Here is a 121896-nt window from a genome sequence, read left to right on the forward strand (position 1 = left end):
AGGTCAAATTAGGGTCAAGATGCATGAAGTCAGCAGGAAGAGAGAAGTGGAAGAAGGTATGGGAGGTGAGGTCGGGGTCCGAAGAAGGCCATGAGAAGGTAAGATTTGGAGGGTTGGGGTATCCAGGGAGTGAGATCAGGATGTATGAAATCCCAGCAGGAACTGGGCAAGGTCAGAATCGTGCTGAGTGTGGCCATGTGGGATTGGGGTCGTGGGACCCACAGAGGCAGGTGGGAATAGTCATTCTGGGTGGGGGGTTGCCCTGCCCTTGCTACCCTTCCAGGTGTGCATCTGCACACATTGGGGTGGTGTGTGACATACCCTTTTGTGAGCCCATGTGAGTCTCACTTGTGGGTGAGGCGCATTTGTGCATATTTTGTATAGTATATTTATATATTTTGTATAGTATATTGTATACTATATTTATAGTGTAGTATATTTATACATTTATACATATTATTTTTTTCCCTAAAACCAAAGAATGTGTTGAGTATTATCCTCCAAAACTAGATCCACACCCATCAGAGGTATGACCCAACATGCGATTCCCCCTCCTCTTTATTTCTCAAGGCCAAAGAACTTGGAAACAAGGTGGAGAGAGCTGACCTATGGCCCTTGTGGGCTTCGGGTCACATTCCCAGTGGGTGGGAGGAGGGATGGGCTAGTTAGTAAAAAACGACCCCCTGGAATGTCCCCACACTGCTGCTAGCCACGCTCCTGTCTGAGCACCCAGCTGAATGCCACTATGCCCAGCTCTACTACACATCACCCAGCCCAGCCCATGACTGCGCTCCCTGCCTCCTCACTAAAATGAAATCTAGTCATTCGACGGTCTGAAGCCTTCCATGGGTCCCCATTACCTATGAAGTAAAATTCTTACCAGATCATTCCAGGCCCTCACAATCTGGCCCCTGCCCACCTTTTCCACTCCGGCCTTCTCCATGCGAACCCATGCCCAGGCCACCACGTCATGCTTCCAAGGCTTTGTAACCTGATGTGGGTTAAAAGCACCCACTTCAAATACCAGTAGATAATGAGGCTGGGGAACTGGCTCAGGTGGACCAATCTCCCTTTCTCCCTCCCTCCTTTCCTTTCTTTCTTAGTCTAGCAAATATTTATTTGTTGCTTCTAGGCCCTGAAGATAGAGAGATGAATTGAACTCAGGCAGTGACCTCTGGGGGCTGGTAAACCCTCGAGGGAGAGAGATTAATATAGAGTGCCAGGCAGGCTGTAACTGAATATAACAGGTGCTCAATAAATATATGTTGAACAATTAAGTGAACAAATGCAGCATTATAACAGGGGATAGCAGAATAAGTTACAGTGAGAGGAAAGAAATTTTCTTTACCTCTTTCTTGAGATCAGCAAAGACTTCACTAGGCTGACGAACAGATTCATAGGAATTGAACAGGAGTTTGCTGATTACACCAGAGAAAGGCAAAGAAGCAAAAGGAGCAGCAGAGTGTAAGGGGACTGGCCCAGCTAGGGCACAGGGAATGGGGGCAGGATGTGGCAGAGGAGTCTGGGGAAGAAGCTGCTTTCATCACAGAGGGCCAGTGAGCTGTAAGGGGGACTCTCCTAACCGGTGTGTATGTATAGGGGTGACCATGCAGGGTCCCCAGCAGAGAGGAGGCACTTGCATCCAGAACTGTGGGACCTGGTAGCTGAACAGAAGATTGTGGCCTGGATGTGTGGTTCCAGCTCAGAAGGGCCTCATGGTTAGGCCAGTCCCCTGGCCCTGCTCCATATCTGCAGTGACAGGGCACTCGCTGCCTCCTGAGGTCCCTGCGGTACTATCATGGCACACAATCCACTTGCCTGGAGCTCCTCGCCTCGGGGGCTGATTGGGCTCCTTAAAACCTCTTGGGGCTCCCTTAATCCTCATGGCCCTCATTTGGGACTCAAAGACCCTCCTCCCCAGGATTTCACCTGCTCCAGGCAGTGACCCTTCCTTGCTCCATCTGCTCACACCACTTCAGCCATGTCTCTCCTCCAGCACCAGGCTCAGGAAGAAAGCTGGCCCTGAAGACAGTGGCTTGTTGGAGCCCACTGTTAAATATTCAGGAAGTTTGCAAGTGAGGTGTTAGCATTTGGTAGTTGAAAATCTGCCACAGGGTCTCCCCTGGTGGCGCAGCAGTTGAGTGCTGTGCTGCGAAGCTGCCCTCAGCCTCTGCAGCGCCGGTTCGATCCCCAGCCACTGGCGAGGGTCCCACATGGTGCACAGACCTCTCTCCTGCTGCGCCCACTGCTCCCCTCAGCAGTGTATTTCAGTCCACCTGCCTGTTCTGTTCCCCACTCTGGTGAATTCTCTCACCCTCCTGTGCTTCTGACTGTACCCAGTGCTTGTATAAATAAATCTTTAAAAAATAAAAAGAAAAAAGAAAAAGAAAATCTGCCACAGTGGCAGGATCTACATCTAGGAGATGCAGATGTTTTCCCTCTGGAGTGCCAGTTTACTAGCACGCGCTGAGAGTCCCAGTTCCCAAGGACCGAGTGTTTGGAAAGGCCCAGGAGCATTCCTGGTGCGTGTCTCTGCATCGTCTGCAGATGTGTGCGTGTGCATGTGCCTGTGCTCCTGTGCGTGCTTCAGCCCAGGGTCGGGCAGAGCAGATTCTCCGGTAACTGAAACTACCCAGATAGCAAGAGTTTCCCATTACAGGAGAAATGTCCCCCAGAGGCCTAGCAGGGGGCCCAGCCCTGTGACATGCAGGTCCAATCCCAGGTGAGGCCCCCATATTAACTGCACAGAAAAAGGCTGGGTTTGTTTTTTGTTTTTGTTTTTATTTTTGTTTTTTTTGCAGATAAACCCGTCAGAGCTCCTGAATCCCAGCAACTGGTCCAGTGGCCACTTGCTAGTTCTGTTAGAAAACTGTGTTCTGATTCACTGGGTTGCTATTTTTCTTTTAATACTCAGAGAGAACAAGGTTTGATCCCTTTGGAAAGCCTTAAGTCTGGAGCAGTTAAAAACAAAAGCTTTAGGCAGTCGTCCATCGAGGGACATTTAGGTTGTTTCCACGACTTGGCCCTTGTGAATAGTGCTGCGCATGAATGCAGGGGTGTAGATATCTTTCTGAAAGAAGCCAGGGTATGTCTACCAATGGAATGTGGCTCAGCTATTAAAAAACATGAAATCTTGTCATTTGTAGTAACATGGAGGGAACCTGAGGTAATTAGGCTAGGCAAAATAAGTCAGAAAGATAAAGACAAATACTGATGGTTTCACTCACATGTTGAATATAAATAAACAAAGCAAATGAGATAATGAAAACAACTCTAAGGTTTTGTGCTCAAATGGTAGTTACCAGAGGGGACAGGGAGGGAGGGTGGTGGACACAGGTAGAAGGGGTCCCCACAGTTTGCTAGTGGTGACGACAGGTGCTGCGTGGTAATCACATGTGGGAATGTGAAGCTGTTCTCCTGAAACGCAGCTGTATAAACCAATGGTAAATCAATAAAACAAACATACCAACAAACTCCTGGAGATTGGTCAAGGGATGATCTTTTGCTTTACTTGCAAAAGTACGTTCATATCAAATCCAGAGAGAAGGCAGAACTGGAGGGGCCTGGATACTGCAGTAACTCCAAGCTGAGGGGGAGAGACAGTCCTGGGGAAAGAAACTGCAGTTTGGTCCAGGGCTGGGTGAGCCCAGGACTCAGATGGGCCAGGAACTTATGGAAGAAGGCAGAGCTTTGTCTCTCAGTCAACAGAGGTCATCAGACAGACCAGAGTGCCCGAAGACAGGAGAGCTGGTCTTCAGGAGCCACTGCCCACGTGCCAGGCACAGGAGTTTTGCTGCTGTTTCATTTTAGGGTCTTTCTTCCTTGCCTTTCTCTCCTTCGTCCCTGCCCCCTTTTCTGCCTTCCTCTCTCCCTCCCCTCCTTCCGAGATAAGAGCTGAAATGGTCACACATCTTGGACTCCCTGCTGGTTGGAGCAGAATATAATTATTCAGGCTGCTCCTCTTACCTCCCTGAAGGTCAGAGAGGAAAGGGCTTTTTTTTAAATTTTTTTTTTATAGAGTCATGTTATTTATTTGTTTGTTTGTTTTGTTTATGCATGCACTGGGTACAGTCAGAAGCGCGGGAGGGTGAGAGAATTCACCAGAGCCAGAGCGGGGAGCAGAGCAGGCAGAAGGACCGAAGTACACTGCTGAGGGGAGCAGCGGGCGGCAGGAGAGGTCTGCGCGCCACGTGGGACCCTCCTCTGGTGGCCGGGGAGCAGCCGGGGATCGAACCGGCACCGCGGAGGCCGCAGGCAGCTTCGCAACCCAGCGCTCAACTGCTGCGCCACCAGGGAGGCCCAGGGCTTTTTTTTTTTTTTTTTGGCGTGGGGGTCTAGCCATGCACCTGAAGGGAAGAATTCAGAGAAGGCCTCTTCCTGCATGGGTGACTAAGAGGGTAGGGACCTCTTAGGTCACACACTCCAGGACACACTCTCCAGTCCTACCTGGCCCCTCCTGCATGGGAACTGTAGGGAAATTGGCTGTGAAGTTTGAGAAAGTAAGTAGGTGGAAGCCAACCACCGGCTGGACCAGCCCTCCTGCCCCAGCAGCTGTCCTCAGCAGCACTGGGAGGAACCAGCCTGGCATAGCCGCCACTCAGCGGCCAGGAGGAGCACCCTGAACCACAAACTGAGCTCAGTTTTCTGGTGCGGGGTGCTGCCCTCTGGTGGAGCTCTAGGGGTTCCCCCAGATGCTCAGGATATAGCCAGTAGGGGAGTGGCAAGTTAAGACTTTTAACCTAAGCTCTGTTGTTATCTGCTCTGCACAACTGGTTTGTTTGTACAAAAGATTTTGTTTGAAGAAAGGGTTCAACTGCTTTTAAAAATTGGAAATCACTGGTGTAGGAGCAGCAGTTTCATAGGGTTGATTGGTTAATACACCTTAGGGTATTCCACGTGACACTGGGTAGGGGATGCATACAGTTTGTAAAAGATTCTTGGGGCTTCTGACTTTACTGATTCTAAGAACCAGTAGTCTAGTGTGTCAGGGAAATTTGAGCCAAGCAGGCCCCATTGTTGGGGTTACTCATATCCTTTCCTTGTCCCTACATCTTCTTCCTTCCAGAGAACGTGGGTCCAGAGCCTGGCCTGCTTATGTGTTTGCAGAGGGTCCTGTCCTGGTGATTTGTGTCAGACCTTCCTATGATTATAGCCCCAATGTTTCATGTTGGAAGGAGATGGCTAGACCCCCACCTCCAGCCTCCCTGCCCTCAGATGTACCCCTCAGAGCTTGAAGGAAAAGGTGACTCCTGTCAATCCAAGAGGCCAGGGAGCAAATCCAGCATCTCATGGGTTGCAGAAATGTCTCTAACAGACCGTGCACAAGGGCCTCTGGAGGGAGGGATGCAGCCCCTTGATTCTCCATCAGCCACCAATCACCTTCTTAATGCGTTGGGAGTTGGAACTTAATGGAAGAGGATGCCTGAGAGAAAGGCGGAATGCCCTAAAGCAGGTCACACCTGTGGTTGGCCCCAGGCCTGGAACTGAGCTTCTAATGGGTAGGGAGGGAAAGAGAGAGGCCCTGGCACCAAGACTGTTCTCACCTCCCAGGGCCTATAGACTTTATCTGTCATCTCTCCACCCACACACCTGTCTCCTGGCACCTCCTTCCAGCTCTCTTTGTCTGTTTGTCTCAGGATGGGGACACGGTCTTCTCTCCCCATCCTATTCTCTCTGCAGACCCAGCCAGCTCACTTCTGGCCTAGCACAGAGGTTCCTGCCCTGTTCTCCACATCTGCGTGAGTCTCTTAGCCCAGGTAAGCCAGTGCTTTAAGTCCAGATCCTCTAGGGGGCAGTAGTGAGAACACAGGCTGAGCAATCAAAGGGCCTGCTCCAGATCGATTTTCATCCCCAAGGTGCTGGCTCTCTTGAGGCAATTCATTGCCCTCTCTGGGCCTTCTTGTCTACACTTGTTTTTTTGGAGAGATGATTCACAGCCCTGTCTCTGTCATACACACACCTGTGGTTGAGCTGCTGCAGAGAATCTAACAAGGAGCCAGAGAAATAAGTGTTCAGGAAGGCTTGTAGGAGGCTAAGTTGTGAGGAGGCCCAGCCAGGTGTGTCTGCTGCGGGCTAGCTGACTCCGTGGCTCAGCACCCTCCACCCCTCAAGACATAGACTACTGGTTGTAGAAAGGACAGGAAAGCATGGTGGTGGAGCACAGGGCCCAGGGGCCTAAGAACCAGAGAGAACCGTGTATCTGAAGGAGCCCAGCACCCCAAGCCTCAAGTACCCACAAATCATCTCTCCCTCTACCACACCTGCCTGGGTTTTCTCAGCCCTGACTGACTTTAGGACTAACAGATTCTTTCTTTGCAAAGAAACACAACCCCAAAGCACCAGGGCTGGGAGGCCCCTAGGATGCCCAGATGCCCAGAATCCTACACCTCCCTTCTCTGGGGAGGGCTGCTGTTCCAAATTGGGAGACATGGTGGCCCGGCCCAGGAGAGCCTGGGAAGTCAAGGAGACTGGAGGGGCTTGTGTGCAGCTCTGGCCTCGGCCAAGCTGCACTGGGAGCCCCAGAGGGGTTTATTTGGATTTTTTAATTATCATTTTTACTTTTTTTCTTCTCATGAAAAAGTTTTAATATACACAGTAAATTAAGCCCAGAAAAAGGGAGGGGGGCACATTTCATCTTTAATCTATTTACTTCTGAATATTTAACATACAATTCTGGCACCAATCACCAAATTTAACTGGAAAATTACTCACTAATCTGTTTGCTTATTTGGAATAATTGGGTCGGCTGCCAGCGCGAGGATTTCCCCCCCTGTTTAATATCTCAGTTAGTAGTCCAATTTCAGCTTGGCGGCATAATTACTCTGACAGAGCTGTAGCCACGGGGCCTGTGAGTGGGGCTGCTTTTAAACCGTAAATTATGAAGGATTAGCATTTATGAATTTTAAATCAGGGCTGGGGTAGGAGACACTAAAGCTGCTTAACGCTGGGGAACAGCAGCCTCCGCTCAGCAGCAGAAGCCGTAACCCTTCCGTTCCCAGGGACACAAGGGCCTGGGCACGGACAGGGAGCCGGGAGGTATATGGGCACAAAAGTCACAGGGGTGGGGAGGCTGAGACCCTGGGGGTTAGAAAACGGGGGATGATTTGGGGCAAGGGTCTCTGACCTTCCCTGTGCTCCATGGGGTCCTGTCTTGTTCTGGTTAATAACAATTCAAGTCCTCATTGCCCCAGAGGAGCTTGGAGGAATGACCTAGGAATTGAGGAGGTCAGTTCCTGCTGGCCCCCGCCTGCACACAGGTCAGCATTCTCGCATCAAAAGGATCTCAACCTCTCAAGAGTCCTCAGCTGGCCTAGAGCCACTCTGACCTCGGTCTCTGGCCCTGAGTGTGCTCAGCTCTGGTGAGTAACTGAACAGCCCCCAGCACTTTCCCAGGTACGTCATTCTGATTTCTCGCCTTCCTTCCTGCTCTTCCTCCACCCCTACCTCCCTCTCTCAGGTACATGGTAACCATGGACCCTGCTTTGAAACCACATGGACCTGGGTTTGATATGCAGCTATGCTCCTTATTAGGTGTGTGATTGTGGACAAGTTACTTAACCTTTCTGAGTTGCCATCTTATTGATCAATCAAACGAAGACTAATTCCTACCTTGCAGAGCTGCCAGGAAACTGCTCAAATACCTCGGGTGAAGTGCTGAGCACAATACCTGGCACACAGCGGGTGTTTATTGGATTAGTCCCATGCTCTTTGGTGTCTCCCCAAAAGCCAATGCCTGTTGGGCCTCCCCGGTGGCGCAGCGGTTGAGCGCTGGGTTGCGAAGCTGCCGTCGGCCTCTGCAGCGCGGGTTAGATCCCCGGTTGCTCCCCGGCCACCGGAGGAGGGTCCCACGTGGCGCGCAGACCTCTCCTGCCGCCCGCTGCTCCCCTCAGCATTGTACTTCGGTCCTTCTGCCTGCTCTGCTCCCTGCTCTGGCTCTGGTGAATTCTCTCACCCTCCCGTGCTTCTGACTGTACCCAGTGCATGTATAAACAAAACAAACAAACAAACAAATAAATAAAAAACATGCCTCTATAAAAAAAAAAAAAAAGCCAGTGCCTGTTGCCACTACCCTCACCCTATGCTTCGTCCCTCATCCCTCCCTGTGCTCCACAGTACAGGGGAACCTCAGCCTCTTCAGGTTGACTGGGTTTGAACTCACACTTTGTCATCCACTAGCTGGGTGACCTGAACAAGTTACTTGGCTTCTCTGTGCCTCAGTTTCCCAATCTGAAGAATGGGAATGTTTGTATCTCGTGATAGTGCTGCTAAGATTTGGTGAGCTCATTAATGTAGAGCATTTGCAATCACAGCAGACACACAGGAAGCACTTGTGGTCATTACTTGTGATCGTTATAAAGAAGACGTTGCTCTCTCTGTAGAACCTGCCTGTTCTGGGACCACAGGTCGACTTCTCCTGGACTTGAGGATCTCTCTATGTTGCCTACAAAAATGGGAGACAAGAAGCAGACCTGAGAGGGCAGGACAAGGTTACCTGCACCATGCTGAAGCCCAGTCTGGACTGCATCACTCTGTCCTCTTTGCCTGAAACAGGACTTCCTGGGACCTGCAGCTCTGGTAAGGGCCTCCAGATGCACCTAAGGGGGTAGGTCGCCAGGGTGCAGGTCAGTTATGGAGGCAGCAGATGCTGGCAGGGCAGAAGAGAAAGCACAGAGGCCCTCAGCCCAGAGAGACCCTCTGAGGGTGGCCAGCTCTTCTTCCTAAGCTTGCCAACATCTCTGTCCTCCGGAGTTCTCAATCCTCAGCAAGACCAGGGCAGTGAGTGGCCAGGGAGACAAGAGTGGTGGCCACCTCAGTCTTCTCAGGGTGAAGGATAAGCAGGTCAGTTCTCCAGGATTAATTGTATAGGCCCAGCCCTTCTCACTGTCCCCACCCAGCCTGCTCTGGACTCTCACGTACACAGTGTTACAAGCTGCCAGGGCCTTAACGTAAGTCCTTGGCAGTTCACTTCCTCTTTATGGATCTCATTTTGCCCATCTGGAAGAACAGGAGGGTTCTTGCGGCCTTGGAGTCTATGGTTCAAGCTCATGATCTGTTACTTCAGGAGAGTGGACACAGCAGAACCCTCACCTGTTCTTAGCAGAGCAGGTGCCATAGCCTACCCACAAGTGCAGGTTAGGAGAAGTTTGGCTTCATGTGACACATGGGCTGGATCTGGCAGCCCAGAACCATCCATGACACCAGGCCAATGGCAGATAAGCTGCAGCCTCTGCTCCCCAGCTGGACTTGGTGGAATCCTGGGGAAATGTGGCTGCTCCCCAGGACTCTTGTGATATGAATTTCTTTTAAAAAATGGTCTGTGTGGTAACTGCACTTCATCAGAGAAATCCTTAAACATCCCCCTTTTACCTCCTTGCTCCACAACCCCTAGTCATCTGGCCCTGAACCACCAGGACGAGGAAGCCCAGCGAAGGGAGAGGGAAGCTGCTGCAGGCCACGGCTCCTGCACATCCAGGCAGAGGAAAGGCTGCAGTCCCAGGGGCCCCACAAGATTTCTAGCATGGCTGGTCTGCGACCATGCAGGGATGCTTGATGGATGGCAAGTGCCCGTTTGTCGAGTCCTTGCTGAGCTTTGTGATAACTCATTATATTTCTTTCTTTACAAATTGCTCCATTAGCACTCCTGAATTGAACAGACTCATAAAGCCAGGAGCATCCCAGCCTGGGCTGAGCCTGGACCATGAATTACCTGTGGCGTCCTGGCCTGCATTTGGGAGAGGAAACTGAGGGCAGCTGGCTGTAGCAGACCCTACATTCTGCGAGGGAAGTGGGTTTGTTTTCTTTAACTTGAGAGAATAAAGAAGGTCTAACCCAGTCCTGCTGGATTTAAATAGCAAGATCTGCCTCACTGCTCGTTGGCTTTCAGCCGGGGGCTCTGATCCCTGTTTGAGGGGTTAAACTCCAACCCCATTAAGCCATTTATGGAAAGCTGACCACCGGGGAGGGAGGCGGCCCCTCTTCCTGCAGCCTCCCTAAACCCCACAGATTCTGAAATTGGTTGTCACTCTCAGTCAGAGGATTCTAAACAAGTAGGCGCTAATCCCCTCTGTTAAGGAGATACTTATTTTGTCTGAAAAACTTCAAAGAGCCCATGACAGACACTCAAAATCAAAATTAGCATTCCAATGAGGATTTAAAAAATAATAATTCTTACAGTTCTGCTGAGGAGAGGAGGAGAGGGGACGTGACTGGCTGGGGGTGCTGGGGGAGAGACTGGAGGCCAATGCCTTTCATCTGCCCACCCTGAGGGGCTCTTGGGAGTTGCCCCTTTGGGCTGAGATGTTGAGCCCCCTCTGCAGAGGCAAAGGCTGTCTGTAGCCTGAGCACTCCAGGGTGGGCAGAAGGTGCAGCTGTCCCCAAAGAATTGTGCAGATGACAGTCCCGGATTTAGAGAGAAAGCAGGTATCCCCAGTCATTAGACACCAGGCTGTGACTGAAGCCAGGCCTGCTTCTGCACCCAGGGCGGGCTCTGTCCACCTCCCTGTGGACCACAGTTGTGTCCTCTGTTCACAGGACTCATAAGAGTGCAGAGAGGTTGACAGGTATCCTGGGGGAGCTGTGGGAGTGTGCAGCCAGACAGCCTTGCCCATATGCCTGCCCATATCATGGCTGGATTTGGGGTCTCTCAAGGGGCCTAGCCTACTCCTCCCCCCTCCCCCCACACAAACACACAAAGTCCCAGTATAACAGGGTGGTCCCCAAGAAAGGGGGATGTTCCAGGTTCCCTGCCCCACCCAAATGGAGGGTGTAGCTGAGCAGGTAGAGAAGAAGCTGCAGAGGAGACTGAGGAAGGAAGCAGGATGGTGATACAGAAGGAGACCTGGAGGAGGCACATGGGGCCAAGAGACATGTGAAGAAACTGTGCTTATCTTTTGGTCGTGGACGGGGTGACACAGATGTGGGTGAGACCTGTGGGGAGGTGACAATGGCAGCTTTTATCTTGATTTTGATTTTGCTCTTTTCCTTCCGGGCTTGTCTGGTTGTTTCTGACCCTTTGCTGTGGGTCCCCACTGGAAGATGCTTTAGACTTGTGGCAGGCTTTGGGGCCTTGCTCTGGGCCAATCCCATTTGGATGGACTTTTACTCACAAGGGGACAGGTAACTTTGGGTGCTTCATTTAGAAACTAGACTCTTTGCCTTTCCTGTCTTGTTTCCTAGTTGTATTAAAGTTCCTTCCCATTAAAGTCTCATGTGTTTTGTGTTGATGCGGCAGATGGCAGAACCCATTTAGAATAGGCAGGTTTGCGGGGTTTGGGCTGCCCCTCTCCCTGCCCTGTAACACCAGCAGCCTTTTTTTGGAACCCGGTGAGTCCCCTCCCACCTCTGGGCCTGACCTCTCTCCTTACTGGAACTATACACACACACACACACTCTCCCTGGCCTGTGCCCCCTAAAACCCACTCTACCCCAGGAGTTCCCTCCAGCCCTCATACCAGAGGCATTCTGGCATTTTTATCTCTTAAGGGACCCTCCTGTTTCAGATTCCATACTCCCAGGCTGACAGGAGTCCCCATTTCCAGACAGGGCACTTCTCTCCCCCAGTCTCTGAAACCCCTTCCTTTCGGAAGTCCCTCTATATCTACAGGCCTCCTGCCCCACCCTGGCTCCTGAGCCAAATCTCCCAAGTGCATTATGGACTAACTAGGTTGCCAAGGAAGCCAGAGGCAGGACCTCTCCCCCCTGCCCCCCAAAGCTAGGCTATTCCAAGCCTGTTTGGTGTTGCCCTCCTGTAGGAAGGACCTCACATTCTTGAAGACAGCTAGCACACAGGTCATGGAGGTTCCTAAGACGCTTAGTCACCCACGCCTCCCCTAGCACACACTACTTTTCAGCATCACACTCTTGTTCTATCCATGCTTCTCTGCCCAGTCCCATTAGCCCTCTGCTGCGCTTCAAGGCTGATCTGGAGCCAGATTCTGTCCATTTGCTCACACTCTCCTTCGACATGGAAGCCTGCTCTGTGCTTGGCCCCATGATGGACAACTGGGCCAGGCCTTGCTCTTGAGATGCTTCCAGACTAATGGAGTGCTGGGCCATCCCAGTATACAGGCTGTGAGTATCTGACAGAGAACAGAGAACTCCATCTGGGCCTCCCTGAGGAGGTGCCAATGAGCTGGGTTGGGGAACTTCAGTAGGAAGTCACTAGGTGGGCAAGAGAATAAAGAGCCTTCCAGTTAGAGAGAGCAGCAGGCACGGAAGCCAGAGAAGTCTGGGAGTGAGGGAGAACCCAACTGTCATCTCAGGCAACCCCAGTAGCCTGTTACCCTCACCTCCTGATCCCTCGCCCAGGTCCCAGGCTCTTTATGAAGACCAAGTGGTCCTCTGATGACAGGATTGGCCAACACATGACCTTCAGAGAGGGAAAGAAGGATGTGCTGGAAGGAACCCACCTCTGCTCTCCTGTGACACCCCACCATCCCTGCCACCAATGAGAGAGAGAGAGAGACTCCTTGAAAGCATTACCTCATCCAGGGCAATGGTCATTAGCTTTTGGCACTGGGGAAGCCTGGAGATTTTCAAAAGGCCTGGTTTGGAGCATTGATCTTTCCTGAGGTAGGTCTGGTCCCTCCTGACTGCCAGTATTAACTAGCAGTTAAACTGTGAAAACTGTTTAAAACCTGTGAAAACTGGCTCAGTTCAAAGCACTTTCACACCAAGCCAGGCTATAGATGCCTAGAAAATTCATGCTCCAACCCCCTTAAACCTGTGCTGTCCAATAGACATATGTGAGTCAAATACATATGTGCCCTCATCAAGCCCTATGGCCTGTGACACTGTCATTGGGCCTCAGGGTGAGCTCGCCTGCAGCGCCACATGATGCCTGGTGTGGAACAGGGGCTGGGATGACTTTTCACTATGGTGCCTCTGACCTCCTCCTACAGCTAACTTGACGGGCAGAGCCAGACCCCCCCAACCAGTTTGGTGAGTCACATATGTATTTTGAAGTTTCCAGTAATCATATTAGAAGATTAAATTAATTTTGATAATATATTTTCTTTAATCCAATATTATTGGGTTGACATAGCCCAAAACATTATCATTTAAATAGCCAATCAACATTAAATAATGAAAGGGTGGGCCTCCTTGGTGGTGCAGTGGTTGAGCACTGGGCTGCAAAGCTGCCCGCAGCCTCTGCAGTGCCAGTTTGATCTCCGGCCGCCAGCGAGGGTCCCACATGGCCCGCAGACCTCTCCTGCCACGGCCGCTGCTCCCCTCAGCAGTGTACTTTGTCAGTCTGCCTGTTCTGCTCCCTGCTCTGGCAGATTCTCTCACCCTCCTGTGCTTCTGATTGTACCCAGTGCTTGTATAAATAAATAAATAAATAAATCTTTAAAAAAAATAATGAAAGTTTTACTGTTTTTGGTAATTAGTCCTAGAAATGCAGTGTGTATTATATTCTATAGTACATCTCAGTTCCCAATTAGGCACATTTCTGGTGCTCCCTGGTCCATGAGGCCAGTGGCTACCATAGTGGACAGCACAGCAACCAATGCTCTGGGGCAACAGACAAGGAAACTGGCAGAGAGGGGAATGCAATTTGTTAGGGTCTGTCCCCAGCCCGGTTCATCTGCTGAAACCCTACTCCTCCACCATGTGATGGTTATGAGGAGGTGGGTCTTAGGAAAGTAATTAGGATTAAATGAGGTCATGAGGGTGGAGCCCTCACGAATGGGAGTAGTGCCCTTATAAAAGTCACGAGAGCTTGCTGCCTCTCTACTCTGTGCCTTTGAGGACACAGTAAGAATCAGCAATCTGTAGCCCAGAAGAGGACACTTATCAGAAGCAACCAAGTAGCCACCCTGATCTCAGACTTTCGGCCTCCAGAACTAGAACTGTAAGAAGTGAATGTCTGCTGTTTATGGGCCACCCTAGCTGTGATGTTCTAGTATAACAGCCCAAACTCACTGAGACAGACATGCTTAGGGTCAAATGCAAACCAAGCTATAGGATGAAGTCTCTTGACTCTGGCTTCTGACCTTTCCACAGTCCTGGACCCTGAGGGGGCCCAGGGCACTGTGGTGGGAGAGCCCTGGGCTGGGCATAGGAGGTGGCATCACGTACTGAGTCTGTTCTTGACCTCTCTGTGCATGGCCTTGGGCAGACCAGGAACCACACCAAATGGGTTGGGGGGTCTGGCTCTGCCCCCTGTCAAGTTAGCTGTGGGAGGAGGTCAGAGGCACCATTGTGATAAGTCATCCCAGCCCCTGTTCCACCCCAGGCATCATGTGTGTGCTGCAAGCGAGCTCACCCTGAGGTACAATGACAGTGTTACAAGCCATAGGGTTTGATGGGGGCACTAAAGACAGTATATGTCTTTCATGGACGATGAAAAAGGTGATAGCTAAGTTGGGAAGTGGGGCAGAAAATCTGCTCAGATGCCTCTTTCTGCAGCTGGGACCCTCCCAGCTTCCTAAAGGCCCAAGACCGCAGCTACCCCAGAAAGGTGAGTCGGCCATGTGAGGAGAGCTCACTCAGGCGGCACAAAGTAACCCAGCCCTGCCCCTATCCTGGCAGACAGATCAGCTTTAGAAGTGGCTAGTGTGTTGTCCTCCACAGAGACCCCAAGAGTCCGGCTGCAGTGACTTTTCCTTGTCATTCTAGACTTCTTTGGGATGAGTATGTCTGTGGCCAAACTTTGGTAAGATAGGTAGCCTGAGTCCTGCCTCACCAAAAGCTGGTGAAGCCCCCACCTGAGGCAGGAGCCCACTTGCCTGCTGGACCAACACTGGGCGCAGCCTGTGGGGCCTGAGGACTGTGGGGCCAGCGCTTTACAGGCAGGACCTAACTGCCTCTTGCCCGCCTCTGGTCACTAAATCCAGATGCCGGTAATGAGCATCTCCTACACCTCAGAGGAGGCCTCCTGGCAGCCTGGCCTTGTTCTCATTGTCCAGCGCCAGCCCAAATGCACCAGGCCCAGGCCTCAATCACGATCAATGGGCCAAGGATGTGCTGACGAGGCACTTTCATCTTTTCTCAAGGCCTGTGTTTGAACTGCAAGCAAGCGGCCTTCCCAAACGGGCTTGTCTTCTAAGAAGGCGGCCAATCTCCTTTTCCTTGCTTCCTAAGCAGGCTGATCCTGAGAGTTATTGAGGCACAAAAAAGGAGACGTTCAAAGGCAAATCTAAATTACCATCCTCTTCAAACTGGGGAAAAGTCTTATTAAGTCGCCTGCGTGTGAATCCCGGCCTATTTCTGTCTGCAGACCTTTCTTCCTTTTGTGCCACATAAATGGACACAGCGTATTGATTTTCTTTCAACCTGGATCACCTCCATAGCTGTGAATATGGGCAGACAATCCCACCCCTTCCTTCCCAATGGGACTGAGGTAGAACGGGATGGTGGCCAGAGGGGCCCAGCAGCATAATGGGGGGGGGCTGCTGCACCCTTCTCACCATCCCACGTGTGTCTTCCCACAGGAGTCAGTGTAACTGCCAAGAGCCAGCATTTTCCTCAGAAGAGCTGGGGTAGGACCCACAGCTGCAGAGAGGCTTTGAGTCCATGGAGCTCAGCAGATGAGGCCTAGCCATCTGTAGGGTGAAGAAAATGTCAGGCTTTTCTGCCCTTCCGCCATCAGGATAGATGATGGATCCTTGTCCTGAATGCATGCCTGATGGCGGGCACCTGGAATAGGGTGTGGGCAGAGGTAGATGGGATTCAGCTGGGTTGAGACTGTGATTTTTTTTTAAGGGCAGCGTCACGGGGACGCCAGGAGCAATAGAAGCAGAAGCAGAAGCCGAAAGAGAAGCCGCGAAGCAGCAGAACGAACTCCAGAGAGCTCAGATAGAGTGAAGACTTGCTGGGGGCTGGGAGGCCTGCCAGCTCCCCAGCCCCCCAGCCAGCACCCCTGCCTGCCATATGCCTGGTGAACCCCAATAAAAAACCTCCAAAACTACTGAGGACTCTGACTCCTCCTTTACCCGGTCTGCATGGGATCAGAAAACCTGCACTGTGGCCTGTCCTGCCTCTACACCATGCTTCCTGGGAAGGTAGGCAACTCACCCACCTCTGTTCTCAGCCTGTTCTCTCCATTTCTGTACCTCCGACCACCTGGTCTTCTGTGACTCCCCCGCCCCCAGCCCTTGATTTTGCTCATTCCATTCCAGCCTGACCAACTTGCTGAATAGCCTGCACACACTCCTACCTCAGGGCCTCAGCACGGCTGCTCCCATGCAGGGAAATCTCTTCCCCCACACATCCTCAAAGCTCATTCCCTCACCCCCTTCCAGTTTCCACCCAATTTCAACGCCTCATTGAAAATCTCTCAAATCCTGTAAAACTGCACCAATTCTCCCTACTCCCTAGCGCCCCTCCAACTTTATTTTCTGGGTAGCACTTATTACAATGGATATAGTCTGCATTCTACTTGCTAAAATCTAAACTCTCCGTAATGTGGGATGTTTGCCTCTTGGGCTCACCACAGTGTCACCAGTACCTAGACGAGTGTTTTTCAGGACACAGAGATACTCAATAATTCCTGTCCATTGCTTTCTGTGATCCAGTCAACGACCTCTAGAGGGCGTCACACAGGATGCACACATTGAGCTTCACCGAGGCATCAACTCTACTCAAAGTTATCCCAGACTAAGGAAAAGATCCTTCCCTGTCTATGCCTGTGGCTTGACCTGGACACTGCCTGGCCAGCTTCAGCTCGGGACGATGGCTTCTGTGCCCACAATCATGTCTCTGCCCTTCATGGTCTCCTCCTACTGGGTCAGACAAGCCCCATGTCAGTGTTTTGCCCCATCCGATCCAGCTGGTCAGGACAGGCCTGTAGAAATGCTCTGGGCTTTCAACTGCCCTCCCCAAGACACTCTCGGAGGATGGGGCCTCCTGCGGGGAAGCCTGCGCTGCACTCACCTCCCTCCCTCTGCCCCTGGGCTGAGCAAGCAAGTATAGTTGTTGTACACTATGGTCTGAATGTGTGTGCGCCCCAGGTTCAAGGTGATTAGGAGCCTTTGAGAGGTGATTATGAAAGAGCCCCCTGCCCCAGCTCCTTTGCGCCTTCCACCCTTGTAGAACAAAGCCACAGTTCAGCAGTGTGCTTGAGGGGGCCTCCCCAGAGCTCTATCATGCCAGCGCCCTGCTCCTGGGCTCCCAGCTGCCAGAACTGTGAGACAGAAATTTCTGTCGTTTATTAATCACCTGGCTTGTGGCTATTTTGTCATAGCTGGCCCACTCAGGTGGGCCAGCAGGAGCCCTGGGGTTGGCCTTGCCTCTCCTGCTCACTCTCTACATGTCTGCAAATGACTCCATCTCCTGACCTTGCTTTCCCCACCCGTGATACAGAGGGGTGACCTGGAGAAACTGAGTGCTCCTTTGCAGCCCCTCCCACCCACCATCAGAACACCAGCTGGAGGTCCTGGAGTTGCAGGCAGGGCAACCTCACCAGCAAGACTGATATTCTCGTGCCAGGCCTCATCTTTTGGTGGTCCAAAAGCAGGGGATGGGTTGAGAACCTGGGGCAGGGTAGAGTCTTAGGGGCAGGCCTAGCAGTGCCCTTCCCAGGTAAGAAGGAGGTAGTCAGAGAGTAACTTCAAGTCTTCATTCCTTGTCATCAAGTGGGCCACAAGCCTGGCTGTTGAGGCTGTAAGGATCTAAAGGTATTTAACTCAACCTTAACCCTCAAGGAGACTTTACACTGATCAGTTCTTTATGGAAGGGGTGGGGGTCAGGGCATGGTGGCCAAGGGTCTCTGACTCAGGATCCACAATTTTGTGATCTCTCCTTCTTCCAGCTAGAATATGCTTCCTGATCACCAGCGAAGCCCCAGACCTGAGCTGTTACTGACCCTGACACCAGGCCAACCCAGAACGCCTACCCCAGTGGGCGTGCTATCCTCCAGGCTGCCAGCCTCTTTGCTGAACTTAGCTGCAGGAAGTGAGACTGTCTTAGGATGTTCTTCTCCACCATATTTTATCATGAGGCCATACAGAAGTCAGCTTCACCCGCTGTGACACCCCTTCCTGATTTGGGGGATCCTATTTCTCTCCTCTTATCTGTGGAATTCCCCAGCTAGGTAACGGTGATTCATGACGCTCTGGTCTACCTACACCACACCTCCTCAACACATCCCCCCTCTCACCTCCCCCTACTTGCCATCACTTCCTAACTGGCCTTCCTAACCCTAAGTCTTGGGCTGCAACGGGCTGGGAGGATGGTCTCAGCACACAGCTGCCAAAGGTCTTTCAAAACCCAGCTGGTACTTCCTCCCAGGGAAAACTTGCATTGCCCCAGGGCCCGGGCTAAGAGGCAGATTTTAAGAAGGTCCTTGCTCTCAGGGTTGTACAAAGCGAGCTGTAAAAAGCAATGACTCTTGGAATCTTATGCCCTTGGGGCCCTGCTGGATTTAGTGGGCCCTAGTCTTGCCGCACCTTAAATCTAGATAAATGGATTTCTTGACTTGACTTGAGGCCCTACCCTGGCCCTTTCCTGCCTTGTCTCCTATCTAAACCCCACAGGCTGCACCCACCACACCAAACCACCTGTGGTTCTTCCCCTTGTCTCTCCTCCTGCTGGCTGCTGGTCATCCCTGCTGCCCCTCTCTCCTCCCATGCCTGCTTCCTTCTGGTCTATCCAAGCTTCCCTAGGGCTGTCCCTTCTCCAAGTAAGCCTCCTTTGAGCAGGGTGGCTAGGGAGTCTTCTCTGCCCCCAGAGCCCCATGGGATCCCTTTCAGCACTAAGCACATGACACTACCAGGGCCATCTCTCTCAATGGGCTGAGTCATCTCTGAGGGCCAGGATGACGCATTTTTCTCCTTTTCCAGGCTCGGGCCTGGCTCAAATTTCTCCTTTTCTAGCCTCGGGCCTGGCTGAAAGTTCTGCGTGTGTGTTAGTTGAATGAATGGCTGGATGAATGAAGGAAGAACACACAAGTATGCAGGCCCATAAAGAAATAGGCTGTTAGCCCCTGCACCAGCGTGCTGGCCCCCGGGAGAAGCCCCACGCGTCTGCTTGCTGGAGAGCAACAGACAGACAGATGGAAGCCAGCGAGGCCTGGGAACCCTTTGGGGGAAAGCAGCTCATTTCCAAATGGGAGGCACACAGGCCGTGGGAAGACAAAAAAATTTCTCAAAATTAAACCAAAGGAGGGTTGGGGGAGCGATGGGGCTCTGAGGGATTTATTAATGCACGCCTCCGAGTGATTCTTCCTCCTGCAATCCAGGCACTGGGTTAGCACTGACTTCCAAATTATATTTAATTGGACAATTATTCAAACTGAAAAACCTGCACAGGAAACGAAGGCGGTCCTTAATAAACACCTTGTCTCCTCAGCCCCAAACAGGCAAGTCGTTTACTGACCCAAGAGGCACAATTTTGTCTTTGGTAAATTTATTTTGAAGTAATTGCCGACTCCGGGAGTAACCATTTTTCAAAAGGAAACTTGGCTCTAGCCAGCAGAATAATAAATTGTTCCCTGACCCGTGTGAAGCCTAATCCCATTAGAAAGATGTGCCTTAGAGGGTGGAGGGCAGCCCGCTTGGGAGGGAAGGGGTTCCCTGCGGGCAACCCCATCACCCACACCAGTGGTTGGTGGGAGCCCCGGAGCTGACCAGGGCACAAGCAGGCCAGCAGCCCAGACTGTCTCCCCAGGAGGGGCTATAAGGGCTGCGTTGTTAGCAAGCCTAGGCCGGGAAGATTCAGGAGAGAAACGAGCCCTTCACCAGCTACCCCGGGTGCCCTGCCTGGGGCTGAATTTGGCCTCCAGCCCCAGTCTCTCTTCCAGTCTCCTGCTGACCTTGCCAGCCTGCCTGTCCCACCCCACACTGCCGGGACTGTCTTCATTTCCTCATGCCCTGACCCTGATCAGAGCCTGCCACTTTCTGGGGGCCTGGTGGGCAAGGGTGTGCAGAGCAGGGGCACCGGAGAGCGAGCCTTCCCTGCAGGAGGCACACACTTGAGCTGCTGGCACCTTGTTGAGCAACTGAGGGCCCTGGGGAACCTGCTTTAATGAATAGAACTGCATTTATAAATAGCATATCCATATGCAAATAAGAACTTCCAACAGCGTGGAAACTGGCTGGTTTCTGATCACTTCCTTTTAAACAAACAGTTTATAGAAACTGGGGTGTTTTTGTTTTGTTTTTGTTTTTTTCAGAAGTGAAATGAAGGGACTTCCCTTGACTTACAAAGGGATTCCAACTTGGTTTTCTTGAAAAGCCAGGTCTCTTCCTTCTATGTGTAATACAACTCATTGCCCCCAAATCCACACTTGGTCTAAGACAGTCTCTACCAGGTCAGGGGTCAATTTTGTTTACTGATGTGCCCAAATGCCTACAACAGTGCCTGCCAGACATGGTGTTGAAAAAATACTGTCACGCAGTGGGACTGCCCCATCCATCCCAGACAGCTCCCGGAGCACCTAAGAAGGCCATTCCCGTACCACTTTCATGGTCCCCCTGAAACCTTCCTCTTTATTCCCACCCCCTTGGGCCCAGATCAAGGTTCCCACATGCCCAGAGTCACATCTCCACCCACTGACTCCTTCCGGACTCCAGTGACTGTGGCCTCACCTTCTATTTAATGGGACAAGCAGCAGTGTTTCACCCAATCACAACCTGAGAGCAACCGCTGGAAGAATTAGAGGCATTTAGCTGGGAACAGATTCAAGGGGGAAGTGTCCAGAGAGGACTGTGAAGGGGAAGCAGTTTAACATTTGGGGCATAGGAGAGCAGGTCCTGAGGTCAGACCTGACCATGACCCCTGCCCCCCTTCTGACCACTACCTCTCATGATTGTGTCCTTGCCTGGAAAATGGAATGATAAATAGAGCCTGCATCATTAAGTCATCTGATAATGAGAGCTAAGTTTTTGAGCACTTGCTCTGTACCAAAAGCATTAGTTGGGTCACTTATTAAACTGTATAGAACCCTGCAAGGTAGGTAGGTATTAGGTCCCCATTTTAGAGGTCAGGAAAAACAGAAAGAGGTAAAGTTAGTTGCCCAAGGGCACACAGCTGGTAGGCATTCTTCCACAGGCTGTAACAGAGTTGGCATACTAAAAGCACATGATAAATATTTTTATGGACAGTTTTAATACTTGGCTTTCCCTGTATCGGTTCAAAAAGCAGAATGAAGGCCACTGGGGGTTAAGGAAGCAATCTGTGTGTCAGGGTAAGTAGAACAGAGCAGTGGTGTGGCGCAAGAGCTGCCTCTCCTGCTTCTGATGGGAACTGAGGCCCAACCCCATGCAAGCACTCTCTGAGTCGGGAAGTATAATGGGAAAAGGACTTCAATTTAGGCCACATCTTTAACGGGCTTCAGGGCCCTGACAGATCAGAGAAAAGGCCCCAGTGAGAGCTCACCCAAAGGGTAATGGTGGCTGGTCCAAGAGTGAACACAGCAGATCAGAGCTCAGAGGGAGCAGGGGCTGTGGCGCTGAAGCCATACACCATCCACTGAGCACCTGGGAGGGAGGGAGGGAGGGAGGGAGGGAGGGAGGGAGGGAGGGAGGGAGGGAGGGAGGGAGGGAGTACATGCGCGTGCACTGCCCCCTCCACTTTACAATCTCCCCACCCAACAGCCCATTCCTTTCCATTGCCCCAGACTAATTCCAGAACACGGTTCTGCCCATGACCCTGGAAATAACCTTCTGATGGCTTCTTCGTCTCCAGGGTAGAGCCCAGCCCCTCAGCCTGGTCTCATCTCCCACCCAGCCCCTGTCTCTCCCTGGCCCCACATACCTCCTACCCTTACCATCCCTCAAAGGATAATCCAATTACAAACTCAGGCTCTGCCCACAGCTTTGAATGTCCTGCCTTGCTCTTCTCCTACATAGGAAAAATTATATTAACTCTTTAAAACCCCAATCTATTGCAACTTTCATGCAGTCCATTCCAAGCCCCATGCCACCCCCTCTATTTAATGCACCCTTCCCTGCTCATCTCATTAAACAACAGCAAACCCTTCTTTAGCACTTACTATGTGCCTGCAGTATTCTGAGAAATTTACAGCATTAGTGCCTTTCACCCTCATTATTTTATGAAGTAAATAACACCAGCCCCACTTCAAAGACTAGAAGACTAAGCACAGAAAGGTTAAGTAATGTGCCTCAGATCATAGACCTAGTAAGGAGTTGATATTCAAACCTAGACAGTCTGGCTTCATATTTTATAGCCATTTATAAATGGTTATTTTCCTAACCATTATTTTATACTCGCAGAGATGAATGTCATTTTCAGGCTTTGTTTTGTGCAGTGGAGTGTTTGGGTCCATGTCAACTTTATTGCATATCCCAGTGTCTGAGAGTGGACTCAGATGCCACAGCTGGCTGGTATTCCTGGTTCTGAACCCACCCCAAGGCCAAACTACATCATTAAAGGCATCCTGTAAAGTGCAGGCCCCCCTGGTCCCCATCTTTGGCTTCATCCCTTTCTCCCAACACCTAACTTTTCACCTTTCCCATGTGTCTCTGGAGCTACCTGCAAACAGCCCACAGGTTGTACCTGAAAGTTCCCAACTCAGCTCAGGTTTCCCAAGAGAAGGGTCAATCTAGAGACTGCCCCCACAAATCCCTCTGCTCCCCCACCTCTACCCTTCACCATGTTGGCCCCAAAAAAGGATGAGGATAGAGCCCCAGCCTCCAAGCATCTCTAGAGCTTCCCTAAAAGGCCTTGCAGAGGCCAAATTAAAATCTATTGTCTTACTACCATTAAAATTGCAGCTGTTGACAGGCCAATCTTATAATCTTAACATCACTTAGAAAGTTCTGGCTAATGTGTTCATAAAACCACCATGTCTGTATTAGCACTATTAAAAGCGAGCAGCTCTCCAGCAAACAGAAGCTAACATGCCCAGGCAGGGCTTGGTACAGAGAAGGTGTCATTAAGCTTTCTTTTCCTTTTCCTCCATCCACTGTTATGTGCTGAGCACTTCCTATGGGCCAAGGCCCTGGCTGGATGCTGGGGGAAACGATAAAAGACAGATTCCTGAACTTTATGGAGTTAACAATCTAGCAAAAGAGACTGCCAAGAAAATCCACGCACAGCACACAGAACTAGAGCACAGGCAGAGGGAAGCCCAGGGAGTTGGGGACAGAGTCCCCACCAGGAGGTCATGTGTGTGATGGACAGGATGGGCAGGAAGGACCTGTGGGCCAGGCTGGGGAGCTGAGACTCCACCAAGGTGCTGAGAGGTTCACGCAGGGAGCATTGCGATGAGATGTGAGCCCAGCAGGGCAGAAGAAAGGGGGAGAGGGAGGGAGACAGGGAGACCAAGAAGGACAATTAAAATGATCAGGAGAAAAATAATGCGACCTCTTTGAGGAAAGTGGCACTGGGGTTGGGGATAAATGTTACTACATGGCATTTAGTAGGTTACAGTTAATTACAACTTCCAGCTGCTAAGTGACAGCTGTGCACTAGTTGTTTGCTCTTTGTACTTTATCCATTATCTCCATCCTTTCGAAGTCCTTCCAGGGAGGTTCTCTCTGTTATGTCCTGGCAGAAAGCATATGGCACCCCCAGACTGGGCATAGTGAAAAGAACTGACTCAAAGGACAGCTTTTACAGATGAGAGTAAGGTCCGGAAAATCTAGAAAGAATGTATTGCACCCTAGAGCTAGGAATGGTGGGGAGCCATTCCCCTCAACCCAGGCCACAAAGGTGATTAGGAGGGGGCAGTTCCTTGAACCCAGGGAGAGGGGAGCTGTGCGGTGCCACAGAAGAGGTGCTATGCTTCATTTGAGGGGTGCTGTGAGCCCTTGATGACCCTGAGAGCTGGGAGAGGAGCGACACTGCCCCAAAGCAGTCACGTCATCAGCCTCCTGGGCACAGGGCACAGGAGAAAGGTGAGCCCAAGGGTCAGATCAGAGGACTTGAGGACCGAATGCAGTGGGGGAGAAGACAAGGGCAACCCACGTTCCTGGCATGAGAGTTGGTGGCAAATAGGGGGTGATGCTCTGGGAAAAGATCAAAGAGAAGGAGCAAGGCATTTGTGAGGGAAGGCCTCTGATGCGCCCACCTGGCCCTCACTAGCTTCCTGGCCCTGAGGACATCCTCATCTTGCCCCTGGTTTCTCTAGTTCTTAAACAGAGACTGGGTATATGAGACAGCTTCCTCATGTCCCCCAAGCCCCAGCCTTCATCTTTCTTGCTTCCCCAGGTAAGTCCTCCGCAGGGACAGCATTTTAGGGAACAGGTGTGGTCTGAGAACAGTGCAGGATGGACTGTGGAATCAGATACAACTAAGTTGGGCAGCCACAAAATTGCAAAATGTTCTATATTCAGATGTGCAAAACCATCGACCTTTATTTTCTATAACTCATCTTACTCTTCAGCTTAAATTCCCACAGGTGACTGGGACAGGAGTCGGGAGATCCATGAACTTACCAATTAACAATAGCTTCACCTTTTCCAGTTTGAAACAGTTTGTTTCAGGGTTAACACAACATCTTTTGCAAAAACACCCAGTCTTCTCAAGCTATTGGGACTGTTTCTCTCTGCTTTCACTTCATTCTCCATCCTTCTACCTACGATGGCAGCCAAGTGCTGGGGCAGCCTGTGCCTCTCACAGTGGAAAGGGACCAGGTCCATGTGCTCACTGGTCTCGGCGCGGCTCAACCAGCCCCAGGGAAATGCTGAGTCCTTGATGCCTGTCCTTGCCGGTGTAAGCTAGGTTACGCCGTGACAACAAACTGCCCCCAAATCTCAGGGATGCGCAGCACAGTTTACTTCAGCTCCTGTGAAGTGTTTGTCACAAGTCAGCCTGCTCTGCCCCACACCGTGGTGCTCCCTCCTACGCAGGCGGACAGGGCAGCCCCCATTGCAACATGACTAGTGGCAACAGCAGGGGAAAGAGCTGGGTGGGGTTCACTTCAGAAGTGATGTGCTCCATCCTGGAAATGGAACCTGTCACTTCTGTGCTTGCCTCTCTGGCCAGAACCAGACATGTGACCCCATCATGGAGTTAAAGCTCAGTCCAGCCCCGCTCCAAAAGGGCCAAGAAACCAAGATGCTTGACCAGCAACACTCACCAGACCCCCACTCTGCAGCCTGCAGTAGGCCACGAACTGCAGATGCGTCTGAAACTGTCATGGATCTCCCCAGCACTCCTGCCCTTTCAGGACAGTGTGTCTGTGTGTGGCAGGGGGGGGAGGGGGCACTGTGAGGCTGCCCTCAGGCTCAGTCACCTAAATGCCTTCCTCCGCCATTTTTCGCTGCCTGGGGTGACCACTCTGCCTTGGCCCCTGGGGAACAAGGACCCTCACACCTGGCCTTGTTCTCAGTCTAGGCCCTGAGAGGAGAGGAAATTATCCCCTTCATGGGGAGGCCTCTAAAGCGCTCTAGGTGACTGGCTCCACTTGCCCTGTGCTTCCATACTGGGGAGCACCTGGGGCTGCAACAGCTGACCTGCTGCTTTGCTTCCTGTTTGCTCCTATCACTATTGGTATTTTTCCCTTCTTGGAGAAGCCTTTGCACCTGGAGCCTTTCATCCCCAGAATCTGACCAGTGTGGGGTTAACTCCTACATCAGCCCAAACTGGCTGCCTCTAAGCCATCCCAAGCCTCAGGAGTTGGGCCCCATATCCAGAGTCAGCATAGTGACACAGGATGCTCTGCCCAAGCCCCCTCGTGTCTTCTTTACCATTTCTGTGAACTTCTCGTTAGCTTTGGTGAGCATGAGCCTCTGTTCACCTCATGTACAACTCCCCAGGTGGCTTCCCCAGAAGTGTTAAGCCAGCTGTGTGGAGCTGACGTCTCTGAGCTGGGCTGTTAATCAGGATTCTCCAGAGAAACAGAACCAATAGGAAATAGACATATCTACACATCATGCACACATATATGTAAGAGGAGATTCATTCTAGGAATTGATTCAGCTGGTCATGGAGGCTGAAATGTCCCTTACCTGTCATCTGCAAACCGGAGAACCAGGAAAGATGGTGGTATGACTCGGTCTGAATCCACAGGCCTGCGAGGCAGGGACGCTGATGGTGTACTAACTCCCAGTCTGAGTCCAAAGCCAGAGAACCAGGAGCAGCAATGTCTGAGGACAGGAGAAGATGGATGTCTCAGCTCAAGAAAGCAAATTTGTCCTTGCTCCATCTTTTTATTCTACTTAGACCCTCAACAGATTGGACCTTCACCCAGTTCAAATATCAATACTAATCATTTTCTGAAAACACCCCCACGAACACACCAGAAATACGTTTGACAAGTATCTGGGCATCCTTTAGCCCAACCAAGTGGACACATGAAATTAACCACCATGTGGTCCTTTTTCATACAACAGGGACTGGAGTATGACAACCCAGCTCCCTTGGCCCTACTTAGGCAACTAGGAATCAGCACTTTGCTCCAGAGTGCCCCCTGCAGGATTGGAATGGCACTGCTCTCCAGGGAACTGAAAGAGTCTGCAATCCGCACCCCATCCACCCCTCATCAGCTTGGCCGCACCCCTCCCCTCCACTACTTACAGGCTTCTCCTGGGAGCACCTTCTTAACGAGCCCTGGCACTATCAATCTCATCTAGCCCCAGGGAGTTGTGAGCATGCTCAGGAGAGATGCTGCAAGTTTCAGCTATTTATTGAGCACCTATAGTGTGCACTACACTTCACATGCCTTGTCTCACTTAAAACTCAAAGCAGAACAGCCAGGCAGGGCATATTGTTATTCCCATTTTAAAACTGAGGAAACAGAAGCTTGGAGCAGTCATGTGACTTGCCAAAGGCTATCCCGCTGGCAAGTGGTAAGCAGGATTTGGATCCCTGACTGGGGGAGTCTGCAGTCGGAGCGCCCGCCACACCCACTCTCCCCAGGATACACAGTGGGTGAACAGGGCCCAGATTCCCATAGCAGGAGGCAAGGTAGTGTGAGGAAGAGCAAGGCCCATTTTGGAGAAATCATGGAAAAACAAAAAGAACTCAAAGTGGGGGTATGGGTGGAGAGGCAGACCCCAACCAGCTCATGGCACTGGGAATGGACCCAGAGGCCTGTGGCACTGGAGAGGGGGAGGTCAGACCACCCACTGCTACATCTTCCATCCCACACTCACACAGCCAGAGCAGGAAGGGTCTGCTCAGAGAGGGTCCTGTGTGCAGCCTGGAGACAAAATCTCCAAAGGTCAAGTTTGGGATTGAAATGAGGGAGGACTCACCCTGATCTAGCCCCAGGAAGGGACCTTGACAGGGGGGTCAGCAAGGGAGAGTGAAGAAAGGAGTGGCCCATTACAGGGGCCAGTCACAGAGCGGCTCTGCCTAAGTCTGAAGGAGGACGTAGGGCAGCTGAAGGAGAGGCTGCGAGTCAAGTGCTGCCAACAGAGAAGTTAAAGTTTCCTCCCTAAGACCTAGAGTCAAACTTCCACCTGGCCAGAAACAGGGTTTGCAGCTCAATGGCAGGTGTGGGCTGGAGGCCGTGAGCAGGGAGGGGAGAGGGAAGAGAGAGAACCAAGAATCCCTGTGCTTTGGAGACGGCACTGCACTGTCCACACTGGCAGCAACACCAACGACTGGAGACCTGAAGTTTCAGAGCTTCCCAATGTCTCAGAAAATGTTTGGGACATGGGGAAAATGGAGATGGCCCTGGGACCAGGACAAGAAAAAACTCAGCACACTGGGCTGAAAACTAGAGGATACCCCTGAAGGGGCCCAAGGCGGGCTGGAGTGAACCCCCGGGATGTCTGGTCATATCCTCTCTCTGGGTCCCCAGACAGCGTGATAATTAAACAAGGAACCCCCCAACACACACACACATCCCCTACTGCAACCCCAACCATACCCTTATCCATGACAGAATATCCATCCCCCCAAATCAAACTCCGATTCTATTCCCTAATCCTGAACCCTGTCCTAAACTGACAGGGACACCTCATTTGACCTGAATCCACTCTTACCTCAAACTGACCCTGATTGGCCACAGACCAAGCCATAAATAGGCCTTACTCCTGCCCTACCTTTTGACTCCCTCTGAGACCCTGAGACCTCAGTCCTGACTCAGCCCCACTCTAGCCTTGGCCTCCTCAGGCCCAGCCATGCTGGGCAACTGCCCGGAGAGCCACAGGGGACCCCTAAGAGCACCCCTGGTGCTGCTGGTGATGGATGAATTCTGGTGCCATCAGCAGCCAGGGAGGCATGCACCAATTTCCCTGCTTGTCACATCACCATAATTTCTAAAGCACAGTAAGCTGATTCCTTTTCTCAGCACCATTTAACTCCATCGCTGCCCTGGAGGGCTTCTTTGGGGCAGGACCCAGAAGGGATGGCCAGGGGATGGGATCATTTTCCAGACACTGACAGGCACATTGTTTGCAATCACACCTTCTACTGGCTGCTTAGACCGATCTGCCTAGACCGATGCCTCGCCGGGCCCACGGGGCCCTGGCCTCAGTCCTCCAGCTGGCCTGAAGCCTCCATGCCACCATGGACACCCCCCCCATCACCTTGGAGCCTGAAGGGGGCATCAGTGAGGCAAATATCACCAAGCATCTGGTGCCAAGCTGTGCCCTCCATCCAATCCTAATATGCTGAGTCACTCAGGGACGGAGGACAGGGACCTGCCAGCCAGGCAGGAAGGATGGCAGTGGCTGCTGTGGCTGCTCTCCCATCCCCTTCGCCATCCGCAACTGTCTCACCAGACTGTGAAGTGCCGTCCTGCTGTCACCGGATGAAGCAGGCCTGGGCAAAGCCAGTGGGTAGTGGCTGCAGGACCCCAAGGCAGAGCTGGGTGCTGGTTTAGGGGCTAGTGGCTCAGGAGTAAGCCTGCAGGTCACAGGGAGGAGGGGTGCTATGGCAGGATCCCCCCAGAGAACTGAAGGGTGGAAGGCGTAGCCCACCCAGAAGACTGTTGTCCACCATGGACAGGGCACTCGGGCCTCAGTCCTGGGCTCCAAGGAAGACAGTGCCAAGGGCAAAAGGACTTCCAGACCTGGGACCTCAGCTTCGGGGTTGTTGGACAGGGGCGGGGGCTGGTAGATGTTAGAGTGTCCCTCTGTCCCTTCCATCTGCAGCCTCAAGACAGGTTCTCCTCAGGTGGGCCCAGGAAGACCAGGTGCTGCTGCCTTGCAAAATGGGGAGAAAGCAGGGGACTAATGAAAAGGTTTCATCTCCACGTAAGAAACAACTTTTTAGCCATTACAGCATTCAATTTAACAGAAAATCTAAAAGGAAGACATTACATCAACTCTCTGATTGTTTGTGGGCTTTGAAATCTGCCTGTAAAACCTCCTTGGTAATTAAGTAGAACGACTCCATTTTGCCATATAAGTATGGTTATCGCTCCTGGGTGGCTGCAATTAATATAAAAGCAGCTTAAAGAAGCCATCATCAAGGCATAATGAGTTTTTAAATATTAATTAATATGTTAATAACCATTCTAGGTTAAGGGTGAGGCTGTGGTGCCATTAGAGATGATTTTTGCTGGGGACCCAGGAATGCCTGTATCCTATGCTGTGTAACAGCCCCCCCTTTCCTGGTGGGGCTTCTGGGGGAGCCAAACAGAACAGAAACCAGAGCTCTGCTCTATGAACAGCTGTGCGAGACCTAATGCCCCAGGCAGTGCTCTGAGTGACTGGACTGAGCTCGTGCTATCCGGTCTCCAGGGCACCTGTCACTTTCTCAAATTTGAATATGTGCTCTCAGCAGCTCAGGAGGGTCTGAGGAAAGAGCGAGAACCCCCAGGAGAAGCTCTGGGTCATTTCCCCTCCCAGGACATGAAGCCATAGGGGTGAGCAGAAGACAGGTGGGCACAGGACTCAGGGCTCATGTCGGGATCAGCAAGACACCATGAACCTGAGTTGGGATCCACTAAAGCCGTGATCATGAGTCAGTGAGTGCCTTGGTTCTGACCCAGTAGGTAGACAATGCCATCCTTTGTCAGAAGTAGGGAGGACAGTGGTCAGGAGAAGGTCTGGCATGGAGGGGGAGGTTGGGGAAAGCATTTCTTTTCCCTATGGTCACCCAGTTTTTGTTCTCTTGATTTTCTGGTCTGCAAAACAGGGGCATGGCTACTTCCCAGGGGGGATGATCAGCAGCCCATCAACTCAGTTCTGGTCCTCCAGGTAAGGCCCCTCCACCAACACCTCCTAGAGAACCAAGGCCCCCAGAAACCTCGGAACAGGTTAGAAGAGGACATTAATTGGTGGAGGCAAGGCCACCCTACAATCCAGGTTCAAGATTTGTCCTCCCTCTATTTCCCCATCTCAAGTTATAACCAGCCCCGCTGTCCCAAGTAGTTCGGCCCAGGGCACAAGAGGAAGGCTTCAGGCCACACGCACCTCAGAAGCCTAAGCAGCAATGCAGCCCCACCCCCAATCTGTACTTCTAATCCTTCTCTCATCGTTGCGTTCTTACAGAGAATGAATGTCCCAAATGAAATCCCTTTCTGTATGTTAACCCATGTGCAAAAGTTCTCCCTTTTCTCAGTTGCCTCAGACAGAGGGGGGCTTCCTTGGGGCCTCGGGGGCTGGGGGCATCTCTTTACCAGAGCTGCTTGGATGGAGTCCTCTGGCATACTTTCTAAAGCCGTGTAGCCCTAATGTGGCCTCTCTCGTTGGTGCCATTTCCCCTAAAACTCCAAATAAAACATCAGTGACAGCCAAATGGACTGCAAAGTCCAGTCCATTTGCAACCAAATGTGAGCACTTTAAGCAACAAATACTATTCCCCAGGCCAAGTGAGGGCTGATATTTCTGGTGGCGGCCATGACCACAGCCAGGTCCCGAGAGCCCTGGGGTAGGGACCCAGAGGATAAAAGACAGGTGTCCAGTCTACCCCGCGACACACACTGCGGCCTGAGCCAAACAGTCCCCTGCTGTGGGCCTCAGTTTCCCCTGCTGCAGACTGGGAAGGACAGCCCTGCCCACTTGTTTCCCAAAGCTGTGGGCACAATGTCTGGAAAGCACTGGGTAAACTGTTGAGATGACGAAATGCTAGTTAACTGTGTCCCCTCCACCCACCTCCCTTCCTCGCCTTCTTCCATGTGGGTCAGTTCCAACAACAAGGCTGCGTCGATGAGGAAAGACCCCTGGCAGGCTCAGCCTGAGCCCCGACTATTCTCCACCCACCTCCTCCTCACCCTCAGGCCTTATCTCCCTTCCTAAACTTCCTCCCCCACCCCAGTGCCAGTGGATAAAATTGCCCAAGGTACCAGCCTAAGGTACCTACCAGTCCAGGTCTGAGTTCACAGGAGCAGGGCTATGGCCTGGCAGGCCCTCTGTGATGCTCAGCACCCAGCTCAGCGTGGGCCCCGCAACTGCCCAGGGACATGGAGAAACCCCAGAGTGCTGTGAGCCCCGGGCTGTCACCTTCTGTCCAGATGGTTTCAAACTTGCTGGGACGACGGGCTGAGCCCCTTCCCAAGGAGCAGCAGCTGGGGCTGCGGAAGCCAGCGGAGCCCTGCCTGCCTAGCAAGGCCCACATCAATTAGGCCCTGATTATCGGGGAGGGGGGCCAGGTGGGCTGCTGGCTGGACGCCGGCCCCTCCATGGCCGCAGCCTCGCTTTCCTAATTGGAAGCAGAGCCTGGCAGGGCTGGGCACAGACTTCATGCAGGGAGAGGAGAGAGACAGGCACAGCCCGAATGCTTCTGTTTCTGATCTCTTCTTGCGGGAAAAGAGCAAAGCTTCTGAGAGCTGCCCCCGGGAGGAAGGGAAAGGCAGGTTGAAGCAGTGGCTGCTGCCTGTTAGTTGCAACTTCTGAGGCTTTACTAGGGGCTGCAGGGGCAGGTACGGGTGGGGCTCCTAACTTCCCTACACAGTCCCTTCTATCCCTGCCCCTGCCGGGCATTCAATGCTCTGAGCCCCTGATGGGCACTGGGGAGATCCCTGCAGTTTCAGACTCCACCCTGTGCTGGCAAGGCCACTGGCATTCAATTAGGGGTGATGATAACAGTGGAGGTTATTTAAAAGCCACGTGTAACTGAATGTGGAAATGTGGCCAGCACGACTGAACAGCCTGATTTGTAGTTTTACTTAATCTAAGTTCATTTAAAAAGCTGCCTGGGGTAAGTGGCTACAGTCCTGGACTGTAGGGATCTGGGCAGAAGTGAGAGTTGCTCCCAGGTCCCTGAGGAATTCCCCTGACCCCATCCTCTCCTCCCACCAACACGGGACTTTCCTTGCTCTTCCTCTCTGCTGTGTGGGTCTCTCTCTCTCTCTTTTAAGATTTATCCATGCATACAAGAACCAGGGTACAGACCAGATGCGCGGGAGGGTGAGAGGATTCACCAGAGACAGAGCAGGGAACAGAACAGGCAGATTGACTGAAATACACTGCTGAGGGGAGCAGCGGGCGAGACAGGAGAGGACTGCTGCGCCATGTGAGTAGCTCCCTGGCCGGCCGGATGGAACCCGTGCTACAGAAGCTGCTGACAGCTTCACATTGCTGCGCTCAACCGCCTGCGCCACCAGGGGAGGCCCTGCTGGGTCTCGGTCCCAGGTCCTTGGGCAATGCTGCCCTGGCTTTCCAGCATTCAAGGATTGAGACCAGGAGCATGGCCTTTAGGGTCAGACAGACAGGAATTGAAACCCACACCTGCTCAGTCACTTACCAACAAGCTTTTCTGAACCTCTATTTCCTCATCTGTAAAATGGGTGATAATAGTAATACCCACTTAGGGTTATTAAATCAGTTAATGCCTGTGAAGCACTGAGACCCGTGTCTGGCTCGCAGGCAGTGCCCAATAAATAGCAGCCTTAGTTGTCATCACCGTCATCACCAGCACCATCATCGTCATGTCAGTTAGTGAGCAATACTCAGCAATGAGGCAGAGAAGGATTTGACAATACTTTTCTGCCCAGAGACTCCAGAACTTACAAATGCCATGTGGGTCATGTGATTCTCCCTGAGCAACAGACAGGAATGTCCATGAGAAAAGAAACCAATCGCAGCTCCCCCCAACATCAGGGAGAGATGCCCTTGCTAATGGAGGAAGTGAGTCCTTTCCGAGTGGATACAGACCTAACAATTGCTGCAGATTGGGGGGGGGGGGGAGAGAGCACATGTTCCATGGAACCTGCCCACAGTTCCGGGAACAGCCAGGCATGAAGCTCCCTGCAGTGGGGACAGAGACAGAACCACCACCCGAAGGCCCCACACCCACGGCTGGCCTTGGGCCTGGAGCTCTTGCCCACAGCTGTCCTGTGGTATCTGGTGGTGATGGACTTTCAGGCGGAAGGTGAGTGGGTCGGGGGTGGAGTAGGGGCTCCTGAACTGCTTCAAGGTGATGTTCAAAGTACAAAAGGTAAAAGGCTTCTGCCTCAGTTGGCCAACCACACCTTTAGAATACTCACTTAGATCATGAACATATTAACTCCCGGAAAAGGCCGTCAGCGAGCTCCGGCCTGCTGCCAGAGCTTTGTGTTGACAGACGTATCCTGCAGATACCACGACCAGACCAGCCTTCTCACCCAAATGGAGGCAGGGAGATAACAGTGGGAACCTCCCAAACTTAGCTTTTTCTTATAAAAACCCAACTCCAGCCTCTAAAAGGGAGATGGTTTCTCTAGGGTGTGAGCACGCCGTCTCCCAGAAATACCAGTTTTCTGAATAAACCTTGTGCCCCTAAGCCCAGCTCCAATTTCTTCTGTTTGGCTTCCAGACGACAGGCTGCTGAGCGAGGATACTCAGCCCCAATGCAGGACCCTGGCTGGGGCAGCAGGGAGAAGCAAGGAAGGCTTCCTTTTCCAGCTGCTTGTACCGAGGCCTTCCTGAGAGGAGGGATTACAGACAGGGAGGTGGAAGAAAACCAGTGGTGGAGGGGTGAGACTCGGAGGGGAGGAGGCAGATGAGAGCAGAGAGCACCGAAAAATGCACACTCCCTATAAGTGTGACCTGCTGGGGGATGCTGGAGAAAGTCCCCTAGGCAAGAGCCCTCAAGATCCCCCCCTCCCAGTGCAGTATAATTCCTGTCAGTCCCCAGTCCCGGTCTCTAGGGAGCCTGAAACCCCCCATCTCGGCTGGCTCCGGGAAAAAACATCAGCTGTCAGGTGGCTGGGCTGTGACTTACTGTTCTGGGCAGTGGTGGCTGTCAGTGGAGGTCCAAGCCCCTTGGTGGTGCTGGGATCACTCAGCAATGCCAGGGGAACACTCTGGAGAGACAGGAGGCTGGCCTCAAGGTGACCCCAGGGTGGAGGAGCTGTCCCCCGAGGGAGAGGAGGAGCCCACACAGCTGGACTGCATCAGACAGAGGAAAGGCAGGGAGGATGCTGGCCATGGGGATCTGTGGAGGCCTGAGGTTGGGGTGCCCGCCCCAACCTTATGGCTCCGTCCTCTCCCCTGCCGCCCGCCCTCCTCTGAGCAGGGCTGTCATCAGACTCATTGGCTCCCAAGTTCTGAAATGAACTCTGCTCCAAGTAATTACAGCTCTTCAAGTTTCCGTCCTCTGTTTAAAGAATTCGTCCTCTCGCCCTCAATGCCCCATCAGCTCCCTAATTAGCAGCGCGCAGCGCGATTACACATTCTCCGCAGCTCGCTGGGTCCGGCCCCCTAATGAGTGTTTGTGGACAGCTGGGAGCCAGGCCTGCTGCCTCGGCCCCGCGGAGCCAGGAGTCAGGGCCCAGGAGTGCGAGCTGTCAGCTCCGTGATGGGGCTGGAGCTGGTCGCAGCCCCGCGGGCCTCCAGGAGGAAAGGCCTTGAAATATAAATGAAGATGAATATTCATATTTGGTTCAATAAGTGCCAACTATTAATATACATGTCTGTCGGGAAGAGGAGGCTGCACAGAGCCAATTCTGCCGGGCATAATTGGGCTCCTAATTCACAATTAGCCTTGAGCTCAGGCCCCTGCTCTGTCAGAACCTGAGTTGGGAACTGCCAGAGGAAGAGGTGCAGATCTGCAAGGAGGTACACCCTGGGTGCTTCAGCCCTGAGATCCCTCTCTTCTAGGAGAAGGCTAGGGAGCAAAGAGATCTGACACCCCCTCCAGGAAGCCCTCAGGCATAACAGGGAACTGCCTCCTCAGGTGGACCTCATAGTCACACTTGAACCGCACACACTATTACCTGGGCCATCAGCTCAGAGAGCCCACACCCAGTGTGTAACCAGAGCTCCAGGAGATGTCTGCAGACATGTGGAAACTCAAGTCAGAAAACTACAGGGACTTGGTCAGCTTAGCTGCTGTGCACTCCATGATGCCTGACTTTAGAGCCCTCGTGGCCAAAGCATCTCCAGGCTTCCATGTCACTTAGCCTCTCTTGCATCGCCAGACTCTGGCAAGACATTTTTGGTAGAGCACAGCTGCCGCCAGGCCTGCTCCAGCCCCTGTAAAGCCATGGAGCGCCTGCAGAACTGTGCTCAGCATCGCCCTCGCTGCTATGCCTCTCATCTCAGAGACAACAGAGAAGCAGACTTGAGGGTTTGGGTGCTGGAAGGAGAAGAGGGCAAGTCTGAGCCCTGGGAAGAGCCCACACCGGGGCAATGTGCAGAGCCCTGCCGAGCTCACAGCCCAGCACTGATGCCTCCAGCGCATGGGTGGGTGCAGGCACCAGGAAGCCACTGGCCCCAGCCCCAGATCTGCTCCGGGCAGAGGTCTACCACAGGGCCAAGTGTCTACAGCTTTGCCCTCCAGCCCAGGTCCAAATCTGTCGGGACTCAGACAGCTACAGTGGAGAGAGAAATGCCTGAGAGTATCTTAAGGTGATGCTAAGCACTCCTGGAGGTGGACTTTATGCTTGTTCAGCTTCATTTCTGCCTTAGCTCCTGGCCAGAAGCAGCTGGGAGAGAGAGAGGGAGCAGGCACCCTAGAAGACCTCATGTGACCTAGGCCTAAGGTGTTGCGTTCTCTTAACAGCACATGCTGCCGTTATCTCCACTTTACAGATCAGAAGACTGAGGCACAGAGAGGTTAAGCTGGGGGTATAGACAGGAAGCCACAGCACAAACAAGACCAGTCACCTGTCTGATAACCCAAGGCCTGCAAAGCCGCAGTGCCACCCTCGGCCTGCAGGAGGTGGTGGCTTCCACCTCAGACCAGTGAGGGGCATTTTAAATGGATTTTCCCTCTCTTCTTCCCTTTCCCTCCTATTAGCCAAAAAATCAAAATTCAATCAAGGTATTAATTAGGGGCTTTTGGATTGAGCCCTGGAGACACAGAACCAAGGGCCCCTGAAATGTGTTTCAGGTTGTCTGGGGTGGGAAGGGCTTAAATACAGAGAAAAGGTGGGCGAGTTCACACTCCGGACCACTATGCAAATTAGGCTAAAAATCAGTCACATCCCGACAGGTGTAGCGATATACCAATCAGGTGGAGAAGTAGTCAGGTGCTTTGCTGCAGTGTCTTCCCCGCAATGGGCGACTCTGGGTGTACCCGAGCATGAGGGGCTCGCCTAAACATGTTTGGGTACCTCTGGGGTGTGGCTGAGTCCTCAGGATCCCTTTTTATTATTTTCTTGTCACTCCCTTCCCTTCCTTTTATGTACAATTTTACCAAAATCCAGGAGGTGAGGTTAAGCAAGGTCTGAACTGGAGGCCCAAGGAAGCCTTGGTGGCCCAGAGCAGGGTGTCAAGCGGGTGTTCTCGCAAGACGAGCAGGACTTCCCAGGTGCCCCCCGCCTGGTGGGCCGGAGCACAGACAGGGTGAAGAGGCGATTCTTAGGCGAGGGGGGCAGTGGGAGGAGCCCTATTCCATGCAAGAGACAAATCACATATAGGTAGATCCGTACATGCATCTACTGCAAGCAGCGGGGTCCGTGCCTTGCACTGTGGGGGGTTAGGGTCACAAATAAGGAAAGGGAAAGACTAGCATGTGCCCTGGATTAGAATTGGAGGTATATCTGTGAACGCACAGTTTTCAGTGGAAGACAGGTGAGAGAGCGCAAGTGTGGGCAAAAACAGATTAAATGTGATTTATCAATCAATAGCTCCATAATCATCTAGGCCTTAGCTCGAGCCCCAGAGAAGGTGGGAAGCAGCAACACACCAAGAGCAGAGAGCACTCCTTGCATCCAGACCTCACATCTGATGCATAATCATCTACTAGAATGGCCAGGGTTCCTTGGAGAAGTGACTGATTCCAAGGCCGGAGCAGGGAAAGCGCGAGATAACCCTAGAACACATTATTGTGCCGAAAAAGCAAGTGATGCTCAAGTAATGATGGGGAAACAGCAAAAGGAAACAGAAGCCAGTTTGAGTGGCTCCCCCTGGCCAAATCTGGGGCAATTTGAACATCAAAATAAATAATGATAGCAGCAGTTTATAACCCATTGCATAAAATAGGAACCCATGAATCCATACTGACATAAATGAATAAATTGAAAATTTAATGAGAAATGGGATATTTACACAGTCTCAAAGTACCTGCCCACAGAGTTATTAATTACAAAGGGAGAAAGTACTTTTACGTGGAGGAGCCTGGCACATACCATCTTAATCAAGTGATCAAAGTGAGCATCGGTAACGGGACATAGTGTGTGCACCACCCGATAGGCTGGGGAACCCTGCAGCACTCCTGTCACCTGCCCAGGATGTGCAGCCCGATCCAAACCCCAAGAAACATGACGTGAACCCAGACTGAGGGACAATCTACCAAATCACTACCTGTTATCTAAAAAGTGACAAGGTCGAGAGAGACAAAGACCTTTTCTATATTGAAGGAGATGAGAGAAATATGACAACTAAACAGGACTGATCCCCCAACCCGGATCCTTTTGCTATGAAGATGATTATGGGGCAACTGGTGGGTCTTGAATGGGCTCTAAAAACTAAAGTGTGAGACCAATGGAACCAAATAGAGAGCTCAGAAATAAAGCCACACTTATATGAACAACTGATCTTTGACAAAGGAGCAAAGACTATGCAATGGAACATGACAGTTTGTTCAATAAATGGTGCTGGGAAAACTGGACCTCCACATGCAAGAAAATAAAACTGGACCACTACCTCTCACGGTGCACAAAAATCAACTCAAAATGGATAAAAGAACTGGACGGACATAAGACCTGAAACCATAATATAGAAGAAAATATAGGTAAAACACTACAAGACAGATATCTCGGTAGCATCTTCAAAGACTCATCACCCAAAGCAAAGAAAGCCAAGGAAAAGATAAACACCTGGGATTACATCAAACTGAAAACCTTATGCACAGCCAAAGAGACATTAACCAAAACAAAGAGACACCCCACTGACTGGGAAAAAATCTTTGCACTCCAGTCAACTGATAAGGGACTGATCACAAAGATATACAAAGAACTCACACACTCAACAAAAACAAAATAAATAATCCAGTCAAGAAATGGGCATAAGAACTTAAAAGACATTTCTCCACAGAGGAAATGCAAATGGCCAACAGGCATATGAAAAAATGTTCAACGTCCCTTATCATCAGGGAAATGAAAATCAAAACCACATAGAGATACCACCTTACACCAGTAAGAATGGCACATATTAAAAAACAAGCAACAACAAATGTTGGCGAGGATGTGGTGAAAAAGGAACTCTCCTGCATTGCTGGTGGGAGTGCAAACTGGTCCAACCACTATGGAAAGCTGTGTGGAGGTCCCTCAGTCTACTAAAAACGGACCTACCATACGACCTGGCAATTCCAGTGCTAGGGATCTACCCAAAGGACACAAAAACATTGATTCAAAAGAACACCTGTATGTCTATCTTTATTGCAGCACTATTTACAATAGGTAAAGCCTGGAAACAACCCAAATGCCCAAAAATAGATGACTGGATCAAGATGTGACATATATACACAATGGAATATTACTTAGCAATCAAAAAAATAAACTCATGCCATTCGCAGCAACGTGGATGGAGCTAGAAGGAATTATGCTCAGTGAAATAACCAGAAGGGAAGAGAAAAACATTGGATGGTTTCACTTATAACAGGAATATAGGGGAACCCAATTTTTTTTACATCAGTGTGAAAAAATAGTATAAAACACAACAAAGCAAAACCAGACAATTACAAATCAGAGACATCCTGCAGGGGAGGAGGAGGGAGAGGGATCAGAGGGCGGGAGGGAGGAGCACAGGGGACTGAGGTGATGGTGCCCGGGGGTGCCTTGGGGAAGGAAATTCTATGGGGACTTAACCTGAGGGGGTGGGGGGGAAGAAAATATTGTTTAAAAAAAATAAAAAATAAAAAAAAATAAAATAAAAACTGAAGTGTGGGTATAAGGTGCTGGTGGTTACATAAGAGATTGTCTTTTGCGAGAAATACACACTAGAGCATGAAGGAGCTGATGAATGCTGCGTCCTGTAGGCAATTTGTTTTCAACTGACTTGGGGGGGGGGAAAGGTGATATGCACTCACCTGCCACTTCTCTGTAAAGCTGAGGTTATTTCTAAATCAAAATTAAATTTCACAAGGGCAGGTTCTGCAGTGAGGCCCAAAGTTGGAAAAAACAACTTTGAGTTGCGCATGTTCTAGAGAAGTGCTGGATGCTCCCGGCAGGGCCTGCTAAGAGGAGGCCCCAGTGGGTCCAGGGTTCTTTCAGGCACTTGCCTTCAGCTGGCAAGAGAAGCCAGACACTGCAGGAAAATGTGGACGCCAGGATTTCTCTGGAGCGATCACACAGTGCTGCTATCCCCAGCACCTTCCCCAGCAGTGGACGAGCTGGCCAGTCCTTCAGAGGGTTGGGGGGCGTCACCTGTGTCCACTGAGTTTAAGAGCAGGTGCTTCACATCTTCCTGGAAAGTTTGAAGGTCAGAGACCCGTGGTCAGACGTCTAGCTTGACGCAAAGGGGTTTTCCCCTCAGGCTGACGCCAAGACCATCAGTAGGCCGCATTCTCATCCAGAATGTGGCTCCTCGGGGGCCCAGCAAGTTCGCTCTGGATTCTGGCACATGGATAAGGAGTGTCCGGAGCCCTCAGTGGGTTTTTCAGGCTTTAATGCTGTCAGGGAACCAGGTCCACAGGTACACCAGGTAGGGAGGCTGGCTCGCGAGGAGCAGACACGGGCCAGGCAGGGGGCTGCGAGGCAGGCGAGCCTCCCGGCCCCGCCACAAACCTTCCCGCTTCCTCTGGCCTCTCTCTGGCCTCTGGCGTTCTCTCTCGTGCGTGGTCTGGTGGTCTCGCCTCTCCTGCAGCCACGCCTCTCGTGCTCCTCTCGTCTGGGTGACCGCTGCCCTCTTGCCCCGCCTCCAGGCTCAGGTGCGCACCTGCACCCTCCGGCAGGCCCACGCCCTTGCTCCAGGTGTCCGCAATCAGGCAGGCGAGCCAGCGCCCACACTCCCGAGCGCCTTCGGCATCAACACCATCAAGGCCGCAGTGACAGCCACAGAGGTTAGCGCGTGAAAAGCCTGATTAATTCATTTACCCTACAATCCTCTTCCGTTTCAGCTCTCACAGGGTAGGTTCATTCTTTGCACCTGTAGTACTAAAAGCACCAGGATGCCTCACCTTGTGGCCTCCTGCATCCCCACTAGCAACGGTCCAACAAATCCTTCTTATACTTTGATTATTTCTGACCTCCTTTTCTGCTGCTAACTGGAGAAAACGCTGTGATTAGGTCAGGCCAACCTGGATAATCTCTGCATTTTTAAGACCAGCTGATTTGGGACTTTAAGTACCTGTAACATCCCCTCACACCAGTTCCTAGATTAGCGTCTCATTGGACAAGGAGGGGTCAGGAATCTTGGAGGTGGGGGACCTTTAGAATCCTGCTTACCACACATGACCAAGTCCAAGACCTCCAGATGGGAAAATACCTACCTCCCCAGAAGAAAAACCATCTTCTATCCAGCACAGCATTCCTGGAAAAACCTCAAAATCCACGCATCTGTTGACCAGATGATCTTCATTAGACCTGATAGGACCCAGAAGACGTGGCCGGTCCCGGTAGTTCTATCCGTCCTCTTCTCAGGATGCCCTGGGCCTGCACCTGGTATCTGAGCTCCACCCAGACCCCAGGGACCTTCTGGAACCCACTGGTTTGGGTCCCTGTAGGTTGCTGTCCAGCCTTTACCCCACAGCCATACACCCAGGCCAGGCCCAGCCCCATCCTGCCCTCAGATCGCCCAAGACTCTCTCCCTATCTCTGAACAGAAGCTCAGGTCCAGCCCCTTCACCTGGCCCCTCTGCACACTCGCCAGAACTTTGCTCTCTGCTCTGCCCTCCACCTCCTTAAGCATATCCTGCTTCCCACCCCCAGCCCCCATGTACCAGCCTCACCCAGCCTCCAGGCCTTTCACCACATTGACCTCTTCCTCTCCCCTGGACTTCAGGGCTCTTCCTCTCTGACCCCTTTATCCACAGCCTCCCAAATCCTTCCAAAGCCAGTTGGTCTCCTGGTTCTTTCAGCAGTCCCCAGCAGACCATGCCCTGTCTGAGCTCTGATCCAGGGCTGGGTGGAACACTCTCTGGATGGGTCAGGACAGGATGGGAGCTACTCTGGCCCCCATGTGGGGTGTTCTACAGGACAATGAGCACCCCAAAATGCCAATGTTACCCCACATGACTTGGATACCTGCCTTATATGAAGGGGTCAGCCAGGGTAGCTGCCTCCAAGCCCACATACCCCATGACACCCACAGGGTCCCATGTCACCTTCTTGCATCCCTGCTCAGGCCACCTTTCCATCTGTACCTGCCCTGGCACGCCTGTCCAGAAGGGTGTGGTTTGTGGGTAACTGCCCCTGTATCCCCAGGTGCGATATGGTTTGGGAGCATGTCTGTGGCTCCTGGGGCCCAGGGGCTGGGCTCTGCTGAACAGAGGGTCAGGGCTGGGCTGGGGCTCTGTCTGTGCGCTGGCCTGGCCGGCAGAGGCGGGGGGAGGGAGGGCAGAGTGGCTGAGGGGCTTTGAGAACAAGGTCACAGCTCGGCAACCGAAAGCCAATGGAGCTCCTTCCATCAAGTTTTTAACTAGAAAAATAGTGTGCCCATTTCTCTGTAATACACCTCTGGGCTTTTTTATTATGACTTCATTTCCCCTTGTAATATTGGAACGTCTCTATAATTGTAAAAGTGTAATAGAATCTAATAGAATTTCATTTGGCGCCCGGAATGCTCCGTGCCATGGCCGCTCATTCGGAGTGAAATAATGATGTCTAATGCCCACACACGGCTCCCCGTGACCTTATTCAATCTTGGGGCTGATCGGGAAATATATTGATTCAATTATACACTGATGACAAATGAACTCAAAGAAAGAGGAAAAAAAGGTCAGCATATATTTGAAAATGTAAATCTTAGCAATGTCTTTGGGGTTCGCCCAAAAAAAAAAGGCCATTTCAAAATGCCATTTGTGGCTAATAGTGTGGCGTTCCAGGCTCAATAAGGGAGATGCGTTGGGTGGCTGGGAAAGCGTTAATGGGGTGCCACTTCTTTAGAGCCGGGATCAGGCCCAAATCTACCCCAGCCATTCTGCCTGTGTGCACAACCTCTCCCCAGCTACCTCTTCCGGCATCCGGAATTTCCTTACTCTTCTCCTCCCCTCCCCCTAGCTCCGGCCCTCCCACCCTCCCTTCCTGCCTTCCTAAATTCCTTCCCCTGCCCTGGGGCTCCAGGGTGGAGGGGACCTGTGAAGGGAAAAGCACAGCAGGTGGTAGGCGGGTGGGGAGGAAGGTGAAGAGCCAGTGGGCCCTCTTCGGAGCCAGGTGGAGGGGACTAAGGAGTGGCCAGAGGGAAAGGAGGGGCCCAGGAGTGCTGGGCCACAGAAGCCAGGCAGAGTCTGACGGAGACAAAGAACAACTGTGTCAAATACTGTCAAATTCTAGAAGGTGGAATCACCCAAAACTCCAAGGCATGCACAGAATTTCTCTAACTTAAAACAATATTTACTTAGGACTATCGTGTACACTATCTTGTAGGATCAAGTACACAAATTCGAAATAGACAGCTGGAGGAGGCCTGTGCAGAGGCACACATGCCTACGACCACCACGCAAATCAACACAGACTGTGTCCAGCGCCCCAGCTGCCCTCCCCGAGACGCCTCTGAGTTTCCAGCCCCGCCGCGCCCTGGGCAGCCGCTCTTCTGCTTCCACCCCCACGTGTCAGGCTGGCGAGGCTGGCCTTCACGGCAGCGGGACGGCGAAGCAGGTACCGGTCTGTGTCTGCTTCCTTCGGTCGCATCGAGTGTGCAAGTGTCTCCCGTGTCTCCCGGCCTCGCTTTGCACCTTAGTGGGGGCCGTGAGACCCTTCTTCTGCGGGTGGGAATCATGACGGCTCCACGACTTACATTTTTAATCAAAACATTAAAAACTCTTACTTTAGTAACAAGTAGGTAGAGAAAAGACAAAAATTGTAGCACTAATACTCATCGAGTACAGTTTAATCAAAAATATTCAGAATCGCGGAAGTGTTTTATACGTCTTTGTAAAAACTTAACAACTTATCAAGAACATTTTGGGTATTTTTTTTTAAATTTTTTTTAATTCTGTCGGGGACACCATGAGCCATTTTAACTAGAAGACGTACTTTTTTTTTTTTTTTTAGTTAATCTGTGCTTTTATTTACTGGAAATTTATATTTTAATGTCGTGCTTTTTTCTTACAGCATCAAGAGCATTTTGAAGAGCTTTTGCCTCCTTTACAAGGAGTAACTTGCTTGTAAAAGTGTCTTTTGCCTTCATGCTTGCCTTTTTCTAAGTTTGAGTGAGCCTCCAACATCGTGAATTATCTCTGAAAGTTCCTTTAACGTGAAGTTTTTTTGCAAGCGTCACTTCCTCTGGGACATCATGGTCCTTTTTGTCACAACTACTTGTTTCTCATTTAAGTTGCAAGTTTCACCTTTTCTGAGCGCCCTCGGCTGCGGGTCTAGAGTGGTGCCAGCATTCTGCCTGCCTCCGTCTTCTGTACTCCACTGATGTTTGATTGGAATTTCAATTCCAACATCATAGATTTCCATTTCTTTTTTGCACTTTCGACTTTATTGATTACTGGTTATGTAATATGTCATGTGCTTGTGTAACTTGGAGGCAAAGAGGCAACCCCACTGCATGCTTTGCTGTTTTCCCATGAAACGTGCAGCAGGTGCCCAGTGGACAATTGCCTACAGACGCCAGATCAAACGACCCGATTGGTCACAGAACACGGGGTGCAGCTGCAGTTCACATAGTGACTTGTGGACTAAAACGATAGCAGGGACATTTGTATTTTTGCAATTACAGTTAAATGCCATAGTAACTAAAATTTGAACTGTGCAACTAGGAGACTAGTATTACTTCTCTAATTGCAGTAACAGATTGTGAAGTATTAGAACCATGTGAAATGAAGCCTGCCTATAGAAGTCTGCCCTGTTTGTTGCTATGTACTACTCCACTGTATGACTATGTCATGGTTTATTTATCCCTTCGCCTGCTGATGGACATTTGGGTTGTTTCCAGTTTCTATTATGAACGAGGCTGCTATGAACATTCTTGAGCTTATCTGTGTCAACTTGTACACTCAGTTGAAGATTACTCAGTTTCACCAATATGTTATGTGACCCCGGGCACAGAGCTTAGGGCCTCTGAACCTCTCTATAAAGAGAGGGAATTCACAGGATCATAATGGAAGTGGGATGGGATGAAAGACCTGCAGGGATCAGGTTTGCTCTTCCCTTCCAGACCCATTTCACAGAAAGGAAGATAGAGTCCAGACCCATAGGGACTTACCTGGGTCACTCACAGTAGGCCTTTCTGACAGCTTCCCTGTCAAGGACTGTCCTTATGGTTGTAGCCCTGCCAGCTGTGAGCACAGGAGTCTGCCTTATTCTGGGGTTCTCCTCACTGCTCTACAGTCACTTGGGGGCTAAGGTCAATTCAGGTGTGTGAGACTTTCCTCCTTCTGATACCCCAGAAGCTTACAGTGAAAGCTCAGCCCGGCCTGGCTGCCCCATTTAATTCTCATAATTAGCTGACAGCTCATTAGCAGTTCATTAGAAGCCCTGGAAATGCAGTGACAGTAACAAATTCAGTGCAACCAGGCAGTCTGGGGGTATCCCTAGGGACCTGACCCAGGTTGGGCTTCTAGAGAGCTACTGAGGATGAGCTCAGCCTCTATGCCCAGGCTTGAATTCTGAGTCTGAATCTTAGTCCTTGGATCCCATTAAAATGCCCCCTCCCTGCCTGCTCACCTGCCCACTGCCACTCTGCCTCCCAGCCCAGCCCCTCACTAGCTGCAGGGCCCTCTGCTGCTGGGACCAGGTAGATAGGAAGGGGCCTCCAAGGCCTCTAGGGGGCCCCAGAGAACCAAACTCTCCTCCAAAAAAGGCACCAGGCCAGCCTGTGAAGCGGCACCGTGGGCCTGCTGTCCCCCCATCCTGGAGCTGCTCTCCAACACTCTTCTGGTCGGCCCTCCAGTCCTGGCCTCAACCTTCCAGTCTGTCTCCTTTTACCCAACCCTCAATAGGCACCTACTGGTGCCTCTTCTGGGCTAGTCTAAAGGCGGTACAAAACGATTTCTTTAGATAAAGTGCTTAAGTAAAGGGTACATGACACAGCAGGGAAGGAGATGAGCAAATGGACATCATTATTCTGTGAGAGAAGGATTGGGATGGAGTGAAACTAGCAGAAGCCTCAGAGGACAGGACCTGCCGTGGAGGCTTCTGGGAAGAGGAAGCATTGCATGGGGAAGGAGGATCTGTCTGTTCTGTCTGTTCTGGGCTGTCATCCTCTTCACTGCTTTCCAGGGCCTCTCCTTCCTACATCCCAGCTCCTCTGCCTGGCGCTCTCAGCCCACCGAGGGTTCCAGGACAGAAGACTGACTGCAAGAGAGTCAGCCCCTCAGACCACCAGCTAGAGCCTGGAGGAGAGGCAGTAAACTTCTCCTACAGAGGGTTTGGAGAGGTAGAGGAGATGGAGTAGCGAGGGGAGAGTCAGATGGGAGGAGGTGGCCCAGCCTCCGGCAGGCCCAGTGACCTGGCATGAGTCGCTACAGATCCTGGATTTCCAACACCCTCTCCCAACCTGGCCTCGGGCTCTGTGGGAAATGTGCAGGTGGGCCTCATCCCAGCTTGGAAGAACAGTGATCCCTGGTGTGGCCACCAAAGGTCAGGGCTCTGCCAGGGAGGCTGGCCCCCACTTCTGAGCTCCCAGATCCACCTTGGGCTGGCCATACGTCTGCCACTGGGATCGATGGGAAGTCATTATCATCGCCACATGTTAATGACGCCAATTAATTCCCCATCTGTGGGTCCCACACAGCCTTCAGCTCTGAAGGTTAAAGGGAGGGGCATTGGCTCAGGGTGGCTTTTCCCCAGGATGATGGGCACAGGCCTGTTTTTGCAACTTAAATATGTGTAAGCATGTGTGTTCTTATCCATGTGTTGCCTTGTATACAGTGTGTTCACCCTTGACAGGTATACTCTATGTGTACACCTAAGTGCATTCCATGTATGTGTATGTTGTGTTATGTGCATACTAGGTGTGTTTGTACAAGTTATATAAATCTTCAAGTATTATAGGTGTATCTTATCTGTCTTACATGTTGACAAAGTGTGTGCAGAGAAATGACATTGTGTGTACACAGCGATGGAGGGTTTACATCTGGGTGCACTGTATGTGTACAAAGGTCGTGTGTGAGTCCTGGGTCTGTGAACACTGAGGACACAGATTATTTGCACCTCCTGTATCCACATGGACTAGATGTGGGTGTATGGTTTGTGTCTATGTGGTTATTGTTCAGGAATGTGCAAATGCACCTGTGTGGATGTATGCATATATGTACATTTGTGTGTTGACTAAGGAACCCAGCCAACAGAGCTCTCCCTCTGCTAAGTGGATGGGGGTATGAGGGAGCAGAGGCTCCTGCTGACAGCTTTGGGAACCGTGTTCTGTTCTTGAACCAGAGTCCTAAGTTTGGGTCTTCTTGTACCGTGACATGAACCTGATATGGCCTGATTTTCACCTGGGTCTTGAAGAATGAGTAGGAGTTCCCCAAGCAGATGGATTAGTAGAGGCGGAAGGGGATTCCAGGCTAACGATACTGCTGAAGTTAAATAATAATAAATAACAAGCTCTTCAATTGCTAGATGGTGTTCTAAGTGTGTTATGCACATTCATATCATTTTACTCCAAACCTACGAAGCAGACATTACTATTAGTCCCATTTTACAGATAAAGAAAGTGAGTCAAAGAAATGTCAGAAGGTTGCCCAAAGACACATAACTTGAAAGGGGTACAATCAGCTCTTGAACAGACTCTCACACATACATATTCACACACACAGTGAGAGACACAATGCATATGTAGACAATGAACACACACCACACACAGGCATGCTGCACGCACGGTTATCCACCTGCCCCATGCATGCACCTGGGCCAGGCTGTGTCCGTATGTCCCCAGCTATCCAGAGTGATGCAGGTTACAGCTTTAACTCAGTCCTGGCTTTGCATGGTATGAAGGGGGACAGGAGGAGGTGCCTGGGGTGGTTTCCACCTTGGACTGTGCCGCTGCTCCTCATGAGGCAGAATGCGGGGGCCTCCTCGGCAATATGCCCAAACAAGCAGCCCACTTTGCAGCCCGCTTTACAGCACAGCCTCATTGTCATCAGTCATGTGGGGAAAATGATCCTTCCCTGGCCATCTGTGGAGCGGACTCTCTGGGCAATGGGAGACCTCAAGTCCCTAGCCAAGCCACACATGTCTCTTTCCTCAAAGACCAGCAACTACTTAGGTTCAAAAAGAAGAAACTGAGAAGCTGCTGTCTGCCCCAAGCACCATACTGCCTCTGTCCCGAGAAGGTCCCATGAGGACCAGGCTGTACCTGGTGTGTACCCCCAAAGTCAAGCTGTGCCCTTCAGCTCCAGAAGGCACCGCTGGGCAGCCTGCCTGGCCCGCCTGTGCCAGAACACCCGGCTTGCCACACCTCCCCTGGGCTCTCTCTCTTCTTAATTAACAGAAAGCCTTTGTGAATACTGAAGAAGAAATTAGCACCTGTCAGTCATTTCTGGGTGTTTATAGATTTCTCAATCCCCCTCTAATTAACTCCTCCAGTTCTAAAGCCCTCCCTCCTCTTTGATGGAGGCCTGGACCCTGCCCTCATGGAGCCACAGTCTAGGTGGTCAGGTTTCCCCACTTAAGAGTGGCTTTCTATCCATGTGAAGGTCAGATGAAACTTACCATGGCCCCAGGGAGGGTCTGAGTCACCCCAAGACAGTCACATCAAGACATGAAATATTCAAGCCCTCTCACCTTCTAGTCCACATCCGGGAATTTATGCAAAAGCTAATCATATAGATGAGAGAGCAACGTATAGAAGATCAGTCCACAAAGTGTCACAGCAAAAAGTCGAAGCAGTCTGGTCCATCGGTCTGGGATTGCTTGCTATGGGGCAAACAGAGCTACTGGCAGCCACAAAATAACAGGGACTTACTTATTTGTGAATTCCTGGAAAGTGGAAGTAGATCGGTGAGACTTGAACAGAAATTCAGCTTGGAGAACACTGCCTATTCCCTGAACACTTGGGTCATGGAGATTTCTAGACTTTCAAAAAGACACGTGTTTCTTTCTCTCCTTCCTTCTGGAGCCAGCCACCCATAGAACGTTCCAGCAAAGCCCCAGGGGAATGAGCAGGGTTGGAGCTGTGGTTCCTGAGGCACAGGCAGCAGAACCAGGGTCCTTGAGCACCTGGGTCCTGGCAGGGACAGGAAGGTAATGAGTTTTATGGGGCTAAGCATGTCCTATGGGAAGCTCATACCTGTACCATGTGGCACTGAGGGTGAGAAGTTGCACAGGAGAGTGTTCATGTGTTTTGGGGGTTAGGGGGGCTGTTAGAAGCATCCACAGGAGAAGGCAGGAGGCTTGAGGCAGAGTGGAGCTTTTGCAGAGCTCCTTCCTCCCGTCCTGCAGGGAACTTTCTTTTTCAGCTGGGATCTCTGGAAGTAGAGAGGCTCCTGCAATATGCCATGGGCTGCAGACTTCCTTCCGCATTTCTTTTTAGTAAGTGAGATCCTATCTCCTGGCTGCCGTCAGTGGGCCTCTGTCCCTGAAGTCCAGCCCCCTTCCCCGGGTGGAAAGGGTTCCACCTGCAGAGTCTGAAGCTGTTTTCCAAGACTGAGTTCTCTTCCCCTAGGTGTCCTAGATCCCATGAGAGTAGCCACCTGCTTCCCTTTGCAACTTGTCAGATCCTTCCTTTTGCTTCAGCTTTGTCACAGAGAGCAGAACCTGGAAACTGGAGATGAGAGAGTGTCCTCACTGGCCAACAGCGACCACGATAACCCTCCAGTCTTAGGCTGTGCAGTTGTCCTCATTGCCTTGGTGAAGCCACAGCAGATCCCCGAATCTTCATGTTGGTCCCAAAGGCATCCCCTAAAAACTATGCAATCAAAGCAATTTCATTTTAAATCTTTTAACCCCCAAGGCAGTGACTTTGACCCGTTTGATAAAGAGCCTTCCAAGAAGTTCGGGTCAGTTGTGAGCCTGGCGCTCCCCTTCACTAAGCTGAGTTTAAGTGCCTGCAGCTGAAGGGAAGGGAGGAGGCACAACTAGTGGGGGAGGAGCTTTTGCGGGTGTGGGTCTGCCCTGGTCCCCTCATAGGATCCAGACGGGTCATCCCATATGGGACATTCTGGATGCAGAGTCCTGAGGCACCGGCCAGCACCCGGCTCCTGGCCTCCCACTTACGGCCAGACTCCCTGCCTGGCTTCTGGTCTAGGAGCCAGAATCCACTTTGAATGAGTCTTGTTATACAGTGAGGGGCTGTCCTCACCCTACTCTTTGACCTCCAAATGTATTGTTTCTTTTGTGGACTCTGTGTTTTGAGAGATTTCACCACCCTAAAATCTTGAGGTGTGAGGGTGGCCATAGAGCTTCATCACTGGAAAATATGTCTTTTCTGTTACATTCCTTGACATTTGAAAATAACCTGCAAATCCCATTACATGTTCGGGAGGCGACATAGGAGCAGGCCTGTAGCATGTCAGGATTTCCTGGAGAACGCCAAGACCCTGGAGCGGGCCCAGGGAAAGTCTGAGATTGAGGACCTGCCCACCACATCCCTCTATGCACAGGCTCCGAGGCACCTCCTCCCTACCCACTCCAGCCCACCCCACGCACATCCTCTCACATGCGCTTACCTCGGCACCCCTTTCCATGCACGTCCACACACTGTACCAGGCAAAGTCCACATGGGGGCTCTACCAGGGGGCGCTGCAGTGAGGGACGGGAAGGACCAAGGGGGGGCTGCTCTGTCACACCACACCCAGCAGACACCTGGGGAGTGGGCCAGGTTCTCATCACTTTGGACACATGCATGTTTCTGGACACCCATGGCCATGGTCCCTGGCTCCCCAGAAGCTGGGAAGCAGCAGCCCTGGAGGCAAAAGTGAGGGTCATGAAAAGTTACACTTTGGTTTTGAGGGGTCCACGTGAGCCTCTGCTCCCAGGTAAAGAGTCGCAGATAGTCCCAGGTGTGCATCCCTGGAAATTCTCAGCAATGTTTGAGGAGGAGGTCCCTGAAAAAGATAGAGGTTCCTGCTAGCAGTGTGGGGGAGAGCCATGTAACTGGGCCAGAGATGTTAACGTGGGCCTGTACCCGGGGAGGCTTGGAGACATTCTGTTACCCAAAGAACACCTCACAGTCTGCCTGGAGGGTCTGGGGCAGGTCAGGTCTGAGGTTGCCCCGGCTCTGCCAGCAGCATTCTCCAGCCAGCAGGCCTGGTGCCTACGCTGGGCCTGTCCCCTCTCCATGTGCCTCAGCGGATAATTAGTAAGGCAGACACTTAAGGAAGATGAGTCTGTCTTCCTGGGGAACCTCAAGGCTCCATGCCTCACGCGCCCACTGGCTCCCCACTGGGATGACACTTGGAAAGGGCACTTTTGTGGTCATTGAGAATCTGGCACAAGCACAGGGATGTTAGCGTGGGCAGAGGTTACTGGCCATGTTAGGACACTGATAGGAAATAAATGTGCCTCTGGAGCAAAGAGTCATTACAGACTGTCCAGTGAACTCAAAGCCACGGCCCGTGGTGAGTTCCTGCTGATATAACTTGATAGGCCCAGGATGGGAGCCCAGTGACGGGGACCAGGGCTGGCAGGCCACGCTTGAAGCGCTGGGTTCTTTTTGGAAAAAGATCCAGACAAACTGGATCCAAAAGAAGAAGGGAGCTTTAGAGTAGAGCAGGTACACGGGACTGTGGGGGTTACCTTGGGATCCCTAAGGGTCATTATGTGACAGATGGAGGAGACTTTAGTTTCAGAGAGAGCATGGAGGAGCAAGGGCCAATTAATAGGAAGGCCTTCCCAGCACCTGTGTCTCCAGGGTAGAATTCATCAGCTTTGACAGGTAGGAAGACCCCATCGGGTTGGAGATGAGGCTGGGAATGTCATCAGAACTTGGGGCAGTGGGTGGGGATCCCTGTGGCCCTGCACCAGGGGAGAGTTGTGCTGAAGGAACAGCTCACAGCCCATGATTCTGCATATTTGAGTTTCAAGATAGTATCTCGCCCACACTTTTCTGATTTCCTGCTGTAGAATTATGTAGTCACGGAGGGCTTGTTACCTGTCACCATTCAGATTCCATTAATCAAGCTATAAGGAGGTTTGGCCACATCTTTTAGGGACATTTTTCCAGATGCTCTCCAGGGGACCCAGGGTTCTGTGCGCCCTGCCTAGAGTCCACAAGCCCTGTCGATTAATTCTGGGTCTCTCTTCTCATACCCCCCAACCCCCACACTTAGTACACACTTTTCCTCTCTCTCCATCCACGTTGATCTACTGGAGTCTAATCCATGTCAAGCAGCAAATCTCCTCTTCAAGGTCTGACAGCATCTCAACTTCACATATGACCTGGCAGATTCCTCATTCCACTGCCAACCCCCGACCTGGTCTTCCTCAGTCTGCTTGCTAAAGGCAGTCATTGGGGGTCCCCAATCCCACTATTCTTCACCCTCACATCCAATCCATCATTGGGCCTTATCAATTTTATAGCTAAAGCATATTTCACTTTCCCCCATTCTCTCCATCTTGTCTGCCACCATTTTACTCAGTGTCCCTACTCGCCAATCTCCTGCTGCTTCTTTTGTCCGCACCCCCATTTAAGACATTTGCTCAGATCCTTTAGTCAGATGGAATCCCCAGCTGAAAACCTGCCAATGGCTTCAAGTTGTGTTTAGAATAATTGGGTTCCTTCCTGTGGCCCCAGGGCCCAGTCGTGTGAGACCTCTGCTTTTCTCCTCCCTTGTCATTCTGGCCTTTCCAACAATTCCTGGCAGCTGCCAAGTTCTTCCCCTATTCCTTCTGCATAAAGCATTTTCCCCTTTAGCCTCAGGCTTCCTCAGGAAGACTCTCCAAGAAGATTCCTCATTTTGTTAGTTTCTATTGTGGCATTTTATTTCCTTCCTTGTTCTAATTACAACCCACAATTATTTCACACATTACATATTTTATAGCTCTCAATCATCTACACCCACCCCCGGCAGGTTATAAGCTCCTTAAAGGCAATGACCGTGGCTGTCTTTTACACCACCTATATCTAGTCCCCGTCACAATCCCTGCCACAGGAGGTGGTCAAAAATCTTTCTTGAATGAACAGCTGAGTCTCTCAATCCCACCCTATTTTTGAACATTCTTTGTGCAATTCCTGGTCCTTCCTGCTGGTGCTGCAGAATGTGGTGCTGGTCTCCCTGGAGGAAAAAGGGAGACTTGACAAGTGGCCAGACTCTTGTGCCCCATCACGCCAGAAGCATGCGCTGCAGGCAGGCCATTCCTACCAAGTTAATGTGAGGGGTGGGGGGTTGGGGGTGGGGAGGGAGGGATGTGATGGTGCTTCAGGATCAGAGACTAGTACAAAGAAAACACTGGTGAGCAGCAAGTTTTGAGAATCTTTTGGCTGAACAGCTGCAGTCTCATGACTAAGTTCTATACCAATGGGCAGAAGGGAGCCAAGCTATGCCAGGTCACTGCTTCTAGAAGAAAATCAAGTCTTGCAAAAAAAAAATATCCATATTAATGGGATTTAGGAGCTTTCCCTCTGGAAGCTTTTACTTCCAAAGTTCCACTACAGCATAGAGGATCTGCCCCAGACCTCCCTCTCTCCTCTTGAGACCAAGCAGCAGGCAGAAGATGGAGATGGGCCAGTTTGGGTGTCACTGGCTGCTGGGTCTCTTTCCAGAGCAGGCGCTTCCCTGTCCCATACCAGATAAAGGGCCTGAGCCTTCAGGAACAGCCTGCAATCTTTGAAGCAGGGTGCTGCCGGCCTGACAAGGAAAAACTATCATGCCACCCAGCAGCATCCTGGAGCAGCATGCGATGACCAAAGCGAGAGGGTATGAGAGCAGCAAGGTAGAGAAATGATTCAGCAGCTGACTTCTGAACTCCGTGTTTTCAGCAGCACAGCTACACACACTACCTGATGAAGAAATATGGGAAATCGAAGCTTTATAGTGATTCTTAACTCCCAACGACCCTGCGATGGGAATTACAGCACTTGGCTCCTGGTAAGCATCAATCTGTCAAGTCTGCACAGACAGGCCTGGCCATGTGAACACTGGAGGAGGAAAGGGAGCCTCTTGCTCCCTGTGGTCAAAATCGTATTCAGAGGCTTCTACAGACTGCTCCTGACAACGCCCAGTGAAAGCACTTAGAATTTATTTTTATCATGCGAAAAGTCCTTCAGAACACAGCCCTCCCTGCTAAGGGCATGCTTAGGTCTTACTCAAACCTACCAACATGAAATAATCCCACTTCATTCTAAAACCCCAGGCTCCAAACTTGCCAAAAGTATCACTCCAGGTTCTTGCGGGGAGACAGAGTTCATGAGTCACTTTGCCTTTGGGAAATCTGGGCTCAAACATTTTTTTTTTTTTAAGATTTATTTATTTTTATACCAGAGCTGAGGTACAGGCCAGAGGTACAGGAGGGTGAGAGGATTCACTAGACAGAGCAGGGAACAGAAGAGGCAGACTGACGAAATACACTGCTGAGGAGAGCAGCAGGCGAGACAGGAGAGGTCTGCTGTGCCGTGTGGGTATCTCCCTGGCCGACAGGGAATTGAACCCACGCTGCAGAGGCTGTGCACAGCTTCACAGTGCTGCGCTTAACCCGCTGTGCCACCGGGGAGGCTCTGGGCTCAAACTTTATAAGTCTCAGGTCTAAACAAAAAAATGCCTGGAGAAGCACACAGGGCAAAGGTGACACACTTGGACACACCGGCTGAGTTCAAAGTCTGGTTCTGCTACTTTTTAGCTGTGTGAACTTAGACAAGTTTCTTAACCTCTCTGTGCATTGATTTATTCCTCTGGAGAGATAACAGTACTGCCAACTTCACAGGTTGTTGTAAGGATATAATAACATGTAAAGTGCTTAGGATGGTACATGGTAAGTGTTATTTGTTGCTATTACTATTACATCATGACCCCGAAGAGGGGCTTTAGTTGAAAGACAGAGATCCCTTCCACTAATGTAGCTCAAAGCCCAGCTTATAAGAGGACTTCGATTTCTAGTAAACTCAGTGCAAACTAGCACTGGGACCAGCACTGGTTGTTTCCTCCTTGGGGTTCAGGCAGGATATCATTTGTTCTCCATCTTCCACCTGCCCTGCCCCCTGGTCAGACCGGGAAAGCTGACTCCCAGCCCTGGCGATCACCTTGGGGATGGAGACAAGTTTCAGTGCAGATGAGATCTTTCCTAAACAAAAGCTGGGTGTAGGATCTTGTCTGCACATTCGGATGTGGGTGAAGGGCCAACGATCATGTTTCAGTTCCCCAATGACAGGGAGATTTATGTAACCTCAGCAGCGATGCCAGGGTGTATCCAAGATGCTTCAAAATGCAGTCAGGACTTGTCTGTTCTGGGGGATGGGGCGGCACCACATTTTGGCCCTGTCCTTTGAGTCAGGCCAAATGTTTGGAGGTCCTCACCCTGGTTCACTGGGTCCCACCACTATGATGTGTGGGATGGCACCAGGCAACAGAAAGTGAACATCTCTATGAAAGCTGGTGTTGACACTGCGAAGGCCCTACTAATCTTCCCAATACTCCGCTGTCACTTGTTTGTTGCTGCTTGAAATGAGGATACAACTGGGGTGGTGGTGGAGATTCTCCCCACTTCTGCTGAGGGCTGCTCCAGATAATTTAGGAAAGGTGGAGAACTGACATCCAGAGAACAGAGTAGAGTTGATTATACTAGCAGCAGAGCAAGGGAGCTACAACAATGCAAGACAGACACTGAGCACAGCTGGCTCACCAATGAGAAGCAAGGGATAACAATGTACTGAGCAGAAATAAAAATCAGTTCTAAACCAGTTCGTTCAGAAAGAAATAGGATCCTGAAGAGTAAAATGGAGACCTTTGAATACCGAACACACTTAAAGTGCTTTCTTACAGAGATGAAACAAATGCACACCTCAGGACACGTCTTGTCCTCAGCTTGCCTGCCCTTGCTGATTACCAGGTTTCCCTGGAAGCCTCTGCTGTGCCCCCAACTCTAGAGCCAGAAGAGAGCGAGGGTCTCCGGTCTAGGCATAGGTCCTCCAGGCTGTTACAAGCCAAGTGTTGCTTTCTTCAGGCTCCCGAAAGTCATGGTTGGAGTTTAAGACCTAAACGCAAACCTCCTAGGGCTCGACAAATTCAGATTCAGTGGGGCAATGCTAGATTTATCTTGCTTGGTTTAGGTTCTAATCTCAGGGGAGACTCATTGCTACCCTTAGTGACAACACTGTGCATCTGCTGGTTTCAGGAAGCACTCATGTAGGTTTTCTCTTCTTCATTTTACTCTTCATTGTAGGAGATTGGCATCACAGACAAAATTTCCCCAGGTCAAGATAACACAGCACTGACAAGGACAGGGTCTGGATGACCTTAGGTTCCAGGAGACAGTCCCTGGAGGTTGCTAAGAGTTTAATGAAAAGATTCTTCATAAAGGTACTGTGAGGGTTTAGGGAAACCCACAGAGGAAGACACAGCGCAGGCCAAAGCTTTGAGAGAGGGCTGCGGTGGGAGCTGAAGCCTGCAAAAGGACAAGGCAGTAAACTCCCAGCGGCCTAGCACAGCAGGTGCTGGGGCATCATGAACCGCAGCTGGCTCTCCCACCAACAGACTCCCAACAGATCCACTGGCCAGCAGAGTCTGTTAACACCATTCCTAAAGATCAGCCTGAGTGAAGAGGCCTGAGCAAGGCAGAGTGGTTCTGAGGCGATGATGGAAAATATCCAGCCTTGGGTTATTTCCCAGAGGCCACAGCTTTTTGGCCTCCAGCCAAGTGCAGCCATTATGGGACACAACTTCCCTGGCTAATTTCAAAGCTCTGCTTACTGCTGGGAATGCATGTTTGAACAAAGCCTTTATTTTCTATTCCAACAGCAGGGCTGGAATTTAAAAAGCTTCATTTTCAAGACTGGCTGCTTTTAATCTGTCTAACCTGGAACTTATATTTCAGAGTCAAATAGAATTATTTAAACAAAACATTTTAGTGATAAGCACAAATTATTTTGATTTTTTTCTCCTTTCCCCCTCTCAATATCACATGACATTCTTTCTCAAAATGTAAGACCTATTTGGCAATCGATTCTTGAAATCATAGCCTCTCTCAGCTTCCATTTCCCCAGGGCTTGGTCTCCTCAGCCTGTGTCTTCATCGGGTATGTCTGGGCCAGGCCAGAGGAGGGCCCCGACTGACCTGGAGCAACAAGCGCTCTGTGGCCAGCACCTCCCTCCTCGGAGTGTGCTTAGGGGTTTGGCAGAGTCACATGCTGTCACCCAATCAGTGCTCTGTGTTAATTACACTTTGGTTTTTGTCTCGGCCTCATGCCCTGCTTTTTTTTTTCCTCTGATTTATGTTCTTCTCTGATACCATCTTCTGTCACCTCAGCTGAACTCCTGGCCGCATTTGTCTCTTTTATCATACACCGCCCTGCCTGACTTGCCTGCTATTCAAGTCAGAGAGTTGACCAGCATTTGCATTCCTAGGAAACAGCACCTGCTCTGTTCTGTCCCAGACCGAGTGTGTCCCTCCAGATCACAGCCAAGATGCTCAGGAGGGGTCATAGCCACTGTTATCAATACCTTGGGTTTGACCTCTAGGTCATGGAAAACCAACCTGAAAGAGAAGAGCTATTTGTTTTTCCCACAGCCATGAAAACAAATGGAGAAAGCAAAGCCATATATCCCTAGATATTAAAGAGGTATGAATGGTATGTATGAATAAAAGTTGGGAAACAAAGCTCAGATGCATTCCATTCCTGGCCCAAATGCATTCCATACAAATAAATGGTAAAAATAAAATGAAAAATCCCATATCAGGCTTGGCCTGATGAAGGGTTGGGTAAAAGTAAAAACAGACTCAAAATTTATAAAATGATTTCACTTTTCAGTTAGTGCTTAGGCCTGGACCTTTACTCAAGCTTACTGAATGGAATCACTAACTTAAGACCAAAGAGAAACATGGGCAAAAATTTAGATAGTAGAAAATTTAGACAATAAATTTAGACACAATTCCCTGTCTAAATTTAGATAGCACTCAATTTAACAGAATTCTCCAATTCATGATACAAAGGACACAAAAGTAAGAGTATCTTGAATATGGTAAATATTCTATTTTCAGGCCCAGAGGATAGACAGAATCAAAGTCACTCTCTCCGGTGGCTTTTCTGCAAGTAAAACAACAGGTAGCTCCCACCTCTACCTCTGGGAATACTACTAAGGAAAGGAAATCTTCACTTAACCACTGAAGCTGGTCTTCTCGGAAGATAAACAGAAGCTGTTCCTCAAAGACTGGTTTACTGCACCGAGAGAGGGCTTAAAGCTCAAGAGGTGGTTTACAAGTTCCTAATAGGACTGGAAGTAGTACTCAGGAAGGGAGAAAGACCTTGAAGGAACTATGTCAAGTCTGGTTTTAAAATAAAGTCTACACAATTAAAAATAGACACACTGAACTGGCAGATTCCCACAGGGGAAGCACATTGAAGGCACTAAGAAAATACTGGCAGAACCACTCAGTCAGGGGCAACGCATGTCAGTGTTATCTTCGACCCATTCAGAAGCACAAGAGTGTCCTCCAAATTAATCTACAGAAGCACACCTACTACCTTAGGCACTGAGTGGATTCATATGCAACTTGTACATGCTCAGCTGGCCAGGTGTGGGCCTAATGGACAACTTCATGGATCTGGTTACTACTTTAAAAAGATAAAAGTAAATGCAAATATTTCTTCAGAATTTGTTTGGAAGGCTAAGGGAAGCATCTACTCGCCCAGTTTGATCTCAAGTAGCAAAATGATTTACCCAGGTAGAAAGAGATACCTATAATACTAAGAATTATGATGTATTTTTCCCTTGTATCAGGCCTCATGACCTCCTCCAAAGATGTGTGCCTACCTTTGCTGCAGCAGGCCAAGCTATAATTTGCATAGGGCTAAGAGGACTTTATTATATTCACCTCTTGTTAACATAAAAATTAACGTGCATGGGTAGTATCTGTTTTTTTTTTTTTTATTGATTCAATCAATACATCGGGAATTTAGCAGCAAGTTAATAGCAAGCAATTACAAAATATCCTATATTTCTATGCTTAAAATAAGTTGTCTTAACCAATCTATAGCAACCTAAAATCACAAGAACACATGTGAATGACTGAAGCACTTCTGTTATGCCTATGGCAAGTTTATTAGTAATTCCTAACAAAGTCTTCCTGTGCAAACTGCACATAATTATTTGGAACCTCCATGACCGTGCTTGGCTCTCATTTTCTACCATAAATAATTGTGCCTAAATAAAAGAATCTGAAGTGAAGCTGAGCAAGCGTGCCCACAGCCTTGCCTTGAGGGAATCTGCCCTTCCAAACAACTCTGAAAACATCTTGGGTTGGTTTCAGCTGCAGCCTCCCCCCATCACGCCTGCTGGTGGCTGTCCTTTAACATTGTGCTGCTTTGGAAACAACTGGCTTCAATTTTAAATTGGTACAAACACAGCAGGGCTCAGTGGAGGTAAAAGACTAAGTTCAGCATAGCACTGTCCTTTCCTCCCTCCAATCCCCTCATTTTGGCACTGGAAAGAGCAATTCTGTCTTTGTACTACCCAGCGTTGGAGGGAAGCTTAGAGTTTCTTTTTGGTTCTAGGCAGGGCAATAGATTTAGTAGTGATTTTGGTTGTCATTCCTTGGTTTGAAGTCACCTTGGGTTTCTCTGTTTCTCCCCTGAATCCAGTTGGAATGAGTCTGCTAGATGTGGAACTTGAAAACGTAGTGTCCAAGTTATCTACATTTTCTTTCGTTTTGGTCACAGTTAATGTCTGTACATAAGCAGTGGGCTAGAAATAAAAGAAATGGCCTGTATTAATTTTCAGACATGAAGCAATATACATCAATTCAAAGAAGCAAGGAACTGCAAGGTTGTGCAGTTTTTGCAAATTGGGGCTCTCTCTAGGCACCGGACACAAACTAGTCACAATGTAAAACTGCTATCAGCTGCCAAAGAAAGTTCCTTTAGCATCTTCAAGAAAACTGAATTGTTGAGAGTCTGGCGTAAAGAAAATTGTGGGCAAAATTTCGAATCTTCTGCCATGCTAAATGAAAAATCTGGTACTATTGGTACCGGGATGTCCACCTGTATACAGCTATACTCGTTTCATCTTTACAGATTTCTAGACAAACTCTGACACTGGTGTGGATTCCCTGACAAGCATGTCCTGATTACTCTAGCCTGGGTACAGAGAGCCTGGAGGTGCCCTCTCCCTACTTTCTATCTGTTCTCTGCATGATTCCAGGGACGGGTTTCTAAACCCAGTCACACCATTTAGCCAGGTCTACCGACTTCTTTGAGTCTCAGTGCCTCACTATTAAATAGGGAAAATGGCATTTCTGCACATTTACCACATGGCTTTATTATGACAATAAATGAAGGTGGTGGCCAGCAAATTACTGCATGAGTTTTAAAGCACAAAACAAGTAGAAAGGATTTTAATAGGCGACTGTATTTTCTCAGGTCACCTCACCCCACAGTAGGGAAGAAAGCGGTCTCTAGTCCTGCTGTCGTGAGGAAGCAGAGTCCATTTTGACCTTAGACCTATTTTAAAAGTGATCACTTCTAATTAAATGAAGCTGAACACAGAGTTCTGAAAGAGCAGAGCGCATCTCAGGAGACCTATGCAGGCGGGGGGGGGGGGGTGCTGGGGCGGAGGGACAGCCACAGCAAGCTCTTGTGTACACAGAATTACCTGGGAAAAGGCTCATCCGTTTAATACTGGCTAACATGAGTTAAAAGTCAGGTTAACAATTTTCAAAAAGTGTGAAAAGATTACATGTAACACAAAACAAATCTGGTGTTTCTTTGATCACACAGGCTCTTGTGATATAAGAGGCCACATTTTATACACAGTAGTAGGCAGCACTTAATGTATATTTTGTCCAATGAATAAATGATCTCCCAGGGTTGCAGCAAATTCATGTCACTTATGATTTTTGATACAAATATTTTAAGAAAAAATTTACCTGATATCCACTTATTAGAACTCTTATAATTAAGAGACAACTCTTAAATATGTGTCTCTTCAGAACATCACTCATATATGGCTTTACAATCCTGTATACTAATTCTTAAGCTGATAATTTTATACATTGAAAGATTAATTTATATAAATTTTGAAATGTGAAAAATTTCTTTTCTGTACAAATTTTTTTTCTCAAGAAAATTTCTAGCTTGCTTCTCTGAATTCTTTCAAGGAATAGAAAATATTCAGTAATATAGGATTGTATCCTTTCATTAAAAACTTCTTATAGGGTGTGGCCAACACTAATGTTCTAGTATCTGGCTAAAGATAAGTTGCTTTGTTTAGCACAGCATGGGCACCCAAGACATAAAATCTATCTTAGAAAATTCAATTCATAAAAATTTAATTCACTTGACATACAAACCCTATTATAAGGTGAATCTAAGTGTAACCCTCTCTTTTGACATTTCCACCTCTAGAGTTATCATCCAAGCAGTTGAGGAAATAATTTTTCAACACGTCCACTACAACTAATATTCTACAGAATAGGAATAGAAACACGGTCATTTTCTTTTTAATGTGATCATATTCATATCTGGTTTAATGTTTCCATTCCTTTTTACTGTTCCATTTGTTAATGTACTTGAGTCATTAACATGGACTCAGCAGTTGCAGTTACCAGGAAGAAATGCTCTGAAATAGTCTTTCTGGGTAGAATAAGTGAGGTAGATTTTTTTCCTTGAAAACATGAGGGAATCCGGATACGATACTTTGAGAAAATTCTTCTTGGATAAGATATTTTAAGAAAATTCTCAGAATTTTATGGCAAATGGGAGGAAAAAGGAAACTAAACCAAAATGTTTGATTGCTTCAGCATAGAAACGTAATATTTGTTTCATTTTTTTATACAAAAGCTGGGGTACAGGCCAGAGGTGCGGGAGGGTAAGAGGATTCACCGGAGACAGAGTGAGGAGCAGAACAGGCAGACGGACCAATGACACTGCTGAGGGGAGCAGCGGGCGAGACAGGAGAGGTCTGCCAAGCCAATCAATCTGGGTGGGAATCAATCTGGGTGGCCAGGAATCAAACCCATGCAGCAGAGGCTGTGGACAGCTTCACAGCGTTGCGCTCAACCTGCTGTGCCAGCGGGGAGGCCCCTGATCTATTTTTAAATAAGTAGTATGTTCCCATGATTTAATATTCAGAAAGTTCAAAATCTCCTTCTGGTCCCCTAGTTAGTTCAGTCCTGCTCTCCATCAAAGACAACCAATATTATGATTTATAGTGTATATTCCTGTGAATTTTTGCGCACCTTCAAGCAAATATTAGGTGGAACCAAATGGAATTAGTCATTATTTGTGCAAGTCAAAAACAGTCTAACCAAGGCAATTTCATATGACTCAATTTACATCCATACATGGATGTATCTTTTTCTACCATTTTTATACAAATGGCACCCCACTGTAAACTTTTTTTATACCTTGATTTTTTTTCACTAATGATCATCATGAAGATTTTTTTATGACAATACAGAGCGTCTTCAATTTGCGATGGGTTTATGTCCTGATAAACCCATCCTAAGTTGAAAATATCTTAAGTCAAAGTTGCCTTTTATGCACCTAACATCATACTTAGGCTAGCGTATCTTAAACATGCTCAGAACACTTATATTAGCCCAAAGTTGGGCTAAATGATCAAACAAAAAGTCTATGGATGTTCATGTTGCTATCTCATGTACTTCACCGAATGCTGTATTGCAAGTAAAAAACAGAATGTCCTATTTTAAAATTTGAAGTATGGTTTCTTCTGAATGTGTATGGCTTTACACCATTGTCAAGTAACACATCTATAAGTAGAACTATCATGAGTGGGGGTATTCTTGGTATTCTCTTGAATACCAATATCTTGAATACAGTATCATAATTTATTTAGCCAGTCTCTTCACAGAGGGCATTGAGATTATTTCCAATCTTTTATTCACACAAATACGATGTTCTGAATAATCTTGAACTTGTGTCATTTTGTACACATGTAAGTATATCTATCTACAGGATATATATTTTAGAAGTGGAACTCTGGGGTGAAATAGGTATATAAATTTGTAATTTTGAGATACTACCATTTTGCCTTCTATTGCAGTTGTACTAACTTATACAAAAAAGATAGTTTCCTTCTTTCTTTCTCAATTTGGTAATTGATACATGTTAAAATTAATATGGTCAACCATATTTTAATTGTGTTCCAAATTTGGCCTAAAATTGGCTGCACTGAAACAAATCACACTGCTTGTTTCTTCACTTCCTAGTAACTTCAATGCAAATCTATTTATCCTTATGTAAATCTTATTGCAAACACAGATACTTCTGTATATTTGTGTATACCTTGTAAAATATTGTGTGTGTGTGTGTGTGTGTGTGCACTTCAGCATTTCTGTTTGCTAATTTACAGTTGCATTACGTTTAGGATGCCATTTTTAGAAATCAGAATCATAAGAGATTTCCTAAAGCCTCTGCATCTCCCCTCTTAAATATCTCAGTGAAACTGTTCTCCAGTGCTAACAGAATCTGAATATAAGCTGGCCCTCATGGTGGCCAAAGAATCAAGTCTCTTGCCTCCTTGGAACTCAAATGGTCAAGGTAAATTCCAGCTTCCAGGCTTTTCTCTAGGAACATGAACAAATCTTAATTTTTCAGGGATTTCTTTTGTAGATTATACACTAAGTTTTAGGTTTCTGCTGCTTCTTTCATAGCTCATGGGATTCCTCTGGGATCTATGTTATCACTGGTGCAATTTTACAGTTTTGTAAGTAATAGGACAGAGAAATGAAAAATGAAATTGCCAAGGCTATAGGAGTTACTAAGATCTTCTAGGTCATGAAAGGCAAATAGAAGACGATGAGCTCCCGTAAGGTTGTACAAAGGGAGAGAAAGATGACAGAAAAATCTTAACATTCAGTTCTAGAGGGAGTCTAAATGATCAATATGACTCCGTTGGCCATTCTTTTCACTCCAAGAGAGGATCTACAAATCATTGTAGACTGTTCTCTGAAGATACTGGCATAATGTACAATGAACATGAAAATCTTAGAAAGCGTCTCAGAAATCCAAGAAAAATATTCTATTCCTTATATGAAATCACGAAGAATTCACACCTCAAACATTGCAACCAGTTTAAATAGACTGGTTAAAAAGACCAGAGAAGGATTGAAGACTTACTACTAATATGATTAATGGGTGAAGGTTTCTTCATAAAAAAGTTCTTCAGTATAAAAATGAGATGATATACACATAAATAGACATAATCACAATCTATAAAATGAAGGGGAGATGTTGGCACTGTGTAGCTAGTTGGCACCTTTAAAGGCTGCTGCCAGGATGGTTACACCAGAGGCTGCCCTAAGCATCATTTCCGTTGTTCCTCATCTTTGACAGACTCTTGCCATTTAGGACTCTTGAAGAACAGTCAGTCCTACTGCAGGCAGAATGATAGAAAAGATGACCTTACAAGGTCCCCTCCAGTTCCACCTTTTTTGTAATTCAGCACCCTTGGCTGATTTCTCCAGCTCGTATTATTAATCTTGAAAAGGAAGCTCCATGTGTGCAAAGGGAGATATGTAACAAGAAAATTGGGCTAAATATACATATTTCATAATTCACTGGCATAACTTTAACCTGACGAACTCATCTGGTGATAATGGATGCAAAACCTGTAAGCTCTAGGCATATTCCTGCAAGTTAATACCAGAGCATGATTACTAGAAACTGTTACCATTTCTCTGAATTTTAAGAAAAATACATGCTATTTAAGTAAAGTGGTTTATCACCATAGCAACCATTTCTAGAGTCACACATTAAAATTATAGGCCTGCACAAGGTCCAAGTGACAGAACATTCTGATACAAGTTTTCAGCTAGTTTTGCTTACAATGGCTACCCACTGTCTCTCGCATTCCTGTGGTTTTCTGAAGGAGGAAGGGAGGGAAAGAAAGGAAAAGAAGAGGAGAAATTCACTTCAAAACATATAGCCTTCTTTTATAAGCCTAAAAAGCTGGGCCTAATAGAGAGTTAATGAAAATAAAATATGACCTGCAAATGTGAAAGACACAAGTATCTCTAATTTCTTTTTAATTAAGTATAACTACAGAACGTACAAATCTCAAATGTACAATTTGATGAGTTTTGACAATGAACAGACCTGTATAACCAATCCAGAAATAAAGTTTCTTCAAGCTACATTCCCACCAATTCCCTTCCATCCTATGGCCACAAGTGTTCTGATTATTTTCAACATAAATTAGTTTTGACTTTTCTAAAATTTCATATAAGTGTGTTTGCTTCTTTTGCTTAACATGCTTTTTATTGCAATTTCTGAGATAATAAGAATTTGTCATTATTTGTAACATGTTTTTGGGATTTACCATGTATTATAGTTCATTCCTTTTACTGCTAACTAGTATTCCATTATATGGATATACCACAGTTTGTTTATTAATTATCCTAATAATGAATATTTGGGTTGTTTCCAGTTTGGGGGATCGCTCTCTGTAAAGCTTCTATAAACATATTCTACAAAATCTTTTTTGAAGTTAAATTTGGGATTGCTGGGTAAATGATTTTGTATGCTTAGATTTATGTCACTGCCTACCCATGTTCTTAAAAAAATAGCACTTTACATTCCCACTGTAATGTAAGAAAATTCCAGTTGCTACAATATCTGTCAAACTTTGGACTTGCCAGTCTTTTAAAATGTTGGCTATTGGGCCTCCCCGGTGGCGCAGCGGTTGAGCGCTGGGTTGTGAAGCTGCCCGCAGCCTCTGCAGCGCCAGTTCGATCCCCGGCCACTGGGCGAGGGTCCCACATGGTGTGCAGACCTCTCCTGCCACCCACTGCTCCCCTCAGCAGAGTACTTCATCTGTCTGCCTGATCTGCTCTCCCCTCCGGCTCTGGTGAATTCTCTCACCCTCCCGTGCTTCTGACTGAACCCAGTGCTTGTATAAATAAATCTTTAAAAAAAACAAAAACTTAAAATGTTGGCTATTACAGAAATTATGTAGTGATTGTGGCTTTTCCTGTTATCATTGTATTTTCTGATGACTAATGATTTTACATATGTTTTCATGTTGATCAGCTACTGTATATCTTTCTATCTGAAATGTCTTTTCAAGTCTTATGCCTATTTTTCAAACTGCATTGCCTTATTGAGTTGTAGGAATTATCTCTATATTCTGAATACAAGTCCTTTGTCAGATATATTTTTTGCAAATATTTTTTCCTGTCTGTGGCTTGACTAGCCCTTTTCTTAATATGTTTTGGATTAGCAAATGTATTTACTTTTGATGAAGCCCATTGTATCTATTTTTAAAAGTGCTTGCTGTGTTCTAAGTGTAAAGGAGTAAAATTGTGCCTCTCCAAAACATGTCTTTGACAAGAAGTTTATTTCATAGGTAGAAATTGCTTTTGATGTTTATAGCTAAACTCTCTGTAAGGCCTATTCCAAAAAGACCTAATCTCCTTATCTGTTTTCAATGGAGAAGGCACAAGTACCTTTGTTTTCTCTGGAGAACACCTTACTAACATCCCCTTTCCCCCCCAACCTCCCTTGTCCTAGCTAGCCATTTAAGACCGCATATGAAGTCACCTGGGTTAGTTATTCAGTCATCCTGGGTCTCACTCATGCATACAGGAGGTATATATGTTATTATTAAACTTTGTTTTTAATTTTTTTCTTTTAACAATCTGTCTGATGCTTGCTCGATTATTTGCCAGTCTAGAAGAATACAAAGGAGTATGGGAAGATTTCCTTTGCAATCTTACATAAGAAATCTTTGATTATACTCTCAGGTTGAAAGATATTCTCTAAGTTTTTTCTGTAGAAGCTTTATAGTTTACCTTTTAAAGTTAGAGTGCTATAGGGGGGAAATAGGATTAACCTAGGTTGTGAGTCCTCATGTATAACTTGAGAACATAGGACAAGACTCCAAAACAGATATGCAAAGAGAAATTTAAATAAAGGCTTATTTATAAGGTGGGAGGTGGGGGGTGAGAGAGAGAGAGAGAGAGAGAGACAGAGACAGAGACAGAGATTGAGATTAACTGGCCAGTACATGATTTGACGACATCTGTCCTCCCAGTGCTACTGGTCATCCGAGGAAAGACCAGGATGTAAGCCAAAGCCAGAAAAGCAATAACGCAGGCATGCACATGTTCAGTCTTTTAAGTCTAACATGACTGCTCAGCTCCAACTCTAGCTCCCAGAAGAACCACCTTTGCTTCTGGAAGTTAGGATGGCGGCATGCTGGGTGATCTTGGTGGTGTGGAGATGTAGAGTCCAGAAAGCTCCACCTTCACTACAATTCTTCACTGTACCTCTGACAGGTTTATTAACAATTTTTGTCCACAATTGAAGTTACGAGGTCAAAGTTAATTTTTCCCCATATAGATATCCTATTATTCTAGCACTGCTTAATAAAAAAAGCCATTGAATGGCTTTGAAATCTGTGTCAAAAATGAATTCATTGCATAAGTGTGTTTCTATTTCTAGATTCTCAATTTTGTCTCATCAATCTGTTTATTCTTACAATACCCCATTATATTGATTATTGTAGTTATATAATAAGTCTTCAAATCAGATCATATAAGTGCTCCAATTTTGTTCCTTTCAGGTTATTTTGATTGTTTGAGGTCTTATGCATTTCCAGATAAATTTTAGAATCATTTTGCCAATTTCCAACAGAAAAGCAAAAGTCCTAAATTTCAGTTGGGGCTGTTTGAAAGTTGTAATTCAATTTGGTGGACAATTGATATCTTTTAAAAAAAAAAAAAGATTTTATGTATGCATTCAAGAACTAGGGCGTAGGCCAAAGGTGGGGGGGGGGGAGGTAAGAGGATTCACCAGAGACAGAGTGGAGAGCAGAACAGGTAGATCTATTGAAATACACTGCTAAGGTGAGCAGTGGGCGAGATAGGAGAGTTCTGCTGCACCATGTGGGTTAGCTCCCTGACCAGGGATCGAACTCTTGCTGTAGTAGTTGCCAATAGCTTCATTGTGCTGAAATTTAACCCCTTGTGCCACGAGGGAGGCCCCACAATTTACATCTTAACAATATCAAATCTTTTGTTTCAGGAATCTGGTATAGCTCTCCACATATTTAGTCTTCTTCATTTTTCACTCAGCCATGTTTTGTGGGTTTTAGTATAAATATTTTACACATATTGTATTAGATTTGTCACTGAGTATTTATGCTAATTTGAAATGGTATTATAAATTTTATTTTTTAATTCATTGCTAATATATAAAAAATAACAGGCTTTTATAGATAGATCTTATATCCTACAATCCGTTTAGTTCACTTTTTATAAATTCCTTCAGATTTTCTACATGTACAATCATGTCATCTGCAAATATAGATTTACTTTCTTTCCAGTCTAATAAATTATATTTCTTTTGCTTGCCTTGTTTTATTAGCTGAGACTTCTAGTCCGTATTGAAGAAAAGTGGAAAGGACATCCTTGTCTTTCTCCTGTCTTCAATGGGAAAGTTTTCAATGTTTCACCATTACAAATGATATTAGATTTAGAGGGTTTTTCAAATTCCTTAATATGTAAAAGAAGTTCCCATAGCTTCTTAGTCTGCTAAGGGTTTTTCTTATGTTTGAGTGTTGAACTTTATCAAATGTACTTTTCAAAAATACTGAAATAGTTATGTGGCTGTTCCCCTTTGCCTATTAATGCAGAGAATTACATTGGTTGATTCTGGAAGTTAATTAGAGTGCAAACTTACATTTCCAGAATACACCACACACTTGATCATGATTATCATTTTTACATATTTATGGATTCACTTTCTTAATATCAACTTTAAAGATTACAGAACATAGAGTATACCTGAAGACAGGTTAATGGAAAGTAATTCAATTTCAAGAACAGAATGCAAAAAATTAATATCAGCTCTTCTGCATACCTGTGCCTCTCTTTTTCCCTTTTCCTAGTAAACCTGTCCTTTTAAAGTATAAAGAAAAGAAAAAAATGAACAGTCTCAGGGATCTACAGAACAATATCAAATTGTAAAGCATGTGAGTAGAGTGTTAGAAAAAACAATGACAAATTTCCCAAAATTGACAGAAGACACAAATTTATATGTTCAAGAAATTTGGGAAACAGGATAAATATGAATAACATGCATAGCAATGTCACTAACAAACTGCTGAAAAAATAGAGAGAAAAATGACACTCTGTAAACAGAGAAAATATCCTTCAAAAATAAAGACATTTTCAGATAAAAGAAAACTAAGCAGATTAATCATTAGCAGATATGAAATAAAAGAAATCCCATAAAAATTTATCAGGCTCAAGGAAAATGATATCATATAGAAATTTGGATTTTCACAAAAAGAAAAAAAAAGAAGAGCACTAGAAATCATAACTATTTGAACAAATATAAAAGACTTTTTTCTACTTAATTCCTTGGAAATACATGTGACTATATTAAATTTGTAAGACTGTTTACTAGGATTGATACTTACATAGTTATGACACAGATGTGAAAATTATAGCATAAAGGCAGGATAAAAAATGAATGGCCCCAAATTCACACATTTGGAATTGAAGCAACAGTTATTATAACCTTACCCAATGAGTTGGTTCTCCATAGGGAACAGGATCTATATTGCAAATCCTAACAACTACAGTCCCTAAGGGGAACTGCACAAAAGCCAGACTTCAGAGATGTAGGGGAATGATTTGAAAGTTTCCACTAATACACCTCCCCTTCAATTATGGGAGTCTTGGTAGGCTGAACCTAAGCCTTATACAGGAGGTTCTAGTGGTGACAGAAATAGGAACAAAAGTCTTGTTGTTAAGACTATAAATCCAAACAAGTAACTAGCATTACAAATAGCATTAGATCAAAGAACAACAGGTTAAGATCAATATTAACACAATTAATTATTTGTATCTGTATTGTTGGATATTACTGTGATTGTACTACTATGTTTGGGTGGTCCCCAAACAAACCTGCACCAAGCACCACCACCACCCCACTCCCAGTTTCCATGGTTCATTAGGAGAACTCATTGACCTCCACATGTAGTTGTATTCATTGTATGATTTAATAAAATAAAAGAATGCAAAGCAAAGAGAAAAGGTACTTCAGGCAAAATCCAAGGGAAACTAAGTACAATTTCAAAGTATACTCCCAAAAGTCACATAAGATACACTTAGTTACCCCAGCTAAGAGTTGTAACAATACATGAGAAATGTTGCCAATCAGGGAAGCTTTACAAACTTAGCACCCACAATTTGTATTGACAATTGGTCAAACAGGTAGCCTAGCACTTACCAAAATACCAGATTCCCCAAGGAAAGCAAGCATTCGATATAAACCTTTTTGTTTACACAAATAGTTAAATTGTAATGAGATATCCTTATTAATTAATGGTAACAATTGTCCCAAAATCTAAGTTGCCTGAACCCAGTCAGGGGCCTTTTCAACCTTGCAAACAGGCCTTTTCAAGGATAGTACAATAGTTTCGGCTTGTTATGTTAACTTTTTTGTATAATTACATGAAAACAACCATAAAACCCTCAGTATCTTGCAACAATAAATGTTATTTTTTCCTCAATTAGCTGTAGGACTTGACTATGCCAGGCTAAACTTGAAGTTTTGTATTGGGTTCAAGTCAATACCTCAACTCTTCAAAATTCCAGGAACTATGGCTCTCTGCAGGTATGTTCTCATGACAAGTTGCAGAAATATAAGACAGCAAGTTAAATCTACAACCTCTTGAAAGGCCTCTGCTTATATCGCATATTTAACAATCAAAGTAAGCTGAGAGCAACATTAGTGGGGCAAGGTAATATCCTTCATCTATTTATAACTGCAAAGCTACATGGTCAAGAATATGACTGTAAAAATTATTTACAGAGAGGCATTAAAGAAGCAGGAAAAATAATCCAATGTACCATGTTCCCTGGTACCTCACCAAACTCAGAGGCAAATGAAGATGCATTTGAAAATGACATTTCTTAGTTTTTTTCATTAATTTATTCCTAAACCTATACACAAAGAAGCCTTCAAGCAGGCAAGAAAAAAAAATATGCAATTTTAGCAATATTCTGTAATAGTTCTTTAACAATATTATAATACAAATAATAATAGCTAACATTAATGAGTGCTTACCATTTGTAGAGTGTCACATGTATGATTTCATGTATTCATTGGTAGATGTCATTATTATTCCCATTTTATAGGGGAGAAAACAGAGACCTAAAACTTGCCCAAAGTCATAAAGCTTGTAGGGGATGAAACCAGAATTTGAATCCACACAGTATGGGTCCACAGCTTGTGCAAACATTATGTTTTTTTTTTTAAGATTTATTTATTTGTTTATAGAAGCACTGGGTACAGTCAGAAACGCAGAAGAGAATTCACCAGAGCGGGGAACAGAACAGGCAGACCGACGAAATGCACTGCTGAGGGGAGCAGCAGGCGGCAGGAGAGGTCTGCGTGCCATGTGGGACCCTCGCCCAGTGGCTGGGGATTGAACTGGCACTGCAGAGGCTGCGGGTAGCTTTGCAGCCCAGCGCTCAACTGCTGCGCCACTGGGGAGGCTCCATTATGATATTTTAAATACAGTGCTTGGGCCCATATGCCAGAGTATAATAATTCATTACTGGAGTGCAACAGTGTGCCAAGACTGTGGAAGCACTGACAAATTTGCATATAATTCACATGGTCTCAGAAAGCTAATATTTCATTTCTTAAGAAAAGAAAATGTTATCATCTTCAACTGAAATACAAAGAAAACCTGGCATTTTCCTCATAGAAACAAATCAACATAACTCTAGTTAAACTGTTTCATTTCAATGTTAAATTCAAACATTATATTTGGAAAAACTGCAACATAAATATTTTATTGATCAAAATAGCATTTCAAGATTTCTAAGTCACCTTGCCTTTATAATGTCTAGCCTAAAATACCTGCTATATGTACCATCTCTTGTGATTTTGTAAGACCATATTTTTGGTCAAGAAAATAATCACAAAAATCTTCAACTTTCACTAAGCATATTCAAGACTGTGTTCAAAAATATAATTTAAGTTTGGAATGGGCCAAGCAGGTATCTCAGGTGGGTAAGGAGAGCCTCAGGCTCCTTGTAGGCCCCAAAAGCAGCAGAGCAGAAATGGCAAACAACCCCACTGCTGCAGGTCCTGGAAGATCCTCTATGAACCCCACAACAGGACCTGAAAGTCTTTTGTACTCCTATATGCAAATCATGAACTAGAAGAGAAAGAAATTAAGAAAACAATCCCATTTACAGTAGCGTCAAAAAGTTAAGTACCTAGGAGTAAACCTAACAAAAGAGGTTATTCATTAAATTAGAAGAATTAACATTGTTAAAATGTCCATCTCACTCAAAATAATATATAGATTCAATGCAATCCCGATCAAAGTTTTGCTGAAATTCTTCAAGGAAATAGAGTAAACATCACTGAACTTTATATGGAACCATAAAAGACCATGAATAGTCAATGCAATCTTGATAAAAAAAAAGAGGAATTAAGGTATTATGTGCCCTAACTACAAACTATACTACAAAATTACAGTAATCAGAACAGTATGGCACTAGACTAAAAACAGACACACAGACCAACAGGATAGAATTGAGAGCCCAGAAATAAATCCTCACTAATATGAATAGTTCGTTTACAACAAAGGAGCCAAGAGCACACAATGAAGAAAGAAAAGTCTCTTCAACAAATGGTACTGGGAAAAGTGGAGCCACAAATAGAAAAAAAGTGAAACTAGATCATCCTCTCACACCAAACACAAAAATCAATTCAAAATAGATTAAAGACTTGAATGTAAGACTAGATACCACAAAATACAAAGAGGAAATGTAGCAAAACACTCCATGACATTGGCTTCAGTGTCATCTTTGGGGACTCAAATACAATGGTAACAAAAACGAAAGGAAAAATAAACAAATGGCACTACATTGAAGTAAAAAGCTTCTGTACAACAAAAGAAACTATCATTAAACAAAAAGACATCCTACTGAATGGAAGAAAGCATTTGCACATCATACATCCAACAAGGAGTTAATATCCAAGATCTACAAAGAACTCATACAACTCAATAAAAAGAAAACAAAGAAACCAATATTAACAAAATGGGCAGGGCCTCCCCAGTGGTGCAGTGGTTGAACACTGGGTTGCAAAGCTGCCTGTAGCCTCTTTAGCACCGGTTTGATTGCCAGCTGCCAAGCGAGGGTCCCACATGGCGCGCAGACCTCTCCTGCCGCGCCCACTGCTCCCCTCAGCAGTGTACTTTGTCAGTCTGCCTGTTCTGCTCTCCGCTCTGGCTCTGGTGAATTCTCTCACCCTCCTGCGCTTCTGACTGTACCCAGTGCTTGCATAAATAAATAAACAAATCTTTAAAAAAAAAAAAAAAGAATATAAGCCCTTATTTAAAAAAAAAAAAATGGGCAGAGGAGTTAAATAGGCATTTCTCCAAAGAGGACATAAAGATGGCCAACAGGCATATGAAAAAATGTTCAGCATCAAACATCATCAGAGAAATGCAAGTCAAAACCATGATGAGATAACACCTCACTCCCATGAGAACTGCCCTATCAAAAAACCCAGAAGCAATAAATGCAGGTGAGGGTATGGTGCAAGGGAACTTTGGTATGCTGTTGGTAGCAATGTAGATTGGTCCAGCCACTATGGAAAATTGTATGGAGATTTCTCAAACTACTAAAAACAGATATTACCATATGACCCAGCAACTGAGGAGTATCTCTGTTATGGAGCAAGAATTCCGCAATGCAAATATACTTATATAACATCCAAAGTTTCTAGTTCCTCCCTCCAAATTTATGTGGAAGTGCATTCTAATTACAGATATTCATTTCTCTTCAATTGTTTTCTGAGTTTTATAAATAATGAAAGTATTGTACTACTATCAGAAATCATGGAGGTCCTAATGTTAGAAGGTGTGCTATTGCAACAAGCACCAGCCTGCTAAGTGTCTCATTTGAAGATGAGTATATGCTATTGATGGAGTCTTGAGTCTATTTGATAGAATAAATTAAGAACCCATTTTAGGGACTTAAGAGAATTACTAAAACAAAACACTATCTAGACGTGTTCAGCCTATAAAACTCAAGATATACATGAGTGAACATTACTATCCTCAAATAACACAATTACTTAAAATAGGCTAAAAGTTGGAAATGAAAAGAAAAAAAAAAGAACATTGCAAATACCAACTAATTAAAAACAAGTTTGAAAAAGTGTGGTGTGATACCTCAGTCCACGCGTGAATGATGAAACATATACTGTACTTTCACATGAACTTCAGAGCATTTGGTATTAAGGGACAGTTATTCAGGGAAAGAGGAAAGTGCTTAGTTCAAGTGTCTTTAGTGTTGTTTTTATTGGATTCTCATTTTTTCTCCTAGTTTTCCAAGAGCTTGTCACTTATCTAAAAAGGGTGATTATCCCAGCATTTGAAAATACAATATCAGGAGCTCTAAGTAGATTTATGAGATTCTCCAAAAGAGTACAATGATACAGTGGAAAGTAGGACTGCTGGGAGATTTCCATTTAAATTAAAGTCAAACCTCAAATATTTTAATGGAGAAAGAATCATACACATTTCCTTAACTTAGTAGATATAAATTATTTATATTATCACATCAATTTGTCCATATAGTCTAATTTTAACAAACAAAATTTCTCCCATGGGAAATATTTCACTGTTCATAGAGTAATTTCAATAAAATTAAAATTTCACGCTTAAGAACATTAATTATGATAAAAATCCTGTGTGGATTCAAGAGTAAATGGCCAACCCTATTTTCAGTTATTACTTTAGAACTTTATACTCCACTATTTTCTGTTAATGAAAATTTGAAAGAAAAAAATTAACATAAACTCAACTTCAATACAATTAACAAAGTAATATATGTTTTTAAACTTTCATGAAAAAATATTTTAAATGTATGAGAAATCATTTACTTAAGGGTTTTAAAGCCTTTTTTTAGAAAAATTCCCAAACAAGATGAGGTATTCCTTCCATTATGTCATAGCTAAAACCTAAGCATGGGAAAGTTTCTTAGAGAACATACAGTGACAATTCCTACCCATTGGCAGGAGTTCCTGCTATAGCATTTATAATGAGTAGCTTTCCACAGTCTACTTGAACACTTCTGGGATTGGGAGGTGGCATTTACTACCCACAGTCGAGCCTAATCTACAGCAGGGGAGTGCTCATTGTGATAAAGTTCCTCCTACTGATGAGCAGAAATCTATATTTTTATTATCTCAACCCAGTGGATACAGTTCTGGCACCTATAAACACCTCAAATTCCAATTCTTCTTTGCCCTAATTGGAAGTAGCAAATCCCATCATTGTGACTACAGGGGAGGGAGAGAAGTGTGACAGAGCAATGGACAAGGAGATGGAAGACCAAAACATTTGGTTCACATGGTCGTTTCATGTGAGTCAGTGACAAACATAATTCAAGACTAGAAAAGAAAATGTGCATGCATGCATGTATATGTATTTTTAATACATAAGTACATGTATGTGTGCAAAATGTATGTATATGTGTGTGTACTTATGCACGTATGGTATATGAATGTGCATTGTGTGTGCATATTGATGTGTGTGTATAAAATGGCAGGATTAACTTTCTCTGTCTTTATCTCTAAGCCTCAAAAGTTGCAAAAAGTAGCAACACATCACAAAGGGAAGTACGGGCAGCCCAGATACTCAATTAAAGAACTAAAATATGTTCATTAGATTTTAAGGCAAGAAAGAGAGCAAACACATAGGAAACTAGAACCAAAAGAATAAAAGGGTTTGAGTAAATTCTCAGGATAGTTGGTTAACAGAATACAATCTAGAATTAAACAAAATGTTGCTAAATTTTATTCACCAAAAAGAATAAAACTATATACATATCTAATAAGGCAAAATGATAAGCCTATATAGTTTGTTATAAAATTAGAAACAAATAACTGGATAATATAATTAGTCTTTTTCTAATAAATTCATAAGCCCATTCCAAACTGTATAGCCTGGTAAACTACAAAAATTATTAATTTTGATCCATGGACCAAACCTGGTACAAAACCTACTTTTGTAAATAAATGAAAGGCCATGCTCATTCATTTGTTGTCTATGGTTATTTTCACACTTTGGCATCAGAGTTGTGAAGTTGTGACAGAGAGTATTTAGGCCCACAAAGTCTAAAACATTTACTAAGTGTTCCTTAGTAAATTTCAGAAAAATTTGTAGATCCCTGTACTATATAATTACAACTCTTAAACGTGGAAGTGACATTGTTAAATTGTGAATTCTGAGAAAGACTTTACTTGCTTTATCATGCAGGTTCTTTGCAAACAGACCACAAAAAGGAGAACTGCAAAAAAAAAAAAAAAGTCCCAAAAGCTTTGAGGGTATTTTATATTTTAGCGAAATAATCAACTCTTCCTTCTGTTGGTTTTACTTGTTATTCCTACCTGTTTTTCCTCCCCTTCCTCTGAAGTAGCGCTGAATGGGACCTCTTTGCTGAGTTGGTAACCTTTCAACTTTTCTTGAATGGACCAGCTGCAGCTCTTTTGATCTGTTGTACATTCCTCGTCACTTTCTGGGTTATTTTTCCATTCTTTCATCATTTCTAACACATTAGTTCTTGCTGAAGAAAGTGTTTTCCCCTATTATTAACAACAAAAATTGAAAATATATCTTTTAGTAATATATTCCTCTAAGTTCAGTAAGTCACATGACAAATTATATCCTGTTAAATAAATAGCAAAACTTCTGAAGCTGTGGAGCATATTCCTGGTGCTGATATGATTCACACTTCTTGACTAATATCATTTACAACAAGTCAAAGTTTAGGGGGAAGTATCAAGGTTTGAAAGAATAATTTGGTATGCTTGTGAAAAGAAACTTGATAGAGCATTTCCCTGGAATCCAAAGACCCCCCCTTTATAGAGTTATACTTAGAAAACTAGTAGGGAAGCTGAAGAATGAAAGAAGTTGCCCCAAATGGGTACAACATTAAAGGCAAGCCTATATAACATTAAAATATCTAGGTTTAAAAAATCTAAATTTAGTTGATTGTTAAGTGCTGTGCCCCAGAATACACATGTTTGATTTGATGGCCCTTAGTTGACTAGAAGATTTAGATATAATGTGGCCATTCAATTATAATGGATTCAATATAGTCTGTTGTTAAATTCAGATATACTAGAAATTACAAAAATCGACCATTTTATATTAGCTATATTTTCTCAAAAATAATGTTCCATTTAATATGCCAACAAATAACTACATGAACGCAGCCTCAAATGGCTCCTTTTAGACTGCACATAACTTAAATATTTCATTCCAATTCAGACAGCAGAGTTTGGCTGAGAAATAAGAATCACATTTAGATTAAAATGGCAGTTCAGATATAGGTACAGATATGGAGAGAATTTAAATTAATTTGGTGTGTGGGTGAAGTATTAAGCATCAGTGACAGAATACTATGCACGGTACTTTAAGAGCAACCACTTAAATTCGCTGCTGAGAATTTATAGAGTTTAATATATTCATGGTTAAAGACACAAACACGCAAGTATGAAGTGGTAATAACTAAATGAAGATCATCGTGCTATTATTTGTCTTTGATTCTCCTATTTCATTCTATATCAGAGAAGATCTTATATTCTAGTCCAGCAAGATGGTGGCAGTGAAGACCTCCAGCTTGCCTCCTCTACAGTGCACAACAAAACTGCTGCAAAACAAATTGAAAAACCCCCGAGGGAAAAATTGATTATAAGTATATACAAAAGGAGCATCAGCCCCACTGAAAGGAGTAGGAAGTGAACTTTCTTTAAAGTATTATCAACCCATAAGGGAAAGAGGGACTGTGGTGCAGAGCTTCCTAGAGCTGTTAACTTGTACACATGCCAATACCTGGGCTCCTAAACCCCAGAACTGCACCTGATAGGGGGATGCACAGGCTGTGACATTCAAAACACTGCCACCCCTACACCAGACTGAGATATCTAAAGCACCTGTCACCCCACAAACACTTTACAAGAGGAATTTCAAATTCCTGAGTCTGCTAGAGATGATTGTTTGATGCCTATTGCCCTAGTTGTCTCTTACACCTACCACTCCTCGCCAATACCAGTCCCCCAAGTACTCCGACAAGCACAAAAACAACTGTTGAAAAATTATCCTTACTAAAACCCATACAAAATAAAAAACGAGGAGACACAAGAACACAATAAAAATACCCGAACAACAACAACAAAACCCTGAAAGGAGCCCAACTCAGCGGAGTTGCAGAACTTGACAGAAGAGGAAAGCAGGGTAACAGTCTGGCTATACTAATGGAATTTCAAAAAACAACAAAGGACATAAAACAAGCTAGAAGGGATCATGCTCAGGGAAATAAATCAGAAAGAAAAAGAAAAATATTGGATGGTCTCACTCATAGCAGAAATTTAGAAAACCTAAATAAGAGACCAGGAAAAAGACTAATCAATACAAAGTAAAAATCAAAATCAACAAGCAACTACAAACCAGAGACACACTGGGGGGGGGGTGTGGGAGAGGGGAAAGGAAGGACTAGAGTCAAAATAAGGGGGGGGGGTGCAATTGTATGGGGAATATAACCAAAATGAAAATGCATACATTGTACAAAGATGAAAAAAGATGTAAGAATTATATAAAATAAAATATTTAATTAAAAAAACAAAATAAAAATAATGAAAATATGAGGAAGCTACATTCAGAAAAAAATGATGCCCACAAAAAAACTTGATGTTAAAGAATTTCCTGAGGTAATTCACAATAAAATGTTATGTTATTAGAACATACCACAATTAATCATGCTCCAGCCAAAGCATATTTGGATCAATTCACAGTTTCTTTTTCTTTACAGTTAAATAATCATCATTGGATACACAGTAAGTCCTTGCCTAGCATGGATAGGTCCTTAGAAACTGTGACTTTAAGGAAAGTCTGCATAATGAAACCAGGCCCCTGAATTGTTTCCTTTTCATTCAACATCATCAGCGGGATTCTTTTTCTTCCCCTTAAAAAGGTTATACAAGACAAGACTGAATGAAATGGCATTATTCAAAGATCTGCTGTATATACCACAATTTCTTTGTTCAGTCATCTGTTGATGGACACTTAGGTTGTTTCCATACCTTAGCTATTGTAAACAATGCTGCAATGAACATAGGGTCACATACATCTATTTGAGTTATCTTTATCCTTTCTTTGGTGTTTCTTGGGTTTACTCTTCTTTGGATAAATACCTAGAAGTGGGATTCCTGGATAATATGATAACCCTATTTTTAATTTTTTGAGACACCACCATACTGTTTTCCACAGTGGCTGCACCTATTTATCTTGTAGGCAGCACATAGATGGATCGTGTTTTAATCCACTCAACTTACTATAGCTTTTGATTGTGGAAAATGGTCCATTTACATTAAAATTTATTGATCGGTATGTATTTATTGCCATTCTGTTCATTGATTTCTAGCTGTTTTGTAGTTCTTTTGTTTCTTCTCTTAATTCTCTTTCTTGGTAATTTGATGATTTTCTATAATGGTGTGCTTAGATTCCTTCCCCCTATCTTTTGGGTTTTTACCATAAGCTTTTGCTTTATGGTTACCATGAGTCTCATATAAAAACTTATATTTATAACAGCCTATTTTAAGTAGATAACAACTTTGAACACATTCTAAAGCTTTATATTTTCACTCTCCCCCCACATTTTGTTTTTAATGTCATAATTTACATCTTTTTGTCTTATATATCCTTTAAAATCAATGTAGTTATAGTTATTTTAATTACTTTTTGAAAGTCTTCATTATATCTTTGCAAATGATTACTCCAGCACCTTTATGATACTGAATTATTGTGAATTTTACTACACATTACCTTTTTCAGGGAAAGTTATACTTTCATGTTTTCCTGTTACTAATGAGTGCCCTTTGCTTCAGCTTAAGGGAGTCATTTTAACATTTCTGGTAAAGCTGATCTAGTGGTGATGGAAGTCTTAGCTTTTGTTTGTCCCGACTCTTAATGACTCCTTCAATTCTAGATGATAAGTTTGCTGGGAATTTTTTATCAGAAATATTTTTTTTTTGCCACACATTAAATATATTGTGCCACTTTCCTTTCTTCAGGCCTACAAAATTCCTGCTGAAAAACCTGCTAATAGTATCCATAGGGGTCCCCATCAATATAATTATTTTTCTCTTGTTTTTAAGATTCTCTTTCAACCTTTAATTTTTGACATTTTTATTTAATTATAATGTATCTTGGTCTGGGCTTTTTTGGTTTCCTCTAATTTAGAACTCTCTGAGTTTCCTAGATCTGTATGTCTTAATTCCTAGCTTAGGGAAGTTTTTGGCCATTATTTCTTCAGTTAAACTTTCTGCTCCCTTTCTTGCTCTTCTCCTTCTGAGACCCTATAATGCAAATGATGTTGTGCTTGATGGTCATATGTCCTTTAAACTAAATTGACTTTTTTCCTTTTTTGTTTCTTTTTGCTGCTGTGATTGGGTGAATTCTATTGTCCTGTCTTCAGGTGCACTTATCCTTTTTTGAACTATCAGCAAATCAGTTATCTCCATTTCATTAAGGACTTTTTTTTCTGAGGTTATGCCTTGTCCTTTCATGGAACATGTTCCTCTGAATTTTCATTTTCCATGACTCTCTGCATCACTTTCTATGCATAAAAGGGCTACTTCTCTCAGTCTTGAGAAAGTAGTATTGTGTAGAAGATGAACCTTATTGGTCAACCCTGGTTTAGATCCTGGTTATCTCTCAAATCCTTGTGATTATTTATTTTATTTTTAGTAGCTCCCAATAATTGAGGTTTGCCAAGAATTGTCAGTGTCTCAAAGAAGAAAATCTCACTCAGCACCTAGTTTTAGGATGATTAGCAGCCAGACCCTCAAGTAGCAGTTTAAAAACTATGCAAATATATATAGTCCCGTGGGACTACAAGTATAAGTTCTATGGACACCAGAGACTGGTGACCTAAAAGTGTCCCATGGATAGCAGTCACAGAGAAATCAGGGTATATAAAATTCTAAGTTTAAAGTCCCTTTCCCTTTAATATTTTTAGGATATAACTTTGTTTATTCTTTCATCCAATTTTGTTGCTGAAAAATAAGTTGTCAATGTGATTCATTTTTTTTTAAATCTGATTTGTTCTTTTTTTCTGGGAGCATTTAAAACTTTGTTTTTAATGTTCTTAAATTTCATCATATTTGTCAGTTTTTTTCTTTTTACATTTTCTCTCATACTTGGTAGCCTATCATCTGTTTTATTTATTTATTTATTTAAGATTTATTTATTTATTTGTTTGTTTATTTATTTATTTATTATACAAGAACCGGGGTATAGGCCAGATTCACAGGAGGGTGAGAGGATTCACCAGAGACAGAGTGGGGAACAGAACAGGCAGACTGACGAAATACACTGCTGAGGGGTGCAGCGGGTGATTCAGGAGAGGTGTGCCGCACCATGTGGGATCCTCGCCAGCTGGCCGGGATAGAACCAGCGCTGCAGAGGCTGCGGACAGCTTCACAGCACTGCACTCAACCACCTGCGCCACTGCGCTCAACCACCTGATAGGCCCCTATCATCCGTTTTAAAGTCGTTTTTCTTCTTCTTTAGTTCTGATAAATGTATCTCCATTATTTCTTAAACGATTTCCTCTTCTCTCTTTTTAAAAGCAAAATATCTGAAACTCCTTTACACAGATTTGGTACTTTTATTTTCAACTCCATATATCTTAACTTTTCTATTTTTAATTTTTTAATCTCCTGTTTCCTTTTGTAAAGTCCTCCAATTTGATTATCTAGTTCTTTGTCTTCTGCTGCATCTATTTTACTATTTATCCTAAATAATTGTATCCTGTAATTCAGCTATTACACCTAAATGGTTCTACGTGATTCTGTTTTATCACTTCATCTTATTGCTTCATAATATTGACATCTTCCCTTTATTTTTTTAGTATGCTCACTCTCTTTACCTTTAAATTCTTTGAGTGCCTATTCTAAACTCTCTTCTTCTACAATGGTGTTTGAAACTTAGCTTGTGATCTCAGTTCCTCCTTGAGAGGACAGGGCATGATTCTAAAGCTAGATCTAGGCCTCTGCCCCAGGATCTCAAGGAAGAATATGGTGAAAAAATAAAGGGATCAAAAGCCTGCCTCGACCAACCAACTCCTCAGTTTTAGGTTTCATCCGAATCAGCCTCCTCCAAGGAGAAACAACCTTTGGCAGAGATACTCCTGAAATTATAACCCACCTGTCCTACGGTTTGGAAGCTAATAGGTAGGAAGTCAATGCCCAAAAATGGTGCATTTCCTTAGCTTCTCACTCAAATAGAGCTTCAGTGCTGCTGTGAACATTATTTCAGAGTCCTGTGAGAGGACAGGCACCAGTGTGCCAGGGCAAAGGAAGAGAGGCAAAAGGGGATCTTGAGTTGACTTCCTGCCCTAGCTGCAGCCTAGCCCATCATACATACAAGCTCAAATATACCATTATCTTCCCAAGAGTTTCTCACACAATTCTCTGATTTGTGTATCATGAGGTTTCTCTTTAAAGTTAATTCAGGTTTAATCCTCAGAAAAGATGTAGTAGTCTCTGCTAATTTAATATCGCCTCCAGCTGATCTTACACAAAATGTTTTTTTTATATTCCCCATATAATTGCAACCCCCTTATTTTGACCCCAATCCCTCCCCTCCCCGCCCCCTACCCCCCAAAGAATGTCTCTGGTTCATAGTTGTTTGTTGATTTTGATTTTTACTTTCTTATAGTTATTCTTTTTCCTGGTCCCTTATTTATGTTTTCTAGATTCTTGCTATGCATGCCAACAGGCATATGAAAAAATGTTAAACATCACTTGTAATCAGGGAAATGCAAATCAAAACTACCATGAGATACCATCTTACACCAGTGAGAATGGCACATATTAAAAAAAAACTAGCAACAACAAATGTTGACGAGGTTGTGGGGAAAACAGAACTCTCCTGCACAAAATGGTTTTTGAAATGTAACTCAGATTTAAGAACTGAGTGACTCAACTGCCTGTCAAAATGCCTTCAATTCCTACCTACTTATTTACATGAAGTTCTTGTTACCTATATGTATAACAATTAAATAAAGCATATATGGCCAGCATATATCCAATACAATTAATATTGAATACAGTCTCATTTTAATAATAAGAAACACTATTTGGAGAGAAATAAGGCCCTAGCCAGTTACTAAAAGGAAGCATTCATAAATAATTTTACTTTTTTACTTACTTTACTTTTTATATGTAATTATAAAAAAATTTAATTATGTTTACTTAGTTAATAGTTAAAAATTTTTTAAACATTTAGAGCCTTAGAAACACAGGAAAGAGAAACAAAAGTTAAAATGTGAATTTGAACTTCTTTTGAAAAATGAGACAAATGATAGGGTGATTAATAAGCTTTGAGTAAAAATATATATTAGAATAAAATTCTGTGAAAGAAGTGGAATAGAAATGAAAAATTTGGGCCTTCCCTGGTGGCGCAGGCAGTTGAGCGCTGCGCTGTGAAGCTGTCTGCCGGCTTTGATCCCAGCAGGCCAGGCAAGGGTCCCACATGGGGTGGCAGACCTCTCCTGTCGCACCCGCTGCTCCCCTCAGCCATGTATTTCATCAGTCTGCCTGTTCTGTTCCCTGCTCTGTTCCTGGTGAATCCTCTCACTCTCCTGCGCATGTGGCCTGTACCCTGGTTCTTGTATAAATAAATAAATAAATAAATCTTTAAAAAAAAAAAAAGAACAATGATGTATAAATAAAAAAAAAAAAGACATTGTAAAACAAGTTAAGTATAAAGTCCTCTCCATTAGTCAAGGTCTAGAGAAAAATATCTTTTTTAAAAAGATTTATTTATTATTTATACAAGAACCAGGGCACAGGCAAGATGTGTGGGAGGGTGAGAGGATTCACCAGAGACAAAGTGGGGAACAGAACAGGCAGACTGATGAAATGCACTGCTTAGGGGAGCAGCGGGCGAGACAGGAGAGGTCTGCCACGCCATGTGGGACCCTCGTGGGCCAGCCGGGATCGAACCGGCACTGCAGAGGCTGCAGATAGCTTCACAGCACTGCACTCAACCGCCTGCACCACCAGCGGGGCCCGAGAAAAATATCTCTTAATGGAGAAAAATATCTCCATTAATCAAGGCCTAGAGAAAAAAAATCTCTTAATTTTGACTACATGTCTTCTAGGTTCTAGAAAAACAGAAATACTAATTATTCTCTGAATATACTTGACATTTTTTCTGCTCTATGCTTTTGTGAAGTTCTAACTAGAATCCTCCTTCTTCGTACCCTGACTCCAGCATTAATTTCTACTTTTATCCATTCTTTTAGAACCAGATCACATATTACTTCTACTTTAATTAGTTTTTGCAATCCTCTAAAGGGAATAAAACCTCTTTTCTTGAAAGCCAAATAGCACAATCACTATATTATTTGTGCGCACGCGCTCTTCTCTCCCCCCGCTCCATCCAAATGCTATATGCACAGTCTCTGCCTGAATTTTTGTTTTAAATCCTCTACTAGGCTGTGAGAAAGCTCTGTAGAGGGACTATGCTAGAATCACCCTCCTGTTCTTCACAGCACATAGTAATTATTCAGTAAATATTTGTAGAACTATTAAATATATATTAATCATTGAATATTAAGTAAATCCCCAACTGACCTGGTTTATGAACTTCTTAACATAATTTTTATGAAAACCTTCATTAAACAGGGACTTAATAGGATGTTCATAAGCATAAGATAATTCAGAATTTGAGAATAACTAAATTTAGTAAACTAAAGATAAGAGTATTAACATATTTAGGATGAAAATATTAAAGAAGAGAAAAAATCAACAATTAGGCATCAGAAAATTTCCATATCTGATGAAGAGTATATGTTAAAGGCTAGAGGGCAAAAGTTAATGACCAAAACCCAAATAACAATTTGTAAATTAATGAATGAAAACAAGAGCCTTGATCATATATTAGGAAGGACTCCTAAAATTAGACCCTCTACCTTGATTATTTTGCCTTTGGAAAGAAATTTGTGATCTATTACTCAAAAGGGATTATATTTCATTCATCTCTGTACTCCTATAGTAACTGATAGATTAAACACAAAAGATACTCATTAATATCAATATAGACTTCTAAATGATTATTGTTTTACTTAAAATAAAGCACCTTGCAAAACTGATGTGCTATATCAACATTTGCCCTTCATTACAAAAAGTATAAAATTACTCTCTACTACCGAAGGCAGAAGTTAAAATTCTTTAGCATGGGGGTTCAAGTGCCCGCACAATTTTCTTTCCCTTTCTAAAATTCTCATTCCCCACTTCATTTTTCAAGCATCTTATATACTAGTTAAATTTAACACAGAACTGAGAAATCCAGAGTGGAAAGGGTGAGGGAGGGGTGAGAGCAAGGTGGGGAGAGAGCACAATGGACTAAGGTGGGGGATCATGGGTGCTTTGGTGGTGGGTGCATTATTGCAACCTGAAGTAGCCAACACCTGAAGGGGGGAGTCCTATACTCCCAAAATACTAACAATGATATAAAACAACATTACCTCAATTTAAAAAATAATAATAATAAAAGAACTGAACTTTCTGATTTCACACTTTCATACTTGCTTAGCTCTGGGCCTCTGGTCATTTTGCAATTTCTTAAGTGATTCCAGAAATATTTTAAAATATTTTTGCATTTACATGGTATGTTTCCTTTACCAGATTCTAACTTCCTATATGTCCTTAATTATATTATCACAGAACCTGACATATGGCAGACACCAGAATAATAATAGTAGTAGCAATAATAGTGTACAAATGATACTGATAGAGTTCAAAACTAGTATTTCACAAGCCATGGGGAAAAAAAAGTTTCCTTAATTTATAGAAGTGTTCTTAAATATGTAGGCATAAAAATAAATGGAAAACTTGTTAATATAGAAATTCTTGGTGTTAGTTGTCACTAGGGGACTTGATACCAAGAGCAGTTGTAATTAATAAAAGGAACAAACTCCTGAACCACTGTTGACACTAAAGAGTACAAAAGGGAAGAAACAGATATGAGGGGGTAACAGGCACACGCGTGGCAATGGGATTCATCATCAAACCACTGCTTTGCAGTAAAGTCATTTCTTGGCTGTTTTTCCTTAGATTTAATCTTTGCCTTCTGAAATATGGATTATAAAATATGTTTAAGTTCCATTCACTTAAATGTCCATAGAGAAACAATTATTATTTTTCTCAGAATGCTTCTCAGATCTGTACCATGTCTCAAAATGCACAATACATAGGCTAAACTATAGAAACTTTTTATCCAATAAAGCTCTTTGAAAGAAAATGTTACTATGTGTTCGGTATTGCAAAAGATAAGCTCTAGTTATAAAGCAGCACAGTACTGAAAGAACTAAAATGCTCTATTTAGATTATTTCAAACAGAGGATATGAATTATAGAAAGTAAGACTTCAAATGGTTAAGAAGAAAAGAATTTTGCCTTTTAGAAGTTTATAAAATGTCAGTATTTTAAACTTTATACAGTGAACTTCTTAGCATAGTCTGATATAGTACACACTATCTGTCACTTCTCTATCAATTTGGCAAGACTACATAGAGACAAATGTTAAAGAGACTCAAAATGGAGACTTCTGGAAAAATGACCAAAGCCAGAAATAAAGCTGCACTAATTAGAAAACAAATAATTAAATGGCCAAATTCGAATGTTGTGTGATGCTGAAAAGAGAGATTTCTAAGGCAAACCATCTGTTTTACACTTTCTGATCTGCTGTACATCTACTCAGTACAGTTTTGCAGTGATCTGGCTGCTAATTAATTTGCACAATTACTTGAGGCCAGAAATATTTATTGTATAGAATCACTTGAGAGATCACCAAATAGAAGAAGGCAGATATAGAAGAGGGCAGATATAATCCATTTTTCAATGAAGACTATCTTTTTTTAGCCCTTGAAGGAAAAATATTATTTAAAGAAATGATTAGAAATTACCAAAGGAAAATTAAAGCGTTTCAATGAAGAAAGATTTCACCACTAATTTATGGTGTCTAAACTTATCTGGGCCTTCAGGGTCAGCGCCAGTCTATTGGTCAGTCTAATGGAAACTTCTTGTTTCATCTTGATTCTCACAGCATTTACCTGGGAGCTGCTCTGCTCTTTTTTACACATTTTTCTCACTTAACTTCCCTGGTACCACGGTCCTAAATTTTCCTCTTTCCTCATCAGATATTCCTTCCTCCACTGCTAGTTCCTCCTCTTTTAAATGTTGTATTGTCTAAAAGAAGGGTATTGGGGTCTCTTTTCCTTTCCATCTGTATTTTCTTCCTAATTTACCTCTTTAGTACAATGGCTTTCTATGGCATGTGTGTATTCATGACTCCCAAATTTCTGTCTCCTGCCCAGACCTCTTCAGTTCCAGACTCATATTTATTTTTAATTTTAAATGACATTTTATTTTTTGTTTTTCTTTTTTAATCTTTTTGTTTTCTTACATCATTGTTTATTTTTCTACAATATTTGATTTCTCCCTTCAGATGTAGTCCCCATAAATCTCCCACCACCACATCCCCTGTGAACTGTCACCATGGTCCCTTGTGCTCTTTCCTCCCCTTTTTCCACCCCTCTCCTGATGCCTCCCCTGCTGTATGCCTCAGTTATATTGTTTGCCTGCAAGTTTTCAGACTTATATATTCAATAATCTATTAGATATCTCTACCCTGATGCCACATAGGCTATCTCTCTGTCTAATCTTTCTTCCCCTTAGGTGAATTTTAAAAAATGCTTGAGGCCACAGCTGACAGGAGGGAAAGTGTAATGCAGAGGAAGTCTGGAGTCGAAAGAAAAAGGGTCTTAACCCTTCTTTTTGAAAATTTGATAAAACTTATGGCCATGTGTACTCATTGCTGAGACTTTCCCAGCAGGAAATGGGGCTTACAGGAGTGACAGGCATAAAGTCTAGCATCCTGGTAAATCTATTTATGTGCCACAGTGCTTAGCACATGCTATGTTCACACCAAAGAATTGGCACATGAGTTGGAAGAATCTCAGACTCCTTGTCTTTTTCCCATCACCATCCCTGACATCCTCAGAAAATTTTCTCCCTACCCCCTCTCTTAACTTTAGAACCCTCACTTTATTAGTTTCTGTATTTTGCTCATCAAATTGTCTGCTATGTAAATGTCCAGAATTTGTCTTCGTCATTCTGACTTCACTACAAATAATTCCCTAGAACACCCTCAATTTTGCTGTAAATGGCAGCATTTCATCTTTCTTGATAGCCCATTGTGTGGTTATACCACATCACCTCTCTCAGTGGGTATTTAGGATGCTTCCATGTTCTAGCTACTGTAAATAGTGCTGCAATAACATTGTAGAGCAAATACTTGTGTGTTGATGATTTCCTATACTTGGGGTAGACACCCAAGAGTGAGATTACTGGGTCATATGGTATTTCCATTTTTAGTTTTAAGATAAATTCAGATCACTTTCCATCATCGTTGTATCACTTTACATTCCAACTAGCAGTGTAACAGGGTTCCTCTTTCTCCACATCCTCTCCGGCACTAACTGTTGGAGGCCTTTTTAATACATGGCATTCTCACTGATTGAGATAATTTTTTTTTTTGTTTTAACCTACAGCTCTGTTGCCATGATGAACATTTTTCCATCTGACCTTCTGCATATCTTCTCTGATCAACTGTCTGTTCATATCTGCTACCCATTTATTAATTGCATTCTTGTATTTTTATTGCTCAATTATATATTTTGTTCTATATTTTGGATATTCACTCATTGTCAGTTATATATCATATGACTATTTTCTCCCATTCAGTAAGATGTCTGTTTAATCTTACATAGTTTTTGCTATGTTAAAGTCTTTCTTAACTTGAAGTAATCCCAACTGTTTATTTTTGCTATTATTCCCTTTGTCATTGAAGCCACATAGGCACGTTAGACTTAGCATATATAATATGAAACTTTTTTAATTCATCACCCTTCCTCCGAAAAGAAATCCAATTTTCCTTTGGTCTGCCACATCTCAGCAAATGGCACCACCATCCAACCAGTTGTTAAAGCAAAATCTTGAAGTCATCCTTGATTCCTCTTTTATACTTGTTCCTAATCAAATTTATTACCAAGTCCTATCAATTATACCATATATATATCATATTTATTCCTCTTCCTTTCTTTGCTACCACTCTATCCAAGCCACCAACTTCTCTCAATAATACTAATTCAGTATAAGTGTACCATGTATCTGTAGCACATAAAACAGTGTCTAGCAAGTAATAGATGTACTATAGTCCTTTTCATAGATGACAACTGCCTAGCAACAATTTTCCTATGTATCTCTAGAAATCTCCAATCTCAGTTCTCATTTTCTGAGATACCTATTCATTTCTGAATCATTCACTTATTCAGCAATTACTTATTAAAGTACTGTATTAACTGATATTATGTTCAGCTGCATATTTTACAGTGTCTTAAGGACAAGAGACAACAGAATTTTGTTTCCTGTTCATATAAAAAAAATTGGAGGTTGACAGTCAGGTGCTGGCACAGCAGCTCTGTGAGCTCATAGCCCTGCTTCCTTGCATTGTGTTTACTGCTCTGCCAGCCTCAATTTATGGATTTCACTTTTATGTCTAATATGGCTACTTAATCTTCAGCCACCACATCTGTATTCCAGTCACTAGGAAAGAAGATGGGCATCAGGACTGCCACACCCCTTTCTTTCAGTGGGGACACTTCCCAGAAATTGCCCCTTTTGCACTTAGATCTCAGTGACTATCATAATAACTAGCAAAGACTGGGGGAATAACTGGCAAAAATGACTAGATAGCTACATTACCAGCTAAAAGTCAGGATGATACTATCATAGAAGAAAATATTGATGAACAGATTCTTTTATAGTTCCTGTTGCGAGGAGGTAATTTTCTGAATACAGGTTACAAAGATCTGTTAGACATTGGGACTACGTTCACAACATTTAGTCTAAAGGGGGAAAGCAAATATGTAAATGAAAATTTCTTAAGATTTCAAGACGATAATCACCAGTGTTAAGACACCTTAGATTTTCTCAGTTCTCAAAGATGTCTTGCATCAAGAATTGAAAGAGGGGTCTCCCTGTTGGCGCAAGGGGTTGAGCACAGGACTATGAAGCAATCTGCAGCTTCTGCAGCATGAATTTGATCACCGGCCTACCAGGGAGCAACCCACATGGCGAGCAGACCTCTCCTGCCTCTCCCACTGCTCCCCTCAGCAGTGTATTTCAGTCAGTCTGCCTGTTCTGTTCCCCACTCTGTCTCCGGTGAATCCTCTCTCCCACACCCACCCCCTGCACCTCTGGCCTGTGCCCCAGCTCTTGTATGCATAAATAAATAAATCTTTAAAAAAAAGAGTTGAAAGAGAAGTTGGTGGTTTCAGTGCCTTTGTATCATTAAAGTACACAGACTGCTTTGATTTTCCACAGGCTTATTAATGGATACTTCAAACCTCTATTCAATTGGACTTGATACCTTCATAACATGGAGCAAGGCAAAGTTCAATCAAAGTTCCATAAACTTATACAGACAATTGTGGTAACAGTTGTAACAGTTTGAAAATACCCATTTTAGAAATATGTCAATGCCTAATAATTTTTTTAACTTGTCAAAATATAAAACTAATGGACTGTTTTAAAAAGACTATATATATAAATTATATATATAAATATATATGTATATAAATATATATAAATTATAAGACCCAATGAAAAGAAATAAACACTGATAGCATGACCGAAAGAAAAAAAGTGATACTGTAACTTACTGTTAACCACTGGTTATCTAGTAGTTCCTTAGCTGTGATTCTATGAGCAGGGTCTACTTTCAGAAGTTGTTTCAAAACACTTTTAGCTGCAAATAAGGGAAAATACTGAAAATATTGTTTTAACTATAATACCATACACTTTCTAATTTATCTATGATTATGTCTATATGACATGAAGGAAAGACACCAATTATCAAATGAAGTCATCATTAGTATAATGGCTAATGAATAAAATTTAAGGCTTAAAGGTTTATTGTCTAGATTTCCTTGTTTATGGACTACAATAGAAAACAATCTCGAAGATCAGCAAATTTTCTCTTTTACTGCTTTTTCAACTTGTACTGCTTTTGTTGGAAGTTTTGAAGCTATAACTATTTCCACGACTAGATAGTGTTTATTTTTACAAATATATTTAATCACTAAACAGATTAAAAGAATTTCGATTTACTGGCCAACTTTCTTATATTATATATATTTGCTTTAATAAATACTGATACATTTATACTTACCACTATCACTTATGGAATCCCAGATTGGATGCTCAAAATGTAGTTCTCCCTTTCTTATTAATTCAAAAAGTTTCTCTTCTGAACTTGCCAGAAAGGGTGGTTCTCCGCACATTCTACAATAAAGGCAATTAATTTGTTTAGAATTTTTAATAGTAATCAAAATAAGGTATTGAAAATTAAGTTTCCATAGGAATTGGAAGTAGCAGTATTTTATATTTAAGGACAGGAAGAAGTAGGTACCTCACTGGATGTAAAAATGGAAGCAAGGGGGTTTTGCAAAGTCAGTGCTAGGCCCTTGTTTACTTTATAACCTCCAGATTTGCAAAAAGCCCAAAGCTCTTCCAGGTGAGGAAACACACTAAATTTACATGGGACTAAAACACAGGAAGATGTGTGAAGTGCACATTGACAGTGGCAGATAACTGAGGAAATATAATTATTGTGAACAAGGGTAAATTAATGTCTTTTTTTTTTGAAAGTTTTTATTTTTATTTTTTTTAAATAATAAATTTTATTTTTATATTCCCCATACAATTGCAACCTCCCCATTCTGACCCCAATCCCTCCCCTCCTGCCCCTCACCCCCCAAAAAGTGTCTCTGGTTCATAGTTTTTTGTTGATTTTGATTTTCGCTTTCTTATAGTTATTCATTTTTCTGGTCCCTTATTTAAGTTTTCTAGATTCCTGCTATGAGTGAGACCATCCGGTATTTTTCTTTTTCTTTTTGGCTTATTTCGCTGAGCATGATCCCTTCCAGCGCCATCCATGTTGCTGCAAATTGTGTGTGTTTATCTTTCTTGAATGCTGAGTAATGTTCCATGGTATATATGTACCACATCTTCTTAATCCAGTCATCTATTTTTGGGCATTTGGGCTGTTTCCAAAGCTTAGCTATTGTAAATAGTGCTGCTATAAACATAGGGGTGCAGGTGCTCTTTGGAATTGATGTTTCTGTGTCCTTTGGGTAAATACCTAGGAGTGGAATTGCTGGATCATATGGAAGCTCTATGTTTAGTAGGTCCAGAAATCTCCACACAGCTCTCCATAGTGGTTGGACCATAAATTAATGTCTTAAAGTACATAGTAAGGATCTGATAATCATCTAAGAGTTTTATCCATAGTGAAACAGTATACAACTGTTAGTAATAATAAGAATCCAACAATAACAGTGGAATGTCTATAGGCTCTTAGTCAAAACCAAAACTTATTAAAATGGCCACAACTCTTCAAAAATGTATACAAAATGAAGAAAGTCTCGATGAGGGAAATCAGACAGTGATGATGACTTTACCTTTCAGTCTGGAAGGATAAAGGCTGCATATATGTAATGACCCATATCAGTAAAACTATGAGCAGTGTATATAGACAAAGTATGGGTTTGTTTGCACATTTTATAAGATAGAGACTATGCATTTTTAGAAAGTTTTAAAGGGAATACTTTACTACAGGAAGTACTCACAAAGAGCATGGCAAGCTTATACTTCAATAAGTGACCCAGGGCCTCCCTGGTGGTACAAGGGGTTAAGCTGCAACCTATGAAGAAATCCGCAGCCACTGCAGCATCAGTTCGATTCCTGGCCAGGGAGCTACCCACATGGCGCAGCAGACCTCTCCTGACTCACCCGCTGCTCCCCACAGCAGTGTGTTTCAGTTGATCTGCCTGCTCTGTTCCCCACTCTGTTATGGTGAATCCTCTCACCCCCCATGACTCTGGCCTGTACCCCAATTCCTGTATGTATAAAGAAATCTTAAAAAAAAAAAAAGTGGCCCAATCCCAAACTACAAGAAAATGCTTAAAAGTTGAGTTCAATTCTTCCCAGTAGTTTCTCAACAAATGTTAGCCATCGTCATTACTGTCAGCCCTACCATGTAAAGGCAACCCTGTAAAGAACTAGATTTCCCAAATGACAACCAGACAGATCTCAACACAGTGGCAACTCTGTATGTTTATTTTTCAGTGGTTTATTTATTTATTTTTTTTATAGAGGCATGCTTTATTTATTTGTTTGCTGGGTTGTTTGTTTTGTTTATACATGCACTGGGTACAGTCAGAAGCGCGGGAGGGTGAGAGAATTCACCAGAGCCAGAGCGGGGAGCAGAGCAGGCAGAAGGACCGAAGTACACTGCTGAGGGGAGCAGCAGGCGGCAGGAGAGGTCTGCGCGCCATGTGGGACCCTCCTCCGGTGGCCGGGGAGCAGCTGGGGATCGAACCGGCGCCGCAGAGGCCGCGGGCAGCTTCGCAACCCAGCGCTCAACCGCTGCGCCACCAGGGAGGCCCTCTGTATGTTTATTTTTCAACTCTCAGAATTATATTTTTCTACTTTACTACTGAAAGAATAAAATAGTATAGTTCCATTACACTTCCCAAATGCTGCTCTATTATGTTCATAAGTTTGATGACTTCTAAGTCTCTTAACAGACTTTTTATGGTTTTTTAATTGTTTTTTTAAGGTCTTTAAAAATATTTCCCATGAACATTTCTGAATAAGTCTAAGTTTGATAAATACTTTATGTAACATGATGATGATGATGATGATGACAATGAACTCTCTAGAGAAAAAAGTTGCTTTTACCTTAGTAGTTTATCAACGAGGCGGGACAACAAAGCTTTTCATTTACAAATAGGATTCTTGCAGAAAGGTCGATATTTATAAAATTGTTCTACAAATTCTTATTTTAATACTATTTCTCCAACTCATTCTGACCCTCTTCTCTCTGATCTTCCTTGCCTTACTATTGTTTAAAATAGTAATTTTAAAATGCAATAAAAAGAGCCAGAAAAATGGCCTAGTGGACAATTACTATCTATTATAACAAGCACAGCCCAGCAAAGCCCAGCTCACTGAGTCTGTTAACAACCAGCGATAAGCACATTCACCAATTCCTTAGATCTCCTGCATTGCCTGACTATAGCTTAAGGGCTAAGTTAAAAAATTCTACTTTTTCTGTCCTTTGCAATTTTACTTACACCAAATGTATCTAATGGTTGGTCAATCAGCAGCATATGAATTTTATGACAGCAATTTTCTGCACATTCAGAAAAGGGAATCCAACACATGAAAAATGTCTCCTAAAACCTCCCTATTATTTTCTGTTGTATTCATAGGGAAATAAACAGTAAAGGATAATACCAATAAAGAGTATATATGTTCATTTCACCTTGAGAAAGTATTTTATCATTGTTCAATTAAGCAGAACTGAGTCAGAGATAACTGACAAACAAGAAAATAACCCCCTTCGAGAAAATAATGTTTTGTGCCCTTGGTGAAGGAAATTATCTCCAAGGCCACTGGGTTCAGGCAGATTAATGAATAGACACAGATTAGTTATATGAGAGAGCACTGTAGAGAAAAAAAAAAGATATGCAGCTACACTCTTAAATACAATAATAAAAAAATCTTTAAGAGAAAAAATATATAAGATATGGAATACACTATCATTTTCCTTAACACCAAATTCAAACTAAGAAGGCAGCAAACATCACATACATTGTGTAACATCAGAATACATATATTTAACTTGTGTTTTCTAAAAAGTCTTGAGAATGTAAAAGACTAATTTAAAATAGTTACATTTTTAATTAAAGGCTAAGGCTTAGAATTTTTATGATATGATTCTAATCAGCACAAAACAACGATCAAAAACTTTGTGAATACATTTACACTTTATGTAATCTAAGCAGCAATGTGTGTTGATCATCCAAGTTAAAGACAATCATATCATCCAATTTCTATTGCCTGTGTATTCTATTTCACAGAACTGTGAAAATGTAACTACTGTGATGTCAATATTTGGAAATGATCTGGAAGAGGTGAAATCTTCAATATGGCCATAAAACTAATGTTGCATCAACATAAAAATGTTCATATTCACCAAGAGTCAGATCAATGGTCACTAACTTTCAGAACACCTCTTAGACAATACTTTAATTCAATTTAACTAACATATATTGAGCATTCCTGCTATATTTGTAGTATTCCTACTATTGTATCAGCTGCCAGAGATACAAAAATGAATAACTTAAGATCTCTGTCCTTCATGGAATTTAGAGCAAAGGAAAAGGATATAATACACATGATAGAATTATTTTACCATATTATAATCTAGTTTTTTAAAGTGCTGACAACCTGACAGCAATATAAGAAAGCAGAATTTTTTAAATTGTATTATTTTTATTGAGATAATATTGGTTTAAAACACTGTATATTATTTAGAGTTAGAGATTCACTCCAGATGTATGTTATTACACCATACCCACAACCAAAACACTCATAATTATCCATTAAAGTCCATTAGGCCCCTCCATACCTTGCCCTCTCTACCCTCCCGCTCCAGTAGAATTAATTCTATAGTTAGATTTCTAGGGTCTGTTTTGGTTTATTCTGCTCCTTTGTTTTGTTTCTTTGTCATTTGGTATATTTGTTTATAAGTCATTTGGTATATTTGTCTTTCTCCTTTTGACTTATTTCACTTGGCATAATCCCCTCCAGTTCCATCTATATTGTCATAAATATAAGATTTCATATTTCTTATTAAGAAAGGACAGAAATTCCAACAAATTTAATACTAGAGGATCTATAAATGTGTACTTTCGGGTTAAATAGTTTTACCTTATTATTTTCTCTTCCAGTGTTACTGTTTTGTATGGATTTTTGTATGTTGACTTAAAATTTCTGTAGAGTATAGGAGATTAAATACATCATGCATATAGTAACTCTGTTGGGGTAGGGTAGGGGTTAGGGAAACAGAAGGCATTAATTATTGAGTTGGGTCCACCCAGGGAAAAGGTTAGTAGAAAAGAAAAAAACATAGTAGGTAGAAGGAACTTTATGAGCAAAGATACAGAGGCATGCAGCAGTGGGTGTATTTAAGTCATAGAGTAGCCTAGAGTGGCCACCGCACAGGGTGGGTACATGGGAAGACATATCCAGCAAAATTGGAAAGGTATCCTGGAGCCAGGTCATAAAATATTTGCTATGACATACCATGTTGAGATAGTCTCACATTTTTCTATTGCAAGGAAGAATTATCAGAGGTTGGTTATAAGAAAGCAGTATAATCAGAATTGTGATTGTAATATAAAGGATAAACTAGGAAAATGACAGTCAGAGACACATTGTAATATTCTAGACAAGGGATCATGAGAAGAAATTATATAAGTGAAGAAAAGTTAAGGAATAGATGACACTTCAAAGGAAAAATGAACAGGACAAAGGGTTTGAGCATGAGGTAGAAGGAAGAGCAAGAGACTATTTTCAGTGGCATTAAGAAAATTAGGAACAGCAGAACACTTTCTGGATCTGACTGAATCTCTAGCTAGTTAGTGCCCATTCCTCACATATGCCCTCTTCCTAAGGATAGTTCTAGTGCCAGGCCCTGGTACCTCCCTCTAACTGATGGACTAAAGGTATAGCTCTTGAAAAAATACCAAGGGGTTTTTGGTTTGTAGCAAAGAATCTAGGTATTAAGGCAAGTTTTTTACTTTGCTAAGATAACACAATATATTGTAGCACTTACATATCAATGAAAAGTAAAAATACTTAATAAATGGGGCCTCCCCTGGTGGCGCAGTGGTTGAGCACTGGGCTGTGAGGCTGCCTGCAGCCTCTGCAGCGCAGGTTCATTCCCTGGCTGCCTGCGAAGGTCCCACAAAAAAAAAAAAAAAAAAAAAAACACCTTAATAAATGTACCTGACAACTAATAAGTTAGCTTTTAGAATGATTTCCCAGTTGTTTTTCAATAGCTTTTAAAGAAGTTATTGTTCAGGTTTAACTTAAAATCTACGTAGCTCGACTTTTAAAGACTATCCATTCACTTAAAACTGTATATTTAGCAGGCTACTTACAAAATATACATTATGACACCTATGCTCCAAATGTCACACTGCTGGCTATAGTCGTGGGCATTGATAACTTCAGGGGCTGCCAAACAAGTAGAAATAAAAATATATTAATAATAGAATAAATTACTTTTAAATGCTTAAACACAAAGCATGAAAAATGTGCTGAAGTGTTATAATTTATTCCCCCACAGGGAAAAAGAGAACCAACAGCAGATGCTAAATGAATAATGTACATGCCTTAACAACTGATGTCACTGCATCCTCGTTCCTGTCATTTCGCTTCTAATGGAATGATAGCACAAAGAGTATAACTAAATGTCCCACTCTTCATTCCATTGAAATTGCTAAGAAATTATTTTATAAAGATTGTGTGGTTATACTAGAAAACGACAATATCTCAGTTCTTTTCCCAAAATAGAATTGAAAACATGCCTTAAGTGGAAGTAATTTAAAGCAAACCTAACATGTAGAAATCTGAATTCATAGAAAAACTAAGATAAAGGGTTATACATCACTTTAGTACAACAACAGTAACAATATCCCACCACTCCTCTGACAGAATAGGAGATATTTTCCACATTTTCTAAATGAGAAAACTAAAAATGAGTGCACACAGAGAACTGGATCAAAAGTCAGTCACAGGACAAGGACTTGCTAGGACCCAGCGATTCCTCACCTCCCAACTCTTCACACCATATTCATAATATGGTTACTTTACACAATCTTTTTGATTTCACTTTAATGTAGCTATTTTTTAATGAATACATTTTTAATAGTCACATTGTGATATCTTTGGAATGTGTTTCTTTTATCTGTATAGCTAGCAATATTTATCCAAAAATAAACATAAACACTTATAAATATAAATATAAAATATATGTATATATTTTAATAAAATTATACAATTTACAAAGTGTATATATATTATGTTACATATGTATAAATTAAGACTTATGAGATGGATATATAGGCATTTGATTTCCATTACCAATGAGGAAACCAAGGTTCAGATATAGAAAATGACTTGTCTAAAGTTACCAGTATAGAATACCTACAGCTTAAAAGTTGTTTCTATTTTAAAAAAACAGTTTCAATCTCTCCTACCTACACACATACACACACAAAACCTCTTTTATAACAACTAAAGGTAAAAGGAGTTTCATTTCCTTTGCCTACTGTTAAAGGAACTAAAAAGCAACAAAAAAGAATCAAAAGGTAAACAGAAGAATGAGAAAAGACTAGATAATTAACAAAATGAGTAATTAGTCTCTAAATTATTGAAACTAAATTTCCTTTAAGCAACTGCTTGTATTCTCTAACTCTTTAAATACTAAATCATTAAAATTCAAGCTGTTCTATGGCTGTGTATCTAAGACAAGGGCAAATTCTCTGATTAGATTCCAGAAAGGATCTCCATCCAGGTACAGCCCACTGCAGGGGCACAGAATTCCTGGTCCTCACCCTTTAGAGTCTTCTTATTTATCAGGGGCATTTCTACTTGTACTGTCATCACAGCTCTCATAGGGAGGCAGAGGCCAGAATGACTGTGCCATGGAGCCATTTAGGAAGTCAGCAAAGCTCTACAAACCATCTGTCTCCTTTCTTGTTCTCTCACTTGTTATCAGTGTAGACAACTAATAAGTAGGCAGAAAACTCAGGGTATTTGGATATATTTTTCCTATGTTATTACAGACCAGATGTCTTTTACCAACAAGAGGATATGAACAGAATCTGAAGTAGCTTTTTTGTAAATAAAACAAAATAATATTGAAACTTTATGCATCAAGTAGGCAAAAAAGAAACCAAAAATTTAAACAATAAACTAGGTATACAGGGCCTCCCCGGTGGCGCAGCAGTTGAGTGCTGGGCTGCGAGTCTGCCCACAGCCTCTGCAGCGCCGGTTCGATCCCCGGCCGCCGGGTGAGGGTCCCGCCTGGCGCGCAGACCTCTCCTGCCGCCCGCAGCTCCCCTCAGCAGTGTACTTTGGTCCTTCTGCCTGTTCTGCTCCCTGCTCTGGCTCTGGTGAATTCTCTCACCCTCCCGCGCTTCTGACTGTACCCAGTGCTTGTATGAATAAATAAATAAATAAATCTTTAAAAAAAAATAAACTAGGTATACACCTTAGCAATAAGAATGAATAAACTACATACAACAATATAGGTAAGACTTTATTACACAGTACAGACAACAGACACAAAAGAATATGAACTGTATTCAATTTATATGAAGTTCTAGACAATCAAAAACTAAGCTATGGTGATAGAAATTATCAGTAGTGCCAGAGTCTGGGTAGTGATTAAGAGGGACATACAGGAACTTTTTGGAGTGGTAGAAATATACTATATCTTCATTGGGGTGGTGATCACACAAATATATGCATTTATCAACTCATCAATCTTGACACTTAATATTTGTGCATATTATTGTATGCAAATTATATGCCAATAAAGTAGATCGTTAAGGAAATCTACTAAAAGTATAATAAGAATTTGTCAAAACCCTCTCCAGGTGGTGGCTTTAACAACTTTCTCAGAAATCAGTAGGTAAATAAATCAAAATGAAATTAATGATATGGAAGTTTAACTTGCAGAAGTATCATATTTGATTTTACAAACACATACACACTGAAGCTTCTATGTTCAACAAACCAGAAAAATATATACTTTTAAAATATCCAATGCAACATTAAATCTTTTAAAAGAACAAGTTTCTAAAAACAAAATTTGTCAAAATGATTCAAGAAAATGTGGATAATTTGAACAATATATTATAAATTAATAATATGACAGAAACTTTATCCCCAAAGGGTTTCAGGACCTAAGAATTATAAGAAGACATTTCATCAAACCATAATGAATGGATAATTTTTATTGCTTAAATGGTTCATGAGCATATAAACAGTGAAGACATTTTATTTTTTTAAATGGGACTATTAAAATCCTAGCAATAAAAAAGACAAAGACAGTCAAAAGACAGATATCCACACTGAGCTCCTAAATAAAAATAAAAATAGTGGCAAATTGAATAGAGCAGTATATTAAGACAAGTGGAATTTAATTAAAAAATGCAGGGATGGTGAGCAGAAAATAAGCACATATGAAGTAGTAAAAAGGTAACCCTAAAATTATAATAAAAAAGAATACCATTATGGAAATGAATTTAATTACAATTAAATTTAATTTTTTAAAGATTTATTTATGCATACAAGAACTGGGGTACAGGCCAGAGGTGTGGGGGGTGAGAGGATTCACCAGAGACAGAGTGGGGAACAGAACAGGCAGACTGACTGAAATACACTGCTGAGGGGAACTATGGGCAAGACAGGAGAGGTCTGCCTCGCCATGTGGGAATCTCCCTGGCCGGCCGGGAATCGAACTGGCACTGCAGATACTGCGGACAGCTCCACAGTGCTGCGCCACTGGGGAGGCCCCAGGATTAAATTTAATTTTATGCAGGTTAACTCGGAGTTCTGCCCAACATTCACAACTCTGACAATGATATTGAAACTAAATGAACCACCAAATTGCATAAACCACAAGGTTAAAAACAGAAACAAAAAAAAAATGCAAGGATGGTTCAACATTTTAAAATTATTACAATTATTTCAGTAATAAATGTATAAGGATATATATATATAGAGAGAGAGAGAGAGAGAGAGAGAGATTCAAATGGATATTCATCAGAGAAGACATATGAGTAATTAGTAAGTACATGAAAGAATGCTCAACATCATTAGTCATTAAGATAATGCAAATTAAAAACCATAAGATACTACTTCATACCCACTAGAGTGGCTGTAATTTAAAAGATAGGTAATATCAAGTGTTGGCAAAGGTATAAACTGGTAAAAAGATAACTGTTACAGCTACTTTAGAAAATCATTTGGCAGATTTTGAACAATATGTAATCCAGCAATCTTACTCCTAGGTAGCTATCCAAGAAAAATGAAGCCATATGTTCATAAAAAGACTTACAAGAGACAGTTCATAGTAGTAGTATTTATAACAGCCCCAAACTGGAATCACCATACATATCCATTGATTGATAAGTAGATAAACAAAATGTGGCAAATTCAAACAATGTACTACATTGCTTTATATTTAGCATATCCATACAATGGTATACAAAGAATTATTTCTTTATATTAATGACATGTAAAGGAACATGTAACTCAGTAATATAAAGGAACAGACTATAGTACATGCTAGGAATGTAATTATGCTCAGCAAAAGAAGTCAGACATAGAAAACTACATACTCTATGACGCCACTTATATGAAATGCCCAGAAAAAGCAAATCCAGAGAGATGAAAAGATTAGTAATTATGTGGCATTGGGGTAGGAATGAGATAGAGTACAAATGGGCCTGAGATAACTTTTTTTTCCTAAAAGTGTATTGTAGTAATGACTGCACAATTCTCTGAATGTATGAAAAATAACTGGATTGCACTATGGTACTTAAACTATACTTCAAAAAAGCTGTTAAAATCACATCAGGAAGGGACCTCCCTGGTGGCGCAAGGGTTGGGACGCAGCCTATGAAGCTATCCACAGCCACTGTAGCATGAGTTGATTTCCAGACAGCCAGGGAGCAACCCACATGGTGCAGCAGACCTCTCCTGGCTCACCCGATGCACCCCTCAGTAGAGTATTTCAGTCAATCTGACTGTTCTTTTCCCCACTCTGTCTCTGGCGAATCCGCTCACCCTCCCCCCCACAAACCTCTGGCCTGTGCCCCAGCTCTTGTGTGCATAAATAATCTTTAAAAAAAAAATCACATCAGGAAAATTTTGGAAACTTGCCTTACCAAATATATTTAATCAGTACTCTCTGAAAAACTATTTGATGTCAATGAAATTGGGGAAAAAGGGAAAGAAGCAACATACACATGATTTTAGCATGAAAAAAACACAAACAGTAATTCTTTTTGGTTATGGCTACCTAATAAATATTAACAACTTTAAGAAGAGCCCAGAGAAATAATAAAAACTACAATCTTTGAAGATAAGAGTATGATAAAAATGTTAAAACAACTGAAATCAGCTGACCTAACAAAAGAACAACTAGTTCAATCAGGGCCACTAAGTGTTGATAAAAACCAAATTAATCAGGTTTTAATCCATATTAGTTGTTCTATTTTTTTTTTACACAAAAAAAATCATTTGAAGCCTCTAAACTTACCCATATAGATAGGCGTCCCACATGTGGTCTGCAACATGGCTTCACTCCTACCATGCTTCTTCACGGCTAAGCCAAAATCAGTCACCTGGAAGAAATTCAAACAGAGTCAGGTGTTTCCCTGTCTCAGAGCTTCACTCATCCTGAAGGGAGGATTTTTCAGTACACTGTAAATGTATTTGATTTGGGGGTTTTGAGGCTAGAGGGGTTCTACTTGTATTAACAACTTTGCTCCACCCCCCGCTTCTTTTTGTGAAAAAGGAACTTGGTAAAGAGAAGTTTGGTTTCTGAAATCTTGAGCAAATGCCCATGATGTTGGATTGTTCATTCCTTCTAAATAAATTTAGAGGTACAATATAGGAAGTTGTATTTTCAAAGAAGACATTTGTTTTATTTTTCTGATAAAAGTCACTTAAAAAAATCTCTTTCTTGTTGATTTTGATTTTTACTTTATTATAATTAGTCTTTTTCCTGGTCCCTTATTTAGGTTTTCTACATTCCTGCTATGAGTGAGACCATCTGGTATTTTTCTTTTTCTTTCTGGCTTATTTCACTGAGCATGATCCCTTCTAGCTCCATCCGTGTTGCTGCAAATTGCATGTATTTATCTTTTTTGATTGCTGAGTAATATTCTGTTGTGTATATGTACCACCAGAGATACACTACAGGGAAGAGAGGAGGGAGTGGGATCAAAATAAAGGGTTGGGAATTATATGGAGACTATAATCAAGATGAAAATGCATATTGTGCAAAAATGAAAAATGATGTAAAAATATATAAAATTTAAAAAATAAAAAAATAATAAAAAATCTCTTTCACTGTAAAATAAATTTTTGTCTGAGTATGTTATTAATTTTTCTAATAACTTAAGCTATGATCCAATTTAAAGCACTGATAAAGATGAAAATCATTATTCTTGTCAGCACTCATTGAAATGCTCCATTGTATAATTATTTATACATCACTACTTATAGTAAATAGAATCTTTACTATTATTTCCTTTGTTTTTAGACTATCCCAATTAAAACAATTACCACACTATTAAAAACCATGTGAAATAAATTAACAGGAAAATGAAAACAGTATAACTACTAATACACTGGAGGCCTACTGCTGCAACTGCAGTCTTTCTGCTGAGTTCTAAATCTTGGTCATTAAACATTTGGTTATTAAATATTCAGCATGTGCCCTTGGTCTTGTCTCCCAAGTTGGAACAGCCTTGGGCTGAAAGCAGAAAAACAAGCACATTTATTGTCATGCAACCAAAAATAGGCTATTGGTTTATAGATACACACAGATTCCAGTGCCTTATAGAATAAGAAAATGTTTCTATCGACATTGATGTTGCTATTTAACTGAATAACCAGTTTCTCTAGGAGTTTTCAAAATTATCCTACTTAGAACATTATGATACATGTGTTTGGCCACAGAAAATCTACACAGATCTCAAATAAACACAATATTTCATGATTCAATTCAATTATTTGGAAAGCATTTATTCTTTCATTCACCAAAGATTAACTAAGCACATACTATATTTTAGGCATTACTCTATATACAACAGTGAATAATTCCTACCCTCATAGAGTTTGCAATGAAATTATTCAAGAACATTTACTTGGTTAAAAAATCATTGCTGTTAAACCTACTATATAGGGATTTAGCTTCAGTAACAGAGTAAGTTATTCACAAAAAACATTTTCTTCCTAAATTAACACATTCATATATTTTGAAAGCAGCCACTATTAAAGTGCTAAGTAATAAATAATGTATCCTATCATTTATTTAACATTAGGAAGCACTTAATTTGAATAAAATCTTCAAGAATAAACACTTGGCATATTAATTGTACTTAGGATATAAATATTAATACCCAGGAAAATTTTCAATGAGAAATAAAGACAGCATTAATTTAGTATCAAAAGCACAGCCAAGGTATGCTTTGCTCTAAATCTGTAACATATTTACATCAAATCACCAGGCATAATTTGGAAATTAATTAAAATTCAGAGCATCTGTGTGCTTGCTATTAACTAATGATTTAAAACTATGCAAACGCATATGTACTAAAAAAAATCAATAGTACCACTTAACTTGTAAAATTATTCTTGTCAGATAAAAGCTCTTTTATGAAATTTTCATTTTCTAAGTACAAGCCACATATTTTCTGGTTGCTCAAAAGCTACCAAAATATATCTACAAAGAGGATGCATTTTGCCACTTTGCTATCAAGCTATTTATAGGCAAATATTTATCACCATTCCTAATACCTTACCTTTATGTTTAAGTTCATTTCATTGTTAGCATCAATAAAGCTGCTTTTAACCAATATGTTTTCCAGTTTTAGGTCTCTATGTACTATACCTACCAAGAAAATAAAGAAAAACCAAATTAAATGAGTAAGGAAAAATAACTAGTGGGGACACAATTAGAACAAATAAATATATTTCAAAAATCAGTGCTCACTGTTGAAAAATTTGAGGGCCAAGTATAATTCTGCTGTTCCATTTCCTTATATGCAAATGCCTTTTCTTCCCATTTCTAACCTTAAGGAACCACTTTCTTTTCTGCCTAGTCTCTACCCATCCCCCTGTTGCCCAGTAAGCACTCTCCATAACAAGTGGCCTGGGGAGTATGGAAGAGGAACTTGTCCAGGGTAGGTGTTCCCAGATAGGAAGGAGACAACTGCAGTTATAAGCCCAGTTAGGTTTCCCATATAGCTAGATAGTCAAATGGAGGATTGTTTCTTTATTTCTATGCATCTGCTAATACCAATAAAACATTTAACACATTGCAATTTGGCTACATGTATACGAATTGTACTTATTTCAGTATGATGTTCCACAATGTCAGCACACACTTTCCCTACTCTCTATACATTACATTAAAAAAACAAAGCCCCTTTGGACACAAAATTTCCAGTTGAACATGTCAGATCTCAGGTAGGAATTTCCTATCTATGCAAATAGTCATGTATCAAATACTTCCTTTGAAAATAATTGATTCTGTTCATAGCTACAGTAATCATTTCTCTAGACTTAAAAAGTTTAATATATAATTGTTGGGAAAATGTAGCTGAATGAACCCTGAACAGGTAATTATATCTAACCATTTCTAGTTCCCTCACATTCTCAGGTTTTGTTTTTAGAATTTTTATTGTTTCTATTATCTCCTTTGATTATCTCTTCTTACATATGTACCACACAGCTCTAATTAATATATCTTTATGACATATTTTGATCCTTGGCAGGGCATGTCCCCCTGTTGCCTCCATTGTTTTCTTTGTTGTTCTCTCCTGATTCAAATAATCTTATTAAGTATCATGAAAAGTTCCATTAAGATTTTGTTTTGAGGGCCTCCCCGGTGGCGCAGCAGTTGAGCGCTGGGTTGCGAAGCTGCCCGAAGCCTCTGCGGTGCCGGTTCGATCCCTGGCTGCTCCCCGGCCACCAGAGGAGGGTCCCACATGGCGCACAGACCTCTCCTGCCGCCCGCTGCTCCCCTCAGCAGTGTACTTCGGTTCTTCTGCCTGCTCTGCTCCCTGCTCTGGCTCTGGTGAATTCTCTCACCCTCCCACGCTTCTGACTGTACCCAGTGCTTGTATAAATAAATAAATAAATCTTTAAAAAAAAGATTTTGTTTTGAATTATACTGAATTTATAGCATAGTGTGAGAGAACTGACATTAGTATAATACTAAGCTTTTGGTTTTCTGCCCTTGCAAAAATTGTTGTCCTCTCAAGTTTTGTTTCCTCTGTGAATTTTTTTGACTTTCCAAATTAAAAAAAAAATGTTATGCTCCTTGCATTTTATATGGCTCTCCATTAGAGAAATTATCGTACTGAATTATAAATTGTTTTCTGTACTCACTCTCCCACCAGTCTCCTCTTTTGATCTTATAACTCTGGCATCAACCATAGTGCAGCAGGTTCTCATCCTAACTCTGCTAACCTAACCACATGTGGGTCTGCTAGACTCAAGCGGATGCTAGACTTAAGTGGTCTGTTCAGCCACCATTATGGTTACCTGCCGTTCTGCATTCCTATACAAAGGTCAGAACTGTCCAGTCACAGTCATATGAGCCAAACCTTACAAGGTGCCTTTCATATCAATCAAGAGCAGAAAGCTTGATCACTCTGGAAAGGGTATGCATCAAGAGGTATGACCGGGAACACCCGGGACAGATGCATAAACTTACTCCTGACTCATACATCCTGAGATGTGACTGGGAACACCTGGGGGGCTGAGGACCGATGTATGACAAGGGACCCCAGAAGCTCATCAGTAGAATGCCTTGTTGATAAGATTAGGACCATGGCCAGGGGTCTGGGGTCTAGTTTCCATGACAACACCTGGTCATCAAGCTGATAACATGGTCAGCAGACTCGTGTCCCCCAAGCCCTAGATAATATTCCTGAGTTTCACCCATCCTTTTCTCCTTGTCCTCCTAATGCACATAGCTGATGCTCTATAATTGTGCTATCAATAAAAATGGCCAGGATCTTGCTCTCAGCAGCATCCTGCCTTGTGCAGCACACTCCATGATTCCCGTGTCTTTGTCACTGTGGTGATGCCCAATGCAACAACCACGTCCCTCTCTCTACCTCTCTGGAACAAGGTTTTTTTCTCATCTGTAAAATGAAAAGCTTCTGAAGTAACAAGTAAGTGAAACTAACCTTAAAAAAAAAGGAGGAACACAAAAGTAGCAGCAGTAACATCAAATAACAGTAAAGCAATTAGGATAATTAGGATACTTTTCAAATATGGATTTTAATGTAGTGAAACTATTTTTGCTTGATGCTACAATGGTGGATACATGGCATTATATATTCATTAAAAACTATGGAATGTGAACTACCAAGAATGAAACCTAATGTAAACTGTGCATTTTGGGTGATGATGATGTGTCAGTGTAGGTTTATCAGCTGTAACAAAGGTACCACACTCCTGGCGGATACTGATAATGAAGGAGGCCATGTATGTATGGGGGCAGGAAAACATGGGAAATCTCTGTATCATCTGTTTGCTTTTGATGTGAACCTAAAACTGCCCTAAAAGTTAAATCTAAAAAAAAACAATGCCTAGAATACATAGAGTTTAAATATCAATGTTTTAAAAAACTTCCCTTTTATAATTGTCTACTTTTTGATATTTGCTGCTTTTAAAACTGTTAAATAGAAATGTTCTTAACTTTATCCTTGTCCATGTACAATGTAATTTTATATACTTGCCATGTTTTAAATTAAAACACAATCTATAACTAAAGTTATGAAGGAATATTTTTAATTTTTAAAAGATGAAATCTTATATTAATAGGCATTATTTCTGTAACTCTGAGTCCTGAATACAATTACTCATAAGCAAAGGTGACATATGTATTCATGGAGTTAATGAGCTAAACTGAATGATCTTCTTACCATTATGGTGAAGATATGCTATAGCTGATGCAAGACTTTGAATGATCCACCTTGTCTCATTCTCTGAGAAATGCTCTTTCCTAGCCAGAATTTCTTTGAGTTCTCCATCCTCACAAAGTTCCATCACAAGGTACATTTTCTGAAATTATTTGAAGAAAGAGCTAGTTATATAGTTGGGCAGCTTCAAAATGTTATATATTACATCATACATGGTACGATTATAATCATCAATCTATTCATTCCAAAATGTTTGTTATTTATCACCTACAAGAAACTGCTGAGAATACTGTAGGAATGGTCTTTACCCTCAAGGAACTCACAGTATAATTATTATAATAACATATGTTAAGTGCTGTAGAAAAGGTATGCCCCAAAAGCTCTGAGGTTACAGAGGGGAGCCTCTGCCTAACACGCTCATTGAGAGGAGATATTCAAGGGAGGTCTAGATGCCTGAAGAGGGATTCACAGGTAGGGAATGTAGGCAAAAACAGGCTGAACACAAGCAGTGGTATTAAAAGAACAAATATCTCAGTATTGGGAGTTTGGTACGGCAGAGAAGGATGGAGTGGTATGAGGTATGGGCTAGAAAGAAGAGGTTGGTACCATGTTGTAAAGTGTCTTGGATATTATGCAAAGGAGTTTATATTTCATGGAAGATTTTTATGATGCTGTCTGGAGTGTGGGGAAATGTTTGTGCTATTTTCAACAATGAATTTCAAAATGAACATCCTAACCATAACATAGAGCAGGACTCAGCAAGCCTTTTCTGTAAGGCCAGATCCAGAATATTTTTGGCATTGCAGGTCATACAGTCTTATTCACAACTTTGCTGTCATAGCATGAAAGCAGCCATAAACAATACAATAAAGCTTTATTTTTGAACTTTGAAATTTTACTTTCATATAATTTTCACATATCATATTACTCTGTTAAATTTTTTCAAACATTAAAAAATGTAATATATTTAGAGCTTATGGTGCAGAATGAAGACAATAAGGGGAAAAAGACAATGATGTGAAAAATACCTAGAAGGAAGGAACAGTGGGCTTAGTAACTAATTGGGTATGTGTGATAAAAAGCCATGGATGAATTATCTCTTCCATATTTGCTGTTTCTGTTGGTAAATATTAGGATCATTTCAGGTATTCCCAACAGATCATTTATTCAGTAAAAAAGATTCAAAGTCTACTAAAATGGAAGTCTTTTTCATCACAATTGCTATTTAGACACAGACTACCTTCCATATCTCTATTCTATCCTCTGACACTAGATTTTTGCTGTTGTTTTTAAGATTTGGGGTTATACCCAAATTCCCAAAAATAGACGACTGGATCAAGAAGATGTGGTACACATACACAATGGAATATTACTCAGTAATCAAAAAAGATAAAGTCATGCAATTTGCAGCAATATGGATGGAGCTGAAGGGATCATGCTCAGCAAAATAAGCCAGAAAGAAAAAGAAAAATAGCGGATGGTCTCACTCATAGCAGGAATCTAGAAAACCTATATAAGGGACCAGGAAAAAACTTAATTATGATAAAGTAAAAATCAAAATCAACAAGCAACTATAAACAAGAGACACACTGCAGGGGAGGGAGGCGGGAGTAGGATCAAAACAAGGTGGGTGGGAATTGTATGGGCACTATAACCAAGATGAAAGTGCATACATTGTGCAAAAATGAAAAATGATGTAAATATATAAAATAAAAAAGATTTTGGGTTATATTCTATGTCCACTACTAATGCAACTTCTATGTTCAGTTAAAAAGCATAAAAACAGGAAGAGAAGCTAATATCCTTTCCTCCTGTAGTCAAAATTCTGATTCACTAAACCTCAGGATGCTTTAGAATTTCAAAAATAACTAGAGAATTGTGTAGTCTAAAACATGAATAAGCTTTTGAGCTGGGCCATGTTTTTTTTCCCTGATAGCACTGTAGGGATCACTGGTACATGAAATGATAAGTAATCTTTTTGGAAGGGAAAGTTTGATTAATAGTCCTTCCAATTTGGTATCAATTTTAAATATCGAAGGTTAACAAATTAGTATCAAAGTTTTAAAAATTATTTTTATAATTATTAAAAATAATTGTGTAGACCTAGAGAATATTTCAACTAGAAACTATAACATGGTCAGATTGGATAATGAGTACTAATCACCAATCAGGTAGCAATTTCCAGTAATACTTAAGATGGCTTCAGTGGCAGTCTAGGCATTTGTGTGAATTGGAAAGGGGCTCGGGGGAAGGCAGGTCTGATCTGTGTGAGTCAAGGGCAAGTAATACATGAAAACAGACAATCACAGAAAATGGCTTCCTTTGTCTTTAGACTATTTTAGATAAAGGTCCCTACCAGTACCTAAGATGGAGTAACACAGACTACACTTACCCTTCCTCCTGAAACAACTCCAGAAACGGACAAATTAAATAAACCAACTTTCAGACATTTGACATCAGACAGGATAGGATAATGGTCTCCAAGAGAGGAAAAGCACATGAAGCAAGCCCCCTGGTTATCCTAGTTTACTGTCTGGAGAGAGTTTTCATTTTACAGATGAGGAAACTAAGGTATAGAGTGGCTGAATAACCTGTCACTAGTCTCTAATGACTCTAGTCACTAGAGTCAGGGTTCAAATGCACAAATCCTCTACTCTGTAGGCCACATGCCCAACCACTACATATACTGCATTCAAGCAGAGAAACACCCAAGCCCACAGTCATTAAACAATCTAGAGACAGAATGGCAAATAACTCAGACTTAAGAACAACTTCAAATGAAGATTACATTTAAAGAGCAGAATGAGATCACCTAGGGGAAAAAAAAAAAAAAACACGTTAAACATGTTGGTAAAGACCCAGCTGACAAAATGTCTCCTACATAGTGCCAAATACACCCATGCAGACTTTACCATGAAGTTAATGTTGTGAAAGCATGACAACATTCCAAGAAATTCAAATGGAGAAACCAAGGACCAAAGCAAAAGCAAAACCACCTCTCAGGAAGTCCTAATCACATTTGGTGTATATAAAGTAGTATCAGTTTTAAACATTTGTTTTCAACATGCCACCCAGAAATATCACTAACACAGCAATTTAATCATCAGATACTTAATTACACAATCAATAATAAAAGTCCTGCAGAATGCTCTTGTCAATCTCTAATGACAGACCCATGCCAAGGACATGAGCAACGGTGCCCCCCAAGGGATTACTTCAGAAGGGAATGATGTTCATTTTGTAAGAGAACAACTTTCAAAATGCAGACCCTGACAGAGCCTTACCCTCGGTGTCTCAAACACTTGTTCCAGGTGTATGATGTGTTCATGTTTCACACATTTCAGGATGCTCACCTCCCGTTCCAGTAACTTCACAGCAGAGCGCCCAGCCTTAAGTAATGATGAAAGAGATATTGCCTATGAATGTTATTATTACATAGATTAATATAAGTTATTTTACATTTTCTCTACATTTTTCTGAAAAGTTTCTTTTTCAAAAAGATACAAGCAATGGTTACTGTAAGATTAAATCACACACCTACTGTCCTTTGTCCAATTTTAAATTTATATAATCTGACCTCAAACCACAGCAGTTTCTTGCACTGTTTCTACATATTAGCTACAACATAGTCTCCAGCCCCTCACAAAATTGTTTCAATTTTAATGTTTTTGGTATTTCCTTCAAAATCATGTTGTTTTTTGATGTCAGCATAATGAAAAAAAAAAAAGTCTACTTTCCAGGTCCAGCAATTGGAAAAGACAAAATACTTTTTTTTGTTTTTTGGTTATATTTATATATAGCAAAAGAAGTAAAAGGAAGCCTTACATGTAAAGCCTTAACCATACCAGACAGTAAAAAATAAAGGCAGGAACATCCTAGGGAGCACAAAGCTTTAATTAGGGTAAATAACTGGTAAATAACTGGTTATAATATCATCTAAGAAATTCTAGGACTTTCTCCATCTACACCACCACTACCCACCTGCCCAATTATCACCCCTATTGAAATTTAAATTACCATCACTATTTAAGGTTAAGCATTGTCCTTTTCCATATATAAATATGCTTGAAGAGATAACAAAGGTCTTATCCTTCTCTCCTTTGCCCCACTTCCCCCAACCCTTACGTGGAGGAGAGTACATGGAAAGGGATGGATCACAAGGCAGACTTCATCTAGTTCAAATTTTACATGGGGTCATCCTTGCTTCCAATTATCTTTATCCTTCAGCCATTACCATTTCAACAACCTACCCACTTATTATGTCCCACAACAGGATGAAAGTCACATTTTAATGTGACTAGCGTCAAGAGAATCTGGGTCAAGAGAAAAATAGTGACTTTGAGGAGTGAATTCCTCTCAAGACCAGATATGGAAAGTTACCACAACTTCTACTATGGGTCTCATTCCTAATCCTACCTCCCTCCCCAGATGGCTTGATCTGTATATAATATAGAATATGCTCTTCATCATATATTAGCCATATAATTTTATTTTACCATCTTAGTGTCCTATAAACAGCATCAATATAATATGTGTGTACATGATTATGAATTCCTAAAGTAGCAAGCAGGTTTCTTGACTATATAACCCTAAAACCTAGCCCCTAACCATACCTGACATCAAAGGGGCAAAGGAAATAAAATCCCATGCAGAACTATCGTTTTAAAATTCTAAAGTTTTCTAGAAAGTCTCTGGATCTCCCTTTATGAAGATTCATATGTTATTTTTATTAAATTTTATGGAGAAATGTTTGTTTCAAAGAGTACATAAAACCTATTTCATTTTGTAAATCTAATATTTATCATCATAAATTCAAGGGAAAAACACCACAATGTGGTAGAAGACTATGGGGCCTTGTTGGGTGTGATGTGGTGATGTGCACCTAAGAATGTATGATCCCATGCCTCTGAATCATACACAGTATGTAAACCAACATTACCTGAATTAAAAAAATAATAATGTTGTCTTTTGTTTTTTTTTCCTTAGGCACAACTTTCCCTAAATGCTAATGAATGATTAGGTATAAAGCCTGAGGATTAAGACTCTCCATTAAAAAGAAGTCTAGTCACTCCCCAAGGAAAAATCCAGTGAGGAATGCAGTGGACACAAGCAAACAGGATAATAGTGAGGGATAAGTGGTCAAACTGAAAGAGCAGGTGGGAGACATAATGGGAGCATTAACTAGCAACAAAGAAAAAGGGAATCAGAAGATAGGAGAAATGTGTCTTAGACCCGCATGAGGAGAGAGCACCCGGACTTATTTCTACCTGAGATATCACTACCCACAGCCTTACAGCTACACATACTGATACCAAGGCCTTACCTTCAATTCACTGAGGTGAACTCCACCTATATCGGGGTGTATATTGGTTATGTTAGTTAATCCTTTCATTTGCTTTTTCCATAAATACTTGAGTTCAAGAACTGATCCCTCCCTAGAAGGCTAGAGAAATGACCACACTCCTCCAAGGGAACAGGCCAGGCTTTTGCCCCCAGTGTTAGGGGAAGCTGTGTTACTGTAGAAAACTGCACCACCTACCCGAGCTGCGCTCACACCTTGTCTCAGTGTGATGTGCTAATATGCCTCACCTTCTCTTTGTTCACTTTTTTAATTGCCCACTTAGTTCCTGTTTCCTTGTCTGTAGCTTCAATGACCATTCCAAAGCTCCCTTGTCCCAATATTCTTCCAAAGGTATAGATATCCTGAATAAAAAATAAGAGTTATTTTTCTCTGCCATTCATCAGTATTAAAAATATTGATGGGGGAATCCTAATGTTAACCCAGTTAAAATAATAAATTATCAAAAAATAAATAAAACTTAACAACAAAATAAAAACAAAAATAAATGAACACATAATGCTAAAATAGCTACCCAAGGGAAGCTTCCATTCCAGGGTAAAGTCATATAGAAGACACTACATATTTACTTTAATGTTAATAAAGCCTTAATTTACAAAAAAAAAAGTTTTGATGAATGTTTATTAAATGTCCTTTGGAGGAGAGGCATAAAAATCCTAATTGGGAATGTGGGAAAGCTCAAAAATATAAACATTTACAATACAAACTATTAATAAAATATCTTCATAAGAAAAAGGAGAAATGGCGTGTCAATACTTGTGTGTGTGTTCAAAGTACATTCAGCCCCAAAATTATCCCAAGTCTCAGGGTTGTACTATAATATCAATACATATCAACCACTGAACTGCTTTCTTGTTTACCAAGTTTCCACAACTTAAAATACGGAAAACTTTTTTCTACTATAAAGAAAAAGACAAAATAGGATAAGGCATATGCATAAAATGAAGAAAAGGGAATAAAATGCTAAAATTGGTTATATCTGACTCATGGGTTTTATTTTCTTCACCTTTTTATTTTCCTAATTTTTCACAACATATTTTATTTTTATAAAAACTCTTATGGCTAAATATAAAACTCAGTGAATTTTTTTAATATAGGCCTTGTATTTAAAGGGACAGATTTAAACTTCTCAAGTCAGAATCTCTCAGGTAGTTTTACTGATCATTCCAAATAAATTCCTAAATAACTCTTGAAACAATTTTTAAAGTTTTTAACATTAATTATTCTTCTTGTAGCTGTTTTTATGATTCCTTTAATCTAATGTTAAAGGAACACATTTCAATTCTAAAACGGTAATATTTAATTTGTATTTGTATGTAATAATTAAATCCCTGAGAAAAATAGTATTTCTATTCATCCAACCACAGGCTAGAAAAAAATGAAGGTGTCCATGAAGGAATTTGGTCTCAAGTAAGTGAACAGCCAGACCATCTCAGTCTATCTATTCTTCTGTCTACTCTTGAAGAGGTCTCCACAAAGACTCCACAATTGCCTGCAGCAACAGGCAAGACCCAGAGACCAAATTGTTCTCATTTTCTCTAATAAAAATGTGCCCACTGCTCCCCTCAGCAGTGTATTTCAGTAGATATGCCTGTTCTGCTCCCCACTCTCTCTGGTGAAGCCTCTCACCCCCTGTACCTCTGGCTTATACCCTAGTTCTTGTATGCATAAATAAATAAATCTTTTTTAAAAAATGTGCTATATTTTAATTAAAGTACTTTTGGTCCTCTATGAACAGAAAAAAGTAGTCTGCATTTTCTTTAGTGAAGAATCTGACATACTTGAAAATGATAAAATCCTTTTCTTTCCCTTCTTTAGAGACTTATTTTTAAGTCATTTTTGCATGCACCATTAAGTTAAAAAAAAAACTGAAAGTTTCTACAAGTTTTGGAATGCTTTCTACATACCCAAATAGCAGCTGCATCATCCAGCCTTACATGAGGAACTTTTCCATCTGTCACACTGCCCCGACTCCACTGTTGTTGAGGTGCTTTTCTCTCTACAATTGAAATTCTGGAGGGCTTGTACCGAAAAGGAATAAATTTAACTTTTAAAATAACTTTTAATTTATTGGCAAAGTAAAGACCCTAATTTAGACAATCTGACAAATCTTTAATGTGTGCCATATTAGGTCCTGTATCATTCATTAGTCTACTAGGCCAAAAGAAATCTGAAGAAGTCACTCAATCTAATCTCCTGAATCCAGGGATGCTTACAAGATAACTTGAATCCGAGCAAGTTTATGTGATAACCTGCAGATACAGCAAAATATTTCTTTTCCCCAGCATCATCCCTAGTGTCCCTCTGTTCCTTTCCCTCACTGCTCTGAGGTGAGAGAAAAAGCCTTCAGGATATTTACTGATGCCCACGGGTTTGGGAAATTGTTTCATGTTATTGAATTGTCAGCTGTGTAGATGTCCAGGATTTGTTTTACTGTTTTGACTTACTTTGCTGCACATAATTCTCTAAAATTCTTTATTTTGTTGAAAATTGCTGCATTTCATCCTTCCCGATGGTTATATCGTACTCCATGGTATGGTGATACCACACCTCTTAATCGTCCACTGACAGGCATTCAGGATGCACCCATGTGCTAGCTATTGTAAATATGTTGCTATGAACATTATGTAACATCTGCGTTTTTGTGTTGATGCTTTCATAGACTTTGACTAGATGCCCAAGGGTGGGATTGTTGGGTTGGATGGTAATTCATTTAAGGTAAATCCTGACTGCTTTCCCTAACAGTTGCACCAGTTTACATTCCCATCAACACTGTAATGGGGTTCCTTTTTCTCTATATCCTCCCCAGCACTTGAGGGTCATTTTAATATGCCATTCTCATAGATATGAGATGGTATCTCATTGTAGTTTTAATCAACATCTCTCTTATTGGAAGCAACGGTGAAAAAATTTTAATATCTCCTTTGTCTTTCTTGACTTTAGAGAACTCTATTCATTCTGTTGCCCATTTATTAATTGGGTTGTTTCTTTGTTGTTGAATAGAATGAGCTTTTTAAATATATTTCAGATATTAATTCCTTATCATTTATATGTTGTGTCAATATTTCCTCCCATTAATTAGGGTGTCAATTTATCTTATAATTTCTTTCTCTCTATAGACTTTTTTTTACTTGCAGTAACCTCAATTGCCTATTTTTGTTGCTGATTGCCCTGCCATAGATTTGAATCACCAAATACATATTTACTGTTGATATCATGGAACATTTCACCAATGTTTTCTTCTATGTGTTTTACTGTTGCAGATCTTATATCTAAATCTTTAATCCATTTGGGTTTATTTTATGTATGGGATTAGTGAGTAATCCAACTTCATTCTTTCACGTGCAACTTTCTAATTTACCCGGCACCATTTATAAAAACTGTCTTTTCCCTATTTTATGACAATAGCTGCTTTATCATAGATTAGGTATTAGTATGTACATAGATTTATTTCTGAGCTTTAAAGTTTGTTCCATTGATCCATGTATGTATTTTTGACCCAAAGTCATATTGTTTTTAATACTATTGCTTTGTAGTTAAGTTTGAAATCAGGTAACAAGATATCTCTATTTTCCTCCTTTTTTCTTAAGGTTGCATTTGCAATTTAAGGCCTTTTGTAGTTCCATATAAATTTCAATATTTTTTGTTGTTATTCAAAAAATATTGCTGCAATTTGAGTGGGGATTATATTAAATTTGTATAAAGTTTAGGCAGAATAGTCATTTTAATTACATTGATTCTCACCATCCATAAGCATGGGATATTCTTCATTTCCTTATGTCACTAAGACCTTTAGCACCATCTTATAGTTCCCATTATATAGGTCTTTTACTTCCTTAGTGAGGTTGAGTCCAAGGTATGTAATTCTTTTTGAAGTAAATATGTATGGAGTTATATTCTTAACTTCTTTTGCTCCTTGTTCATTGTATATATAAAAAAAAACTATGGATTTTAGTATGTTGATTTTATAACCTTTTTACTGTATTCATTGTTTCTAATAACTTCAAGATTTTCTACATATTTCATATCATCTGTCAATAGTGATAGTTTCACTTCTCTTTTGACTTGTATTTTGTTTATTTCCTGTGTTTGTCTCATAATTCTGGCCAAAGCCACTAGTACCAGTCAAACATAAGTGTTGAGAACAGACAAACTTGTCCTGTGCCCAATATTAAAGGGAAAGTTTCCAGGTTTTTACCCTTGAGTATGATAGTGGCTATTCATTTGTGATGTATGCCCTTGATAATGCTGAGGGAGGATCCTTCTATTCCCATCTTGTTTAGTGTTTTTTTTTAAGACTTATTTTATTTTATTTATTTATACAAACAATGGGTACAGTCAGAAGCGCAGGAGGGTGAGAGAATTCACCAGAGCCAGAGCAGGGAGCAGAGCAGGCAGAAGGACTGAAGTACACTGCTGAGGGGAGCAGCGGGCGGCAGGAGAGGTCTGCGCGCCACGTGGGACCCTCCTCTGGTGGCCGGGGAGCAGCTAGGGATCGAACCAGCGCTGCAGAGGTTGCGGGCAGCTTCGCAACCCAGCGCTCAATCGCTGCGCCACCGGGGAGGCCCTTGTTTAGTGTTTTTATCTTAAATGGGTGCCAAGACCTATTAAATGATTTCTTTGCATCTACATGATTTTTATCTTTATTTTCACTGATATATTATTTACAGACATTAAACCATCCTTGCATCCCTGGGATGAATCCCACTTGATTGTGGTGTATAATCCTTGTGATATACTGTTGAATTCAATTTGCTAATATTTTGTTGAAGGTTTTGCAACAATGTTCATCAGGAGTATTGGTCTATATATATATATATTTTTTTTTGTGCTATATACATCTGGTTTTGATATTAAGATAATATTGGCACTGTAAAATGTATTAGGGAGCATTCCTTCATGTATTTTTAAAACCAATTCGAGCAAGGGACCTCCCCAGTAGTACAGGGTTAAAGTCTAAATGCTATCAAGCTATCGCCAGCCACAGCAGGCATGAGTTTGATCCCCTGCCAGGAAGCTAACCCACATGATGCAGCAGACCTTACCTCCCCACTCTGTCTCTGATGAATCCTCTCACGACCCCCCCACCACCTCTGGCCTATACCCAGTTCTTGTATGCATAAATAAATAAATATAAAGCGAAAAAAAAAAAAAAAAACTTGAGCAAGATGGGCTTGATCTTAGAGGGCTTGATAAAATTCATTTGTAAAGCTACATGGTCCTGGCCTCTTTTTTTTGAAGATGTTTTGATTACTGCTTTAATTTCCATACTTGTAATAACTTTTTTCAATTCATCTATTTCTACTTGGGTTGGTATTGGTAGACTATATTGTTCTAGAAAGTTGTCCATTTCCTCAAATTTATTGAATTTTTGATACATAGTTGTTCATAGTACTCACTTATAACTTTTTGTATTATTGTGCTATCTGTGGTGATTTTTCATTTGTGATCTATTAATGTTTCTCTCTTCCTTGGCTAGCATAGCTTGAAGTTTATCTATTTTATCTTCTCAAAGAACCAGCTCTTAGTTCCATTGATTTTTTTTTTTTGTATAGTCTTTTTGATCCCTATTTCATTTACTTGTCCTCTTATTATTCCCCTCCTTCAATTAACTTTGGGTCTTATTCACTTATCTTTTCAAGTTGCATTAGGTGTAGATTTCTTTATTTGTGATTTTTCTTGCTTCTAATGTGGGCCTGTATTGCATTTATCTCCACCCCCCCCCCTTAGACCACTTTTGCCACAACGCATAGATTCTGGTACTTGTATCATCATTTTCATTAGTCTCAAGGTATTTTTTAATATCTGCTTTGATTTTATTTTTTTATCCAAGTGCTATTAAGCAGCATGCTGTTTAGTATCCATGTGTTCACAGTTTTTCCTGTTTTTATTCCTGATAGTTGCTTTCTAATTGTATGACATTATGGTCAGAAAAAGCTATAGGTATAATTTCTATCTCTGTAGTTTTATTGAAAATTGACACATGTCCCAAGATATAGTCTATTTTTTAAATAGACCATATACTGGGGAGAGGGGGCGGGAAATGTGTATTCAGAGGTATTTGGGTGACATTTTTCTATAGATGTGTGTTAGACATTGTTTCCAGCTCTCCATTTAAAGCAATTCCTTCCTGGGCTCCCTGGTGGCGCAGGCGGTTGAGTGCAGCACTGTGAAGCTGTCTGCAGCCTCTGCAGTGCGGGTTTGATCCTGGCCAGCCAGGGAGATTCCCACATGGCTCCGCAGAACTCCCCTGTCTCACCCGCTGCTCCCCTCAGCAGTGAATTTCAGTCAGTCTGCCTGTTCTGTTCCCCTCTCTGTCTCTGGTGAATCCTCTCACCCTCCCGCACATCTGGCCTGTACCCTGGTCCTTGTATAAATAAATAAATCTTAAAAAAAAAAGCAATTTATTCCTTTTTTATGCTTGTTTTGTTGATATGTTCATTAAGGTATTAAAGAGCCCTAGTCGTATGTGTTATTACCAATATCTTTCTTTAGTTCCATTATTATTTTATGTTTTTTGGTGCTCCATTATTTGGTGTGTATTTATTTGAGTATTATTTCTTCTTGCTGTATAAGACCCTTACTAATAATATATTGTCTGTCTCCATGTTTTACAAAATTTCTTAATTGGAAGTCTATTTTATCAGATATAAGTATAATTATTCCTATTTTTTTTTCCTTTTTTTTGGTTGTCATTTGCTGGAACTGTCTTCAAATCTTTAATTTTCAAGTATATGCTTGTTTTTGTTGACAAGGTGAGTTTGGTATAAACAGCAGAAGACTAGACTTCACTTTGAAATCCATTCATCTGAATCTGACTTTTCTTAAATTTCCTACTCTCTGTCTTCAAACTTATACTATATCAACTACAATATTCCATACTGCATCTTTTCTATAAAGGCGAATAAACTCGAGCCAGGCCAACTAGGTAGTCCATCATAGATCACAATTAATGCAAGTCAATTTTGTAAAGTATATTTGATATCCCTTCTAGATAACCAGGGATTATCTTAAATAATAAGCACCCTATAATCACAACCATAAGTCCCAGATGAAGAAAATAACACAAAAAATCAGGTCTAATTCATTTTAAAAATCAATTCACTTAAAAAATAAAAAGAAAGGGCCTCCCCTCGTTAAGCACTGGGTTGTGAGGCTGCCCGCAGCCTCTGCAGCGCCAGTTCAATCCCCGGCCACTGGCGAGGGTCCCACAAAAAAAAAAAAAAAAAGGAAGATGCTGGAATAACACTGCACATTATTCATGAATCTGGGAAATAATGAGGGCAGTGGGTGGAAATATCATAAAAAATTGAGAAGTTTTCTCATCTTCATGTAAGAGAGAAATGTTACTTGAAGAGTTAAGAAGGCAATGAATTATCTGACAAGGACTCATGGATATGGATGAAGTTAAGGATAGGATTAGGGAATAGGTTGTCAACTTGTGTTGGGATATAGAACCTTTGATGCTTACCAGGTCTGTTCCAGATGCACTATCTTTGTTGTTTTTCCTCTCTGGTGAAAGCATAAAATCTGCACTAACAATGCTTGATGTTTGTGACATTTCCACTACTGAAGTTGGACAGAGCCTTGTTTTACTGGAACATATACGAAGTACATCTTCCTGAGAATTAGCTGAACAGTCAGTGCATTTTCTGGAACTTTCATCAAAGTCATTATTAGCCATTTGCTCAACTCTGCAACAAAAAAAAAAACTTGAAAGAAAAATGTTTCCACTGTTTAAGGAGAGAATCAGATCAAAACAGATAAGGTAAGCTGGTGGTGAAAACTGTAACTTCCAATTGGTGAAGTCCTTAGGTTAATGATGCACTATATTTATAGTCATACATGAGAGCTGCAGAAAGAAAAGAAATCACTATTTAGAAAATTCTATCTTATTCTATCAGCCTGCTAAAAACCAGAGAAAAACTAGCAACTAGTACCAAAGGCATCCTGCCTATACACTAAAAGTTACTACTTACAACAAAATTAGGAGATACGTCTAAAAACCATGGGTTCTGACCTTTCAAAACTAAATTCTCAAGTTTCATGTATTTCACTTACTTAACAATCAAAAGAATAATCCTCTGAACCATAAAGTCACTGAAAAGTATGATCTAAGGAATTTAGGGCACAAGTATCGATTTTTTAAAATAAAGTTGGGTCGAATAATGTTAGAGCATTTTGCCTAGATATTTGCTAAGTTCTATAAAACTTTTATTTTCATTATACAGATCTCTATGTATAGAATGTGTGAGTATGCATGCATATGTGTGTGTGTACTTGGTCACAGTATAAAATGCATTTCTTAATGTGGATTGTGGTTTTAAAAAAGGCTTTAAAATGCTGTTGTGAAAATGCATTACTGTGGGTAGTATAAAACATAAATTACTTTGGTTTCAAAATTTAAACTTTAATTTACTTATTACTAGAGAAAATTCATATTATACACTTCATAAAATAGCAGGTAATTTGATTTTTATAAAGCTACCTGCTTCTAACATGTTCAAAGGCAGTATTAGAAGTATCCTATTTTTTACATTTAAATAGCAAAAATAAGAACTAACAGGTGCTATTTTCCCCTAACTATAGAATAGGTATTCTACCTAACTGAAGTTAATAGCAGCTGTATGGTTGTAAGCTGGAAAGATCTGAGTTAAGGAAGGAGGAAGGAATGTGTTCTGCAGTACACAGAAGAGAACTGAGAAACTTCCAGAGATAATTGGAAGTATAGTAGTATGGCTTTGCGCCATGCTATTCTGGATATCATTTAAAAGTGTGTTTTTCTAGTCACAAATGGATATGACTGGGGATATAGGGATTATACCTTAGTCCTTTTAACAGAAATTAACTTGACTATTATTGGAAGTTCACAATCTTTAAGAAATATTTATCTAGTTTTATTTGTCTAAGACTGGTTTTCTGATCAGAAATGAGTGCTTTTTAAAATACTTATCTATTGTAGTTATCACATCTTTCCTTATTGGATCTTTTGATATGCCATATTAAAATTTTTCCCAATATTAAAGCATTCTTGTATTTATAATATGAACCCTATATGACTATGATAGATGATTTCTTTAATGTGCTGAAAATTTGACACACTTGTTGATTTTTACAGTTATATTCATAAATTAAACTGGTCTATAATTCTTCTTTTCTGCTATCTTTGTCAAGTTTTTGATACAAGATTCTGGCTAGTTTAATAAAGTAAATTGGGTATCTTTCCATTTCTCAATGCTTTGTAGCAATTCTCATAGTATGAGAAGCTATAGGAAAATCTCCTAGAACCTTAACATTTAAGGAAGATATTGCTAGTAATTTATCCAATATTTATTCCCCTATTCTTCCTTACTAGCAGAATTCTGATCTTGTGTGGGGCAGCAATGTGTTCATTAAAATCCCCCATTTTGATTCCACAACCTACTGAAGATA

The 121896-nt window shown here is 42.9% G+C and overlaps 1 protein-coding gene across 1 annotated transcript; it reads right to left on the reverse strand.

Annotated features, from left to right (window-relative positions):
• Window positions 1-58838: 58838 nt before the first annotated feature.
• STK33 (serine/threonine kinase 33) lies at window positions 58839-120272 on the reverse strand (the record flags this gene model as incomplete). Its single annotated transcript, XM_084238219.1, has 12 exons — window positions 119936-120272; window positions 114372-114485; window positions 112695-112808; window positions 110390-110494; window positions 107109-107247; window positions 103971-104059; window positions 101699-101783; window positions 96522-96597; window positions 90677-90789; window positions 90168-90253; window positions 75761-75955; window positions 58839-59051 (listed from the first exon to the last, which is right to left on the reverse strand). Exons 1-12 carry the CDS (start codon window positions 120146-120148, stop codon window positions 58839-58841), a joined length of 1542 nt encoding a protein of 513 aa, XP_084094345.1. The 5' UTR covers window positions 120149-120272.
• Between the last annotated feature and the right edge of the window lie 1624 nt (window positions 120273-121896).

Source organism: Talpa europaea (assembly GCF_964194135.1).
Source record: "Talpa europaea genome assembly, chromosome: 1".
NCBI classification, from domain to species: domain Eukaryota; kingdom Metazoa; phylum Chordata; class Mammalia; order Eulipotyphla; family Talpidae; genus Talpa; species Talpa europaea.